At 46.2% G+C, this 129,538-nt stretch overlaps 2 protein-coding genes, 1 long non-coding RNA gene and 1 other non-coding gene across 9 annotated transcripts; 2 read left to right on the top strand and 2 right to left on the bottom strand.

The window, feature by feature from the left end:
- Window positions 1-8,600: 8,600 nt before the first annotated feature.
- On the top strand, window positions 8,601-66,875 carry Fanci (FA complementation group I). Of its 4 annotated transcripts, none has more exons than XM_027408190.2 (38): window positions 8,601-8,722; window positions 12,605-12,707; window positions 15,918-15,990; window positions 17,358-17,488; window positions 17,851-18,007; window positions 18,087-18,144; window positions 20,100-20,141; window positions 21,110-21,233; window positions 22,133-22,218; window positions 24,008-24,134; window positions 26,921-27,013; window positions 27,951-28,087; window positions 30,280-30,460; window positions 32,662-32,749; window positions 35,373-35,500; window positions 36,244-36,314; window positions 37,538-37,652; window positions 38,851-38,973; window positions 43,058-43,126; window positions 45,430-45,531; window positions 46,520-46,693; window positions 46,767-46,888; window positions 47,572-47,736; window positions 48,497-48,676; window positions 53,732-53,898; window positions 55,201-55,283; window positions 56,074-56,190; window positions 59,431-59,482; window positions 59,635-59,762; window positions 59,855-59,923; window positions 60,088-60,196; window positions 60,302-60,486; window positions 61,135-61,188; window positions 61,267-61,326; window positions 64,459-64,524; window positions 65,269-65,364; window positions 65,536-65,640; window positions 66,214-66,875. In XM_027408190.2, the coding sequence occupies exons 2-38, from the start codon at window positions 12,624-12,626 to the stop codon at window positions 66,283-66,285; spliced, it is 3,993 nt and encodes a 1,330-aa protein (XP_027263991.1). In that variant the 5' UTR covers window positions 8,601-8,722; window positions 12,605-12,623; the 3' UTR covers window positions 66,286-66,875. The 4 variants fall into 4 exon arrangements, with proteins under 4 accessions (XP_027263991.1, XP_035298335.1, XP_027263993.1 ...); XM_027408192.2 differs by lacking the exon at window positions 8,601-8,722 and adding an exon at window positions 8,901-9,023; XM_027408191.2 differs by lacking the exon at window positions 8,601-8,722 and adding an exon at window positions 9,103-9,458.
- On the bottom strand, window positions 66,137-84,271 carry Polg (DNA polymerase gamma, catalytic subunit). 3 transcript variants are annotated; one of them, XM_027408193.2, is made up of 23 exons: window positions 84,116-84,271; window positions 82,598-83,365; window positions 79,887-80,082; window positions 78,532-78,696; window positions 78,229-78,426; window positions 78,036-78,115; window positions 77,206-77,388; window positions 76,963-77,111; window positions 76,692-76,818; window positions 75,627-75,863; window positions 74,170-74,290; window positions 73,905-73,982; window positions 73,497-73,604; window positions 72,887-73,041; window positions 72,153-72,206; window positions 71,935-72,052; window positions 71,361-71,496; window positions 71,016-71,262; window positions 68,804-68,926; window positions 68,505-68,673; window positions 68,173-68,381; window positions 67,005-67,165; window positions 66,137-66,621 (listed from the first exon to the last, which is right to left on the bottom strand). In XM_027408193.2, the coding sequence occupies exons 2-23, from the start codon at window positions 83,203-83,205 to the stop codon at window positions 66,545-66,547; spliced, it is 3,699 nt and encodes a 1,232-aa protein (XP_027263994.1). In that variant the 5' UTR covers window positions 83,206-83,365; window positions 84,116-84,271; the 3' UTR covers window positions 66,137-66,544. The 3 variants fall into 3 exon arrangements, with proteins under 3 accessions (XP_027263994.1, XP_027263996.1, XP_027263995.1); XM_027408195.2 differs by lacking the exon at window positions 73,905-73,982; XM_027408194.2 differs by lacking the exon at window positions 84,116-84,271 and having other exon boundaries at window positions 78,280-78,426; window positions 82,598-83,205.
- On the bottom strand, window positions 80,400-82,587 carry LOC118237774. Its single transcript, XR_004769149.1, has 2 exons — window positions 82,055-82,587; window positions 80,400-81,938 (listed from the first exon to the last, which is right to left on the bottom strand). It is a non-coding gene; the product is annotated as an uncharacterized LOC118237774 (long non-coding RNA).
- Window positions 84,272-84,461: 190 nt separating the features above from the next.
- On the top strand, window positions 84,462-84,534 carry Trnar-ucg. The gene has a single exon. It is a non-coding gene; the product is annotated as a tRNA-Arg (tRNA).
- The last annotated feature ends 45,004 nt before the right edge of the window (window positions 84,535-129,538 follow it).

The raw sequence follows: 129,538 nt of genomic DNA, 5'->3' as shown, positions 1-129,538 counted from the left end.
GTTATCCCCAAGGAACTTCAATGAATGTAAGGCTTGTAGGAAGTGATAAGATCAAGAGGCCAGGCTGCCCCCTACATCTCTGAGAGGCTATGTCAGGACCCAATAAAGGGCTCCATGACATGGCCTAGCAGAAGAAGGCAGTCTAAAGCATCAGTTCTCAACCTGAGGGTCATGACCCCCTTTGGAGGGGCACCTTTCAAATATCCTGTATATCATATATTTACATTATGATTGACCATGGTAGCAAAATTACAGTTATGAAGTAGCAACAAAATAATTTTATGGTTGGGAATCACCACAACATGGAACTCTATTAAAGGGTCTCGGCAATAGGAGGGTTGAGGACCACTGGCCTGGAGCATCTCAGGACACTAGCAGGCACGAAGCCCTTCTGGGGAGAAGAGCTCCAGAACAGATTTCTGCTCACAGCCCTTCTCCTGTCTCCTCCTGCCCTCCTCCCATCCCGAGAGTCATGTTTACCTCTAGGTCCTCTGACTAGAACAATGGTGACACTGTCCTCATTGGCCCACAAACCTATGCTGGCTGTACTGGCAGACACCCTTGGGCTCCCTGGCCTGCCTGGCCCCAGATGACTGAAGACAGGAAGGAGGGGGAAGAGGGAGGGAAGGAGGGAGGAAGGGAGGGAGGGAGGGAGAAAGGGAGGGAGGGAAGAAGGGAGGAAGCTTGCATTTATAGGGTCAGTGTATTAGTGTGAAAGTCTTTCAACTTTGTTTCTGTCATGAGCAGAAACAGATGGACATGCTTGTGTCTAAATTTATTGAATACAAAGAAAATCACAGCTTTGTTGGCTGCAACTTCCCAAGTAATTATGATTTTGCTTGAAAGTTGGTTATCATCAAAATTTTATTCCAATCTTAATTACCAATATTAAATCTTAGATCACACATATATGTGTATACACACACACACACACACACACACACACACACACACACACACATACATGTATATAACAGAATGGCCATGAAAAGGGTTGAAGAGGCTGCAACATTAAAAAAGGTGTTCAATAAGTCTTAGGAACCCAAGGGCAGTATTGTTCTGGTACAGAGGTGTCAGATCCAAGTTTAGGAAGCCATTTAAGGGTCAGTTAGCAGTGGGATCTCATGGGCAGGAGAGACTGTGAGCTGCACCTGAGGGACAAGGTCAAGAGACAGTAACTAGGGAGGTTTTATTTGGTACAGACTGTAATGAGTGGTTGAGTGACATGTTTGCCACATGTTGATCTTGGGGTGCTCTTCTTTTATAGTCCGAGGTGAGGGGTTTGCATCTGGTGTGGTGATACGCTCACGTGGCTGGCATTTCTGGAATTATTTGCTATATCTTCAGGTTTCATGATTTATTGGCACTAATAAATGATCAGTTTGTGTTTCTGGTATGCCAACAGATGGAGGTCTTTCAACCAACATTTATTGAGCGGGTACTACGTTTGACACTGGAAATCCAAAGAAGAATGAAACACTAACTCTGCAGTTTAAAAGATCAAGATCATACACAAAATAATTATAAAAAAATAAGGTACTGGCTTTAGACCCCCCCCCCACAACACACACACCACAAAAGGAAAAGCATGTGGTGAGTAATGCAATAGTATCCTCAAGTGTTCCAGAACACACACACCTACAAAAACTCCACAAAAAAATGAGTGTGCATCTGGGGGTGGGGGATTGTCTTTCAGATTATTAAATTTGAAATATGTTACAAACAATACTTTCTTCTAAGAAATTACCAATGAATGTAAACAATGTAAAGGTTCTGGAAAGTCCTGAAGTAAAGAAATCTTTTCAAAATCTGAGTAGTCCTTAAAGTGCTTGCCACCCAAGCACGAGGACCTGGAATTATCCCCAGAGCACACAGGAGAATTATTCTCAGAGACAGGAGAATCGCTGGGGCTCACAGATAGACCAGCCTAGTGTTATTGGCAAGCCCTGAGTCCTGATGCAAGACTATCTCAAACACAATATGGGGGTGGTGGGGTGCAGGGCAGGATGACAGCAGCTCACGCCTTTAATCCCAGCACTCGGGAGGCAGAGGGAGGAGGATCTCTGTGAGTTCAAGAGCAGCCTGGTCTACAGAGCAAGTTCCAGGACAGCCAGGGCTACACAGAGAAAGCCTGTCTCAAAAAGCAAAACAAACAAACAAACAAAACCAGTATGGAAGAGCAGCACCTGAGAATGACCTTTGGTCTCCACCTGCACATACATGTGAGCATACATGAACAGGCTGCAGGGAACAGAGTTCCATAAGGGCCAGTTTGTGTTTAGACAACATGGTGCAATATAGATAACCTGCGTGGGCCAAGATGTAACAGAGACCTTAGCACAGCTGACTCCATGATGGACATGCCTTTCAGGTTGTAAAACTCGGCATGTAGATAGTACCACCTGTCAAAAATGAAAAGACCTAATCCATCAAAGCCCACAGTTATAGGGAAGTCTTCAAACATTCTAACCTTGATTTTTGGCTTCTGTAGTTCCAGTGGTTGCTGAGAATTGAACTCAGGACCTCTGGAAGAGCAGCCAGTGCTCTTAACCTCTGAGCCATCTCTCTGGCCCCCTGTTCTTGTCAACTGAAGTGTAACCAGCCAGGACGTGGTTTTTGTGCTTAAAAGTTCACCCTGAGAAAGGCTCAGGGCTATCCTGGGATCTCAAACACTCAGTATAGTAACTAATAAAGACATTCTATTGGCTTAAACCCATGTCTGAGCAGTCTTCTCTGGCGAATACCCCACAACAAAGATGGCTAACATTGCATATATGGGATATGGGGGTGGGGGGCTCTGAGTCAGCACAAAATAGCCAATACCAGATGTCTAGGGATGTGTGTGCCTGCATGCCACAGCACTCCTGTGGAGACAAAGGACAAATTGCCAGAATCAGTTCTCTCTCTCTCTTTCTACCTTGTGGCTTCTGGGTACTAAACTCAGGTTATCACATTTGGTGACATGCTTCTTGTCCACTGAGCCATCTTGCCAGCCCAATAGTTTGATTTCTCTTTTTTTTAATATTAAAAAGGTTGTTTAATTTTGTGTATTGTTGGGGAGAGGTGAGGAGGTACGTGCTTGTGCAAGTGCCTGAGGAGCCCAGAAGAGGGTGTAGGTACTAGGGATTGGGGTATTGCTGTGATAGGCCTGACTGTGTTTTTATTTGGAGGAATATGGACTTTGGGTTAGGAAGGCAGTGGAATGCTTTAAGCACTACCTAATGGGTCATACTGGTAGGAACATGGAAGACAATGGTACTTAGGGTGATTTGAACTGTGGAGGCCAGGCTCAAGAGGTTTTAGAGGAAAGAATGTTAGTATGTGACCTAGAGACAGTTCTTGTGATATTTTGGTGAATAATGTGGCTGTTTTTTGCCCTTGTCCGAAAAGTCTGCCTGAGGCTAAAGTGAAGAGTTTTGGATTAATTCCATTGGCAGAGGAATTCTAAAAAGACTCTTATGCAGATTTAGAATGAAAAGGAGCAAGATAATCAAGGAAAAATACAAAATGTACAGTTCAAGGATAAAGGGGTACTTGAAAATGGAATGGAGCTAAATCCTGTGTTGAAAGAGATAAACAGATTAAAGAAAATCCAGATGTTAAGTGGAACAAAGGGAGTAGTGACCTCAGGGCATGATCCCACCCAGTTAAGCTTCTAACTTGTGAAAAGCAATTTAAGAAAAGCTTAGAGCCAAGTATGGTGGTGCATGCCTTCAATCCCAGAACTCTGGAGGCAGAGGCAGGAGGATCTCTTGAGTTTGAGGCCAGCCTGGTCTATAGAGCTAGTTCCAGGATAGCCAAGCTTAGGCAGTGAAAGAAACCATTGAAATCAGAAAGCTGGTGACGATGTAATTGAACATGGGGGCCACGTTCTAGCCCCAGCCAGCAGCAGAACTTGGCAGCTTTGGCCATGTGGTTCTGGTTTTAGAGTCAAGGATAGAAGACAGGGGCTATGGGAATTGCCTCCTTGACTAAGGGAAGTCAAGGCTGAGGCTAGGCATGTGTCGGGGTGTCCCTGTGTGGATGCCTAGTGTGGAGGTGAAACTGAAGGGACCAGAGCTTCCAGGGGTCTTTCAAAACCTTAATTGCCTTGGAGACCCCAAAATATTGGAGATGCCAGAGCTGTGGAATACCTGCTAAGGATGTGAAAGGGTTAAACTAAACTCGAAAAGGCTTCAAGCCCAGTCCACCCTCTCCCTTAGTCTCCAGGAGATTTAGTTCTTGGAGACAGTGTTATATGTAACAGGCCTAGGGCCAAAACGAAACAAAACTCCAAGACAACCTTCCTCTTAGACTTAGTAAGTACCTGGAAACTGTGTTTAGCAACAAACTGTTAGACCCCCAGAAAACTCAGTCCTCCAGGGTCCCAGACCAGGACCACGGTAACCCCAATCACCAGGCAGATTCGAGAGCTTAATGCAAACTGCATGAGGCTTTATTATTGTTTAACGAGCTAACCCCATGTTGGCTTGGGTCTTTCAACCACCCACCATGGCGGATGGCTAGCAAAGACATCTCGAACCGGCTGCCGAGAGATCTTGGAGGGCAGCGTAAGGGGAGTGTCTAGGGGTACGCACAGGCTCAGGATTGGTGTGCCTCTAGGATTGGAGGGCTTGCCCTGTGTTGATTGGCCAACTGGTTGTTATGGCCCACAGGCCCTCCCAGGGTGGTTGCTATGCTCTGTGCGTCATTGCTGTGAGCTTGTCCGTAAAGCACACCCAGAGCTGTAAAGCATAGCACCACCAGCTAACTTCTGATTGGTTCCTTGCCATGAGGCAGGCACCTAACCTCTAATGACCAAGGCAAGGTCAGAAAAGCACGTGTCCAGCTGTTATGGCTGCTGAAATAGGGAGCTGGTCCCTTCAAAACCACCTCCAAGAGACAGACTGAAGGGACCAGCCCCCCATTTCGGCAGCCATGACAGAACACGTGCTCGCTATGACCTTGTCCTAGTCACTAGAAAGTCAGATCCCTGCCTAAAACACTTTGAGACTGTTTTAGACTTTGGGAACTTCTGAAGTTGGACTGAATGCACTTCTGCATTATGTTACCACTACAAGCCTATGGCAGAGCAGGGGATGGAATGTGGTTTGAATAGGAATGGCCACCATAGACTCATGTGTTTGAATATTTGGTCCATTGGGAGTGGCACTATTAGGAGGTATAGCTTTGTTGAACTAGGTGTGGCCTTGTTGGAAGAAGTGTGTCTTAGAAGGTGAGCTTTGAGGTCTCAGAAGCTCAAGCCAGCTCACTTCCTGCTGCCTGTGGATCAAGATGCAGCGTTCTCAGCTCCTTCTCCAGCACCACGTCTGCCTGCCTGCTGCCATGCTTCCCACCATGATGATAATGGACTAAACCACTGAACTGTAAGCCAGTCCCACTGTGGTCATGGTGTCTCTTCACAGCAATAGAAGTCCTAACTAAGACAGCAGTGCTGGAGATGGAATCTGGGTTTGCATGCCTGCTAGGTAAGAACTCTACCAATGGAGCTACATCTCATTCCCCCGATTGCATTTCTTTTACATTTGAGACTGCTGCAAGTCAACACTGTTAAGTGCTTCTAAGTGTGGCTCTTTATGTTTCCTTGCCAAGTCTCCCAAGCAGTGCTGCTCTTTAGCCCAGGTTACTGACAGACTTCCAATATATACTTCATTGGCCTTTCTCTGGTCATGCCCTTCCCAGAGTCATGTGTCCTCTTTAGAACATGTTTGCAGTACTTCTTTAGACGTCCTCAAGCTTGTAGCCAATCTATGGCAGGCCTTTTTCTGAGGTCCATCGTCTGGAGAGTGGGCCCACCAGTGTGTGAGGCACTCCATGGGTGGCCGAGGAGTGACTTTGTGGGGAAGACAGATGGTAAATCTTCAGGGTGGGTGTCCACAGTAGGTGCACAGAGTCCCTTGCAGAGCAGGAACAACATCAGTCCTCCATTCAGACTGTTTTTCTGGACTCTTACCATGTTTGTTCTATAGCATTGCTAAGCTCTCATTACCTCTTGCTAACCTTGAAAGCTCTTTACACTCCACTACTGTAAACCTGCTCTTAACTGGCTCTAGTTCTTTTTTTTTAAATTAAATTTACTTATTTATTTGTTTATTTTGTTTTTTCGAGACAGGGTTCCTCTGTATAACATTCCTGGATGTCCTGGAACTCACTTTGTAGACCAGACTGGCCTGGAATTCGCAGAGATCTGCCTCTGCCTCCGAAGTGCTGAGATTAAAGGTGTGTGCCACCACTACCCAGCTCTTTTTTTTTTTTTTAATTTTTGCTTTTGGGGCAGGATGTCACTATATCATTCTCTGTCTTCCTGCATCAGCCTCATCCCAATTGTGATGATAGAAGCATGCCACCATACCTGGTGCTGGCTATATTTTCTAGTATTGGGTATATCAATCCCAAACCTTTTATCTTATCATATCTATATGATATGTGTAATGTGTATGTGTAATGAAGCTGCTTTTTGGTGAGTGCAAAGTCTCTGTGTACAACCAGGAAATAGAGGAACACAGAGGTTCATATTTGTAGCAAGTAAGGAGCTCACTGGGGATCATTCCCAAAGCAGTGTCTTCCCCAGGAAATCTCATACGTACTCACACAGGAAAGACATCATCGAATGTAGAGGCAGGCACATTTTTGTTGTTATTTCTTTAATGTGTGTAGATGTGTGCACATGTTTGTATTTGTAGCTAGCTGTGCATGTATGTCTGTGCAAATACAGGCCAGAGAGCAACCTCCAGTTGCATTCCTCAGGCTCTATCCACTTTCCTCCCTCCCTCTCTCTCTCTCTCTCTCTCTCTCTCTCTCTCTCTCTCTCTCTCTCTCTCTCTCTCTCTTTCTCTCTGTCGGTCTGTCTTTCATTGGTCTGGAACTTGCCAAGTTGGCTACACTAGCTGGTCAGTGAGCCCCACAGACCTGCTGTTTCTGTCGACCCAGCACTGGGATTACAGATGAGCCCCTAGTGAGTATCTACCTAGTCGCTCACATAGGGAACCTAGCTGGTAAGCCGAATGGAAAAAGATTAGCTGCTTAGTTAAGGAAGTCTGCACCAGAGTGGAAAACTACAGATACGAATCCAAATCTATTCTTCTTTATCTTACTAGCACTGTTAATGCTGACCATGTGTGGTGGCACGTTTGTAATCCCAGCACTTGGGAAGTAGAAGCAGGAGGATTAGGAGTTCAAGGCCTGTTGGAACCCAGCCCCCATGGGGTCTCTAAGAGTTGTTTTCAAGCATAACCACAGATACCTTCTGTTTTCCTGACCTCACCCCACTGGGATCAATATCCTGTTGTGAACCCTTTGACCTGGGGTTTTTGTAAGTTTGTATATAAGGCTGCTCCACACTAAAGGAGAGAGACATTCTCTCAGAAAAGGATCAGGAGTCTTGTGGTTCATCCAAATCTCCAGGCTTTTGCCCAATACTCAGACTTAGTGGCCAAGAGCAGCCACAAAGGCCAGCCACAGTTACATAGCAAGTTAATGTTAATGAAAATACAGATGCTATTATTCACATTACTGGGTAGACATTCATATAAACAATTCAGTAAGTGCTCTGAGATGCACAAATGGAAACTCAGGGGTGCTGATGAACTTATTTAAACTACACATACTGCCAAAGTCATCTGTTTCTTTAGTGAAGTAAAGGATTCCTCTCAGGAACTGTCCTCAACCCCAGCTGCTGGATTTTAGCTATATCTCACAGCTCAAAGTTGAGACAGAAATGCAGAAGAGTCCCAGCAAGAAGCATAAAAGACATCACTTTACTCCAGCAGCTGTTTTTTCCAGAACTGGGCAAGTAGACCCATCACACTCCTGATATCCTTCAAATCCGAGGCCTTTCGGTCACCCACTCCTTCAGTCCCCACTGCCACAGTCAACTTACAGCTTCTTAAGGGGTCCTATTTCAGGCTTCAACACTTGGCTCCTCATCTCTTTTGAATTCTCTGGGGCACTCGTCGGAAAAGGACATGGTTAGACAATGTGAACACACACACATATCACCTGAAAAGGACATGGTTAGACAATGTGAACACACACGCACGCGCGCACGCACGCACGCAACCTGTCCCTAACATGAAGGAAATGTACATGCCCCTGCTTCTATTCTACCACCCTAAGCATCTTCACACGCTTAACTAGCCAGGAGCTTGACTCTGGGCACTTTCCACCAGCTGTACCCTCAATCTAAAGTAGAAACTCGGTCCACTGCTCCATTGATCTTAACTCCACAGTCAGGTGTTTATTAACAAGTATGTATTGGACATTCACTGCTTCTGGGAAAGTACCAGTTAGACGTTGAGGTTATATAAGGGAGCAGAGATTAGTTCCCGCTTCATCTCCCCAAGGACAATGTGAAATATGAGCGCCCCCTCTGCCTTTGAGGTGCTTCCAATGTAAGGACCTGCAAAGCTAGCCATTGATTCAATTCCTTCCGCACTGGCTTGTACTACAGAGTTGAAGGAAAGCTTGGCTAGGTCAGGACCATAACGCGCAAGCTCACTTTGGGGTCCCCAAAGCGAGCAAGCAGGTCGCGCCTCCCTTGCTGTGAACTTAGACCATGAACTCCGGAATGGTCCCCCCCACTCTGTCAGCTGGAATGGTACGCCCCACCGTGCTAGGGAGTCGGAAATGAGCTGCGGGGGCGGGACCTGTTGCTCTGGGCGACGGAAGTGCGGCTGCGTGGAGTTGAGCGGGAATTTTGGAAGGAGGCTGCGGTGAAGTTGAGGTGATGGTCCAGGGTCTGCGCGCACAGGGAGGAGGAAGTGGGCTCGGGAGGACAGGCGGTCTCTTTGCGACGTGCGTCCCGCCGTGCCTGGTGCCTGGTGCCTGGTGCCTGGTGCCTGCGCTGGGGTCGGGTGCCTCAGCTTTGGCGGGTTTCTCCGGGGCGCGCCCCGCTCAGCTCTCCCTATTGGTCCTTCCCTTCGGGGACGTCCCCGAGCCCGGTGTCGCGCGTGGAGCCCAGTGTCAGTGGGAAGACAGGCCAGTGGCGCTGCGTAGAGTAGGCAGTCTGCTCAGGAGGTTCACTCGTGAGTAGAATGGAGCTCCAGAAGCTAACAACCCCCACCAGAGATGTGTTGAGTTGTTTTCCATTTATATAGCGTTTACTATAGCATACAAAGCCAACGCCCAACCTTCATTAAACGCTTAGTATATTTTCGGAACAGTATTTAAAAGTTAGGATAGAAAAATATACATTAGCTGCCTCGTTTTATAGTTTCTGTTTCTTTTTCTCTTTCGTTCTGTTTTTGAGCCAGGGTCTTATGTAGCCTAGTTGGCTACAAAGTCTGTGTAGCCGAGGAAGACCTTGATCTTGTCTCCACCTCCTGAGTGCTTGAATTACAGGCATGCATTACCATGTCAGGTTCACACAGTCTTGGGGTAGCGTTGTGGTCAAACACAGGACTTAATGCCTGCTAAGCAAGCCCTCTACCAGCTGAGTGACTTCCTTTAGCCTACATCAGGTATTTGTTAGGTCCTTAATATATGCTTGTTACTGTGCTCAAGATAACGATTAAAAAAAAAAATCTGGATACACTCATGGAATTGTATGCTAGTAGGAGACCCTAGCCATTAATTTAAAATGTATTAAAAGTTGGTAACATTGGGGAAGGAATTTTACTGGTGCTTTTAGAGGATGCAATGGAGAGCATTTAACCCTAGCATCTGAGAGTGTGTGGGTTGAGCTGAGGTCTGAAGGTTTTGTAGAAGCCAAATGGTTAGAGAACAAGAATGGAAGGGTGGGTATTTATTTTGTTTCAGATGAGAAATCATTTGTAAGAACCAATAACAGGAGGGCCTTTGGGCTTTGAAAAACAGAAAACAATTCATTGTTCTTAGAGTGATAAAACTAGAAAAGCAATTAGCTTTATATCCTTTTTCATGACTCAATGCCCATTTCCTGCAAACAGTCCTTTCTTGTCACCTAGTTTAACTCTGTTATATATTTTTTCTGGTTTTGGTGGTGCATAAAAACATATTTGATAGAGAAGGTGTAAAATCCAATGTGAAGCTCCACTGTTTTCAGAGTGACTGTTCTCACTGTATAAAGTTCACTGTGATGTATAGACTTTGGGTCTGGTTAATTTCCTTGTGTGGGGGGTGGGCAAGTTAGTCATGGGCTTAGACCCCATGGCACTTTTTGAAGATTCATTTTAATTTTTCTTACGTGTATGTGTGAATCTGCCATGTGTGTGGAAGTGCTCTTTGAGCCCAGAATAGAGTTAGAAGCAGTTGTGAGCCACCTAATGTGGATGCTAGGAATGGAACTCGGGTCTTCTGGAAGAGCAGTAGAGGCTCTACTGCTGAGCTGTGTCTCCAGCTCTAGGATGAGAGAGAGAGTGTGTGTGTCTGTCTCTCTCTCTCTCTCTCTCTCTGTGTGTGTGTGTGTGTGTGTGTGTGTGTGTTTGAGACAGGGTCTCACATGTCCCTGGCTGTCATGAAATTCACTGTGTAGACCAGGCTGGCCTCCAACCCACAGAAGTCCACTTGCCTCTGCCTCCCGAGTGCTGGGAGTAAAGGCATGAGCCCCTACCACCTGGCTGAAAAACCATTTTTAAGATAAGGTAAGGAGAGGTTGGAAGGAAAGGATATGTTGGAAGGAAAATATATAATTTGGTTTTTGTTTTAGAAAAAATACCTGTTATTGCTGTGTAGAGGGAGACAGATTAAAATATTTTTGGAGTGGTTCAATGAGAAATGTCGGTGGCTTTGAAGTAATGTGGTCAGAATGGAGATGGAGAGATGCTGTCAGATTTGAGAGATGTCGGGGAGTGGGTGACAATGACAGGTCTTGGTAGTGAATATGGAGGATGGGAGCAGAGTTCCTGAGAGTTTGCCCAGGTTTCTGTGTTGAGTGGCTAAGTGGATGATGCTGATGTATATGAGGAGGAGAAGCAGGAGGGAGAGAAGAAGCAGGTAGGCTTTCCCCCCTGCAGTCTGCATTTACCTCTTCACTTCCCTGTTGCTCAGCACTGTGTCCAGTGTGCCTCCACTTATCCCCTCCATTGCACAGACACCACTCTACGCAGACCTCCAGGTTGCCTCTTGGTTTCTTCCATATTTCCTTCCCACTTTGATTTACACAACACTTTGTGCCTCAAAGACTGTTTCCAGTCTCATCAGACTCTGTCACTCAGGTGCTTTTGATAGTTGTCAGTAAAATCTAAATTCCTTAACTGACTCCTGAGATCTTGTTTCTTCTCAGCCTCTTTCTTTAGTCCTCTTGCTGTTCTATGTGGTCTCCCTTTCCCACAATCTACCCAAATATGCTTTTCAGTTCAGACATATTTATGGTACCCTCCTTTCCAGTGTTGTAGACCATCTGGTTGTCTTGGCTACCTAAACTTAGTCTCGCTCTCTCTCTCTCTTTGGGTTTTTTTATTTTGGTTTTTTGAGACAGGGTTTCTCATTGGCTTTGGAGACTGTCCTAGAACTAACTCTCGTAGATCAGGCTGGTCTTGAACTCACAGATCCACCTGCCTCTGCCTCCCAAGTGTTGGGATTAAAGGTGTGCGCTACCAACACCCGGCTAAATTTAGTCTCTTAAACTGGGTGGTGGTGACGCACACCTTTAATACCAGCACCTGGAAGAGGCAGGTGGGTCTCTGAGTTCCAGGCCAACCTGGTCTATAGCATGAATACCAGGACAGCCAGGGCTACACAGAGAAACCCTGTTTTGAAAAACAAACAAAAAAAGTAGTCTTTTAATTTCCAGTTCAGACTTCTCTTCTGAGATCATTTTTAGTGTTACTAGCTACTCGTTTTGTTTCTGTTCTTTGGTTTGCTGAGACAGACTCTTATAGCCTGGGCTGGCCTCAAACTCACCATGTAACTGAGGGCTGGTCTTGAATTCGTAATCCTGTCTCTCTCTCCCTCTTCGGGTGTGAGCTAACCAACCAGTGCATGTAATCTTCACCCTACACACACACACACACACACACACACCCTTTTTTGCTCTCATTCTCTCTCTCTCTCTCTCTCTCTCTCTCTCTCTCCCTCTCTCTCTCTCTCTCTATTTCCCCCCTATTTTATGGCATGGGGATTGAACCTACGGCCTTGTGCATGCTTTACAAACACTGTAACACTGAGCCTTACTTGTTTGTTTTATTTTATTTTATTTTATTTTTGGTTTTTTAAGACAGAGTTTCTCTGTGTAGCTTTGGAGTCTATCCTGGCACTCGCTCTAGAGACCAGGCTGGCCTCGAACTCACAGAGATCTGCCTGCCTCTGCTTCCCGAGTGCTGGGATTAAAGGTGTGCACCACCAACACCTGGCTGTTTTGTTTATTTTTTATACCATTTAATTGGCGCTTATCATTTAAAATACTGTTAGTTTATTTATTTGTTGAATGGTGTTTTATTGTATGCTTATATAGTCCTATATATTTACAATATATCTGATATATTTCAGTTTTAAGCATTATGTTGAATAGATGGTGAAAATGTATGCAGAAGCTATGAAACCACATACAGACTTGTAGGGAATTTGTAAGACTTGATTAGGATAAGCATCATCATCCTACTTGAGGTTTCTGTCTGCTGTGTTGTCTGTATCTAGTATGAATTATTTCTAGAAGCTTCCAGCTGTGACCTTTTTTTTTTTCTTACAGTTCTCTGATATGAGCAGCAATGGACCTGAAAATTTTATCTCTAGCAACAGATAAAACAACGGATAAACTGCAGGAATTTCTTCAAACCCTGAAAACTGATGATGTGAGTACTGCTAACAGCAAAGGCCAACTTTGACAAGTTCACAGGACTCGTGAGCTGGAAGGAGAGGGGCAGCTGCAGAGCCACAGAGATACACTGGGGCCTATCCTCTCATCAGTGTCATAGGTAGACAGTGAGATGTAAGCTGCAATCCTGCTATTGGGGAAACTGTCAAGACTGCAAGCTCATGTCCTGCCTGGACTAAACAAAAAGTAGAAAGAGGGCCGAGGTGCAGTTCAGTGGTAGAAGACTTGCTTGGCATGCCAAAGGCCCTGGGTTCTGTCCCCAACACTACAAAACCCAAAACAAACAGAAAAAGAAATCAAAAGCTGAGAATTAAAAGCACAACTGAAGCCATTTATAATCTGTTTTAAATTTGAAATGACCTTAGATTGTCTTGGTAGCTGAGTATATACAAGTCATTATACTTTTGTATTTTTAATTTTTTTATTCTGTGTGTATTTTGCCTGCATGTATGTATGTGTACCATGTGCATGCCTGGTGCCCATGGAAGCCAGGAACTCACCAGATTCCCTAGAATTGGAATTATAGATGGTTGTGAGTAACCATGTGGGTGCTGAGAATCAAATCTGGGTCCCCTGGAAGAGCAGCAAGCACTATTAGCCACTGAGCCATCTCTTTGGCCCACAGATCAATACATGTTTGTAGTCCTCAGAGCAGTCATATTTGAAGCTACATAGAGGCTGAAGTTATGAATTTGAAGTATTAGTTTACTTGTTGATGCATCTCCATTTATGTTTTTCTTTAAAGAAAATAAGTTAGTATACAGAAAAATCTTTTTAAAATTATTGGTAAAAGAACGCCAATGTCTGACTCTTCACTGTAAATCTATGATTATAAAAATGAAACAATAATGATGGAGTTATCTACTTGGCATTTTTGCCCTTATAGCTCCGAGTAGAGGTCCTAAGCTCTGAAAAAGACCACCTGAGATGGACACTGGGTAGAGCTCAACAGTGTGCTGTAGTAGCCCTCTGGTTATGTAGGTGTTCACTAAAACCCAAATTTCACTGTTTTCATTAGATGCTACCACCTCCAGTTAGTTGCTTAAGTCTGAAATTAAGAATTCTTCATCGATGTGTTTTCCTGCATCTCTCCTCTTTACCTTCAAACTTTGATGGGTTTCTATTTTTACCTCTCAGATATGTCTTGAATCTGTCTCTTTCCCCCCCATCTCCTGTATATTAGTGTGCTAAGGCTGCTCTTATAAAGGACCTCAGACTGAATAGCTTATATAGTAAAGTTTCTTTCCTAATTCTGGGTACCAGCAGTCCAGATCAAGACTCTGACAGGGGTAGCTCCTTCCAGGGCTGTGGTAATCTATTCCGGGCCTACCCCTTAATTTCTAACCATTTTGCCATGACACGCATGGCTTGCTCCTGGAACTCTGACTGGGGTGGTGAGGGAATGAAAAAAGAACAGACTTACAGACATATACAGAAAAGAGTTGGTGGGCTGTGCACACTCTGATGGAGTGGTACCAACTACTGCAACAGCCTGGAACCTCAGTGTGTTTACTGTGTACAGCACAGAAGGAGGTGTCTGTAGGCCACCAGTCTCAGGCCGTAAATACTGAGGAGGAAATTGCAGCTGCTAGTTTTTGCACACACTGGTCAATCATTTGTAAACACTGTGCTTAGACCAGAGGAATTCTCCACATTTTGCCTTTTTGAGCCTAACATGGCAGAAAGGCTTTGGCAGTTTCCCATGGGTACAAGGCCTTGGTCCTCAAAATGGCCGTGTCATGTCAGCAATATACATTCATTCAGGACTTCATCTGCTCTTTACACATTCACTCTTTCTCTTAGTAGGTGACTCTCTTTCCTCATCAGTCACCACAAACCATTCTCTCTCCATAAGAAGTATGTATCTCTTGTTTTTCATCAGCAACTCCTCTTGCACTTAGATGAATCCTGTGCTTCCTGTGATGGCCTATGGGATCCTTCTTACTCTGGTCCTTGCCTATTGCTCCAGCATGACTTTTTGCTACTCTTCCTTTTTTTGCCACTCACCTGACACATTGGTCTTTTCTCAGGTACTCAAGCATGCCAAACACTTGCCCTGTTGGAGCCTTGGTACAATGATGTTTCTATCTCTCCATGTATAGCCAACTCTTTCTTACCTGCCCATACTCTGCCTAAATGTTTCCTACCTCAGAGAAGGTTTGACTACACTACCTGCTATTTGCTATGGCCTCCCTTCCTTTAAGTTATTGTCTATTTCAGCTACTTGTTCCTCATCTTGACAAAATTTTTTTCTGTTTTTTTTTTCTTCCGTCATTCTTTCCCCTTTCTCATAAACTTTGAGGAAATGACCATGTCTGTTTGTCCAGCCTTACATTGTTCTCTGAAAAAGTACATGCATGCACCAGAAGTATTTGTTGATGGATGGATGTCTCTAAATCATGCCACGGTACCTAGTGCTAATGAAAGAGTTGGTAAATATTTGTAGAATAAATTTAACTGCCATTGGGATTTTGAGACAAATTCTTGCTTACTGTGTAATGTAGATAGACCTTAAGCTCCTGCCTCAGCCTCCCAAATACTGGGACTATAGACATGAACTGTTACCATATCTGGCTCTAAATTTTGGAGTAGCTATTAGTCTTTTTTTTTTTTTTTTTTTTTTTTTTTTTAAATCAGGGTCTTAGCCCAAGCTGGTATTGAACACCTGTGTAGCCAAGGATAACCTTGGACTTCTGATCCTCCTGCCTCCATCTCAAGAGCACTGTAACTCCAGTACTTGAACACTGAATTATAGGTATGTGTCACTGCACACAGTTTTTGGAGAGCAAGAGTTTGAACCCAGAGTCTTGTACATACTAGGCAAGTGCTTTACCAACTGAGCTACATCTCCAGCCCTAATCTTTATTATTTTTTAGAAGTAGTTCTCTGTGGCTCTTGCTGGCCTTGCAGCTGCCATGTATACTAGGCTGGCCCAGAACTCATGAACGTCCTCCTGCTTCAACCAAAGTGCTGGGATTTCAGGTCTTGGCCACTATGCCTGGCTAACTTTTAGTCAGTGGTCCAGGATTCTATTAAGATCTTGCTGCTCTATCAAAATAAAAAAGAGAACTTATGTATTTTAGTCTGACCTGAACCTGGTAGCACCTGTTTTCCTTCTGCACAATGAGGTCATGTAGGTAGAGGAGCAGGTCCCAGAGACTTGTAATTGTTGTCTCTTTGGTTGCAGTTGACTGATCTCCTTCAGAGTCGAGCTGTGAAAGGAAGAGCTGTTGGAACATTCCTGAGAGCCATCTTCAAAGGTGATTTGCATCTCTCTGTCAATTGGTTTACTTTGGGTGTCATTGCTGTTTTTCTGACTGTCAGAAACCTCAGTGGAACATCCTTTTTGTTCAGGAGATTCTACAGAATCAGCTAAAGCGGAGCTTGCCTTGGTGTGATACTGAGATACTTTACTGAGGGGAATTGGAAAGGCAACCTGAGAGTGCGTTGCTGACTTGGGGTCTGTAAAGGGTGCTCTGCTGTGGTTTATTCAGTGTTTTAGAATTGTGGAGACTAAGATGTGTCTGGTACTTACCGAGGGGCAAGGGAACTCTGGGTTTGAATAGAACAGAATACCTTGCATACCTCATATGGAGCCTTAATTTCCAATGTAGTGTTTGTTTCACTTTCTTGAAGAAGGGCTCTATGTTCGGATTGTGACTCAGAGTGGCTTCATAAATTATGATAGAATTCTCTAAAAAGAAATTATTTGCTTATTTATTTATTCATTTTGAGACAGTATCTTAGTGTGTAGCTCCAACTGGTCTGGAACTTGCTATGTAGATCAGGCTGGCCTTGAACTCACAGAGATTCACCTGCCTCTTTTGAGTGCTGAGATTAAAAGTGTGCACCAGCATGCCCAGCCTCAAATACCTAATCCTGCCTCAGTGTTCAAGTACTAGAGTTACAGTGTGTGCCACAGATTTTGCTTTAGCTCTTACGTTAAGATCTTCAATGAATTGACTTTTGTGTGTTGTGAAGTAGAGATCTGGCTTTATACCTGCCCCCCACCCCCACCTGCCCCAATTTGGAACCTTTATAAAACTGATTGCCTGGAATTATTTTTCTTTGTTTTAATTTTTGAGACAAAGTCTCATTTAGCCCAGGCTGGCCTTAAACTGATGTAGTCCAGGATGACTGTAAACTCCAATTCTCTTGCCTCCGCCTCCCAATGCTGGCATAAAGGGTGCTCCATCTGTGTATGTCAGGGTTGTTTTTCTTACAGAGACACTCCTTTAGTTGAGTTTTGGCTAATTTCTGGAATTGAATTTGGCTAATTCTGTCAGTATTCTTGTATCTTATGGAAGAGATGAATTTTACTGTCCTTTTTGCCTTGTTGACATAGCCTAGCAATAACGTCTTGACATAAAGCATTAGCAGTGGATAAGTGAAGTCCCCTTCTCAAATTGCTGCACTATGTAGTAAAATAAATTAGTGGAACAGAAGGTGACACTTTAGTCCTTTTGTTTAGCTAAACTGAGTACTTCTTCAAAGCCCCTCGATATCACTGTTAAAACGCACCGTTATACTGTGTCGGTATTACATTACAGGCTTGTTTGCTTTTCCTATATATCCTTGATCTTTGTTCCTTCTTCCTTTGTTCTATACACCTGTTTAAAACACCAAGGCTCACCTTGCTCTGAGGAAGATGGAGCCCTTAGGAGATCCAAGGTATATTCTTGCTGTATCCAGTTGGTTGAATCAGGAGATTTGCAGCAAGAAGTAGCATCTGAGATCATAGGATTGCTGATGCTGGAGGTAAGGTGGAAGGGGCAATGCTCAGTGCCAAACATAGCATAGTTCCTACATAGGGAGAGGATCTGTGACTTAAAACGTGGGCCAGGAAGGTACCAGCCACTTAGACTGCTCTTACCTTCCAGTACCATGATACAAATCTCCTTGTAGGTCTTGAAAGCATTAAGGGGTTGATGGAGGACTCTAATCTTTGAAGTCCTTTACAATTACAAATATGGAACAGAACAGCATGATTCCATGAATCCCTGACAGTGCCTGTTGTGGGAGGCCATAACTATTCAGTATTTCAGCAATTGACTTCCTTCACAGAAAGGTTTCAAACGTTGGATTCCTGCTTAAGATATTCTTTATCCTTGAACTTTTAGGTTCACCATTTTCCAGGACCATTACTTGTCGAATTAGCCAGTGAGTTTGTTGGTGCTATCAGAGAGGACAGCCTAGTGAATGGGAAATCTTTGGAGTTATTTCCCATCATTCTTACTGCCTTGGCTACCAAAAAGGAAGTGCTGACTTGTGGGAAAGGTAATTTTCTTCCGGCTCTGTGGGCTTTTTCTTTTTTCATATTATGCAAAAAATCTCTTCATCCATTTTGTGTTTTTAGGTGATTTGAATGGAGAAGAATACAAGAGGCAGTTGATTGACAGCCTGTGTTCTGTCAGGTGAGTCTCTAGACACGCATGCACACACTCACACACAACTGTAGGCGATTTTGTTGTTTTGAGACTGGGGTTCCCTGTGCAGCTTAGGCTGTCTTTGAACTTATGATCTTCATGCCTTATGGAATGTTGTTGTCCCTGGTTGTATTTGTAAACTTTGTTGCCTGTTTTGTTGATGGTTGTTGTTTATAATATACCACCCTGAGAGCCAGGCATGGTGGTGTGTGCCTATAATCCCAGCACTTGGGAGGTGGACCCAGGAGGATCAGGAACAAAAAGTCATCTCGGCTGTGTAGCAAGTTTTTAAGAGTAACCTGAGCTACATTTGAGCCTGTCTCATAAAGTGGAATAAACGGTCCTTTGTCTGGCTTTCATTGTTAGTGCTGCTGCTGCTTACCAGCTCTTCCGAGTTTTGTGTGTGCATGTGTGTGTGTGTGTGTGTGTGTATGTATGTGTCTGTGTGTATGTGAATGTGTCTGAGTGCATGTCTGTGTGTGTGCGCCTGGGCATGTGTGTGTGTGAGTGTATGGGGGTGATGTGTGCGCACACTACTGCCAAAGCCTGGGCATGCTTTCCCAGCACTGGGTTTTCTCATTCCGTAAAGCTCCCCAGTATTGTCCACCACCTGTTTGCCTGCTGACTGCCAGGCTTAGCTCAAAAGGCCTGCCTTTTTTTCTTCCCTATATCTTCCAAACCAAATATTAATTTACTATTATTTAATATTATTTCCAAACCAAATAATAATAATATAAGAATCTTTATTATATGTAAATTTATGTATAGTTACATAATAAATATTATATGTCAGTATATGATATATTACCATAATTATGGTAATAACTTTAGTATTATTTATAAACCAGGTAATAATAATAATAGCAACAATATACTATTATAACACCATTTGGTTTGCAGTAAGTATTTAAGGAAAGAAAGAGCTGATTCAGTATACTAGAACTGCATGTGCTTCTAGTTTACATGACTGTTAGTTTTAATGCAGCTGCACAGGACTCTAAATATGGTTTAGAGTCCCGAGGGAGTGTCTAGTTAAGGCAGAGGATTGTCTAGTTCGTTTGTGTGTGTGTTTTTTATTTGTTTTTAAAACACTTTGGGTTTTTTGTTTGCTTGTTTTGTTTTTGAGACAAGGTCTCATTATGTAGCTCAGGCTAGCTCCAAATTTTTGTGGCATTGTTTCCGTCTCAGCCTCCCAAGTACTGGGATTACGAGTGTACACCATCAGGCCTAGCTAACTTGTTTCTTTTATTAAAGACAGATTCTCAATATATAGCCTTAAATTCATTCCCCTCCTGCCTTATCCTCTAGAATACTGGCATTATAGGTCTAAGTTAACAGTCCTGGTTCAAATATTTTCTCTATTTAAAAGAAAAAAAAAGTTTGCCATAACCTGTTTATATACCTAAGTGACATTTTGTAAGTATGTATGTAAACTGTGTTTATAAATTATGTATGTAAACTGTTCCAAGTAATAAATTGATTTGTTGAGTGTGTGCTTTTTTAAAGTTGTAACTTGTACACTCTAAGATGTATATAAAGTGTGCTTGCTTCCTATGGTTTTACCAATATTTGGTATTATCAGAGTGGTCTGTTTGTTTTTTTGGTGCTAGGGTGTAAACCTTATCATCTGTTTTTATTTTCTAGTCTGTTAAGTTAAAAACTAGTTATTGGTCCTATTTATTCATTTTGTATTTTTTAAAAAGACAGGGTCTCAGGCAAGGGGTGACCTTGAGCTTCAGGTCTTCATACTGCCTCTAAAGGGACAAGATTCCAGAGCCACTAATACCCAGCTATTGTTTCAAATTGTGTTTGTTTCATCTTGCTTCCCAGTATTGAAAATCAAATTTGAAATGTCCCCCTTTTTCTTCATTAGTTTTATAAAATTATATGTAAAGGAGTTAAAATGAAATTAACGCATACTCTTCTTCATTGTCTTTAACCAGATGGGCTCAACGATACGTGATTCAACTCACTTCTATGTTCAAGTAAGCATTGTTTGTTTGTTATCTTTACATCAAGCTTTGTCAACACACCTATAAGAAATTGAAACATGGTGAGCTCAAGCTCAACTTTTTCTGAATAATATCATGGTACCTCTATTTTCTGCTATGGTATTCTTTCCCCTCCCTCTATTTTGGCTTAGTTTATTAAATATATGACTGATTTTCTTTTCGAGATGCTTAAGTAAATTTATTAGTTCTCTTAAAAGATTATTTATAAGAGAAAACTCAAAGAGGACAGCTATAGTCTAATAGCTTCTTTATTTTTTAATTCCAAATTTTATTTAAAGACTTGTTTTATTGTTTATGTGTGCATGTGTGTGCAAGTGCCTGAAGAGGCTAAAATTGGGTGTCAGATCCCCTGGAGCTGGAGTTGTAGGTGGTTTTGAGCTGCTCATTGTGTGTGTTAGGAACCAAACTTCAGTCCCTGGAGGAACAGCAACTGCTCCTAGCCATTAAGCCATCTTTTTGGTCCCTTAAGTAACTGATTGATTGGTTGATTTTGTGTGTGTGTGTGTGTGTGTGTGTGTGTGTGTGTGTGTGTGTGTGTGTGTGTTTGCTGCTGAGAAGGTACTTATATTGTGAGTGTGGGTGTATGTGGGGGCCAGAGGTTGATGTTGGGTGTCCTCCTTGATCATCTTTTACCTTAGGTATTGAGACATAGTCATTCACTTATCCCATAGCTTGATGATTCAACTATTCTAACTAGGTTGCTCATCCAGAGATCCTGTCTTGGATGAAATTATAGGTGATGGGTCCTGGGGATCCAAGCCCTGGTCCTCACTCTTGCATAGTAAATGCTTTACCCTACTGAGATATGTCCCCAGTCCCTACATTTTATTTTTTAAAAAAAAAATGTTTAATAGAATTTTAATTGTTACAAAGCCCTGCATTTAATTCCTAAAAACAAAGCAGTAAGGCTCTGGGCTAGACTTTAAATCTCTGCTCTACAGGGATGTCCGTCTAACGACAGAAGAGATGGATCTGGTGGTGGCAAAAGTATTGTCGATGTTTTCAAAGTTGAACCTGCAAGAAATACCACCCTTGGTCTATCAGCTTCTGGTTCTCTCTTCCAAGGTACAAATAAAACAGTTATTCTTCTTAATTCTGTGGCATAAGCAGCTATCCCAGTTCAGCTTTTTCAGATTGTTGGTTTCCATACTAAGACATACATGTTTTTATTTCATCTGTGGTGATTTGATCATGCTTTTCAGCCAAGCGGAAAATATTTTTTGTGTGAAAGTAAAAGAAATAGACCTAGAAAGTGTGTACACTGAGAGCACAGAAACTATAGTATTTGTTGTGTGACACTATTCCCAGAGAGATGTGAGCAAACACCTGCTCAAACCAGATAGGGAACCAATGGCAGATCCCATAAGGATGCCACCAAAGCCCACCGTGGTGAAACAGGCTTTCCTGGGGTTGCTTTCAGGAGTGTGGGTGAGAGTTACTTGCAGAAGCAAAAATGACTCAAAGACTACATTGTCAAAGGCCCACCCCAGCATGGATGACAGCTCACAAAAACTGGAATTCTGGAGTGTAGGGCACACTGGGAGAGGCAGCGCAGCAGGTTAGAGTCTCCTTCAAGCAACTCAGCTGGTCTGACAGTGTCTCTCACCAGTCCTTGCTGCCTATATGTGCTTGAGGAGGCTGGGGCCTAGTGTATCTCTTAAGTTTCAGGGACTTTGCCTGTTATTATTACCTAGGCTTATGGAGCTTCCTTGCAGAATGAAATATTTTATCTAGGAAGAAATGCAACACAACAGTGTTTCAGCTAGGGTTGGGCACTCTACAACCAAGTGGTTTCCCTGGCATTGTGGAGTATTTCAAACTTTTGCAACTTGAAAGTGTTCTGTGTGTTCTTACCATGACACTGGGTTGTAACTTATTTAAACTTATACTAGGTAACTCTTGGTTATTTTACCTTCAGTTAGGAGAACGTTCTTTTATTATAATAATAATTATTTTATTTTTAGGGAAGCAGAAGGAGTGTTCTGGATGGAATAATAGCCTTCTTCAATGAGCTAGATAAGCAGCACAGCGAGGAACAGAGCAGTGATGAGTGAGTAACAGAGTTTAGAAGTGCAGCACATTTTTTACAAATCCACCTGCCCACCGTGCGCCTTGGTCATTAATGTGATTGTTAGCTTCGCTTCCTCCCCCTCCTGTCCCCTCTTCAGAACTGTAGCCCCCTCCAGCTGCCCAGTTACGAAGGTAGGAGAATAAGTCTTATTCATACCCTTCCAGGAGAGTATCAATAACTAACTGTCTTTTAAGATGTAGGTTTAGCATCTATTTATAAGAAAATTAACAAACAGCAAATTGCCTTCTCTGTGGGTAGCATTGGCCTTGGGACTATAGTGATGAACCAGTCAGTTGAGACTTCTGCTGTATTGGAGCTTAAATTCTGGTGAGAAGAGAATCTTAAGCTGGTCGTGTGTGACAAATGGAAAGGATGATGTGTCAGTGACAGCACAGCTGCTTTAGATTGGGTCTGGGAAAACGTCTCTGGGAAGGTTCTGTTTTAGCCTAGCCTGACTGATAAGAGCCACCATATGTTGATGAGGAGAGCATTTTCAGGTTGGGAATAATACAAAGACAGAGCACAATGTGACATATCTTAGAAAACTGGTGGATTTTTTTTTTTTTAAATGTTTCTTTTGTGTGTGTATGTGTGGGCCTAAGTGTATGTATATGCACCATGTGCGTGCAGTATCGTTAGAAGCCAGAGAGGGCATCAGATCCCCTGAACCGGGGGTTACAGATGGTTGTGAGCTGCTATGTGGGTGCTAGGAATTGAACCCAGGTCCCCTGCAAGAGCAGCCAGTGCTCTTAACCACTGAGCCATCTCTCCAGTCCCGGATGTTTCCCTGTTTTTAAAAAAGTGCACAGAGTGCTTATTCTGTGTCAGGTGCATGTACTAACATTGCTTTTTATGTGGCTATGGAAACCAAGAAACAAATCCAGGTATTATCCTGCGTTGTGTAGCCAGAAAATAACAGCAAAGATTTGAATCCAAGTGGCCTGGCTAAGGGGTCTCAGGGTTGGGTCTAGTGCAATCAGCTGCTCCCAGTCGGTAATAATCTTTGTTACTTGGCTTGCACAGTTGATGAGAAGGTGGTTCTCTACGTTGACTTAGTTTCTAAGTTGGCAGCGGGTTTCACAGACGGTAAGGAGATCTGTTCTGACCACATTAGATTTGCAGTGCTCATTAGCAACCTGTATGGAGCATTGAGCAGGTGAAAGTCTGAACCGAAAATATAAATTGATACATATTTTTAAATTATTCAAAAGTAAATACACATATACATGTAAATTGGGAAGGGACTAAAGCCAAGGGACAGGATGGAATTATCTAGGGAAGAAATGAAGAGGAAGACACCGAACAGCTCTGAGATATTGGACATTTACAGATGGGGGAGGTGAGCTAGAGATGGGGAAAACGTTGAGATCAATGGCAGTGTCCCAGAAGACAAGGAAAATAGGTTTATAATCCCTGCACTTTGAGAGCTGAGGCAGACAGATCATGAATTCAAATTCAAGGCCAGTATAGGCTGCATAGTTCCATGAGACTTCATTGGTTTTGGCCACATGGACATTATCCGTGACCCTTATAAGACTAGTGTGATGGTACTGGTGGTGTAAGGAGAGTCAGAGCCTGACTGAACTTGGTTGGACTTGGGTAGAGAGTCTGAGATAAAGAAATGGAAATGCTGACCACAGACATTCTTGCTGTAAGTTTTCTTGCAACTTCTGCTTCCATGGTTCTGCAGCTTCAGTTGGATGCTTGTGTGTCCCAGCACCTTGGCATTCGATAACCCTAACTTAGACCTTGCTATTGAATCTTCTAGGCTGTTGGAACTTGTTACCACCCCAGCAGATGAACTTTATCATGTAGAAGGCACCGTCATTCTACACATTGTGTTTGCCGTCAAACTGGACTGTGAATTAGGCAGAGAACTTCTGAAACACGTAAAGGTAGCACCAGCTCTTACTAAGATGTTTCCAGGTCTCTGTGAGACAGAGAGTTTGTACTGAAGCCTCCTTTGTGTCAGTGACCAGAAGCACAAATACAGGATATCCATGGGTCTAGAGAATCTTATTTTTTGGTTGTTGATTTGTTTTGTTTTTCGAGACAGGGTTTCTCTGTATAGCCCTGGTTGTCCTAGAACTCACTCTCTAGACCAGGCTGGCTTCAGACTCAGAACTCAAAAAATCTGCCTGCCTCTGCCACCTGGGTGCTGGTGGCACTTCTACTTTCAAATTTTAATGTAATTGCCCTTGAACTACAAAAATAAATTAATTAACTTAATTAAATTAAAACCTTTAGGGGGCAGTCAAATGGCTCAGTGGGTAAAAGCAATGGCTCCCAAGCCTGATTGCTTGGATTCAGTTCCTGGGACCAGCATAGTAGAAGGAAAAAACTGACTCTCAAAAACTGTCCTTTGACCTGTGTGGCCTCTGTTCCCTTCACCTAGCTTTAGAGCCTGTCCTGGGACTTGATCTGAGACAAGACATCCTCTTGTCTCTGCTTCCCAAGTGCTGGGATTAAAGGTGTATGCCACCACTGCCAGGCTATGTGGTTTTTTTGTTTTGTTTTGTTTGTTTGTTTGAGACAGGGTTTCTCTGTGGCTTTGAAGTCTGTCCTGGAACCAGCTCTTGTAGACCAGGCTGGTCTCAAACTCACAGAGATCCGCCTGCCTCTGCCTCCCCAGTGCTGGGATTAAAGGCGTGTGCCACCAACGCCTGGCCCCGGCTATGCTTTTATAAGTACTATTTACTTTAGCCCTTATTTGGTTGCAAGTATATCTTTGTAATGTGTTCTTTAAATTTTTTTTATATTCTGTGTTTGTGAGTGTTTTGCGTGTATGTATGTATGTGCACCACATGTGTGCTGGGTGCCAGAGGAGGTCAGAAGAAGGCATCAGATCTCCTGGGACTGGAGTTATTGACGTTTGTCAGCCTCCATGAAGGTTCTTGGAACTGAATCTGTGTCCTCTGCAAGAACAGCAAGTGCTCTTAACCATGGAGCTATCTCTCCATCTCCATTATATAATTGTTTAAAATCATCCACCCTGTCATCTTGAGTTCTACTTTGTAAGATTTACCTGATTGTTTTCTTGGGACTAGATTGTGGTTTTAGCACAGATCCTTCAGAAGCCTTGGACTTTGTCTGCAGAGGTCAGCAGCTCTGTGTACAGGGGCTGATAAATAATGACTAGTTTAGTGTTGTAGGCTTCACAGTCTGTCACAGCTGCCCAGCATTAGTGTGCTAGCAAGAACTCAGCCCTGGACAAGACACAGGAATTGGTATGGCTGTGTCCAAATGAAACTCTATAGACACTAAGACTTGAAGCATTTCATTTTCATGTTATGAAGTGTTTTAATTTTTCCTTTGATCCTTTATCAACTGTTTTAAAATGTAAAACCACTCTTTACTCATTGGCTGCACAAAAACAGGTTGCCTTTGGTTGACGGCCAACCACTCTCCCATGAGGCATGTAGTATCTAGGATTTCTTCTGGTGATGGTGAACCGTTTGATTAAGATAATGACTGCCAGTTTTTCATTTGTAAAGAAATATATTCCCCTTTGTGATTGAAATAATGTTTAAGCTGGAGAGATAGCTCAGTGGTTAAAAGTGTAAGAGTTCTATTTCCAGCACCCACGTTAGGCTGCTCCCAACCACTTCTATCTCCAGTTCTAGGGAGTCAAACGCCCTCTTCTTGCCTCTGTAGGCATCTGAACTTGTGTACAAAGTTACACACATATATACATAATTAAAACTAAATCTTTTAAAAATATGTCATATTTTATGAACATGTGAAAATCCTTTACTTCAATAACCATATAATAATTGTTTTTCCATATATTAACGATTCTTAGCCTAAATCAGGAATTAAACTGGGAATTGCAAAATGGTAGAATTAAAAGGAGAAAATTAAAAAATTTGAGTGCTAGGTCTTGCTATTCCTAGCTGACCTAGAACTTGTTTTGTAGCCCAGGTTTGCCTCCAACATGGGGCAATTGTCCCTCAGCAAAATTTATAAAAGTTCTATTGTATCATTTGTTCTATTAATGTAGTGTTAGTTTTTACATTTCCCCTCTATTGTTTTGTCGGTATGTCCGTATGTCAGTAAAGCTTTTTAACTGGCTCTGCTCATTATTCTCTAGCAATCCTTATCTGTTTTGAGCTAGGAGTTATTTGGATTCCTCGAGTTGGGTTATGTGTCCTTTTGAAGTGGCAGCATTGGTCTTTGAGCATTTTTGTGGCACAGGATATGCATGGTTTACTTGTGTTTTCCTTGACACACCAGAATATGAGCCACTTCCTCTAGGAGCCCTGAGTCCATTGTGTAGGCAAGGCTGCTTGAGGATCATGACTGGTTAGGCCTGAAAGTCTTCCTTCATCTCCTGTCAGCCCATTGTTCCCTTTATGGTGCAAAGTAATCGTTTTCTTGCTATTTTTTTTCTCTCCCTCTGTCCTTCTCCCTCCCTCCCTCCCTCCCTCTCTCCCTCCCTCCCTCTCTCCCTCCCTCCCTTCCTCCTTCCCTCCCTCCTTCCCTCCCTCCAGGATTACTCTGTGTAGCCTTGTCCTGGAACTCACTCTGTAGATCAGGCTGGCCTCAAACCCAGAGATCTATCTGCCTCCACCTTTCTAGTGCCGGGATTAAAGGTGTGCACCACCACTGCCCTGTTTATTGAACTTGTTTTAAGGAGGTTTTGCTGTGCTTGTGAAGTATAACGACGTTTGGTTTATTCTAGGCTGGACAGCAAGGGGACCCCAGTAAATCCTTATGTCCTTTCAGCATTGCTCTTCTTCTCTCTCTAACAAGGATACAAAGATTTGAGGAACAGGTATTTTTTTTTTTAAATGATACTTCTATTCCTTTTATAGTTGACAAGAAAGCATACAAAAACCTGTTTTTGTTAGTATCCTTCCCTATCCTACCAGCAACAAAGACCACTGTTCTAGGCTGCTGGAAAACTTCAGATTCCTGGAGTGTGCCTTCATTTCCCATTGAGATAGCCAGATGGTAGAGTGGAGTAACAGAGTCACGTGGCATGCTCAAGCTACTAGAAAGCCAGCCTAGGTGGCTTTTCAGCAGCAGCTTCATGGTAGCCTTTCTAAGAACTATGCCTGATAATCAATGAGAAAAGCATAAAGTTCTTGCTCTCTTTTTCTTGTGGGTTCCAAGGTTATGCGTAATGTTTTTTTTTTTTTTTTTTTTTTTTTTTTGTCTTTTGTTTTGTGGTTGTGAACATTGATTCAGCCTCACATTTGGTGGCAGGTGGTAGACCACTGAGTTACACACCTGTCTCTGTTGATTACTAAGTAATTTGAGACAAGGGAGCTACTGGTTAGATGGCTCAGCAGCTGAAAACACTTGGTACTAAGCCTGATGATGGATGTTCAGTCCCTAGGAATGGCATAGTAGAAGGAAAGAACCAACTCCCAAAAATGGTTCTCTGACTTCTCCATGTGCACCGTGGCATGCAGTTCCCCAAATCCAAATAAGTTGTGTGATTTGTCCTCAGACTTGTAATCCTCCTGCCTCAACCTTTGAATATCAGATTATAGACATGCACCACCAGACCTGGCATAGGAAATGTTTATTTATAATATATTTTATAATATATTAACATTTCACCCTTTTCTCATGAAGAAGCTCAACAACTTTTGTATCATCTCAGTCTATTTAAACAGTCACCATAGGGCTGTGTGTGAGCAGCGATTATCTCAGACCAGAAACTATAATTTTGGATCATTTTCTCATTTCTTCAATTATATCAGGTGTTTGATCTTTTAAAGACTTCAGTTATAAAAAGCTTTAAGGATCTTCAGCTCCTCCAAGGCTCAAAATTTCTTCAGAATCTCGTCCCTCAGAAAACTTGTGTTTCATCCATGATCTTAGAAGTGGCAAAAAATAGGTGAGTTGATGAACCATATTCTAAAAGTGTTTGAGGGTTTGGGTTAGAAAATGCAGTGTGGACCCACACTTAAGTCCACCCAAAGCAGACTGACGGCTATCGTTAATGACTTTGTAAGATTAAAGTTCTGTCCCTTATAAATGGTAAGAGAAAATGTTTCTATATTGAAGGGAAAAAAAAACCCTTCCATCTCAGGGCCTGATTTCTTAGACACCTGCTGTCTAACAAGAATATAAAGCATTGTCTTGTTCTTTTTTTTTTTTTTTTTTTTTTGATGCTGCAGCGCTCTTAGCCTAAGTCTTTATTGGCACCTTCTTAAGTGAGTGAAAAATACTAACTTATCTTTGACCATTGACTTAACAGTTTTATACAGTCCTACTTAAACTACAAGGAAAACAGTAGGATGTTTGTTTTATTTTGTTTATTAATTGCAGGGTAAGTAGTTATTGTAACAATATTCTGTCATACTTTTCTTTGTCTATGGGTTAAATATAAAGTTTTACACTTTAAGCCATAATTTAAGGTCTTTTTCATGTGCTGGATGGAATTCTGATTCAGATTCAGATGTGAACTCTGCACATCAGGCAAATTAGAGAAACTGAGTTCTCAGAGTGTTCCACTCGCTAAACAGGCTCTGAAACATCTCTGTCTGTTCTGTATCTGGATATTGTTTGCTTGCTGGTGGAAAGTCTGATGATTATCTGATTTCTGTGTTATCATAGATAACCTGTGTTTTTCTTCATAGAAACTTTTACAACTTTTGTCTAATCTTTGCTATTCTGAAATTTAAGTTTACGTTCATGCATCTTCCTTTTTCATGCTACATGTTACTTAGGTTTGTACTCTTTATAGTGATTTATATCTTTCCTAAACACTGATATTCTTGTTTTGTGCAATTGGGGAGATGGCTCAGTTGGTAAGTGTTTGCTATGTGAGCATGAGTACCCATGTAAAAAGACAGGCATTACAATGTACGCCTGTAATCACAGTGGGAAGGCCATGACTGTACCCTGTCTACCACCTTACTACAAGAGCCTCAAAGGGATATTCTCCATCATATCCCAAACAAGATCCTGACCTGCCATGGACGACAGGGGTCTGGGGACAGAGGAGGCCGTAATACTCAGCCTTTTTCGAGACTGGGTCTAATGTATCCCAGGCTGGCTTTGGAACTTACTGTATAGCCATGGATGACCTTGACTGTCCAGCATCTACCTCTCAAACGCTGTAATTGCAGGTGTATGTCACCATGCTCAGTCTTATGCAGTGCTGGGGATTGAACCCAGGACTTCCTGTATGCTAGAAAAATACTCTATCAACTGAGTTACATCCCCAGCCCCATGTGTGTATCTTGCTATGTTCTAAGTACTAGGGTGGAAGAATGGAACATATACTTTATTTATCTTGATCTTTCTCTCCAGAGTGAATATTGTTAAATCTGTTAAGATGCACAGCTGTCTCATTTGTTGTTTAGTGCTGCCTTACACTTTTCCTGTGTCTGAACAGGTTGATGTAAAGACCAATTTAAGCTCATCCCTGCCACGATAAAGGGTGACATCAAGTGGTGGTCACTAAGGTTCTTTTGCTTACAAAGGTTATTTGTAGTTTAGCTCATCCTGTTGCAACCACATCATTCATCCATCTATGCTATAATGCTTTACTGAGTGCTTTGTGCCTGGGCTATGTGGGTAAAAATGTGACTACATGATGGTCTGAACCCTCCAGAATCTCAGTCTAGAGAGGGACAACTTTTTAAGTGTGTACATTGTGCTGCATAGAAAGGAGAATTGAAAAAGCTACTGGTTGTGAAATATTGAGTGGAAACTGCAAATGGTCATTGCATTGAAATACTGTATATTTCTTTTTATATTTTTGGTTTCTGTTTTTTTTTTAAAGTATTTTAGATACTTTCTTTTATTTTTGACTGAGGATTGAATCCAAGGCCTTGTATGTGCTAGATAAGCATTCTACCATTAAGCTGCACCTCTAGCCCATAATTTATGGATTCTCCCTAAGTAAGTGTTCTGTCTGCCTTGGAAACCTGTTGCCTACATTTCTATGACCACAGTAAGAATTCTGTCAAATAACAGTGCGTGCAGAGAAAGGAGATCTGAGTTAAATGAGCAAATGCCATTGTGTATGAGGATGGGTATTTTCTAAGATTCTCTTGATTACACTTTGTTTTCTTGCAGTGTTCACAGTTGGGATCATGTAACTCAAGGTCTGATAGAACTTGGTTTCATTTTAATGGATTCATATGGGCCAAAAAAGATTCTTGATGGGAGAGCTGTTGAAATTGGCTCCAGTCTTTCTAAAATGACAAACCAGCATGCATGTAAGCTGGGAGCTAATATCTTGCTGGAAACCTTTAAGGTAAGTGAACTGGATAGTCTTATGTCAACTTGACACAATCTAGAGTCATCAGCAAGGAGGGAGCCCCCGTTGAGAAAATGCCTTCGTAAGATCTGGCTATGGGCAAGCCTGTAATGCATTTTCTTATTAATAGTGAGGGAGGGCACAGCCCATTGTGGTTGGTGGCATACATGGGCCAGTGGTTCTGGGTTCTGTAAGAAATCAGGCTGAGCAAGCCATAAAGCATAAGCTACTAAGCAGCACTCCTCTGTGGCTTCTGCATCAGCTCTTGCCTCCAGGTCACTACGCTGCTTGAGTTCCTGTCCTGACTTCCTTTGACGATGAACTGTGATATGGAAGCATAAGCTGTACAAACCCTTTCCTCCCCAAGTTGCTTTGGTCATAGTGTTTCATCACGGCAGTAGTAACCTTAACTAAGACAGTAAGAGTCTAACTTGACTACCAATTTCAAATTATATCTAAATAATATAAATAGAGCAAGATGTTGCCTGGAAGTTTGGCATGTAAGGAAGTTTGACAATTGGCAGAGTGTGTGTGACAGCTTGGGGTGGTATTGAAACCTTACAGATCCAGATTACACTCATTTTTCTTTCTTTTTATTTGTGTTGAGAGAGGGAAAGGTATATGCATGTGAACGTGTGAGTACACTTGTCCTTGTGTGCACATGTGTACAGAAGACCGGAGTAGAGCCTTGGGTGTCTTCCTAGATAGTTTTCCACTGTATTGCCTTGAACCAGGAGTTTTCACTAAAACCTTAAGTTTGAATGGCAGGTAGATTTCTTTCCCTCTAGTAAACAGTATGCCAGCCTTTTGTCTCTGGCATAACCTGGGAGAAACAAATTACAAAGAGGAGTTATTTTGGCTCACAATTTCAGATGTTTCAGTCTGTGCTTGACTGACTCAATGCCATTGGGCCTAGATGTGTCAGAATATCATTCAAGGCAGCAGGAGCAGGACAGAGGAGGCTACTCACCTGATAGGGCTGGAAAGTGGAGAGACAGACCACAGAACGCACAAAAGAGCTAAAGAGACAAACAGAAGGAGACAGACCAGGTCAAGCCTGTACTAGCTGGCTTGTTCCTTCTTTGTCTCTTAGCTTACTGCATACTTCAGTCCACATTCAGCGTAGTCTGTGTTTCATCACGGGCTAGCAGTGCCAGAAGTGCTCCGTTAATCCTAGGACTCAGGAGACTGGCAGACAGATCTCTATGAGATCTTTGTGAGTTTGAGGTCAGCCTGGTCTACATAGTGAAATGAGTTCCAGGACAACCAGGGCTGCATAGAGAGACCCTGTCTCAAAACAAAGCCAAAATCAAGTTGACGATGAAGAACCACCATGGTCCTGGAGAGATGCTCAGCACGTCAGACCACTTGCTGCTTTTGCAGAGGATTGGGTTCTGTTCCCAATATCTCATGGGGGCCACAACCCACTGTAATTCCAGCTCCGGGTCTCCAGCACCCTCTTCTGGCCTCTTTGAGAACGAGGCATTCACATGGTGCACATCCATACATGCAGGCAAAACACTCATACACTTTTGAAAAGAAATATGGTTAACAACATTCTTAGAATGAATTTTTGTTTAAAATCTATATTTTTAAAAAACAAGATGTTCCATTTGATTTCAGAGGTGCTGATTGTATCAAAATATCTATAGAGCATATAATTGCTATTAAATCAGTAACTATCAAGTTTAAAATATCTAGAATGTCAGAGTAACCAAATTCAAATAAGAGTTTAGAAAAAATACAAGTTAAATTTCTTAATTTTTTTTTGATACACCTGCTCTGCTTCTTGGAGCTGAGAAGACTATGGTTAAGATTTTGTTGTTTTGTTTCTAAAATTTTCCATGGGTATTTAAGTTTTACATTTAGGGATAAAAGTTACTGATTCTGTCAGAAATGTGGCTGTTGACTGTACTGGACACCTAAAGTGGGAGTAGGCCTTGATGCCTAATCTTGGCGTTTGTGAGAGCCACACCTCTACATTAATACAATAAGCACTTTCCTTGCCTAACAAATCATTTGGGTGAAGAATGAGGAAAGAGCTGATTCTTTTTCCAGATGATTCATATTGTATCCTGATTTGTCAGAAAAGTTGAGTTTCACACATGTCCAAATTATTCTTGTTCTGCCTAACATGTATTGATGTGCTAACAAGCTGAAAGTCACCCAGGCATGCTTTGTTGATTCCATTCTTTCAGATTCACGAGATGATCAGACAGGAAATTCTGGAGCAAGTCCTCAATAGAGTCGTTACTCGGACATCCTCTCCCATCAATCATTTCTTAGGTACGAACTTCAAATACATTCTTAAGAATATTTCCTTTTAAATGTCACGATTCAGGCCTAGGGAGAAAACAAACATCTACAGTGTGTGAGAGATGGCTCGGTGGTTAAAATGCCCACTGTGTTCAGCTGGAGTTTGAGATTGGGTCCTCAGAACCCACAAAATGCCAGGTGGGCTGGGTGGCCTCAAAAAATGGAGGAGGGAATCCCCAGAGCAAACTGACTGGCAAAAGTAGCCGTATTGATGGGCTGTGGGTTTGACTAGGAAACCTTGCCTTGATGAATCAGGTGGGAGGGGATCAAAGATGATTTCCAGATTCAACCTCCAATCTCTACATGCATGTACATACACACATCACTCAACGTGCTCCCACACATATGCAGCACACGCATATACACTCATGCACAATACACACACACACACACACACACACACACACACACACACACCATGCACACACAGGAGAAATGGAAAAAAGAAAAGAAAGCAAAGGTCCTTAATAATGATGTAATAGTTTAATGTATTGTGTCTGACTATGATGCCAATAAGATAGATGAATCCACTTGTCTGGTGTCAGTAAGGCAATATTTAAGTGATGAGCGGGATGTCCATTGTGCATTCTTGTTTACAGGTCTCCAGTGAGGCCTATTGTGTTGCTAAGTGACAGATGCTGGCCTTGAACGCCTGAGACTCTGGTCTTGAGTTTATCACTCTGGTGTTGTCCTTTTCCATGTATTGATCTCTACCTGTCTGTTTTTATTAGGTATCTCCTAGTGTTGAAATCCATTGCCTTTTTCTTACCCACCAGTTTTGCTAAATGGTCTGTTGTTTGACCTGTTTTGGCTTCTGTGAGACTTTGAGAAGGTCCTCAGAACTGTAATTGTTGGGTTTCTTATCATGCCGATGGCCAGTTGTCATCATCCCACACACACTTTTTATTGGTAACTTTTCTTTAACCCTTAAATTTTAGAGTTCAATAAAGTTCAATAATTAATATTTTGTTATACCTTATAACTTTATGATGTCTAATTGATATAATCTCCACATTTAAAGGATGACAATTTAATGACTTAACATGTATATATACTGTGAATATTTCCATATTCAGTTTAGGCACTGGGGAAATGAAATTAAACAGCATAACTAGATACTGTTGTACACCTATTAAAATGCATAAACTTAAAAAGAATGACCATGGCCAGGCATCATGGCACACGCCTTTAATCCCAACACTCAGGAGGCTGAGACAAGAGGATCTCTGTGAGTTCAAGCACCAGGTTAACTAAGGGTACATAGTCAGACACTGTCTCCAAAATAAAATTTAAAAAATGACCTCACCAAATGCTGGTGACAGTGTTAAATAATTAGAAACTGTTGGAGAAAGGTTTATTAAAAAATAGTACGTGAAGGAGGAAATGTTAAAAAAAAATTAATAAGTTAGACTTTACCAAATTGTAAAATTTCCTTTCTGTATGACATTACTGCAAAATGTGACGTCAAGCCTAAGATTGGGTGGAGATGTGTAGGAAGCATACCCCTGGACCTGACGATGGACCCCTCCTCTGTTAGTGGCTCCTTTCTCATTCCCGAGAACTTCCAAACAGCTTTCTGTTTTTTGATGCATTGCTTTGTGTTCTCACTTTGATGATTGCCACTTTTGTTTTCTTTCTTGTACTTGTTTTACATGTAATCTGTTCTTTCTCTGGTTAGACACTCAGTTTATTAATCCCCAGCTGGGATTAAAGGCATATGCTACCACAGCCCAGCCAGTACGTTCTTTTCTAAATTATCATCTCTCACCAGACGTGGCAATGATACACATCTGTAATCCAGTACTCTAGAGGCAGAGGCAGGAGGATTGCAAATTTGAAGCCAGCCTGGCCTCCTGACGTTTCAAGTGCTGGCACTTCAGTCCTAACCTACCTTTTCCACACCGATTTTGCTATTCTAGATCCTTCGACTCATCTACTGACCTCCTATCCCCTTCTGTGTTGTTCTTAGACTTTCCTGCACAGTCGGCCTGTGTTCCTTCACAACCTTGAATAATTCTTTATCTTTATCTTCTAAAATACCCACAATGACCTCTTCTTGTGCACTTCCTGTTTAAATTCTGTTTTTACTGTGTGTTAGGTAATACATGTTTGGAATTACTAGGTACTTGATAGTCTGTTATTTTTCTTTTGAGATATTTTTGCTTGTGTTCTAAGTACTAAAATTCTTGAAAGAAAAAAAAAAAATATATATATGTTATATATATATATATTATATATATTATATATTCTTGATAGGACCTAATGTTGAATACATTTGGCACTTGTGCAATCAGTGTAATGGTTTGTACTCTTATATTTGTGGTTGTAAGCCTAGCCTTTAATGGCTGAGCCATCTCTCTAGCCCTAGTTGTATTCTTTCTTTTAGACATTTTTATTTTGCTATTTTGTATAATCACAAAAATGGTAAACTATCCTGGTAACACTGGGAAAAATTATGTACAGGCAATAGAAATTTATATTTTAATAAAGAAGACAAAAACATTCAACATCTCTTTCCTCATACAGATGTTAGATGATTCCTTATCTTTATTTATACTTATGTGAAGCAACTAACTATAGATTCTGCTTTCAGACCTGCTTTCAGATATCATCTTGTATGCACCTTTAATTCTTCAGAGCTGTTCTAAAGTCACGGAGACTTTCGACTATTTGTCCTTCCTGCCTCTTCAGACAGTACAAGGTCTGCTCAAGGCTGTGCAGGTAAGTCATCTGACACACCAGCTTGCTTCCCAGACCCGAGCTTTAACTGTCTAGAAGGGAAAGTCTGGAACATCTTTCATAAACACGTATGCCAGAACTTGTGTTTCCTCTGAGCCTAACACAGTTTCATGATGAAGGGCTAAATGCACAGAGAAGGATTGCTTCCCAAGTCTGTCTCTCTCTCTCTCTCTCTCTCTCTCTCTCTCTCTCTCTCTCTCTCTCTCTCTCTCTCTCTCACACACACACACACACACACCCATGTAGGTCTATTTCCTTCAGCTCATTTTCAGATTGGTCAATTTAGAAAATTAGTCAGCACAGTGGGTTCATGAAGGCACTCAAACTACTCTTTTGTTTGTGTCATTGATTGATTTTTGAGATAGGATCTCACTCTGTAGCCCAAGCTACCCTGAAACCCACTGGGTAGTCAAGGCTGGTCTCAAATTGTCGCAGTTCTCCTGCCCTAGTCTCCTGAGCTGCTGGGATTACAGTATCATATTAAATAAATTTTAGATAAATACAGGATTATTTAAATAATAGATGTAGCATCACAGTATTATAGAGTGTATCACCATGCCTGACAGTAACAACTTTCAAGTTACTATTTCAAAGTGCTCCGTTGTCTTTAAGTATAATCAGCATCGGCCATATATACAAACAGACCCAGAGCACACAGAATCCCAGTGGCATTCACAGAAAGGAGCTAAGCTAATATGGGGTGGGTGATCTACTCTGTTCTTCAGCCGCTTCTCAAAGTCAGCATGTCGATGAGAGATGCCTTGATCCTCGTCTTGCGGAAAGCTATGTTTGCCAGGTATGTCGCATTCCTTGAGACCACAGGGGGGCTACACCTTCTAATGTAAGTTATCCCTGCTATTTCCTGCTTGCCCCTGCTCACAGCGGTCATGCGGATCCCTAACTCGGCACAACACTCTTAAGCAGGTGAGGCATCATGCCAAAGGTTTTTCCTGCTTTTCATTCAGTTCCAGGCAACATCAGGAAGTGCAAACTATTACAGGTCTCATTTTGCACAGGGACAGTTAGGCTTAGACAAGATAAGTAACTAAAGGTTAGATAACGCATGGTATTGGGAATAGTCTACCATCAGTATTGGTGATCTCCAGCACCCCACTCTCCCACCCCTACAGTACCTCATGCAAAGGCTTGAAAACTTAAGCTAACCACCACACCAAGGGGAAAGGAGTCAAAAAGAATATACTCAACTATCTCACTTTTGTAGGCAGCAAAATTGTGGCCCAGACACTAGCGGACCCAGTGATTATTAAAGGGCCTGTGTCCTCCTTGGAGCTTACCCAGTGCCCCCCCCCCCCATACCTCTTCCTTTATTGTTTAGTATATAAGCTAGAGATGATTAATACTGTCTCCTAAAAATGTAATACAATGATGCGTGGAAGGCATTTGATTCTTGGAGGATAGGATACCCAGTTACCAAGTTGGTTATAATGCTCTCATATATGTCCAGAGGAATAACTGGCAAGTAGCTGTTATCTCTGTTCTAGAACTGACAGTCTTTTATTACTCTTCACCCAAAAGCATTCGGGCTAGACAGGGCTATGTGTTATAACCTGATCACTGAGCCACAGCCAGAAGTTGTCATTTTTCTGGATGGAAGGTTTATATGGCATCAAGTATTGTGCACCTCTATAAACAGGAAACTTATAGGAGAATACACTCATTCAGACACAGCAAAACTCAGCAATTTCCATTGCAGTTCAGTATGTAGGTTTGAGTTTCAGCCCAATTATAGCCTCTCAGGATTCTTCAGATTGCCATGGAGTCTTGCAAGCAGGATAAAAAGTACAGGTAGTCATGGGGTTAACTAGATAATGAAAACAATCAACTGCATTCATGTTGCTCTGAACACCTGGTACCTTATTTTGAGCTTATAATTCAGCTAGGCTTGGCTTGTGCTTGATTGTCCATAAGTAGTCTTCATATTCCTCCTGTGTAAATTTTTGCATTGCATTGCATTGCATATTCCTGTGCTGCTAACTTCTCTGTGTATTCTTGAGCTAGCCAGCTGGATTCCCGGAAATCTGCCGTTGCTGGATTTTTGCTGCTCTTGAAGAACTTTAAAGTCTTAGGCAGCCTGTCGTCCTCACAGTGCAGTCAGTCTATTGGTGCCACTCAGGTAAGGGTCACTCTGTCTATTGAACATTGCTTCAAGACCAGTAACATGGAAGCCATTTAGACGGTGTCTCAATAGCTCAGGCTGCCCTTGAACTTAGAGTAACCCTCATACCTCTGGCTCCTGAGTGCTAGAGATGTAAGCGTGAGGACTGTCTTCATCCCATACTTAATAGTAGTGGGTTTGCTCTATGTTAGACTGCTGTCTGCTGTGGTAGAGAATAGCCTTCCTGTAGCTGCTGAACTAGACGCTTGATTGAAATATATGTGTTATGTTATATATATATATATATATATATATATATATATATATCATGCTCATTTAAAGATTTAGAGCAGAATAAAACAAAGTAAATATTTCAATCATTTTATTGCTATGAAAAGATGTCATGACCACAGCAGCTCTTATAAAGGAAGACATTTAAGTGGTACTGGCTTATAGTTCAGAGGTTTCAGTTCCTTATCATCATGGCAGGACATGAAGGTGTGTACAGGCAGACATAGTGCTAGAGAGGTGGTGATGATGGTCTTTTTGTCTGGGGCAGTGAGCAGGTTCAGCAGCAGCCCCAAAGACTCCTTCCTGAGTGGACAAGCACGGTGAACTGGCCCTGAGAGGCCCCTGTTGCAAAGTTAACCACGGTCCACACAGCTTCTTTCTGAATTCTACATTCTTTAGTAGGGCTACCAATGGAGGCACTTGGATGTTAGGTTAAATAAAGAACCCTTCATCTGCTCCATCCTGCTTTTTTTAAAATGTACTTTTTAAAGATCTTGCTTATATGTAAGAGTGTCTTGCCTCCCTGTTTGTATGTGCACAGCTAAACAACACTAGCCTATCTGTAAAGCTCCTTGGTGTTTGTGTATGTGAAGAGCTAGACTTTTTAGTGGAAGTCTTGAGATTCTTAATGAAATCATGAATGTTGTGACTACTGGGTCGTTGTGGCATGAGGTAACCAGCTGCCTTCCTGAGTAGCTGCGTTGTGGAGCAGAAGAGTCAATCTTACTAGAATGGTCTAAACCTAGCTCGTTTCAAGCCAACATGAGTGATGTGGAATGCATGGCGAGGGCAATCCCATCTGCACATGTCCTGTGTTTCAGTGGAGGGAGAGCTAGGTCTAGTGTGTTTCCCTGATTGGGAGCACATCCTCCTTAATGGGAACCGCTTTAGAAGGCTGGCCACCAGCTGTCACTCTCCCTTGCAGGTGCACGTGGATGTCCATAGCCGCTACAACGCTGTTGCCAATGAAACGTTTTGCCTCGAGATCATGGACAGTTTGAAAAGATGTTTAGGGCAGCAGGCTGACATTCGACTCATGCTTTATGAGGTAAGCCAGGAAAGTGGGAGAAATGTGTCGACCCCTCCAGAGAATAGTCCTTCTGTGTCAGTCTTTTTTTGGTTCTACAAGTACAGTAGATGTGCCCTTATGCAGTTAGAGTCAGTGGGTGGTAATAGTAAGTTGTAAATAATTAATATATCTTAACCATTTTATTTTACTCTGCAATATTTAGATAAATGACTAATTTATCACTCTAAATTTGACACCAAATTTGTCGGTTTGTGAGTTCTGTCATACACAACATAACCTTACTTTATTGCCTCAGATTTCAAGTTTTTGTGTACTCAAACTACCATAAAAACTTCCAAGAGCTGGGTATGATGGCACATGCCTTCGCTCCTGGTACTGGAGAGGCATAGTATCTTAGTTATTTTTCTGTTGCCTGCTAATACCACAGCTAAGATAGCTTCGAGGAAGAAGTGTTTAAATGGGGCTTACAGCTCCAGAGGAATTTCTCACTGTCATGGCTGGGAGCTTGGCATCAGGCAGGCATGACACTGGAGCAGCAGCTGGCCTCTCATACCAAAATCCATAAGCAAGAGGCAGAGCGCTTTGAGGAGGTGGGAGGCTTTTGAAACCCCAAAGCCCACCTAATCCTTCCCAATAGTTCCACCAACTGGGGAGCAAACATTCAACATAACCTATGAGTATCATTCTCAAACCACCACACAGAGGCAGGCAGAGCTATATCCAAAAAAAAAAAAGTCAAGAAACATTTGATAGACTTAGTGTAGACAAGACTTAGAAGGTTCAGGGTTCGGCTTTCCCCTTTGAAGTGGTCTTACCTCTGATTCATCAGAGATTAATTTTAAAGTTGCCTATCTTAAATCTCTAATACACTTAGCTTAGTTTTAGTAAGAAGACAGCCCTCGTTCCCTCCCTCCCTCCCTTCATCCCTCCTTCCCTCCCTCCCTCCCTTCTTCCCTCCCTCACTCCCATACTTGTTTTTTAGGTGCAGATCTGATTCAGTCACATAACATAAAATGACAGAGTAGTTCGCAAAAAGCAGAAAACCAATCATAGCCCAGCCGCTACGAACAGGACCCAGCAATTGTGAAAGATGCACTGCTCTTTCTCTTATCTGAGGATTCAGGATGTAGTGTATTTCAGCATAGATGTTTCAAGGAAGGAATGGAGAATATCAGAACTTTCAACAAGGAGGGTAGAGTGGGGGTGGGGCCTGGGAGGAGTGAAGGGAGGGAAAACTGTGGTTGGGATGTATTGTGTGAGAGAAGAATAAATAAAATTAAATTTAAAAACAAACTAGGATAGATGGAAGTCATTTTAGGGAACAGCTTTGCCATTTTTTTTTTTCCCTTTTTCTCTCTTGGTCCTTCCCAGTAGGATCTCATGTAGCCCAATCTGGCCTCAGATTCTCTGGGCAGCCGATGACCTGTAATTCTTGATGTTCTTGCCTCTGCCTCCTCAAGTGCTGGGAGTACAAGGAGTGCTGACACACGTGGTACTCATTTGTCATCTTAGAGCAATCTTTATATAGAAGAAGTTGGCAGATACCAGAATTTTCAGGTTTATTGTAGAAAATGGGAAGGACTTTTAAAAATTGTTTAGGTTAGAAAGGTATCTGGGAGAGTAAAATGCTTATTGCTGAGAGGTGAAAATGGGAGGATTCTGGGGCTGACTGGCCAGCCAGCTGCCAAGTCCAGGCTCCCTGAACACTGCTGCCTCAGAAACTAAGGTAGACAGTGATTGTGGAAGACTCTCAGTACTGACCGTTACTCTCCAAATAGACATAGGCACACAGACAAATTTGTTTAGTAGTATTGCCAACAGTATTATATATTGTTCATATATAATATGTATGTAAAATTTATATAGGTTTGTCGTCTAACTTCATGTTGTACATTTTCTCATTTCATTAAATTTTCTCTGGCAACATGAGTTTTAAAGCCAAATAAAATATTTTGGGTGCATTGTATACTAATTTAACTATTCAGTTCTTGTCATGCCTTTGCAAACACTGAAATTCTCTCTCTCTCTCTCTCTCTCTCTCTCTCTCTCTCTCTCTCTGTCTCTCTCTCAATCTTTGTCTCTCTCCCTGCATGCTACCAGTGAGCCACACCTCTAGTCCCTAATTTTTTTTAAAGTTTACTTTTGTTATTTTTAATTATGTATGTGTATGTCTGTGTGTTGGTTTGTGTGTGTGTGAATGCAGGTGCCTGTGAAGGCCAAGGAGCTGGAGTTACAGGCTGTGGTGAGCCCTTGGTGTTGGTACTGGGAATGGAACTTAGGTCCTCTGCAAGAGTAGCAAGCTATTAATTGGAGGGAGCTAGGCAAATGATCACATTTATAACCCTAGCACTGGGGTGACCAAGGAAGATGGGTCATAAAAATTCATGAAAGCCAGGGCTACCAGGCTATGTCATGTATGCATGCACACATGTATGCACAGACACATGCATGCATGGACACATACTTGCTCAACCAACATTCCTTTATGATAAAATCTTAGAGCCAGGTGTGGTGGCACACACCTTTGATCCCAGCACTCAGGAGGATCTCTGTGAGCTCAAGGCCAGCCTGGTCTATAAATCCAGTTCCAGGACAATCAGGGCTGTTACACTGAGAAACCCTGTCTTGATTGCTCCCCCTCAAAAAATCTTTTAGAAACTACATTCAAGAAAGAACTTCCTCATTCTTAGAAGAGGAATCTGTGAAGCCTTGAAATGTCGACAGAATGAATGCTTTCCCCTATGAGGAGGAATGAAGGTATTTGTTCATAGGTGAGATACTATCATATACAACAGAGCAAGAAAAAGAAATAAAGGCATAAAAATTTAAAAGGAGAAACTAAAACTGTTTTGGTTTGCATAGTATCAACAATACCAACTAACCTGTTAAAAGTGGTTTAGTAAGATACATGTCAGTGTATGCTGTGATAAGATCAACAACCATGTGAAGGTTTATTAAAATTACACATCCTAGTATTGAATAGCTAGAAATGGAAATAAAGTGTTTAAAACAAATCGAAAGGAAATACTTAAGCCTCCAAATATTGTGAGAGAAGTTAAAGAATAAATAAAAAGGTATGACATATTTGTAGGTTACTTGGTGTTGGTGGTATTTTAAATCTCAAATCTGTAGTTCCAGTACAGCCCTAATGGAAACTCAGAATGCTGGTTTTGTTTTTTGTTGTTGTTTTTTGTTGTTGTTGTTTTTTTTTTTTTTGAGACTGGGTTTCTCTATGTAACAGCTCTAGCTGCCCTGGAACTCACTGTAGACCAGGCTGACCTTGAACTCACAAAGGTCCTCCTGTCTCTACCTCCCAAATGCTCAGATTAAAGACCTGCACCACTGTACAATAAATCTTTCTGCCAAGCCACCTGAGACCCGCTGCCATGTGGGTGCCTGAAATAACACATAGAGTCTTATATTAGGTTGCTGGCCAATGACTAAGATTTCTTATTTGCTAGCTCCGTCTTAAGTATCACCCATAACTATTAATCTATATATTTTATAAACTTATCTTATTGAGGATGCCAGCAGAATGCATCCTGTCTTCCTTGCAATCACATGGTGACTTCACAGAGAGGAGGAGGAAGAGCGACTTCCTGCTTGTCCCTGCTTATATTTTGAGTCTGCCTGCTATGTCACTTCCTGCCTAGATCACAAGACTATACTACATTTCCCAGAATCCTCCTCCACTCCTAGTCCTACATATTTGCCTCATTGGCCAAACAGTGCTTTATTCAACAACCAGTAAGATAAACATACACAGAAGGACCTCCCCCATTACACCATCGCCACCACCCAGCTCAGAATGCTGTTTTTAGTGTGTATATGTAAAGTAAGAAAATTTTATGGGCTGGAGAGATGGGTATAGCAGTTAAGGAGTGCTTAGCTCTTCAGAGGTCCTGAGTTTCCTAGCCCTACATTAGGTGGCTTATAACTGCCTATTATTTCAGCTCCAGGGAATCCAGTACCCTCTTCTGGCCTCCACAGGCACCCACACATATGTGGCATGTCCTCCAACCCTGCCTCACACAAACAATACATTTAAAAAGACCCGAGAACAGTGTAAGAAAGAGAATGATCTTGTCTCTGTTGCTCCTAGGGCTTCTATGATGTTCTTCGACGGAACTCTCGGCTGGCTAATTCAATCATGCAGACTCTCTTCTCGCAGGTAAAGTATGTCCTCATGACTCAGGGGAGTCAGAGGAGGTACTGAGATGTGTCCATGCTTTTCAGACTTCTGTAAATAAAAAATAACTCACAACTAGAATGCTAGTAAGTCATAGGCATGCTTTGCTTGAATTGTCACTTACCTGCTACTGTCTTGCTATTCTCTAAATCTTCCTTGAATTCTCAGTCTTCTCCTTAAATCAGAAGGAAACTTTATGGAACCATTCAATTTTATTTTATGTATTTGTAATGTTTTGAGACATGGGTATAGCCCAGTGTGCACTCAAATGGATTGTGTAGTTGAAGCTGCCTGAATTTCTGACTTAACTCTACTTTCCAAGTGCTAGGGTTTCAAATATGCACAGCCACTTCAGGCTTAGATTTTACATTTTCAAACAAGTGGTTTGGTTGGTTCTTTTGAGGTAAGTCTCACTTTATATCCCTTGCTGTCCTGGAACATACTATGTAGACCAGGCTGGCCTTGAACTCACAGGCATCCTTCTGCCTCTGCCTTCCAAGTGCTGGGATTAAAGATATTTGCCATCACACCTGTCTTAATTAGGGTTCTATTGCTGTGAGGAGATACCATCAACTCTTATAAAGGAACATTTAATTGGGGCTGGCTTACAGTTCAGAGGTTGAGTCCATTACCATCATGGTGGGAAGCATGGTAGCATGCAGGTGGACATGGTGATGGATAAGGAACTGAGTGTTCTACATCTGGATCTGCAGGCAGCAGGCAGAGACTTGGCTTGAGTTTCTGAGACTTCAAAACCTGCCCGCCAGTGACACATACCCTCTAACAAGGCCATACCTCCTAATAGTGCCACTCTCTATGGGCCTATGGGGGCCTTTTTTATTCAAATCACAAACCCAACTCAAAAATGTTTTAAATTAGTGAAATATTTCAAAAGACCATCAAGATGAGATGAGTTCAGATGGAGACATCAGATATAAATAAATAAATTCTCAAGATTCATTCATTAAGCATTATCAGGAATCTTTTTTCTTTTTTTAAAACCAGATATATAACATTTATTCTCTACCGGGAGAGCTCAGGTAGGCCCCTGGTCCATTATTTTCCTACAATTCTATGTGAACTGATACAGGCCCATGCCCCATTGCTTTATGGTAATTCTGGAAAAAAAAATCCATTTGAAATTAAGGTCTTAGATATGTGGAAGCTATTGGAAGGCCTTTGCTATCTGAAAACTCACTGGATGTCTGCATGCTCCTCTGTAAAATGTGTGCCATGCTAGCGAAATTACATCTTTCAAGCATCATCACACTGTAACAAGAATTAAAAATGTGTTTGAGGCATGGAGTGGTGCTTTCCAACATAGGTTAGTAAAATTCTGCAGGCTACAGGAGAGAAAAGACAGAAGTAAATAATAGCCAAGATTTATTTTAAAGCTCTGTTGTTCTTTATGTGTATTATAATAGTTATGTATATATATATATATATAATATATAATAGTATATAATAGTTTTGTAGCTTTAGTTTTGAGAGTATGATGTGGGTTGTCCTTCTGTATATATGTTTCTCTTATTGGTTGATGAATAAAACACTGTTCTGCCAATGAGGCAGGAAGATAGTCAGGACTAGGAGTCAAGGAGAATTCTGGGAAAGGTAGGCAGAGAGGGCCTGCCAGAACAGTCACCATGTGAGCCGACAAAGGAGTTAAAGGTCCGGACCCTTCTCTGGTAAGATAAGACCACATGGAAATACTTAGATTAATAGAAATGGGTTAATAATTAAGACAGAGCTAGCCAATAAAAAGCCCAAGCCACCGGCCAACAGTTTTATAACAATTATAGTGTCTGTGTGCTTATTTGGGGCCCAAGGGTGGCAGGATCAGCAGGGACAAAAAAACCTCTCGTTATACCAGTAGACTCCTTTTTCAAGTGAGGACCCAAGATTTAGATAACTATCAAAATCAGTAGTAAGTGATAGTACTAGATTAGACTTGGAAGTCTATACTCTTTTTAAGAATCTTTTATTCGTTGACGATCTCCTCCATACACACCCCAGTCCCCCGGGCACCCCCCAACACATCCCCTTTCCACCTTCATATCTTCCTCTTTCTTTCTTTCTTTCTTTCTGTAACACACTTAGTCCGGTGATGCTGATTGGCAGCCTGTGCTCTTCATCAGACTCCCTAAAAATGCTGATTGCCTTTCAAGTTTAGGGACTGGTATGAAGGCAGTACAAGTAAAGTAAAATCATTGCCTTGCCCTCAGCTTGAATTGTTAAATACTCAGAAGTATTCATGAGTCATGGTTTTTCTGTCTCACCCTACACAGTTAAAACAGTTCTATGAACCAGAACCTGATCTGCTACCTCCTCTGAAACTAGGAGCTTGTGTTCTGACCCAAGGAAGTCAGGTCATTCTACAAGAACCCCTGGTAAGACTTGCCTGCCCCGCAGCCACTGTCTCACTGTCAGTGGTAAGGTTATTTATGGTGGTATGGTTATTTTTCAAGCAGTTTTTACTCTTTAACTTTTCCATATCCACTATCTGTGACCCATTTTAAGATTTACTGTATTTTATGTATATGAGTATTTTCCTGCATGCATACGCATGCACCATGGTACCTAGAGGCCAGAAGAGGGCATTGGATCCCTTGGAATGGAGTTACAGCCGGTTGTGAACCACAGTGTGGTTGCTGAAACTCGAACCCGGATCCTCTATGAGAGCAGTAAGTGCCACTTACTGAGCCATCTCCCTACTTTGATCTCTTGGTCAAAGTCTCCATATTAGTACTTCATTAATCATGACAGCCACCTCTTCCTTAAAAGAGTGTCATATGTGTCCACTATAGATCTTTGGTTACACACTAATGGAAGTAGAGATGCAAGCAGGAGTCAATGAATCGGCTTCCTTAGTCTGAAGGGAGTATGTGGCTTCAGTTGAGTTGCAGTGTGCACTCTGGTGAACTCTAGAGAGAGTAGGACAGGTTCATAGCTAGCTCCAGAGAGGTGGGAAGGGATGGCAAAAAGTTAAACACCCACAAGAGACTTTGAATTCAGGACAAGGAAAATGGGAAGGAGTTGAGTTGTCCTACCTGGTCTTCATTAATGTAGCTTCAGTGCTGTGAGATGATGCTGTGTTGGTGTCCCTGTCTTTAGAACAGTTTTCAGGACTTGGGAACTAGAGGTTGTTTAACTTCATAATAGGGCTCTCATGATGTTGCTGTCAAACCAGAGAAGCACATGGGGCATTCCATTCTGAACTGTTGGTTCCTTGTGGGGACAGTCTTTGGGAAACACCTTTGTTAGCTCAGTCACGCTTTCCCAGCTTTGTTAGTTCAGATGGACCTGCGTGTGGTGCCAGCAAATACCATGGGCTTCATAACAGTGTCGTAGGTTATTATAGTTTATTTTCTTCTACAGGATCATCTGCTGTCTTGCATTCAGCATTGCTTGGCCTGGTATAAGAGCAGAGTGATCCCCTTGCAACAGGGAGATGAAAGAGAAGAAGAAGAGGGATTGTACCATGAGCTGGATGATATGTTGGAGTCTATTACTATGAGAATGATTAAGAGTGAGCTAGAAGACTTTGAGCTGGTAATTGATGAGCTCTCAGCTGCATGGACCAATGGAGGTTTTAGCAGTGTGTTAATTTGTATTTGTCTTTTAGGATAAATCAGCAGATTTTTCTCAGAGCACTAGTGTTGGCATCAAGAATAATGTCTGTGCATGTCTCATAATGGGAGTGTGTGAAGTTCTAATAGAGTACAATTTCTCCATAAGTAATTTCAGGTAAGGATCGATGTGACCTTTCATATAGTTTTATCATTTGCTGGTTTACTTGGACATTACATTAGACATGAAAAGAACAAAGACTATACTATTATGTCTTTCTCTTTCTTTGAGTTTTTTTTTTTTTTAACCAATTTCACATGTCTAATTTTTATTTGCAAATTCATTTGGCCATGTGGCTTTTCTTTGAGTTTTTTGAGACAAGTCTCGTTACATAGCCCTGAATGGCTTAGAACTCACTCTGTAGACCAGACTGGCCTTGAACTCATAGAGATCTGCCTACCTCTGCTTCCCAGGTGCTGGGATTAAAGTCTTGCACTATTATGCCCAGCTAATATTATCTCTTAATAAGTCCACACTATGTTCTTTCCACCAGGCCTGTGAATCTTGACTTCCTGCACGCTTTCATGTATTCACAGTTCCCAGATCCTGAATCTAAGTACTACTGATTCTAATATAAAATTTTATTAGTGGTAGTACTGGGCTTCCAGGTTTCTTCTTTGACTGGACCAAATCAGAGGAAAGAAAAAGGGGCTTACAGAGATTTCTGTAACTTAGAATTACCATGCTAATGAGGGCGCATTAACTCACAGTGGAGATTTGAAGAAGCATGGGAATTTCCGTGAACCCAACCACACAGTAATGACACTGCTGGCTGTTGCTCTCTCTTTCCTTTTCTGCAGCAAGAGTAAGTTTGAGGAAATCCTCAGCCTATTTATGTGTTACAAGAATTTCTCTGACATCCTTGCCGAAAAAGCTGGTAAAGGCAAAACTAAAATGACCGCTAAGACAAATGACAGTCTTTTGTCCATGAAATTTGTGTCTGACCTTCTCACTGCTCTTTTCAGGTAAGAGAACATGTGCCCAGCTTTCCCGTGTTGCTTAGTTTGGAGTCACAATTCATGCCATATTATATACAGTAGGAAATGAGTTAGGAGGTTTTAATTTTCTTAACATGAAAATTGCATATAACCCAAGGTAGGCATTCTAAAGAGGGAGGGTGTACCTCAAAATTATTAAAGCAAGTGAGAAGCCATGGACTAATGAATGACAAGGATGAATTCTAGTGGTGTTGTAAGATCTCCTTAGAACTTTGTACACAACAACAGATTAAAGGGATAGAAAGGAGAAACTGAACTAAATAGCAACAGGACAATCAAAAGTCAAAAAGACAAGACCGATGCTTTGATTTCATTAAAGTGTGGGGGATTGATGGGGGAGAGGGAGGAACTGAGGCAGCAACAAGCAGAGTGAGTTAGAGCAGCATGGCAGTGGCAGTGACTCAGCTTACGAGGCTCCATGAGTCTTTACTTGAAGCCTGCTGAGTGCTGCTCTTCCCAAGTCTCTAGAAAGCCTAGTCACAGGTGCTAGCAACAGGAGGGAAATTTCTTTCCCTCGTATGTAGTGCTGGGGGTTAAAAACAAGCCTTGAGTGTGTTAGGCAGGTATTCACCACTCGGCTGTATCCCACCCACTTTTTTTATTTGGATAGGTCCATGTTCAGTTTCCCATTTAGGCCCTGAAATCTTCCTATTTCTACCTCACAGTTGCTGGGATTACAGGCCATATCACGAGGCTCAGCTCCTTCCTTCCTTCGCTCTTTCTCTAGAGATAGTATCCAGAGTCATGAAGAGGCCCTGTCTGTCCTTCGGTCCAGCAGTGAGTTTATGCAATATGCCGTGAACGTAGCTCTGCAGAAGACACAGCAGCTGATACGAACAGGGCACGTGAGTGGTCCTGATGGCCAGAACCCAGACAAGGTCTTTCAGAACCTCTGTGACATAACTCGGTAAGCCACTCTCACCTCAAACTGTTTGCTAGCATGTGTGTTATGAATTCTGCAAGATAGAAAATTAGGGACAGAACAATTGGGCATGATTAGGAGTGAAAGTGTAGTGTCTTGTAGTGAGTCTTTTTTCTCTTGTTTTGTGTGGATTCTTTGTCTCATATAAAATCTTACTGCATTCCCAGGAAGGAAAAGGGTATTATTACATAGTGATTGAATTGTGCATCAAGTAAGCATGACGATCCTAAATGTACATGCACCTTACAACAGATTAAAAATACTTTAAAGCAAATAAATAAATAGCCCAGAGTGATGACTCAGCAGTTAAGAGTGTGTACTGTTCTTGACCCTGGTTCAGTTCCTTACACCTATACAGGATGGGTGGCAGTCCCCTCTAATTCTAGGTCTAGAAGGATCCAATGGCTTTTTCTGGACCAAGCAGACTCCTGCACTCACATTCATACACTCACATTCATATATCCACATACAGAATACACATATAGATAATTTAAAATGAAGGAAAATCTTTCTTTAAAAGCAATAAATCTGAAAGAATTAGACAAAACGGGAATGAGGTAAAGACCTGAACAGCATTAGCATCCTCTTTACTGAGTTGACATCTGTTGAAGGCTCAGAACAGCTTCTAACTACATTCTTTTCATGTGCACACAGTACTTTGATCAGAGTTTACCATGGGGGCTGGAGGATGGCTCCAGAGTTAAGAACTGAATACTGCTATTGTCTGACACTATATCTGGGGAGGTATTGTAAGTGTTACAGCTCTGAGGGGAAATCCCCAGTGCATGTGTTATAGCTCGGAGGGGAGAGGTTTCCCCTACACAAGTGTTACAGCTCTGAAGGGAAAGGTATCCTGGCAGTCTGGAGCCAAGAAATACTACAAGATCATATCATACAACAAACCTCACACAAGAGATTTATTGGGAAAGACACAAGAAGGTGGCTCCATCTGCTTTGATAAGAAGCAACTGGGAACTGAGCAGGAGACAGGGTTATATAGGGTTTCTTGGAGTTTTCCTGAGTGGGAATGGGTAAGATTTCAAACCAAGCCCAGGGATTGGTGGGTTTTGGTAAGTATTTTCATGTAGAAGTAGGTTCGGATCTTTTACCCTACAGGTGAGAACAAAAGTCTAACCCCATAGAAACTTGATGACAAATCAAAATAAGAATGCCACCAAAATTCTATTTATTTAATCCATGATTTTTATTGGGGTAATTTACAGAAATATGGGTGTGGGGTTATTCATAGGAACAGAAATGACTCAAAGCCAGCTGTATCACCAAAGCCCACCCCAGCATGGGTGGCAGTCCACAAATGCTGGAAACCTGGCGTGCACTGCACAGCCTGCAGGTAGCCTTTCCAGATAGCCCAGCTAGTCTGAGAGTGTCTCTCAGTAGACTTTATTGTTTATTTATGCTTGAAGAGGGAGGGGCCTTGTGAATCTAGTTAGTTTCAGGGACTTCCTTTGACTATTTTGAATTATTAACTTCCTGAGCTAAAGGAGACTGCCTGGAGGATGAAGTATTCTACCTTCCCTTAGTACATCCAGTTGTTTCACTACCATGAAAACATCTGGAACATCTATTGTTTCACCACCCTCTATCATCCTGTGTCTTGAGGAGCTTCCCTCCAAAATGGCAGGTTTTAATCTCAGAAAAAACTATACAAGGACCACCCCAGTTTGGTTCTCACCACCTACACCAGGAGGCTCACAACTATCTGTAACTCCAGCTCCAGGGGATCTGATGCCTTCTTGACTGTGAGCACTTGTAACTCACACATGCACAGACAGACACACATAATTTAAAATTAAAATATGGGCTTGGTGATTTTTCTGTTTTCTATAAATGGCCTCCAAGAATAGGATTCCAGTCCAAGACCAATCATCACAGCAGGAACACTGGTGCCCCCTGAACTTGATCTGTCATCAAGTTTCTATGGGTGTAGATTTTTGTTCTCACCTGTAGGGTAAAAGGTCCAAGCCCACCTCTGCTTTGATTCTCACACTTGTGTGGTAAATACTTTACTCATTGAGCCATCTTTTCAGTCCTCGAGTTATTTTTTAATGGATAATAATTTGAACAATAATAATTCATAATTTGTCACCAAACCTGATGACTTGAGTTTTGATCCTTGGAATCAGTTCCTGAAAGTTGTCCTCTGACATGCATATACATACATACATACATACACACACACACACACACACACACACACACACACACACACACACACACACACACCACACACACTAACTTAATTTAGGATTTTAAGCCATTTGTAGTGGCTCACACCTGTATTCCTAGCACTCAGAAGGCTGAAATAGGATTGCCAACATGGGCTGTGTAGTGAATTTTAGGCCAGCAGGTTGTAGCTCAAAAGAAAGTATGTACATGTACCATGTGTGAATGGTGCTGTGGAGGCCAGAAGGAGTTGGATCCCCTGGAACTGGAGACACAGATGGTTGTGAGCCACCAGGTGGATTCTGGTAACTGAATTTAGGTCCTCTGCAAGAGCAGCAAGCAACATTCAGGAAAAACACTCATACATATAATATTTAAAAGAAATGAATCTTTTTAAAGAGGTGGGGGGGTGTTCATCAGTCTAAAGGGTATAATACTGTTCAGATCCCAGTACCCACAACAAACGGCAGTCCCTAATTCTACTCAAAACAAATGGTTACAATGACATCAAACCATCTGAGAAAAAGAAATATTCTAAAAATCCATTGGTGCGGGTGCTGGAGAGATGGCTCAGAGGTTAAAAACACTGGTTATTCTTCCAGAGGTCCTGAGTTCAATTCCCAGGGGAAAAAAAATCCATTGATGCACACTTATTCACATAACCAGAGACCATAGAACAGCAAGTGTTACAGGGTATGCTGAAGTTACAGTAAATGTTATAGGGTGTGTTAAAAATTATATAGTCCAAATATAGAAATAGTAAATGATGAGAGAAAGAGAAGAGAAGAAAGGAAAATAGAGAAGGAAAGTTAAATAAAAGAGAGGTAAGAAGACTTACTAAGGGAGAACAAGGAATTAGGGGAAAGATAGGGATGGATAATATAAAATGATAAATAGCAAAAACAATTTCTCTGTAATGAGAAAGTCCAAGAATAAGGTGAAGTAAACCTAAGAAAGGGAGTAAATAATAAATATATAAAAGGTGCCTTTTGTTTTATTTCGTTTTGATTTTTTTAAAGGCAGAGTACAAAAGGGGAGGGAGACACCCAGTCGAAGGGAAGGGGGTCAGAAAAAGAAAAAAAAAATTATCTAATAGTGAAGAAAATGTGTAAAGAGAATAGGTAAGTGCATGAAGGGGGGAAAATAAGAACAAAGCTCTTTAGATATGATAAAATTAAAATACTGCTAAAGTGAAGTAAAAAGATGGGTTGGGAAGATGTCTCAGCAGTTACGAGCACTGGCTACTCTTGCAGGGGACTGGTGTTTGGCTCTTAACACCCATGCTGAGTTGCTCACAACTGCCTGTTGACTCCAGAAGTTCCAGAAGACCCAGTTACCTCTTCCTGGCCTTCTTGGCAGTCAACTAGTACACTAGTACATACACCCTACACACACATGAACATGTAATTAAAAAAAAATAATAATAATGATAATAATAAAAAGGCAAATGGATAGACTTACATCCCTACAATAGATTGAATACTACTCGGCTATAAAAACAGAATAGGGCCGGGTGTTGGTGGCACACGCCTTTAATTCCAGCACTCGGGAGGCAGAGGCATGTGGATCTCTGTGAGTTCGAGATCAGCCTGGTCTACAAGAGCTATTTCCAGGACAGCCTCCAAAGCCACAGAGAAACCCTGTCTCGAAAAACCAGAAAAAAAAAAAGAAAAGAAAAGAATAGGGGCTGGGTATGTAGCTTGTAAATGGAGTTCTTAATTGGTCTAAACAATAAAAGCCCGGAGTCAGATATAGAGGAAAAGGCTGAGAGATCAGAGAGAAGAGAGCAAGCCAAAGCCACCTTTACCTCATTAGCTTCCCAGTGGGAAAAGGGAGCAAATTCCTATTTCTTCCTGCTTATTTATATTCATCTCTCCACCCAGCCATCTCTTATTTTTGTTTTGTTTTGTTTTTTCGTGACAGGGTTTCTCTGTGGCTTTGGAGCCTGTCCTGGAACTAGCTCTTATAGACCAGACTGGTCTCGAGCTTACAGAGATCCACCTGCCTCTGCCTTCCGAGTGCTGAGATTAAAGGCGTGAGCCACCACTGCCCAGCACCATCTCACTTTCTGTCTCTGCCCAGCTGTCTCACTTCCTGTCTGTCTGCGCAGACCTCCTGACCTCTATGGTTAGCTAGTGGCAAGCTCCATCCTCTGATCTTCAGATAAGCTTTATTTGTATAAGCAAGATATCACCACAGTAGTCAGTTAAGAAAACTTTCCCACCAGGTCTGAGGCCCTGGGTTTGATCTCCAGCAGTACAAAAAGCCAGGTGCAGTGGCACAAGCCTATAATCCCAGCACTCGGTGGGTCAGAGGTTTGAACTCATTCTCAGCCACACAGCAAGTGTGAGACATCCTCGCTGGGCTGGAGATGGCTCTGAGGTTAAGGCTGCTCTTCCAGACAACCCGGTTCTATTTCTAGCATCCACACAGTCGCTCGAAACTCAATCCCAGGGCATCTGACCCCTTCTTCAGGCTTTGCACATTGGCAAAGCTTTCGTACAAAAATTTTAAAAGGAAAAGATTTTAAAAGACAATCCTGGGTAATGAGGCCCTGCTTAACAGTAAACAAAAGGATGCCATCTATATTTGCAGCAAGAGGTAAATCTGAAAGATTTACTTGGATAGGGTGACGTGTAAAACACTTAATTGTGGAGGAAAAAAGGACCAGTAGTTGCTTGTAAATCCAGGAGAATTGAGTATTAAGGGGGTATAGAAATACCTCAATGGTGAGGCAGTTTCCCATGTGTAAGTTTCTGAAACTTCACAGAACCTTTGTTTACACAGGCTAAAGTTTCCTACATGTAGACTGACATTAATGGTCCATGTTGACAGAACAACTTTCCCACACTTTAGGGTCTTGCTGTGGAGATACACATCCATTCCTACCTCAGTGGAAGAGTCGGGAAAGAAAGAGAAAGGGAAGAGCATCTCACTGCTGTGCTTGGAGGGTTTGCAGAAGACATTCAACGCCATGCAACAGTTCTATCAGCCCAAGATGCAGCAGTTTCTCAGGGCTCTGGGTAGGTATCACAGTGTCATGAATAGCTTTGTTCACCTACCAGAGGACACCCGAGAAGAACCTTAATGCTGATAAGGAGTGACATCTGGTGGGTTCAGGATTGGCTCTTACTGCATTTCTATATCCACAAATAGTGACTGGAGGAGGAATGCCGCATTAAGAAAGTGAAATTTAAAGCTGGGCATGGTGGTGCATGTCTTTAATCCCAGCACTTGGGAGGCAGAGGCAGGTGGATCTGTCAGTTTGAGGCCAGCCTGGTCTACAGAGTGAGTTCTAGGACAGGCCAGAGTGATATATAAAGAGACCCTTTCTCAACCTTGGCCAACCCCCACAAAAAAGAAAATGAAATTTAGAAACACATTTAAATCAGCCTCCAGAACTTTTGGGGGGAGGGGCGTCTCTAAAATTTTCACTGTCTCCAGGTGTGATGGCTCAGACATGAAATCCCAAGTACTTAGGAAGCTGAGTCAAGATCACAAGTTTGAGACCAGACTTAGCTCATAGTGAGTACCTGGGCTATGGGACCCAGTCTCAGAATATAATTTTAAGTATTAGTTCCCTCCAAAGTTGGGGTGTGGTAGTACATGCATATAAACCCAGCACTCAAGCTAGGGAAAGGTGGGAAGAGAACCACAAATTTGAGACTGTCTGATAATTTCTAGAGTGGTAAAAGCTACAAAGTGAGATCCTACCAAAAAAAAAAAAAAAAAAAGTGTGTGTGTATGTGTTTAAAAACAAGCAAACAAAAAGTACCTGGGCCTGGAGAGATGGCTCAAGAGTTAGGAACTCCTGCTTTTCCAGAGGACATGGGTTTGGTTCCTAGCACTCCCGTGGTGACTCACAGTCACCTGTAACTCCACCTGCGAGGGGATCTGAGCCCTCTTCTAGTCTCTGCACTTATGGGGGTACTGTGTACATGGTGCACAGATGCACATGCAGGCTAAATACCCATACACATAAAATAAATGGAAAATTCTAGTAAAAAAGGGCTGAGGATACAGCTTAGTTGGTAGAGCGCTTGCTTAACACATATGAGGACCTAGGTTCAATCCCTAGTACCTAAGTGAAGGGTATGGGGGGGGGGGTCAAAAAGAATTGGGCATGATGATGCAGGCCTGTTAGCCCAGCATTCAGAAAGCTGAGACAGAAAGATTGTAGGTTCAGGGCAACAGGAAGTTCCAGGATGGGTTGGGTTATTACTTTGACCTTGTCTCTGCAAACCCCCACCCCCCCCCCAAAAAGGAAAACCTACAACAAAAACCCAAGTCAGTTTGAAGGAAGGTAGGCTTGTTTCCATTTCCAGATGTCACAGGCACAGAAGAAGAGGGAGAAGAAGCAGGTGTCTCTGTCACTCAAAGAGCTACATTCCAGATCCGGCAATTTCAGGTAAGAAGCCTTGGGAAACAGCTGTTTTAAATTCTTCTGGGAGGAGTCAGACAGGAAGTCACAGACAGGGCTTAAGAGTGAAAGGCGCCATGCTGGAAAGGACCCTAGTGAGGACCCAGCCAGTGGAACTCGTGGCCTCTGAGAACCCTTGTTTAAGGTGCAGAAAGGAAGCCAGTTCACCGCACAGGGTTTTTGGTTTGATTATGTGGTATAATCTGGCCTTGTCTAACAGACTCCTGGACAGGAAAAATGAAGCCTGTGAAGTTTCTCACCATAATTGCCAGAGTATCAGTATGCTCCATGTCAAGGATTTCTTTAACAAATAACAGCTAACACTCCTACCATGTCCCAGGACTTGTTGCTGGAGCACTTACTTATAGGATCAGAAGAGGTGGCACATTCCTCCATTGTAGAAAAGAAGACTGCCAAATGGATCAGTCAGACAGATTCCACTGTCAGGGCACAGACACAAGTTTGGGGCCTGGACTAGCCCTGAGGTCAGAGGTTAAGCTCTAGCTCCAAGCAGATGAGAACTGCCAGAAACTAGTTTGTTCCTCATGTGTACTGCAGGGAGTGAGATGAAAAACTGCCCTAGTTTTCAAGAGAAATTCTTCAGTTTACAGTTGAAACAGAAAACTGCTATTTAATCCAGGTTTCTTTTCAGATTTTATGCTCTTGGAATTACATAGCTTTGAATCATTCTGTTCCAGCTGTGAGACTTTCTCCCTGGATGTCTCTTCTCTGATACAAAATGTCTACTCCCATCTGTGTACATCCATTCCTTTCGCAGAGGTCCTTGTTGAACTTGCTTAGCAGTGAAGAGGAAGATTTTAACAGTAAAGAGGCCTTGCTGCTCATCACGATTCTCTCCTCCTTGTCCAGGCTGATAGAACCCACCTCTCCACAGGTAACAGCAGTGCTTGCTCAGTCTCATTTAGTGTCCCTCAGAAGACAAGAATTGTGTTCTCATAAAAGTGTATGTCTAGGGCTGAGGAGGTAGGACAGGTAGTTTACCTTGTACACAGACCTGCCTGCATCTGATCCCCAAAGACATGAATCTGGTGTGATGGTGCATGCCTGTAATCCAAAGGAAGACTAGACTCTCAGGGTCATCCCCCGCTACATAGCAAGTTTGAGGCCAGCCTACTTCAAACAATCAAAGTATTCCTCTAAATATCCTTTTGAAGGAGCTGTAGGGTGTGTCTTTCCTTATACATTGCTCCTCTCAGAACATATGCAGCCAGGTAAGGTCAAGAACATACTGGTTTGGTTTGTTTCATTTACAGTAAACACTTTTTTATATCAATCAGACAGGTTTCTCTTTGGTGCCCTTAGCCTTTTAACACAGTTCTTTCCCAGTCTTTGTGTTTCTTGATGTTTTCGCCTTTTCTGAAATGACAGAGCTTTAATCATGAAGGTAGCTGAAGTTCAGCATTTGGATTTCATAGGGAAAAAATCAAGTTTGAGGAATTTAACAAATAAGTCAGCAAGAGTGACCACAATCCCAAAGCAGAAGTACCTGAAGAGATGGATTGTGTGCATGTACATGTGTATGTATGTGTAGGTATGTGTAGGCATGTGTACATGTATTTAGCGTGCCCATCCATATGAGCATTCACACATAAAAAAAAAGAGATGGGTCATTTTGGTGAGTCTGTTCAGGTCAACAGTTACATCTCCACAGGACAGCAAAGAATACCATAGGAGCTATCAGTCCATCCTTATTGCCCCTGCCCTGTTGAAACCCTAGAGAAACAACGCTCCTCCTGTGGGCTCTTGCCTCCAGAAGCTGCTGTTCCCTGAGAGACCACCTGTGGTGGTGGGGCGTTTGAGCACTGGAGGACAGATGCTAACGTCCTAGATCCAGGTTAGCCTGGGACAAGTTGTTTGAGGAAAACTGAGTGAGTTTTGGAAAGACTCATTGGTGAAAAATATTTGACAATATTCAACACACCCCTTCCCAGTTAACTTCAGATTATATCTTTAATTTTTTAATTTTTTTGTTTGTTTTTGAGACAGGGTGCCATGTAGCACGGTCTGGCCTCGCACTTGCTGTGTCCCTAACGATAACCATTCTGATTAGTTTTATGTTAACTTGACATGAACTGGAGTCATCTGGAAAGAGAGCAACTTGAGTGAGGCAGCTCTGTGAGGGCATTGTCTTGGTTAATGATTGATTGATATGTGTGAGCCTCAGTGCACCGTAGGTGATGCTGCCTCTGGGCAGGTGGTCTTGGGTTCTATAAGAAAGCAAACTGAGCAAGCCAGTGAGCAGTACTCCTCCATGACCTCTGCTTCAGCTCCTGTCTCCAGATTCCTGCTTTGAGTTCCTGTCCTGACTTCCCTCAGTGATGGGCTGTGAGCTGTAGTGGTGCACGCCTTTAATCCCAGCACTCTGGAGGCAGAGGCAGGTGGGTCTCTGTGAGTTGGAGACCAGCTTGGTCTACAGAGTGAGGTCCAGGATAGGCTCCAAAGCCACAGAGAAACCCTGTCTGGAAAAAACAAAAGAAAGCCTTTCTTCCTCAAGTTGCTTTTAGTCAGAATGTTTTCTACAGCAAAAGAAACCAAAATAGGATATGTGAAGGAGACCACCCCCCCCCTTTCCTGGACCCCAGATTAGGCACATGCCACACCCTAACACCTGTTCTCACAGACATCCTTTATTAAGTGGGGAAATAAGCTAAAGTGGCTGCTTTCTGACTCGGGCAGAAAACAGCAGCAGATGACCTTGCAGGTGTCATTCTTCAGATGAGGAGAAGGGGCAGTCTGGGTTAGAATGGGCTGGGACAGGTAGTAAAGGACATGGAAAAGATGAGGGACAAGGGGGGACAAGAGACAGGGAGCAGGGATGTGTGTCCTGGAGGGACAAAGGACTGGCTCTGGATAGAGAGGAGACAGATGTGGCACATTGAAACATGGCGGTTTAGAAAGGTAAGGGAATGGGGGAGAAGGACAAGGCCTGCCAGAGCCGCGTGCTCAAGTGGGCCAGTGTCCCTTCACATAGAACCATAAACGTCTGACCTTCCTGCCTCCCCCTCCCAGCTGCTAGTGTTATAGGCACACATCAGAAGCATTCTTAACAATTGATCTATATCCCTAGTTCCTAATCAATTTTTGTTGTCTTACTGATAATTTTAATTGATAATAAAATTCTGTAGTTTGATGAGGAATTATAGCAATGTTTACCCTCACTAGTCTCCCCTCCGCATCCCCTCCATGTGTTCTTCTTAAATAAGCAAACAGTCTTGTCTGGGTCTTTCACGAGTTTCCTACGGAAGCAAATACAAATACAGATTCCTACCCCAGACCCCACCACTCTCACCACTGAAGAGTGCTTCTCCAGCTTAGTTACCTCTTTGGCACGGGGTACTGGAGGTCTTAATATCAGTTCATAAAGACCTTTATTACTAACTGATTGACCTTTTACTTATTGACCTCATAATTGACCTTTTCCCTTCCAGCAGACCAAAATCTTACTTGTCTGTACTTAACTGTCACTGTGTATTAGTGTCTTTGTGCCTGCAAGCCTGTTTCAGATTCCTGTTACCCAAAACCTCAAGTCTCCTTCACCTAAGAAAATTCTGTGTGATATATATATATATCTATATTTTCTTCCTCATTTCCCCCTTCTCTTCTGTTATTATAGCCCAGATCTTCTCCCATACCTCATATCTGAAGTACCAGGACATAGGGTATTTAGCCCCAGACTACTATGGTAGCAGCAGAGGAAGCTCAGAGATGAGAACTCAGATCCAGATCTCAGGACATTTAGTCCTTAAGGACACAGACATTGAGTATTCAGCCCTGTGCTATGAGAAGTGTCACTACTTCTCGTCCCTTTGGACACATTTTTATGCTGTTATGTAACCGATTAAGTCCAGGCACAGTTTTGGTAGGTGATTTTCTTATGCCTAGAAAGGTCTAAGATTCTTCTGTTCTGACAAAAACATGTTTAGTTTTGTTTTGTTTTTCTTTCTTACTTTTTTTAATAGAAAAAAAGACAGGGTCTGACTTTGTAGCCCTGGCTGGCCTAGAACCCAGTATGTAGATTGGGCTGGCCTCCAACTCACAGAGATCTGCCTGCTTCTGCCTCTCTGCCACTGTACCCTGCATCTTTTTCTTTAACAACTGAAGGTCTTTTGTTCAGTTTGTGCAGGTGTTATCCTGGACGTCTAAGATTTGCAAGGAATACAGCCGGGGTGAGTTTCCTGCCTCCCTTCCTGAAGGCTTTATACAAAATCACCATCACCAAAACCTATTAGAGAGGGATTCCCTTTAACCCCAACACTAGTGTGGCCAGTCTACAAAGGCTCTAACAATAAAACTTCCCTTTCTTCCCTCCCGCTCCTAGAGGATACCTCATTCTGCAAGAGTTTGATGAACCTATTCTTCAGCCTGCATGTCTTATATAAGAGTCCTGTCACCCTGCTTCGTGACTTGTCCCAGGATATCCATGGGCAGCTGGGAGACATAGACCAGGTAGCACAGCAAGTGTAGTGTGGCATCCTGTGTGGGGAGTGAGGTCCAGGCAATGGCTACTGGTCTTAGGTCTTGCCTCTTTTCCTTTCCAGGATGTAGAGATAGAGAAGACAGACCACTATGCAATGGTGAATTTGAGAACAGCTGCCCCTACTGTCTGTGTAAGTGTTGATGTGATCCATGGGAAACAACCCAGCTCCATCTTCCATCTGAAGAGTCTGTCACAGTTGGCTTCTGTCCTCGGGCCTGTAAGGTTCCTGTGGAAGTGACGCTTGTTATTGCCCCAGCAATGTGAACCATGCCACACATTCTTTTCTTTTCACAGTTGCTTGTCCTGAGTCAGGCTGAGAAAGTCCTAGAAGAAGTAGACTGGTTAATCACCAAGATTAAGAGCTCAGTGAACCAAGAAACCCTATCAGATAAAATGGCTCCAGGTAGGGATTGTACTGCCAGCAAAATATAGATTAAACCGTGGTTTAAATCTCCTTTACTGTTAACTGGAAAATAAGATGAACTGCATCAGTTTCATTTTTCTTCAGATGCCTCTTCTCAAGCAGTCCCACCAAATCTTCTCATCGAGAAAGCCATCGTCATGCAGCTGGGAACACTGGTTACATTCTTCCATGAATTAGTGCAGACAGCCCTGCCATCAGGCAGCTGCGTGGACACCTTATTGAAGGACCTGTCCAAAATATACAGCACCCTAACAGCATTTGTCAAATACGTGAGTTTTTGGAAGATAATCAGGTTGTATCCCACCTTCTGTCTCCACTTGCCAGGTACAAAGCGCTTCTGAACCCAGCTCTTGCCACACAATGTCACAGTTTTGTTTTCATTTGATCAGTAGTTAGAAGGGATCTCCCCAGGTCAAGGGAGAAACACTTGCTGGCATAATCTAAGTCAGCTTTGCTTGGCATGATGGATTTCACCTCCAATGGGAAATGAACATATACATTTCTGGTCCTCGGAGAATTCAGAAGGTGATGGGAACTAGTAGTTTATATTCTGTATGTGATCTAGACTTAGTACTTAGGCATAGACACCACAGGTAGTGTGGTCATCCCTGGTACATGCATCTCCAGTCACCTGCTGTGGCTGCTAAGCTACTGCTAAGCAAGGAGACATGGGGAGCCTGTCTACTTGCAACTTAAGAGGACAGACTTACCTCCTAGATGCAGGAACTCTGCCTGAAGGACTCTCAAAGCATTGAGCTGGCCAAGTCAGAAGCAACCCCTTTGTTCTCTGTTGTCTGGGAAGCTTATGTGCTCAGAGAAGGGAAGGGAAGCTGTTTCTGGTTTTGCTGTGAATGTCCCCCATGTAGTCAGCAATGAGACATACTCCATGGATAGATAATCTAGGAATTCTATGTTAGTATCTCCAGGTGTGTCAGAGCGCCAGAGGAATTCCAAACACTGTGGAAAAGCTGGTAAGTTGAGACTGGCTTTCCTAAAGATGGGGGATGTTATTGCTACAGTTACATACATTCTTGTCTCCTTTGCTACAGGTGAAGCTGTCCGGCTCTCATCTGACCCCCATGTGTTACTCTTTCATTTCTTATGTACAAGTAAGTAATTTAGAGGCAGTACCAAAATAATCAAGAAAGGGCTTAGTGGAGGGCTGGAGCAATGAGTCAGTGGTTAAGTGTGTGGAGCACTCTTGGAAAAGACCCAAGTTAGGTATCCAGCAGCCCACATCAGGTGGCTCATAACTGCCTTAACTCCAGCTCCAGGAGATCCAAACCTTCTGATTCTGACTTCTTTGGTAAAGGGAAGATAATATTTAAAATAATAAAAATAAATCTTTAAAAAAAAAAAAAAAAAAAGAGCTACACTGCTTTGTCCCTGGAGCTGCTTGGCCACCTAGGCTGAGTATACAGTTTCTCTTGCATATCAGCAAGAGGTGCCCATCTGAACAAACCAAGACTTGAGAGCTTTACAGACTTTGATATAGCAAAGGAAGCATTTGGTATGCTGGTGTTTGGAGTACAGAATGAACAAGGTAGCCTTGGTTCATTTCTGGGTACCTACAAGTCCATGCATTAGGACTCTTACTGTAAGTAACAGCAATCAACACATGGGGAGGGCTGGGATTAGGTGGCAGAGTTATGGGTGCAGCAGAGTGCTTCAGAGAGGTGGAGGATTGGGACTCACTGGATCATTTGTCCAGACCCCATTTTTATAATGTATAGATTCTTGGGGAATGGAGATCATTTTGTTTTATGTGTATGAGTGTTTGCCTGTGTGTATGGTATATCCCAGGCTGGCTTTGAATTCCTGAGCTACCTGCTTCTGTCTGCATGGGGATTACAGGAGTGCCCTATCACAGCTTCCCTGCTCTGGACAAGCTATGCACTCCTGGTCTTTTTCTCTCTTAAATATTTGCAGGCATGCCCTCTCAAACTTCAAACTATTTTCATGTGGATGCCATTCTTTCAAATCTGTTCTCTGTAGGATATATATCCATCCACTCCTAAACTGAGGGTTTGAATCCCCGGACCCCACCCCCCATCTTTTCTGTTTTGCTTTTTAGACAGTCCCTGTGTAGTACAAGCTAGCCTTGAACTTCAGATCTACCAGCCTCAGCTCAAGTTCTGGGATTATAAGCATGTGGTCATGCCCAGCTTTTCCCTCTCTTTTGAGACAGGGTCTCACTTTGTAGCTCTGGCTATGTAGATGAGGCTCTGTAGATGAGGCCTTGAACTCAAAAGAGCTCCTCATGCCTCTGCCTCTCAACTGCTGTGATTAAAGGCATGTGCCACCATGCCTGGCATATCATTCTTAATGTTTATATAGCCACACAGATTTCATAAGGTATCCTTATAGACAACAGCTTCCAAAAGGGGATCCTAAGGAAACTTTAGATGTTCCCTGCCTTGAGAGTCATGTTGGTTTACTAGCATTTTAAAGATTCTGAGAGTTCCAACTGTATGTTCAATAATGCTTTTTAAACCTACTAAAAACATTTATAGCCTTGGCTTTTCTGGAACTCACTCTGTAGACCAGGCTGACCTTGAAATCCCAGAGAGCTACCTGTCTCTGCCTCCAGAGTGCTGAGTTTAAAGGCATGCACCACCACCACCCAGCTCAAAAAAAAAAAAAAAAAAAAAAAATTTAAGTAGCATTACTGGGCAGAATAGCTATAGCTTGAAGCACTGTTGGTCAGACTCTTATGTATACAACATTCTGCTTCCATGTATCTCTGCACACGAGAAGAGGGCACCAGATTTCATAACAGATGGTTGTGAGCTACCATGTGGTTGCTGGGAATTGAACTCAGAACCTCTGGAAGAGCAGTCAGTGCTCTTAACCTCTGAGCCATCTCTCCAGCCTGGTCAGACTCTATCAACCTCCTTTACTATAATCTGAGTGAGTCTTGCATTTTATTAGGATAGCTACCACTTAGCCCTTACATTCTTTTTATGCATCAGCTTTTGTTTTCAATATACTTTATATTTGGGAGGTTGATTGAATGGCTGAAACCAGACAGCTAGTAAAAGCCAGACTGAGACTTGACCCCAGCTATCTTGATTCTACAACAGGGATCATCAAATTGTCTAGAGTACAGGGCCAAATAGTGAATGTTACAGACTTTGTGGGCCCTGTCATGCCCACACAGCTCTTCTGTTGTAAAAACAGCAGAGAATACATAAATAAATGTACACAACTATGTTACCTTTTAAATGTTATTCCAAAGCCGGATGTTGGTGGCGCACACCTTTAATCCTAGTACTCGGGAGGCAGAGGCAGGCGGATCTCTGTGAGTTCGAGGCCAGCCTGGTCTCCAGAGTGAGTGCCAGGATAGGCTCCAAAGCTACACAGAGAAACCCTGTCTCGAAAAACCAATAAATAAATGTTATTCCAAAGCCCCATGGTTTGTCAGCCCCCTTGCTTTAGAATCATTGGCTCTTGGTTGACCTGGGGACCTTATTGATACTTTGTGTACACTAACTACCTTAGATCTTGATGGGAAGCAGTGCTACAAACACCTAAGGATGTTTCTGCCTCTGGTTTGTTTTCTTTTTCCTGGCTCTAAGTCTTCTTTTAGTATTTATGGGCAGTGCACAGAGTTCACTTGTAGCGTCTCTGAAATCTTTCCAGAGCAACCTCCCTGCCCATCTCCCTAGTTTCCTGTGCTTTTTTAGGACACTTTTCCTGCTTCTTTGCTGGGAGGCTAAAGCCTCCCTTTTGAGATGAAGGCTTCCTGTTTCACTGACACTGGGTGGTTTTTCCATCTCCCCTCACTTAGGTCTTTGTTTCCTTTTGTCTTGTTAGTATTTTGATGTTGACCATTGGTTCAGAAAGGGTTTTTACTACCCCGGAACTCTGTAGACCAGAATGGCCTGTCAAGAGCCACCTATCTGCCTCTGCAATGCTGATTAAAGGTGTGCACCACTACCAGGTTCCTTTTTTTCTGTCCAGAAGCCTTACACACTAATCTACAACTCACACACCTCCCAAGCATGGCAACTATATTATGCATAAGATTACTTCTAAGAAGACTGTAGACTTCTTCATAGCCTTTTAGTCAGCTGCCCAGCAGCAGGAAAATGCCTGTTCCTGCTACCACCTTGACAGTGTCCATTTTAACTGTTTATCTCCAAAGGCTATATACTGCATCATGGTTTTTCTGCTTCCCAGAAAAACTTGCAGTCTACAGAGGAATCTTGAGGAATGAGACAATGTTTCTGTTTCTTTAGAATAAGGGGAATGACAACCCAAAGTGCACAGAGAAGGAGAAGGCTGCAGGCGCCAGCACAATCATGGTAAGATGCTTACCTGGCTGTTCAGACCCAGTGGGCCTTAATTGTTGGACATTTAAAAATTGTTTTTAGGAAAAGCAGGAGTGTAAAAGATGCTCTGTAAAGGATATAAGAATTAGCCAGGTGAGGGTAGCACTGCCAGATATGTCTGCATGAGGCCAGCCAGGACTACACAGAGAAACTGCCTTGAAAAACCAAAAATAAATAAATTAAATTTAAAAAAAAAAAAAAACAAAGAAAATCTAAGGATTGGTGAATGCAGGAAAGCGACTATATTTTAGGAAATACAGCTGTAACAATTCCTTTTCTAATACAGAAAGGCCTAGGTACAGGTTTGTCTCACCACACTGTTTTAAAAGGAAATACTGGAAATAACTAATGTCAGGAAGACCAGCTAAGTAAGTTGTAGTGTGGGCCACACAGGAAAGTACTGGCAGGTCTGATGAGCAGCTAGAAAGCTGTCTCCCAGGTATTTTAAAAGTGGGATGGTGGCATCAGGATTGGTGGCACATGCCTGTCATCCCAGAATTCAGGAGCTGGCCCAGAGAGGAAGAGTGGGAGGCAGTCTGAGTGACAGGATCCTCATTTGAGGGAATAATCCAGCAATGCAAGTGTATTCACCAATCAGAAACAGCAATTGCCAAAGTGTGTTTCTTCTTTTAAGAATGTAAGTTTGAGAGACACTACAGAAAAACTTCACAAGCTATTGACCTTGAAATGTAAGTCTTAATGTCCTTTTGCCCTTAGGCCAAAGTTCTTCGGGAAACCAAGCCAATCCCCAACCTTGTCTTTGCCATTGAACAGTATGAAAAGTTTCTAATCCAGCTATCTAAAAAGTCCAAGGTAAAAACACTGTATCCACTCCCCTTTCCTGTTGAAGGCTGAGGCAGGCAGCACAGCAGTGTTTGCCATTTCTGACTTGGTACACTCAAGGTCTTCCAGATACACACTGAAAGCACGGTAAGCTGTTCCTGAGTAAGTGCCTGTGTTTATAAGCCTGCCTGTCTGTCCCAGGTAAACCTGATGCAGCACATGAAGCTAAGTACTTCTCGGGACTTCAAGATCAAAGGCAGCATCCTAGACATGGTTCTTCGAGAGGATGAAGATGAAAATGAGGAGGTCAGTGCCTACTTGCATATTTTTGGTACACATTTCCAGGAAATATGGCAGGCAAACTGCCCTGTCCTACAGTCTTGATTCTACGGCATTCTGGCTGGCTTTTATACCCTCCCTTCAAGGTAGACCCATTCTGAATTTCACGTGAGGTTTTCTGTTTCCTTATCTGAACCCATTGTTTCCTTGACTTTGGAAGGGTTTCATCTTACGTTTGTTGAAGCTAAAACTAGTAGTAGCCTAGACCCACTCAAAAATGGAAGTTTATATAAAATAACCTGGATCTGGCTTCTCAGAACATCGATCCTGAATTCTTTAGATCATTGAACTCTAGGCCCTACTGTGTATTCTCTCCTTGGAAAGGTCATATGAGCATTGTGATACTTGAGTCCTGACATTCTGATCCTACTATTACAAAAGTCCCTGGGAGTTAGGTGCCATTTTATTCAGGACGGAGGTTCCTAAATACCAACCTGGGAGGCACAGAGGAAAGCATGACTGATACAGGAGTTTTGGTGTTTGTTTTTATTCCCATCACCTTAGGGCAGGGTCACCAGAGCTTCTACTCTCCCCTTCTAGGGCGCTGCACCAGCACACAGAGAGCAGGACAGAGAACCAGCCACAAAGAAAAGAAAGATATGCCTGAGTTAATGTGACCTGTGGGGCATCTGCTTTGTTTTGTGCCGACAGTACCCCTTCTCATACAGCCTGCACTGATGTTGGCATCCTGGTTCTGAACCCACCAAACTGTGCCTTCAGTTAGAAGGACTCTTCTGGGCAGGTCCTGCTACAGAAAAATGGCTGCCTAGGCATGCCCTTTTGCAAAAAGCACATCTGAAAGCCTGAGTTTAGGAACCTGCACCACTTCAATGAAGCTCCACAGGAGCAAATACAGAGCCTCCAGATGGAGCTAGGGTCCAGGCTGGCTTCGTTTTTCCAAGGAGCCTTTGGTGAGTTCAATTATCTGGTAAATATCCAGTGCTTCACCTGCAAGACAGTGGGAATCGGTTAGGATGCCTCCTGAAGAACTATGACTGTGCTCAGAAATGAGAGTATGAATGTTAAGAAAAGACAGTGGGTGGGACCCTTGAGGATAACTGCCAGGAATGGCAGTTGGTCTTAGCGACAGTTTTAATAGAAAACACTCTGGTATTTTCAGAAAAGATAATGTATTTTTTCCATGTAAGAATGCACTTTGACTTATACAATAAATCATTAAAAATTTCTGGTGTAATTTTGAAGATGGGTCAGTATAGATCGAATATTTAAAATTCTACCATCTTCATTTTATGAAGTGGATTTCTTCCCAGGGCCCCAAGGTTCTAAGCCACCACCTCCCATCCTACATGAGGAACAAAGATTGTGCTCACCCTGGGGAATCCCGTATCTCCTTTCCATCCCAGTTGGGTTAGAAGGAGTTTTACAGTCCATGGTCACTTCCTTCCTGAGGCACTGGTCAATATCTACTGCACTGAAAAAGGCGACTGACTGGGGCAGATCATTCAGACCCAGCTTGTAGGCAAACATGCACCTGAAAGAGACCCAGTCTCCGCTCACAGCCGTGCCCTGCTGTGAGTACAGACTCCTCACTCCAGGAGAAATGACCAGAGATCGGTCCCACAGAGCAGGCTTTCTCCTGTGTCAGTTACCCATAGTTAGCAAAACTATGAAAGTAGAGGCTATTCTGCCTCCATGTTCAGCCTAATACCTCTGAGACTGAGATACTAAAATACAATTAGGGACTCAACACACTTTTCCAGTTTGGAATACTTTATTGACACTAAAAAAAAAATTAATTTCAATTATTGGACCCAAATATGAGATAAATGCTGAATTTTAAACTTAACCATCACCCCGAAGCCTAGAAAAGAGCATGGGTAACAATGTTGAATTGTAAATTTGTTATTTACTCATTTATCAAGATAGAGTATGGTTTCCAGGTTGGTTCTGAGTGACCAATCAACATGAAATGGCAATATTTAACTCATCCATATGAACTAGGAGTTTTAGTACAAGAAAATGCAATTCAACAGGCATGGTGGTGAACACCTTTAGTCCCATTACTTAGGGAGGCAAAGGCAGGTGGATCTCTGAATTCAAAGCCAGCCTGGTCTATATAGAGTTCTGGACAGCAAAGACTACATAAATATAAAGAAAATACAACTCAATAATACATAAAACATGTTTTCTAAGTTGTATTTGAGTTTCCTCATTAAAGAGGTTACCTGTTAAACACCTTAGGCAGTTTAAATATTTAGGGGAGAAAAAGAAAAATGTCTCACTTTTCTGAGTTGAAATGTCTTCTGTCATTGATTCTAGGCATGTTACTAGGGGAGCAATAATAACTTCCTTGACTTTGCCACCTCCTAAATGATTTAGTGCTGACTCATGCCACTTTCAGACCTAACAAATACTTTTGAAAAGTTGAGGCCCCTTTTAGGAGTTCCATAAACTTTAAAAATAAAAAAGGAAAGCTAAACCAGTCAGTTCTGAGTTAACAACTCAGACCTGCTCAGTGGGCCCCAAGACCTGACATACCTGGTCAGGAGGTTGGTGATCTGCAGTGCCAGGGCAGCACGGTAGCGGTCCTCCTCCAGCACCAGGTAACGAACCTCATCATGGATGCTGATGCAGAAGCGTCCATCAATGGCAAACTCCTCAAACAGCCACCTCATGGCCACAAGCATGAGGTGTAAGTAGTCCACAGCAGAGCTCTGTACCACCCAGTTCACACGGCTGGTTATAAACTAAGGAAGATAGGCGGACATCAGCAATAGGAGATGTATTTACCAGTTAGCTCTAGTCCAGGGACTGTGCCCCCACTCTCCTCCCCCTTCTCTCCATGCTCTAAGGGTGGCAAGATACCTCACCTCTCCCTGAACAACCGTGGGCTCCAGGGCTCTGCTGATGCAGCAGCCAAGCACTGGGGTACGTGGTGTGTCAGACATGGCAATGCTCTCCAGCTTGTTAAACATTTCTGACTCTGTGCCCCCTGTCCATGCTCGCTCTGTAAACACCTCCCACTTCTTCCAGCGTGATCTGGGGGAACAGAAACCCTGAGCTCAGGATTTGTCTGTTAGCATCATCTCAGTGCTAAAAAACTGAAGTGTCAGCTTTTGGGACCAGCCCACTTCAGTCCTGCATCTTGAACACGGAAGAAGGTTCTCACTTCCTTGAAGCTTCTCTCTGGATCTTTCGAAGATCCTGTAGGGAAACCCAGCCATCCTCTGTCCTGTCCACAGGGAGGTCCAACTGTCTCACCAGCCATTCACCCTCGTCTGACAGCCGATACCTGTGGGGAACAGCACCATGACATTCCCATTAAATGGCCTTCTCTGTGGCATACCCACACTCTATTTCCCAAACAGCCCCTGGTCACCCTTCTCCCCTGAGGCTAACTTTAGCAGGGAAAACAGGCTCAAAAAGACTGAATGACTTGCTGGGTTCAACAGCTAGAAAGGGGCACAGAAACTCGGGCTTTTGTATTCACAAAGGCCTGGGCTGTATCATGTTAGCCCAATAAAGGGCAAACTCCAACAAAGTCAATCCTGGTCATACTGTCCTTGTGCTTGCTTGACACTGAACTGCCCAGTGACCCCTAAAGGGAAGGAGGAACCTAGAAAAGCCAAAAACAAGACAGTTAAGCCCAGCTTCTTAACTCCTACTGACCCAGGCAGAACCAGTTCACTTACTGGAAGGGGCATCAGGGCTTCCCCACAATTTAGGGCTGCAGTTCAAATTCTTGCGGTGTCTTCACTTCTACACCTAAGGCCCAACCTCCTTTCTTAGCACTTTTTCACCACCAGCACAATGCCCGCCCACATGAACCCTGCCAAAACACAGTCCACCTGCTCCCAACATTCAGATCCTGGTTCTAATAGACAGTCACCACTGCACCCTGTGTCAGTTACTCAGTTTTCAGTCTTTTTTTTTTTAAGTTTTTCGAGACAGGGTTTCTCTGTGTAGCTTTGGAGCCTATCCTGGCACTCGCTCTGGAGACCAGGCTGGCCTCGAACTCACAGAGATCCGCCTGCCTCTGCCTCCCGAGTGCTGGGATTAAAGGCGTGCGCCACCAACGCCCAGCAGTTTCCAGTCTTTTTCAGAGTTTGCTGACTAGTTTGTATCAAGCTGATAAAAAACAACAACAAAAAACCCTAGGGTCATCTGAGAAGAGTAGAGGGAACCTCAATGGGCAAAAACGCCTCCATCACATTGGCCTACAGGCAAGTCTGTAGTGTGTTTTCTTGTTTTGTTTTGTTTTTTGATTAGTGAATTATGTGGAGGGTACAGCCCACTGTGGGCAGCTCTGCCCCAAGCAGGTGGTCCCAGAGAATATGGGAAAAGCCGACTTAGCAAGCCAGTAAACTTCCTCCACGGCCTCTGCACCTCAGTTCCTGCCTTGATTTCCCTCAGTGATGGACTGGAATCTTGAGAGTTGAGTTGTAAAATGAAGTAAACCTTTTCTTCCCCAAATTGCTTTTGGTCATTATGTTAATCATAGAAACAGAAACCTAACTAAGACAATTTCCACAGTTAATCAGCTATCTAAATGGGGACACAACCTGCCACTGTATTGCTACCTCTCCTCTGCACTTGAGCCTGCCAAAAGCCCATGAAGAGCCCGAGAACATAGCACTGCTAGAGGAAACAGAGCTGAGCAAACTGCCTGCACTCTGGTTTTGCATATTTCTATTCCTTCAGCTCCTGTCTCCTTTATCTCCTCACTCTTGTTCCTATCGCTGTGTGCATCAGACCCTGCCCTGGCTGGTTTATGTGTCAACTTGATACAAGCTGAGGAAATGCCTCCATGAGATCCAGCTGTAAGGCAGCATTTTCTCAATTAGTGATTGGTGGGAGAGAGCCCAGACCATTGTGGGTGGTGTCACCCCTGGGCTAACAGTTCAGAAAGCAGGCTGAGTAAGCCATGGGAAGCAAGCCAGTAAGCAGCTCTCCTCCATGGCTTCTCCATCAGCTCCTTCCTCCAAATTCCTGCCCTCTTGAATTCCTGTCCTGACTTCCTTCAGTGACGAATAGCAATGTTGAAGTGTAAGTCAAATAAACCCTTTCCTCCGCAACTTGCTTTTTGGTCATGGTGTTTCATCACAGCAATGGAAACCCTAAGACAGACCCCTAAGCTACTGCAGATGTTACCTAATTATAGCTATGGATGACAACTTGATGATAATATGCCCTAAGTACAGCTTTGTCCTATGAGGAAAAAACTAACACCATAAAGACAACGTTACAACTTCAAAGATAAACTATGCTGCAGCTAGGTTTAGAGGAGAGCACTCAAGTGATGGACAAGAGATGGGAAAGAAGAGAGCTTTAAAGCAAGCCTTCAGCCCTGGATGCTAATGTGGTGGGAAAGGGGCCCTCACCGGCGGAGGCCCTTCGTGACCGCATACATCTGCTGGGCCTTCTCAGCTGCCTCCTGTCTTGTGAGCCTGTGGTTGAACTGCATCAGTAGGCGCTCAGCAAAGGACTGCCCAGCCCCATAGATACGGCCGTAGTTGAAGACTTTAGCATGCTCTCGGCTGATGCCTACAGTGCTGGCTGTCTTACTGTGTAGATCAGTGCCCCTGCTCTTCCTGCCCTGCAGAGTCATCCAGCCAAAGGCTGTGCAGCCTGGAGAACAAGAGAACAGTGAGAAGCTCTGCAATATTTGGTCCAGCCACCTGGGTCAAGAGTCCTGCTGCCTCACCCCTGCCCAAGCCACTACCTACCATGCATACCAGCAAAATGAGCATCTCCAAGTACAGCTGCAATCCACAGCTCCTGTGAGTCCACATCAGCACCCACCAGGACGTAGCCAGGTGGAGCCTGCACCATGGCTTTCAACTCACTGCCTACTCGGTCAGGCTGTGGGAAAAGTGGGGTCAGGCCCTCCTAGAATCCCAAGGCAACTGCTACCCTGGATTCCTAGGCCCAGGGCTGACAAAGGAAGACCAGAGAATGCCACACAACACTGATCCAGACTCTGTGCAGAGATGGCCTGTCAGCAGCAGGCTAGAAAATGAAGAAACCCTACAAAACTATATGCCAGAACCCCAACTTCGCTTATCTAAACTCCATGATAACTGTGCCCACTATGCCTGGCACTGTCTAGCCAGCAACAGGTACCTAAAACACATTTGCTAATGGAATGAATGACATGAAGTCAGATTGGAACCAGAGCCCTGTGCAACCCAGAATTTAGTTTCCTTCCCATGCCCCTTACTGAATCTCCAAAGGCTCTGAGGTAGTTTCCTGAGACCTAACAGATAAAGAACAGAAGCCAGGAAAAGAGGGGACACATACCCGAGCATTACTGGCAGTGAGCCATGTGGGCTCCACAGCTCGGCGGGTGATGGTGCCAGCAGTCACCACCTGGGGCAGGATGGCCCCATAGCGGCCTTCCTCATCAAAGGTAGGGTGCCTGGGATGAAGAAGCAGAGAAGTGTCAGCAGCTTGCTCTGGCCTTAAGCCCCACCCCACCCCACTCAGTTCTCTCCCCACAACCACTCAGTAGGCCATACCTGGTCACGGCACGGGGAAGGGCTGACCTGGGAAGCCATACCACCATCTGGGAGCTAGAGGACAAGAAGGCTGAAGCTCAGCACAGTCAATGGCAAGCAGTGTGCTGTCACCAGCATTTGTACCTGATCAGCTTCAGGGATACTGTGTCCCCTTGAGGCCTGGCATCAACTCTCCTCACTAATCTTACTCAGGTGGGCTCTGGCCTCCTACAGGAGGATCTGGGCTCACAGAAGAATCTAGGAATGGTCAGCCTTCAAAAGCAGCTTCTGACTCCCTCTGCCACCACTGCCTCCCTGCAATCAAGGGACTACCACCCCTTCCCAAAGGGCTGTGACCACAGCATCTGCAAACGACCTCTAAGATGAATTCATTTGCCACTGCAGAAAGATTCAGCTCTCAATCCCTAATACAGGTTAGAGATAACTAGCCCTCTAAGGGCTTCATTGACAACCCATGGCTCCAGCAGTTAAGCTAGGGGATTTAACCGGAGCTGGGAAGAGCTCCCACCATGCCACCCCACATAAACAGAGAAACTGAAGTTGGTGTAGGAGAAAGATGCCCAAGATCCATGTCACCTGACCAACAGCTAAGCCTCTTAACTATGGCTAGGCTAGCCCTCTGCAGTTGCCCAGGCAACATCAGAGTAGAATGGGAGGAAAGGAGGCTTGGGGCTGCAGACACCTGACCAACCACACAGTCAGGCCTCCTGCTACCCTACCCCACTTTGGCCTACCTGATACGTTTATGAGCATTCCTCCAAAAAGAAATCATTTTATTTATTTCCAGGGCACGGGGTCCACCTCCTGGGCCAGCCTGCAGAGTGCCATCCTCCATCTTGGGCAGGAAGTCTTTGGCAAAGGGACTTCCCACATTGTAGTTGTTACCATCCTGTAGAGGACAAGAAAGCAGGGGCTGGAGACAGGTGGCAGACCACCAGATAGGGAACTGACATAGACACTAGGCCTTCTCCCAACAGAATCCAGAACCTCCAGCAACTGGGGCAATTCCCACATTGGTATCTTGCACATACACATACATATATGTGCATACCGCCACATACTAAGATAATCAGACGAAGGCAGTATCAACAGCCAATAGAAGCTACCATATGAATGAGAAAATGTCAGACACTCAATATATGTCCATGTCAATTAATCCCACCAGGATGCCTCTCCATTCAATTTTCAAAAGAAAAACTAAAGCACTAGAGATGAAAGTTGCCCCAAATCATACCCTGTCAACCCCACACAAGCAGTCAGTCTCCTGGTCTGAGTAAGCAGTACACCCTACTGTGGGCCTTAGCCAGTGAGGACATGAGGCAGCACACAAGTCAGAGCACATACCTTGTGAGGCAGCTTGAAAAACCAGCAACCAGGGATATCCACATCATTATAAGGTCCATTGCCATGGTGGTAAGTGGGCTGGCTGGTTTGGGGGACACAAGCAGCAGGCTGTGGGGGCCACACACCCAGATCAGGCCCTGCTCCAGCACCTGCATTCAGCAAGGGCCAGGGGGTAGGGGGATGGGAAAAGGGCCTGAAACTGAGTAGACAAACTGGAAAGTGACAGGAAGTCATGAGGTCACAGGTTTCCTTCCTCAGTCTCCCTACACCTACAGGACCAGAGGAGAGCAGGGCAGCACTCCATACCCTCCGACCTAGTGAACTCTGGTGGAAAAGAACTTTGTGAGCAAGAGGAGGTCCCAGTCACCTATTACCCACCCAGAGAATCTGAGCAGGTATCTTGCTCACCAGAGCTAGGGGCTGACCCAGTAATGAGTTCTCCATCTTGGCCTCAGCTTCCACGTCTAAGCAGCCCAGTTCTTCTGCCTGAATGGGCCCAGGAATCAGGTGAGAGAGGCAGGCAGCTGTAAGCCTGAATCCACCAGCCCTTTCCTCAAGAGAACTCAGACCAGTCCGGTCTAAGATGAGCAACCAGTGGCAGCTCCCACAAAAGGTGCTGCATTATCCTAGGAAAGGAGACCCCTCACCCAACAGGCTCAGAACACATCCTCACCGTTTGCCACATGGAACTATTGTCGGTGACTAAGAACTCCTCAGCCACCTCTGTCTCCTGGGTCTTCAACTGCTGCTTCCCCTGTTCAAGACAGTGCTTCCTGTACAGGGCCTCGATGGCTCTAGGCAGAGAAAATAATGGCTGATTAGTGAATGCCTGTGCAGGCCATGCAGCTTGCTGGAATGTTCTATGGGTCCCTTTCTTTAGCGCTCACATCAGCTCTAAGAAAGGAGGCAGAAATTTCCCTGGATTTTAAACAGAATGACCAACCCAAATGACTTAGCACACTGGTGACAGGCTGGGGTGAGATAACTGGTCTGACTCAAACTAAGCTCCTCTATGCTTGAGAGTTCTGGAAGCAAAGCAGCAGGGGAAACCAAGACCGAAGGCTGCACTGCGGAGCTGGCTCCTGTTCACTCACCCATGCGTGGGCTCAGTAGAGCAAGGCCATCTCAGTCCCTTCCATCTGAAAGCCTGACAAGTGACTCCAGCTGTCCTGTGGAACCAGGACTCAGGGCCACTTTAAATACCTGGCCTCTCCATAGCACCTGTTGTCCAAAGTTCAGGGTTTGTGGCCTCAAACATATCAACCAGCTTCTCTAGGCCCTTTGTCAACTATAAATGTGGGTACCAGGCCTGGTAAGACACTTGCCTCCTGTACATGAGGACAGAGTTCAATCTCCAGCACCATACAATTAAAAATTTAAAAATAAATAGGTAAATAAATAGAGCAAACCAGGTGTGGTGGCACACACCTGTAATTCCAGTAGTTGAAAAGCTGAGGCAAGGGACTGGAGAGTTGGCTCAGTGCTTAAGAGCACTCTTAACCTGCTGCTCTTCCAAAGGACACAGGTTCAGTTCCAAACAACCACATGGTGGTTCGCGACCATCCACAACTCCAGTTCTAAGGGATATGACACCCTTTTCTCACTTCTGCCATATACCAGACATACATGTGGTACACATACATGCAAATAGACAAGTTATTTAGGTAATATAGTAATGGTAATTTAAAAAAAGAAAAGCGGAGGCAAGATTGCCTTGAGACTGAGGCTGGCCTAGGCTACATAGTGAATTCTAGGCTAGCTTAGGCTTCAGAGTGAAACCTTGTCAAAAAACGATGAGATAAATAAAAGTAAAAATCTTTTCTCATGGAACTTCTTAGATGCCAAGTGAGATTTGCACTGCAAAATGCCCAGAGTACTCAAATTCTACCTAAGGAAAGCAGCAAGCCTCCCCTTCCCAGGCCATGTCAAAAACCTTCCTTCTTGTGTCACTGTGAAAGCAGCTTTGCTGCTGAACCTTGACAGTAAGGCTCTGAGGTCAAGGGGTAGGTAACCAGCGGGAAAAAGAACTAGAACCTAGACAGCTGGACCACAGCTCCCCCCACCAGCTGGAGCTGACCTTAGTTAGTTACTCTAGTAAAGAATAACTCGGAGCCACAACCTGAATCTTACCTGTAGGGGCAGGCTAGCCCTGTTGACTCTACAGTGGGGCTCGCTGGTGGCTCAACCAGATTATCCCGCCGTCCAGGCACCAGGTAGCCCCAACCATGAGTGTCTGAGTAGTGCAGAGGAAAACCATCCCAGGTCAGTGCCATCAGCTTAGGAGTGACCCGCATTTGCAGGCTGAGGAGGCTGGGGCCTGGAGTCCATGCAGGGTCATCTAGCCGAGGGCAGAGCTTCCGGTACCACCTACTCCCCCAATGGAGGGGAAAAAAGTGTCACACTAAGGAGTAAGGAAGGGTCTCTCTCTCACAATGTACCCAATCCACCTTCCAAGGCCTCCAGGCTTTCTGGTGACTCAGACAAGAAGTTGCAGTCCTCTCCTTTAGGGGGCTTTGGACCTATCTGGTATCTCCTAGACTTACTCAAGTTATCTCAGAAGGCAAACCCATGTGTCTCACTGGCATCCTTCAAGCAAAGCTTCTTTCCAGGCCCAATGCAGCCCCTAAGCGGAAGAAACAGATCTTCCTTTCTATCCACGAGAACTCCCGCTGTTAAAGGGACACTCGGACTGTCTGAGACTAAGGTGAGGCCAGCAGTACACCCAAGGCATTTGCATCCAGGGTCACAAGTACCATGAGGCTACACCCCTGGTCACTCTGGCTGCCCTTTTCTCATCTCTGCCTCTAAGACACCAATGAAGGGCACCTCCTCAAGGAAACCGCCTCTCATTTCCACAGGCACAACAGAGCTGCCTCTAAACTGTACGTTCTTAAGTCTCATTACAGGTCAGCTACACTGGTTGGTCTGCACACCAGCTGCCCCTAGAAGGGAGATGAGTGCCACGTGTGCCGCTATAGCTACCACAGGTAGCATCCACACCACAGGGGCTCAATGCATTGTGCCGAATGTGTTCAGAAAACCACAGGGGTCAGAGTAAACATAGCTGAGTAGAAATGGAAGGTAGAATGAATGAACACCCATCAAGGTCCAAGACCTTGCTGAGGCTCAAACAGGGATTGCCCTGAGGATCACGCAAGACAGCATCCCCTGGATGCTACAGAGAACCAGTCTTACCCAGGGTGTCCAGGAAGGTGCTGGGTTCGCTTAGGCAGGAGGTCTGTGCTGCTCTTCAGCTGCTGTAAACGGGTGCGGGCCACTACATCTTGCTGAAGCTCCTCCTCCTCACTAGGTGGTCCAGGATCTGTCCAAGATCCAAGAGTCAGGAGGTTTGGACCAGAAGGGACTCCCAGGTCTGAAGGACTATAGCAACCAATTCCAAGGACCCCCTGGGTCCTAAGACTGTCCCAGAGATCACCCTGTCCCACCTCCCACATAAGCTTCCCACCTTCCTGATCCGTGGGCTCCCCAAAGGGCCCAGCTCCCTCGATGGGCAGCTTGCTGGCTGAGGCTAGCTTCTTCACCTTCTTTGCCTTTTTCTGCTTAAACTCCTGCAAATCCCACTCTAGGTCCCAGAGCCAAGGGTCTTCTTTGTACCTGCAGAGCCAGTCCACCAGGAGAGGGTTAAGGCTGAACTAAAATCCAGTCCTCCCACCTGCCTGGCCCCTACCTTGACCCAGGACCTGACTACCTCTCTCCTGAGAGCAGCTGACAGGCATCATTAGCCAAATCCATCAGTGACTTCTTCATTTCCCGTTGGAGTTCCTCATATGTGCCCTGCGCCTCTGCCAGGTAGCGCTCCCAGTTCTGGTTGACAGGCAGGTAGGAGACACCCATCTCCAGCATGCCAGCCAGAGTCACTGGGTGGGGGCACCTTAGGGACAGACACCAAGGGCTGCCATAAATGACCACAGGAGACAAGGCTTGGGCCCAAATCCTAAGACAATTTGACAAGCTTAACCCAACCGGCTTTGTTGCACAGCTCTAAAACCAGACAGGCTTGAACCCAGCTTTACTCCACCCAGGCCTGCATTGGTCACCTGACTTCTGGGCCTCACTTTTACCTGTAACACGGAAATAACAGCCCCCGTCAGTGTCAGGCACTGTGCTAACAATCCCATACATGCCAATGACTGCTTATAGACCTCACAACCAGGAGTACGGTAGATCTGTGCGTATTTCTTGATTAAAAAAAAAAACAAAAACAAAACACCGAGGCTCACAGAAACCAAGTTACTTATCTAAGGTCAGTGAGGGATACAGCAGCCAAGGTTTGAACCTGGGTAAATAACAATCACCACTGACTAAAGGAGATTGGGACCCCAAACAAGACGAGCCCCTAAGACTCCAGAAACCCGGAGTCCAGGGCTCACATGGAAACCACTGAACAGAGGGGCTCCATTCTTTCAGCCTACAAAAGCTAAGCGATCAGCCTGAGGAAGAGTCAGCCCCACCTGATTACAATGGGATTGGGCACCAGGACCTATGCATACCCAGGGATTTCATCTGCTTCCCTCTCACCTCTCCAAGAAGAGTGGCAGCTGCTGCTGGAAAACCTCATAGGTGGCCCACACATCACGGGCACAGTACTGCATCAGATCCTAGCACAAGGTGACAGGAACTTGTTGGAAGGGTGGGGTGGATAGGGACAACCCTCTACTGCCACTGCCATGTCTCAGGAGCAGACCCAGCAGCTGTACCTCCCCAAGTTCACCTGCAGGTCAGTCACAGCCGGAGTATTTGGAGCTCTGTGCCAACACCATACCTGGAAGTTCTCCCGGATATCTCTCATGCTGCCCTTGATGAACAGTTCCCGGGGCTCCTTCTCTAAGGGAGGTCCCCCCACATAAAGGCTGTGCACATCTGCAAGATTATTGGCACTGCTGATGTTCATCCAGTCCCAAGATGAAATCTGAGAAAGCAAAGGGAGGGTCAGCTTGGTCTTAAGCCCAACAGGCAGGCAATGACAGGGTCCTGGTTCCCCTCTCGGGGCAGTCCCAAGTGCTCTCCCTCTTACCTCTGGACCATTGGCTTTCCTCCGAGACTTCTGACCTTGCTGTGTGGGGTACCGGACCTTGTGCCTGCCCTGCTTGGCTGCCATCCACAGACTGCGCTGGAAGCTGCTCAGCCCTGAGATGGCCATGTGCATGCTCATAGTGTCCAGAAAGCGCATTCGGGAGCCCTGAAGGAAGGGCAGGGGAGGAGAGGCTGCGACACAGGGGCCAGTGGGCCACTGCTTCAGTGCTGCTGATTCCAGCCCCATCTTAGCTCCTCAGCACACAGCCTCCAACACAAAACACAGACGTTCCATGCTTGGCCCAACACCTGTGGGGGGCCTGCCCAATTCCTGAATGTGCAGAACTGGCTTGGTCCCAAAGCACAAGTACTTCCCAGCTTCTGGACAACTCTGGGTAGATGAGCTAAACAAGACCTTCAGAGCTATGGGCCAGTCTCCCAAGTCGTGGTCCTGGCCCTAGCCCCCATAGCTGTGGTCCCTGACAAGTTAACAAGGCTGTCTGTGCCTTAGTGCCCTTGATGCCAGGCTAAGGGTGCTGCTAGGGCTACTTTCTTGCCCTACACTTCACCTTAGCCTGTTACAAAAATTGAAAGAAAAAGTGGTTTTTACAATCTAAGAACTGTCACCATACACCAGGCAGTTCTACTTGTCTGACACATGTGCTATTCAAACTCTCCTAAAAGTGCATTGGGGGAGCTTCTGTTTGCTCTCTTTACAGAAAAAGAAACTGGGGCTTAGAGATGTGAAGGCAATCATACTGCCCATGGATGGATAAGGCAGGATGTGGCCCAGGCTATAACTCAGAGCCCTCAAAAGCTTTAAAATGCCACAAAAGAAGGTAAGAGTCATTTTATTCTAGAACAACTCCCAGTCCTGTGCCAACACAGATGTAATGGAGCTCCTTGTAACCTTTAGGGAAGAGAGGGGTCATCTGCCTCAACAGTTTCAAACACCACGCTAACTTGTTTCTAATCTGTTCTGGTGACCCGACAGCTAAAGTCCCTGCAGATGCTGCGAAGCGGGTGGAAACAGTGGTCAAGAAAGCAATGGTTGGGGCTGGAGAGATGACTCAGTGGTTAAGAGCACTGACTACTCTTCCAGAGGACTGAGGTTCAATTCCCAGCACCCACATGGCAGCTCATAACTATCTGTAACTATTTCAGGGGACCTGACATCTATGACAAAAACACCAATGCACATCAAAATAAAATATTAAAAAAAGAAAGAAAGGAAGGAAGGAAGAGAAAGAAAGAAAGAAAAGAAAAGAAAAGAAAAGAAAGAAAGAAAGAAAGAAAGAAAATGCTTTCATTAGCAAAGGAGGCCAGGCTCAAAGCCTGCCATTCCCACAACCTCACCTGAATCAGGTACTGCTCCCTGATATGGGCTCGGTCAAAGGAAACATTGTGCCCCACTACCAACTGTTCCTGCCAATACTGCTGGGTGGAGCTGCTGGCACCAGCAGAGACATCCAAGGGGATTAGGTCAGCCGGCGATAGCTGGCTGGTCCAAGAGTAACGCTCTTCCACCAGCCGCCGGCTGCACCAGGAATACCTGAAGGAGATGAGAAGTGGGCAGGTTTATTATGAAGGAATAGACTTCTGTTCCACACCACCCACTGCATGCCAGGTCCCCAAGGGTGCTACTCACTCACACAAGTCAGGGAATCATTGGGGAAAGGAATAATAAAGCTTCTTTACTATCTAACTCCCACAGATTAACAAGGAGCTAAATGCATGGTAGTGGGTGCCTGTGCAGAATGGTGTGCAGGCCCAGAGCTGAGTCTGCAGCTATGACCACCCCTTATTCCTTTAAACACAAAACAGCTAGTGTTCCAAGGGCTAAAAAAGGAGAGAGAGCGCTGGTAAAACAACCCAAAATGGAGAATTTTTAATTGAAAATGGAAAAAAGAAAACTAATGACAAACACTGCATGCACATATAGGGTGAATTGTCTGAGGGCTGCAGAGATTTTCAAGGGAAAAAACCAACCATGAGCCTTCCAGGAGCAGCCACCCTCAGTGAGATGCCACAGAGCACGCCATGATGAGAGAATGTATGTACATGTGCAGGGTGGATGTGGAAGAGACAGAATGAGTGCTGTCTGCCTTTGGGGGCAGGGGGCGGACACAGACACACAACACTGACTCCAGGTTCCAAGGCAAAGTGGGGAGAATGGTCACTGACAAAAAGCCTGCTACCAGCCACACACCATTCCAAAGGATTGGGGCCATACAGTACACAATACAGCTCGATGGTGCGCCCTGCAGTCTTTGGGGGAAGACGGGCACGATCCAATGGCAAAACTAGCTACTTTCAACCTGGCAAACTCTAGAGCATACTTCATGGTGGGACTGCATGAGGCACTCAAGCTTTCCTTCCTCTTTTACCCCATCAGGTCAAAGCCCTTTGAAACAACAGAAGCAAGGGCTCAAGAATGCTAAATACTTGAAACTATGAAGATGACAAGGACTTCAGTTAACAAAGGCCACACTGGTGTCTAGACACAGGCCTGCTGCTGTCTGTGGAGCCATCTTACTATAAACTTACTAGCAATTTTACAAAAAAAAAAAGAGCGGGGGGGGGGGGGGAGGAGCAAGGCAAAATTAAGATGATCCATCAATACTAAAGGTCTCCTTGGACTCTCAATTGCCAAGGCCTGGGTGGTAACCCTTTAGGCAGATGACTGACCAAAGGCCTTACCAAAAGCCTGCGGGAAGCTACCTTATGGGAAACACAGCTGTCCAGGCTTCTACCCAACTGCTACAAGCTGTGAGCTGGTCACGTTATACAACCATGTGGCAGAGCAGGCCAGGTTAAATGTGGAGTACTATCCAGGCACCATCTACAACCACAATAGTCAGACTACTAGGAGAAAGGTCTTTGCGTAAACTCAAGCCTCAGCACTGGCTTCTGCCATCAGGCAAACTAGTGATGCCCCAGTACCACTGGCAAGATGGAATGAGAATGGAGGCAGAATGAGAAGGAAAAGAGAAAGAAGTTAAGTGAGGAAGGCGGAAGAAGAGAAAAGAGGACTTGACGTGTCCAAAAAATGACCAACTGTCTAAAAAACTCACTGTCACTGGCTTCTTTCCAGCCACCAAAGCCTACTTTATCTTTTCAACTGATGGCTGGGATTCCCCTTGACTCTGGCCATCGAGTTACATAAGCACCGTGGTTCTTATGACAACTTCAGCTAAATCAATGCAAAGTCATCTAGATTTGCTCTTTTTAGCCATTGATGCCTACCTTAGCTATTTAGCCATGCTTTCACCATTTTCAACTGCATATATAACATTTCGCAGCTTTCTTTACAAAGATGTAGCTTCCAATAGGAATAAAGAAACTGCCAACTTTTTTTTTTTGCTGGCCATGCCTGAAAGCATTAAGGTTGTAAATAGTATTTTAATCCTGGAATGAAGAATAAAAAAAGGGGGGGAGAAACAGTACTGCCATCATTGCTTGAAAAAGAAACTTGGGTAGCACTTAGAAAGTTATTTAAAAGAAAAGAGAGAGACTGGATATACCTGTTTGGGACCAAAATGTCTGCTTGATAAGGAAGTAATAGTTGTCTCAGCCGGGGGCAGTCAAGACAGGCCACCTCCAGGGCCATTTGGAAAAGGCTGAGGATCTGATCTGGCATTTATGGAAGACACTAGGGACGCTGAGCATTTTAAACTGCCTAGAACAATCCCACCAAGAACATCTGCCTGCCAAAATAACCATCGGCATTCCCAAAGCCAAACACTTTTCAGACTGACTTCTCACAGAAGCTCCTAGGGGCCAGGGATCGAGGCACAAACTCGTGGTCGCCTTAATGGTCTCTCAGTCTGTCTCAAACACAACACTGTGATTCTCTGCATGGCTCCTGACATTCGCTTGGGTGTTGTCTAGAGCCTGTGTATCTTTCTACCAGAGTGAGCCCCACAAAAGCAGGATTAAGCGGGTTTAGTTCACCACACCAACAGTCCTTAAATGAGCACACAGCAGGAACTCAGAAACTTCACCAAACCGTCTAACTGGGCCCCCTACAAATAAATGGTAGCTCCCTGTTCCTAACCCTCACTTACCAGGCCGAGGGGGATATGGCCACCGCCAAGGTGGGGCAGGTTCCCTCTGCCATGCAGACCTCCACGTCGAACACCAGGGCCCGCTCCTCGGGGATGGCCACGGGTTCGGCCTCCCCCTCGGGGCCGTACCGGGTCCAGCCCTCCGCCCAGGCCCAGCTCCCGGGCTGGGGCGGCAATTGGGCCTCCAATAACGAGGCGGCCGCCTCCAAGTAAGGCAGGCTCTGCTTCTGGGCCAGGAGGCGGAAGTGCTGGTCCAGGTTGCCCCCTAAGAGCCGGGGCAGGTTCAGCTGCACGTCTGGCAAGGGCGTGGTCGGCTGCCCCCAGAGCCCGTGCTTCTGCAGGTGCTTGATGCTGCGACGCACCGCGGCCTCGTCGGGCCTCTCCCCTCCGCACCCGAAGATTTGCTCGTGCAGCCCTCTCGAGAGCATCTGGATGAGCAGAGGGTTGAGCCGCAGCTGCCCGTCCTCCGAAGAGGGCGTTTGCGACTGCGGCTGCCCGTCGCTGGGGACGGGGGCGAGGACGGAGCTGGAGACCCTGCGTCCTGTTGCTGGAACTGGCCCTGAGCTGATCCTGCTGCTCGCCACCTTCCTCCAGAGCAGGCGGCTCATGGTTGGTGCAGGGAGCCCCCCGCTGTGAGTCGGGACACCTGGCCTTGGGCTCCAGCTTGACTGCTTTTACTGACCGAGAGACTCAGAGAGAGAAACGGGCCCTCTCTGCGTTCCTGTCAGTGAAATGGGTCTCACCATGCCTGCCTTCCTCACACAAATCCTAAAGGAGATAGACGATAAAGTGTTATTATTACATGTGTCGTGTCTGGTACCAACAGCTTATCCCTCGTGGAACATTTGCTGCGTCCCAAGCATTCTCTCCACTTGATCTTAGTTAGCCAAAAGGCCAGGTACGTTTTCTGTTATGCCTCCAACAACCTTAGGATAAATGGCACTGCCCCTCCTGAGCAAAGAGCCACACAGGCTCATCAGTGAATCTGAAGAAGCTGCGGGGATGTTGGAAGAGGGAGACGCAGATCAGAGTTCCGGCTCTCCAACTGCGTGACCTTGGGCAAACTCCTTAGGCCCCATCCTCCTCCTCTGTAAAATAGGGTTAAGGTCTGTACGAGTCACGGGGTAAGGCTGTGAGTGACAGAGGGCGCGCTCGTTGCGCGGCCCTGACTCCAGCAGACGGGCGCTCGTCAGACAGCAGTTGCCAGTACCAAACCGCCGGCGGCCCGAGGGCCTAGTGCCCGGATTCGAACCCGCCGGCTGGGCCACAGCCCCCGGGGTCTCCACCCACACCCGGGCTGGCCCAGGGCGCCCTGCTTGGGGCGCCGGCGGCCACCCTCGCGCGCCGGGACACCGGGTAGTCGTTGCAGCCGCCGCCGCCGGCGCGGCGCGCCCTGGGACGGCCGCCGCCCTGCCCCGGGCCGCGTCCCCTGACTGGACAGGGAGCAGCCGCGTCTCCGTGCCCGGCCTCCCGCTGCCGAGCCCGCCGGAAACCTCGATCTGCTTCGCGCTTCCCGACCTGCCGCAGCCCCAGTGACGACGACGCGGCGTCCGCTCCGAGCGGCCCACGCAGCCTCCGGGTAGCGTGTGGCCTCGCTAGCAGCCGCAACTTCCCGTGTGCGCGAGCCAGGTCCCGCGGCTACCCCGAGGCAGGCGGGACCCTCCCCAAGTGCCCAATAGGAGCGCCGCCAATGGAGCCGCCCGCCCGCGGGGGTGGGAGAGGGACTTCCGGGTGGGCCCTCCAATCCCCCCTCCGCCTGGAGAAGATGGATCGGGCTGGAAAGAGAGAGAGAGAGAGAGAGAGAAAAAAAGAGCCTGCAGGCGGTTTGATACTTTAAGTCAAGCAAAGGTATTTTGCTGCCGTCGGCCGCGTGGCCTAATGGATAAGGCGTCTGACTTCGGATCAGAAGATTGCAGGTTCGAGTCCTGCCGCGGTCGAGGGAAGTAGCCTGTCCATTTTACCAAACATTCGTTTTTGACACATGTTGGAAATGAAGCCAAGCGACTGTGGTGGTCATAACCAACTTCTACCATACTGTAAAATCTGGAAACTCTGCATCTGAACTATCAAGTGTGAGTGCTGGGTACTTGTCAGAAACGTGGCTGCGGTAGAGAACCCTGCCTGTCCGAGTGGAGAGAGGAAGGGAGCGCGTGTCTTCCGAAGCCCGGATTCGTCACCTACCTTCTATCCCGGGCGATGATGATGATGGTGACGTTGAGCCCGATTGAGCGATGGTCCCGCCCCGGGCGCAGCTGCCGCTCATCCCTCCCCAGGATCTGCCAATCTCCGCCTCCAGCGCCTGTTGCTCTAAGTGCTTTTACTCCCAGCTCTCAGCGGTGGGTCAGCGGCAAAGGGTCGCGCGAATGCGGCCTGGGTGAACAACGGGAGAACCTGGGGATTCTAGTCAAGAGCCCCGTACGAGGAAAGGAAGGATCAAAGAAGTTACAAACAGACTAGGGGTCACGCACAGCTGATTAGGGAAAAAATTCGGGTCTCGCTGAAAGGCAGCCCCACCTTCCAGCCGGTGCAGTGGCCAGCACGCTGACAAGTGGCAGGAGAAAGGGTCTTCGACTTTTGTCAGGGCTGTTGAGGCGACTCTACCTGCTCTCCCGTCACCAGCAGGGGCAGGAAGAAGTCTTGGCCAACACCCTTGCATAGGCCCCTTCTCTTTTATCCTTTTCTTTTCAGTTCCTTTCTTTCCTTATTATTGTTATTATTTTCTAAGTGATGAGGTCTCACCCACTATGCAGCCTAAGCGGGCTTGGAAGTTCCTTCGTTGCCCTGGCTGCTCTCCTGCCTCGTGCAGGGACTGCAAGTGACCAGCATTTGTCTTCCTCTTGCTTTCCGTTTGAGATACTCTTACACGTTTTCTAGATGTACTTAATAGACACAAAATGGATTTTTGTTAACAGTTCTAGAGATACACACAAACACAATCAACCAGAAAGTCCTTCTATGTTCCTTCTTGTTTTTACATAACTTTGCACAGTTGACGTTTCTATAAAGTGACAAAGGAGAGGCTTTTAACCAGGGAATCCCTGTGCAGGGGTAAAACTACTTCATTTTCATTTCGTACAGTCTCCTGCTGAAATCATGTGACTTCATCTGTGCGCTTAGGCAAGCAGCTGCTGTGGCACCTGTGGCTTGCTCTCAGTGGTGATCACAGACTTTTCATAGCACCATACCCTTGCCGCAGATTTTTGAAAACTTTACTTAAAGTTGTTGGTGCAGAGCTTCACACAGCAGTCAGTGGTTCTAAGGAAGCGGCTAGAACCGGTGAGTCAATGGATCAACAAAACACACAGAAGGGTTAGGGTTAGGCAGGAAGTGATAGCCCACATCTTCAATCCCAGCAGAGACAGTCAGATCTCTGAGTGTGAGCCCTCAGCCTGGCCTGAGAAGACAGCAGTGGGCATGCCTTGCAAGCATGAGTGTTTATCTCCAACTCCCTCATAAAAAGCCTGGTCTGGGGGTGGGGGCTGCTGGGACCCAGAGAGCCACAGAACCCTGCCACCTGATCTAATCAGTAAGCTCTGGGTCCCAGTGAAAGGCCTGGTTTCAAAAAGCAAGATAAGCAAGTCCTGAGAAATTACCCCTGCCCAGCACCGGAGGTTGACCTCTGCCCCCATGCGCATACCTGCGTACCTTTGACATCTGACCCACACCCACAAAGAAACAAACACTGTTATCAACTGATGGTTGTCTCCAGCCCCAGGAATGCATGCCCCCTCCAGCCTGCGACTCCTGCTGTGTGTGTCTGCTGGGGTGCCTGTGGAATTTTCTGCTCTGTTTGTTTAGTTTTGAAGCAGCCAGCAGCGTCTCACTGTTCAGCCCTGGCTGGCCTAGAGCTTGCTATGTAGACCAACCAGTTCAGCTCTCATTCACAGAGACACAATCTGTGTCTTTTTGGGTCTGGGAGCCTCTCTAAAATCCGTAATAGTGCCGACCCCTCGAAGTTATTAAAAGGGTAGCATGGTTACATGATATAGTGTTGCAAGGGGTTCAGTCCTGTTCCTGTCTCCACCTCCAGAGTGCTGGGATGACAGCCTGCACTACTACACCTGCTTTATGAAGCTGAAACCCGGGACTTGGTGTGTATTAGGCAAACACTCCACCAACTGAGTCACACACCCAGCCCTATGGAATAAACAGAGAACAGCAATGATTTAGCAGATTTTCTTCCTGGACAGAGACTGTTTGAGAGGCTTAGGAAATAGGAACTGATACAGTCATCAGAAGTTAGCAGATGTGAGGGATACAGGAAGAGCAGGCTGGGATATGAAGTTTCCTTGGTCAGTGTGGAATGACACAAAGCCTGCCTGGTGGCCTACTCAGTACGTGCTGGGGAGCAGATCTGATCATCAGTAAATACTGCACGGTGACTTAGTGAAGTGCTGTTCTTTCTGGTTTCAAGTCCCATACAAGGCTCTCTCACTGAACCGAGAACAACGCCAGGAGTCAACCATCCCGGCATGCTACTTGAATGCTGTGCTCATGGCAAGCTAAGCTTGGCTCCAGGGCTCTCAGGAAGCAGCCTCACCTCCCTATCGCTCCATCTCCTCATCAGCAAAAGAGGGCAACAGCTCCTCCCTGGGAGCTTCAGTAGCCGTGACCAGGTGATATCAGCCTTAGAGCAGGAGCCAGCATGCCTGTGGTCAGCACTGGTCGTTACCATCAGGCTTTGGTCAGGCCTTGGACTAGAGCTCAGAATGAGACCCTGTGAGTTCAGTCCCGGTGAAGATTCACAGTAGTGGGGAGCTGAGAGGAACCCTCAGATGTCTCAAAACAGAGAGCAAAAATGTACTCCCGGCACTTGGGAGGTAAAGGCAGGAGGATCAGAAGTTCAAAGTCATCCACTGCCACAGAATGGATTCAAAGCCCACCAGAGATATACCAGACTCTGCCTTGAAAAATGAATAAGAAAAGAAAATGATATGCATGATACGTAAAAAGAAAATTTCAATCTATGAGAAGTATTTATCAAGTTCTTTAAAAAAATACTGATCAAAGTACATTATATACATGTATTAATATCACTGTTTTATATAATTAGTATACATTAGTTTTTAAGAGAGAAAAATACATGTACCATAGATGCTGCCAGCATCCCAAATTATTGGAGAGCCAAGGTAAATGATAAGGGTTATCCAACAGGGAGAACACCCTGCAAATGTGATAATCCATGCCCAGCCCAGTCTCCTCTGAGTGCAAGGTACCTCTCAGTGACACTTAGGAAAAAAGAAACAAAAAGTAAAAAGAAAGTAGGGCTCTTTCACCAGTAAGAGAATCCCCAGCTCAACCTGGGCTACAAGAGACCCAAATCCACTCCTCAGTTGGATTTAGTCCCAACTGGGAGACAGAGGCAGAGGCGAGGCAAGCGATGTCTGTGAGTTTAAAGTTAGCCTGTTTTACATCGTGAGTTCAGGACAGCCGGGACCACATAGTGAGATTCTGTCTCAAATCAGCAAAAAAACTAAAACCACTCCTTTCCCCCATACCCTTCCCTCCCTCACAAAAAAAGCAAAAATAAGTAAACAAATAAATAAATAAATAAAATCCAGAGGCCAGCCATATGGCTCAGCAGATAAAGGTGCTTGTTGCGGATCCTGAAAGTCTGTCTGAGCTTGAGCCCTGGGATTTATGTGGTCGAAAGAACCACCTCCTGGATGTTCTCCTCTGACCTCTGTGGCTCTGTACATACACACACACACAAATAAAATTTAAATTTAAAGAGAGGATTAAACAGCTGAGAGTGTTTAATCTCAGTGTCAGAGGCAAATGAAGTTCTGTGAGTTCTAGGCCAGCCAGGGCTACATGGTAAGATCTTGTCTCCCAAAAGGAAGAAAAACAAAACAAAACAAAAAAAACCCTCCACCTTTAATCCATTAACACAAAAGAGGGTGTTTCCGTGGGAAGCAGCCACAATGATGACAGGAAGGAAAACTGTTCATGTGGAATGCCCCGATCAGTTCAGCTTAGTTTATAAATTCCATCTCCAATCCAGAGGACTGTCACCCCTTAGCTGTGGCCAGGAACCAGGGAGAGACAGACAACTGGTGATAAGAACAGTAAATATCTCTTGTGAGGAAACTCACAAATGGTCTCTTCTCGTAAAGCTTCCTTGTCACCCACAATGGTGTCCACTTCCATCCACTGCGTCTGCCTGCCCTTAACTGCACAGGTGTGATGCGACTAATTACCCCTATGTCACAAGGAACCGATTTTAAAAATAAGTCTCTCATCCCAATGTCACATAGTAGATACCTTCCTAACACAGTAGGCATCTTCCTCCACAAGAGAGGCAGGCTGAATGTGAAAATGTAAGTTTCTACCTTGCCTCCTGGGACCTGAGGCAGGCCAGTGCTCCTGGGGCCTTCTGCATACGGTCCCTGTGTGGACAGTTGCAAAATAGTGATCAGCTCAGCTTTATGCTTCCAGACTTCCTGTCTGCCCAGGGAGCTTGCAGAAATGCCTGGTGTCTTTGTCAGGGACCTACAGTGCCTGAGTCCAAGCCCAGGCCTAGGACTGACTGTACTGGGGCCAGAGGGGTGCAGATGTGTCTACAGATATATGTACCTGTTTTGTGGCTACAGGTTGGTGTCTACCTTATGCTATGTGTGATGGTTAATCTTGACAACTTGATTGGATCTATGAGCAGCTAGGGAGTGTGTCTCTGAGATGCCTGTGAGGTTAGTTCCCGGAAGGATTCTATGAAGGGAGACCCTCCGCAAGGTAGGCAGCAGAAGCCCAGAGAAGAGGCGATCCTACGGGGAAGCAGTACGGCTTTTAGCCTGTCTGCCTTCATCTCTCGCTGGTGAGTGTATCTACACTGTTGCTGATGCTGCTAACCGTCATTCACTGACATTGGAGTCCAGATTCTTTGGTCTTCTGAAATGGACTAAACACCAGAATCTCTTCAGGACTCCTCCAGGTCCTGAGACCCAGACTGTGAATGCGAGGCACCCAGCCTCATGGATGGAGCAGCTACCAAGTTCTCAGCAGATGACCACTGCTGGGATACTCATTCCATATTGTGTAAACCAATCTAAATTCTCTTTATAATACATTTATTATTATATAGTTCTGCTCCTCTGGAAAACCAACTAACACACTAGACAATCATTTATCCAACTGAGCTGCATTGGAGCCCCATCATACATACAAAATAAATGCAGCTACATATTGCTATATAATACACACCACCTGGGGCTGGAGAGAGAACTCAGTGGTTAGGGACACTGGCTGCTCTTCCAGATAACCTGGATTTGATTTTCAGCACCCACATAGGGGCTCACAACCATAACTCCAGCTCCAAGGGATCTGATGCCCTCTTCTGGTCTCTGTGGGCACCAAGAACACACATGCTGCACATATATACATTCAGATAAAACTCCCACATGATAGATAGATAGATAGATAGATAGATAGATAGATAGATAGATAAAAATGCTATTAAGTCTTTCATCTTAAAAACAACTTTCTGGAAAAATATGTAATAAGGAGACTTCAGGTGATATTCTTTGGAAAAAATTAAACTTATTTATTTTACTTGGTGTGCATGTGTGCTTTAACTGCATGTATGTCTGTGTGCCACATATATACCCGGTGCCCTCAGAAGTCAGAGGAGGGTATCAGATCTCTGGGAACTAGAGTTACAGATGGCTGTGAGCTGTCATGTGAGTGTTGGGGACTGAACATGGGTCCTCTGCAAGAGTAGCCAGTGCTCTTGACCACTAAGCCAGCTTTCTAACCCCTTGGGTGATATTCTTAAAGATAAAGATGGGTCAATAAGATACTTTCACTTCCTGTTTTGAGACAGGGTCTATTGTAGCCCAAGGATGACTTTGAATTACTGATTCTCCCACCAGGCCAAGACAATTTAATTTTAAAAGATTTCATGGCAGGACTGGGGAATAGCTCTGTGGTAGATAAAGTGTATATTTAACATCCTCAAGACCTTGATTTTAATCCCCAGCTTCTCCAAAAATTATTATTCTTTTATGACAGTTCTAACAATCTCAATAAACAGTGTGTGTTAAGAAAAGTGAGAGAAAGCCAGGCACAGTGCCTTACGCCTGTAATCTTAGCACTTGGGAAACTAAGTCAGAAGGATAGCCAGGCTTTTGAAGCCAGCCTGGGCTACAGAGTGAGATCCTGTCTCAACCCCCTTCGAGGCTAGAGGGATGGCTCAGCAGTTAAGAACACTTGCTGCCCTTGCAGAGAACCCAGGTTTGGCTTCTAGAACCCGTGTGGCAACTCACAACCGCCTATATTCCCTTTCCAGGGATACATCTGTCGCCCTCTTCTGGCATCTCCAGGTACTGCATGCACCTATATACATAAGGCAAAAAAAAAAAGTACACGTAAAATAAACTTTCTTTTAAAGATAAAAAGTACCAAACTACTGCCTCTCATATAATTTTGTATATTCATAGAAACTAGACATACTCAGAAAATACTAACTTTTAGAAGTGGTATTTCTGTCTGTGTTGATGTCCTCATGGTTCCTGTTGCCATGAGGGCCATATGGATAACTGGAGTCTGGGCCACCATCTGAAGTTGTGTTAGTGTCCAAGGGCCATGCTACTTCTGGGGCCCCACCTGGAGCCATGGTGACATCCTGACTCGGGCTGCTGCCAAGAACCATCTCTAGGTCTGTGGTCCTACGGCAGCCCAGTTCTGTGTTGAAGTTCATGGCCCATGTGGCCACACAGAGGCCCAGCGTCTAGGACACAATCTGGGCCTTGGAATCAGGGCAGGAGCCGTACAGCTCTGAGGGGGCTGTGCTACCAGGAGGGGCCATGGTGTCATCTGGACCTGGGATGCTACTGAGGGCCATGCCTGGGTCCGTGGTCCTACAGCAGCTGGTTCTGTGTTGCAGTTCATAGCCCATGTTGCCACCGAGGGCTGTGTGAATGCCTGGGGTCAGGTCAGTCACCTGAGTCCATGTTGGTGGCCAAGGGGCATGCTGCAGCCAGGGCCATGCAGATCAGAGTGGCTTGAGCTGCTACCCGACAACACGGTGACGTCCCAGCCAGAGCTGCAGCTGGGGGCCATGTCTGGGCCCATGGCCCTGCTACAGCCAGGGTCTGGGTTCCTGTTGTTATCGATGGCCACAAGGATGCCAGAGATCTGGGGCCGTGTTAGTGTCGGAGGGCCACGCTGCTGCTAGGGCCGTGCCAGTCTGGGTGACCTGCACTACCATCTGAGGCAACAGTGACATCCAGACCCAGCTGCTGCCAAAGACCATGTCTGGGTCTGTGATCTTACTGCAGCCAAGATCTGTGTTGCCACCAAAGGTTACACGGAATCCTAGGGTCGGGACCACAACCTGTGGCCTTGTTGGTGTCTGGGGGCTGTGCTGCCACCAGAGCCATCCTCATCTGAGTAGCCGGTGCTTCCACCTGGAGCCAGAATGTTGTCTGGGCCCAAGCTGCTGCTGAGGGCCATGTCTGGGTCCATGGTCCTGCTGTAGCTGGGGTCTGTGTTGATGTCTGTGGCCCGTGTCACCTCAGGGCCCATAGGAACCATGCATGATGGAGTCAGAGGGCCATTCTGAGCCAGCCTGCCACTCGGTGGTCCTGTAATAGCTGGCCCTGCAGCTATTGGTTGCTGCAGCAAGAGAGCTGGTTTTAACTCTCATGGGAGGGCTCCCCCGCCTTGGGAGAGATGGCGCACACCTCACCATGTGCAGGGGAGAGCTGACCCTGAAAGCATGAACTTGGGGGAGCAGGCTCCACCCCTTGCCTGAGGGGGTTGGCCCAGATGACCTGGACTAACCAGCTCAGCTACCACCCAGGTCCACAGCCAGGCCTGGGGTTGGCCCACCCTAACATCTACCCCATCTAGGATCTGCTGGAGCTCATAAAGAGACTGGTCCTGTGGAATAATACCTGCAGGATGTCCGTGACTCAGGTGGCCTCAGGATATCCGAGAGGAATTTCAGTGAGGATCCAGTAATGACGGTGTACCAGAAACCAGAGGCCTTGAACCAGACCAGTGACTCATTGCAATGAACATTTGCAAGTGAAGGTGACTGGACAAAAGGGGATACTGTGTGACACACCACAGCTCCCAATGCCACCAGGATGAATGAAGAGGTGCTGGGGAGGCCACAAAGATGGAGGAGTAAAGAGGTTTTTGTTGACGCTGTTTTGTTTTGTTTCTGGTTTGATTTTTTTTTTTTTTTAATTTTCATTTGGGGAACCGTTGCGGGGGGGAAGATATGCAAAGACTGGGAGGTGAGTGGAATTGGGTTGCATGATGTGAACTTCTCAAAGATTCAATAAAGAAACTGTGTGTGTGTGGGGGGGTCATTTCTGTCATTACTGAGGGAAGGTACCCGCAAAGATGGGCCCTGAAAAATGAGGACTCATCCTGGGAGCCAAGTCATCAAGGCAGATGGACATCCAGACAGAGGGACAGAATTCTGTGCTGCTAGAGGACTGATGCATCCTTGGGCTCAGCATGGCCAGGGCCCGCTAGCCTGTTGGGGGTTTACTTGATTTGGTTGTTGTTTTATTTTTTGAGACAAGGTTTCATTATGTAAACCAGACTGACTTTGAATTCATACATACCCGCCTGCCAGTGCCGTCCAAGTGCTCAGATTAAAGATGTGCACCACCACACGGAGCAACCTTCCAGCCTATAATGGTCTCATTCTGCAGGTGCTAGCCAAGTGTGGGATGAACCTACTGCCACTGAGAAAGCTGTGCCCTTCAGGTGTGACCTACAGTAGCTACCTGAATCCCACAGTACCTATTCTACCTGCCAGAGGCAGGAAATGAATTTCTTGCAATTTTTATGCCACATATTTTCAGATCAAAACCTCAGCCTTGCCAAGCGTAAAGAGCATGAAGACAAGCATCCATTTCTCTCTTACAGAGACATAGCTTTAAGGAGTAACTAGGCTGAAACCTTCAGGTTCAAAAACATACGTGGAAATGTTCTTGTTCTTTTGTTGTAAAGAAACATGTTCCCCTTCACTCCATCCCAGGAACAGGAGTGCCTAAATCATCCATCCCTTCAGCAGGGGGAAAAGATGAAAAAAGACGGGGATGGGACAGGTGTCAACTGCCATGAGAATGCCTCCCACATTCTGTGTCTAGAAGCAAATGACCCCTTGTCACTCTTGCATGTGATTGTCAGAATTTAAAAAGAAGATTCGGTGTCAGTGCAGGCCTCTTCGGTCCTCTGGAAGAGCCATTCTCTTGGGCTGTCTTTGTTCTTATGTTACCCCCACCACACTGCATCGCTGTTTGTCTGAAAGAGTTGCAGGCTGTGATCACAGAAAGATTACTGTGGGGTGAAAAGCCCAGTTCCAGCTCCAGCTGGCTTCTCATGCTTGCAGAGCCAGCACTTTATTGGCTGTCATCTGTCCTGCCAGGAAGATCACAAAAGTCAGTCACTCCTGTGGGCCAGACTCTCAAGGAAATGTCTGTGCTCCCCTGGCCACAGCTGACTGGACCCAGGTTAGCCGTGGGCCAGCCAGTCTTGATAGACACCAGCTTTAGCCAGCAAAACTAGGCTCAGCCAGCAAACTGGGTGGTTGGTGACTGTATTGTTTCTGTTTTGTTTTGTTTTGTTTTGTTTTGTTTTTGTCAACTTGACACAGATAGAATGATTTGGGAAAAGAGACTCTCTCAATTGTGAAAATGCTTCCATAAGATTGGTCCATAGGCTAGAATTGATTAATGACTGATAAAGGAGGTCCCAGCCTACTGTGAGTGGTACCACCCTTGGCCAGGTGGTCTTAGATGGTATAAGAAAACAGCTAAGCAAGCCATGGAAAGCAAGTCAGAAAGCATCACTCCTCCATGCCCTCTGCATCATCTCCTGCCTCCAGGTTCCTACTGTCTTGAGTTCCTACTCTGACTTCCTGCAGTGATGGACTGTGATGTGGAAGTGTAGAGGAGACAAACCCTTTCCTTCCCAGTTGCTTTTGGTCCTGATATTTCATCACAACAACAGAAGCCCTAAGACAGTGACGAAGCATCCCCTAGGTCTTCTTTACAGCATCCTCTCCCAGGAAGCGTGCAAAGGGACCATTATCTTCTGAGAGGACAAGCTCAGGGACACCAGGGTTGTTGCAGCACTCGTGAAGGGAGGAGCCTGGAGGCCACCCTGCCTGAGGAGCTGAGTCAGCTCTTCCACAGGAGATGTCGAATCAGCAGTTCCGGGAGGGGCTTGAGAGCCCTTCTTTATTTGAAAGCTGGTTCTGGGGCATTAGGAAAACACTAGAAGATTCCTGAGAGCCGCCACCCACCTCCCACACACATTGTCCACCACCCAATCCTGCTGATGATTTGTGAACGTTTAAAATACCCTGCACTAAGCAGACGAATAGACAGAATCAGAGAGAGAAAGAACATGCTGGAATGTCAGAAGTCAATGCTAGGTGTCATCCCTAGTTAATCTCTACCTTGTTGTTTGAGGCAGGATCTCTCATGAAACCTGAAATTGGCTGCTTCAGTTAGACTGTTTGGCTCACAAGTTCCAGGAATCTACTCTTTGCCCCTCAACTACCCAGCACTGGGGCTAAAGGCTCTCTGTCACACCCAGCCTTATGTGAGTGCTGGGGCGCAAACTCAGCTTCTCTTGCCTGCATAGCAAGCATATCTCTCTAGCCTCCTAACCAGTTTTTTTGTTTGTTTGGTTGGTTGTTTTTTTGGTTTTGTTTGGTTGGTTTGGGGTTTGTTGGGGTTTTTTTGTTGTTGTTGTTTTGGTTTTTTGTTTGTTTGTTTGTTTGGTTGGTTGGTTGGTTTTTCGAGACAGGGTTTCTCTGTGTAGCTTTGGAACCTATCCAGGCACTGGCTCTGGAGACCAGGCTGGCCTCAAACTCACAGAGATCCACCTGCCTCTGCCTGCCAAGTGCTGGGATTAAAGGCGTGCACCACCAACGCCCGGCTCATTTTGGTTTTTTTGTTGTTGTTTTTTTTGTTTGTTTGTTTGGTTTTTTTTTGTTTGTTTGTTTGTTTTGTTTTGTTTTGTTTTTTGAGACAGGGTCTTGCTGTACAGCCCTGACTGGTCTGGAACTTATTACATAACGATCCACTCTACCTGCTGCTCTGCCTCTTTGAATTAGTTTCTAGACTGATCACGGATCCCAGAGCCTCCCTCTGGACTCCCACGATGTCTATGCATGGAGCACAGCAGTAGTTTACCTTTCTTTTCTGCTTGTTTGTTTGTTCTCACAATATTTAGCTAAGCAGCCCAGACTGACCAGGAACTCTCCAACTTCCTGTCTCAGCCTCATGAGTGCTGGAATTGTAGGGGTAGTGTTGGTGTGCACCCAGTTTTGGTCAACTTTCTCCTGTACTGCAGTATGAGCTCTGGGGATGGGGAGGGGTGAGTCTGCATTCTCTTATATTCCTAGTGGTGGTTTACATGAGAAATGCCCTCAATAGTCTAGAGTGTTTGAGTGCTTGGTCCCCAGTTAGTGGCACTGTTTGGGGGAGGCGTAAGAGGTGTGGCCCTGTTGGAGGGAGTGTGTGGTGGCTATTCTTAGTTGTCAACTTGACTACATCTGGAATCAACTAAAACCCAAGCAGCTGGGCACACCTGTGAGGGCTTTTTAGTTAATTGAATTATTTGAGGTAGAAAACCCCACTTAAATCCAGATCCTTGAAGTCAGAGGACCCACCTAATATCTGGGCCACATCTTCTGGTGACAGGCTATATGAATGACAAGGAAGAAGGAAGCTTTGGGACTTTGCCTGCTTGCCCTCGCTCTCACTGGCATGTCCATTCCTTCGGTGGCATCGGAGTGTGCTTCTTTGGGATTCTGGAGTATACAAAAAAACCAGCTGAGACATTCATGGACTGAACAACTCCTGGATTCTTGGATTTTTGCTTGGGAGTCAGCCATTGTTGGACTAGCCAGACCACAGCCTGTAAATCTCTCCAATAAATCCTATTTATATATTGATAGATTCAGTCTCTCAGTTCTGTTCCCCTCAAGAGCCCTGACTAATTCAGAGTATGCCAGGAGGCTTTGAGAGTTTAAAGACTCAAACCATCTTTACTTTACTCTGTTTCATGCTTGCTGTTCAAGATGTGAGCCCTCAGCTTCCTGCTCCTGCCACCACGCCTTCTCTCTACTGTCAGGACTCCAACCCTCTGGAACCATGAACCCAAATAACTCCTTTCTTCTATAAGTTGCCTTGATCATGGCGTTTTATCACAGTGATATAAAAGTAACCAATATACCCAACTATGTGAGATATGGCCTACACAAAGGGATTGCCCGGTCAGTCAGTGTTTGTGGAATGAACTCATGACTCTCCTCAGTGTGAATACCCTCCTTTTCCACCTGTGTACCCTTTGTAATAGTCTGAGTTGTGAGCCAGGATCAGAAAGAGTATGGCTACTTTAGGAAAGAGGTGTAATAGAGGGCCTTTGTATGAGCAAAACTGTTTAGAAGATCTAGGAGAAGACACTGGCCACACCATCATAGCTAAGATCAAGTTCAGAGGGCAGAAGGCACTATTGCTGCCACCATGATATAGAGCCAGTGTGACTAAAGAGTGACACATGAGGTGGGGCTGCCACAAAGTCATTTTAGCCAGAACTTTCTGACCAATGCTAAGGTCACGTGAGTGTTCATTTTTAAGCAGCATGTAAGTCATAGGCAGACACTGACTGCAAGGGCATCTGGAAAATGTAGGTCTTAGCCTTCTGTGGTGGCTAATTATATGTCAAATTTACACAGGCTAGAGTCATCTGAGAGGAGGAAACCCCAATTGAGAAAGTGTCTCCGTAAGATTGGGCTGTAGGCAAGCTTGAAGAACATGTTCTTTTTTTTTTCAGATTTTTTTTAATTTCAATTAGAAACAAGATTGTTTTACATGTCAATCCCAGTTCCCTCTCCCTCCCCTCCTCCCCTACCACCCCCCCACACAACTAAAACTCTACCTATCACATATCCTTTCTGCTCCCCCTGGATGGTGAGGCCCTCCATAGGGTGTCATCAGAGTCTATCATATCCTTTGGGATAGGGCCTAGGCCCACCCCCGTGTGTCTTGGCTCAGGGAGTATTCCTCTATGTAGATTGGGCTTCCAAAGTCCACACCTATGCTAGGGATAAGTACTGAACTTCTACAGGAGGTCCCGTAGATTTCCGAGGTCTCCTCACTGAAACCCATGTTCCTGGGGTCTGGATCAGTCCCATGCTGGTATCCCAGCTATCAGTCTAGGGAGCAAGAGTTCCCCGATGTTCAGGTCAGCTGTTTCTGTGGGATTCACCAGCCTGGTCTGGACCCCTTTGCTCATCACTCACCTTTGAAGAACATGTTCTTAATCAGTGATTGATGCAGGAGGGCCCGGCTCCATTGTGGGTGTTGCCACCCATTTCCTGGTGATCCTGGGTTCTATAAGAAAGCAGGCTGTGGGCTGGAGAGATGGCTCAGCGGTTAAAAGCACTGACTGCTCTTCCAGAGGTTCTTAGTTCAATTCCCAGCATCTACATGGCTACTCACAACTGTCTGTAACTCCAGTTCTAGGGGATCTGGCACCCTCACACACTCATACACACAGGCAAAACACCAATGCGCATAAAACAAAAAGAAAAGAAAAGAAAGAAAGAAAGAAAGAAATCAGGCTGAACAAGCCATGATGAGCAAAAGCCAGTAAGCAATATCCCTTCATGGCCTCTGCATCAGCTCCCACCTCACAATGGGGCTGGGCCCTCCCACATCAATGCCATGACGCATATGGATCTTTGGTACTGCCCAATCAGTCATGGTGTTTCCAAGCATGGAATAAATAAGAAGTCTACTGCATTTTTGTTTGATCTATGTAAGCAGAAACATTCTCAAATAAAAGAAAGGCCACATTGGGTCACGACAAAAGGGAATCTTGGCCTGGAACCAATTTCCAGACCAACCAGTTTTCAGGCCCAGAACCCCTTGAATGAAGGGACAACCAGGTCTCCTGAGGGAAGGACCTTGATGAAATATCTAAAAGTTTTACTCTTAGCCTTTCTCCGGTTCTTCCCCAGAGGGACCTGAGGCCTTTCACAAGGGTAACTGTACACTGGGGGAAAGAAACAATCAGACTTTCTAGGGTCTGTTGGATACTAATCTGAACTGACACTGATTCTGGGAGACACCCAAGAAACATTCTGCCCTCCCCAGCTAAAGCAGGGGCTTATTATTATTAATAGAGCTTTGCCTGGAGTCCAAACATCCTGCGGTTATCTTCTTGGTCCCAGGATGTATAATTGAGAAAGATAAACGTATATGTTGACCAAATTCTCATATTGTTTCCCTGACCTATGGAGGGAGGGATATTAGGGTTGGAAAGGCTAAATGGAAGTCTTTACAGTTGCCTCCTCCAGGAAGAATGGTGAATCAAAAACAATATCACATTCTTGGAGGAACTGCAGAAACTAGTGTGACCATCAAGGACTTGAAAGATGCAGGGGCAGGGGTTCTCAAATAAAAGAGAATGACCACACCTCTTTTTAATTCTCCTGTCTGGCCAATGCAGAAGGCAGATGGATTGTGGAGAATGATGTCAAGTAGTGACTCAAATTGCAGCTGCTGTAGCAGAGGTGGTGTCCTTACTTGAGGAGGTTAACACATCTTCTGGTACAAGCTCTGCAGCTATTGATGCAGAAAATGCCTTTTTCTCGGTGCCTGTCCATAAGGACCACCAGAAGCAATTTGCTTTCTGTTGGCAAGGCCAGTGGTATACCTTTATTGTTTTGCCTCAGGAATATATTAACTCTCCTGCCCTAACTTAGTTAGAAGTGTCATAACTTAGAAGAGATCTTGTTCTGTTTTTGTTTTTCAAGAGGGCATTTCTCTTTGATATTCTGAAACTTACTCTGTAGACCAAGTTGGCCTTGAACTCAGAGATCTGCCTGCCTCTGCCTCTCCAGTGCTGGGATTAAAGATGTGTACCGCCATGCCTGGCTCAGTTCAAAGGGACCTTGATCATCTGTCTCTTCCACAAAATATCACATTGGCTCACTACATTGAGGACATTATGCTGATTGGGCCAACAGAGCAAGAGGAAGCAACACTTTGGACTTGTTGGTTCGTATAACACTTACGCACATCAGAGTATGGGAAATAAATCCTACCAAAATACAAGGACCTTCTACTTCAGTGAAATTCTTAGGAATCCAGTGGTGTGGGTTATGCAGAGATGTTCCTTCTGAGGCGAAGGATAAGTTATTGCACCTGGCCCCTCCCACCAACAAGAAAGAAGCACACGTTTAGAGGGCCTCTTTGGATTCAGGAGACAGCACATTCCTCACCTGGGTGTATTACTCCTGCTCATAGACCAAGTGTCATGGAAAGCTGCTACCTTTGATTGGGGCCTGGATCAGGAGAAGGCTCTTCAACAGTTCAGGCTGCTGTACCACTTGGACCATATGATCCAGCAGACCCTATGGTACTTGAGGTGTCAGTGACAGATAGGGATGCTGTTTGGAGCCTTTATCAGGTCCCTGTAGGATCACAGAAGAGATCCTTGGGATTTTGGAGCAAAACTCTACCGTCATCTGCAGATAACCTTTCCAAGGTATGACCTAACTACCTTCCTGAAGGCCCCACCTCCTAAGAGTTCCAGTATCATAGGCTGCAGATCAAACTTTCCATGCCTGGCCTTCATGAACATTATAGAGAAATGTGTGTTTGATATGTTTGTTCAGGTGAGAGCTACAGAATTGTTAGCTATGAACTGACATCAGTGTATGTAAAAGACATGGCAAGTGCAAAGACATCTTTAAACAGAAACACAAAAGCCAAGTCGTATGTTGTCTGGTTGTTTAAACTATAGGATGAGTGTGGGGAAATAGTGAGGGACTTCCTTTTCCCAGAACCCACATTTTTTAAAGGGAGGGTGTCCTGGCTGTTTTTTGTGTGTCAACTTGACATGAGCTAAAGTCGTCAGCAGAGGGAGCTTCAGTTGAGGAGGAAATGCCTCCATGAGATACAGCTGTAAGTCATTTTCTCAATCAGTGATCATTGTGGGAGGGTGAAGCCCACGGTGGGTGTTGCCATCCCTGGGCTTGTGGTACCGGGTTCTATAAGAAGGTGGGTGGATGGAGAGACAGCTCAGCAGTTAAGAGCACTAGCTGTTCTTCCAGAGGTCTGGAGTTCAATTCCCAGCAACCACATGGTGGTTGGCACCCATATGGTGGCTCACAACCATCTTTAATGGGATCCGATGCCCTCTTCTGTAATGCAGGGATACATGCAGACAGAGCACTTGAATAAATAAATAAATAAATAAATAAATAAATAAATAAACTTAATTTTAAAAAAAGTTGGACTGAGCAACCAGTGGGAAGCAAGCCAGTAAGTAGCACTCTCCATGGCCTCTGCATCAGCTCCTGCCTCCAGCTCCCTATAATGTTTGATTTCCTGTCCTGACTTCCTTCAGTGATGAACATCAATGTTGAAGTATAAGCCTAATAAACCCTACCTCCCCAACTTGCTTTTTGGTCATGGTGTTTCATAGCAATAGAAACCCTAACTAAGACAGAGCGGCTGGAAAGATGGCTCAGTGGTTAAGAGTATTTGTGGCTCTTGCAGAGGACCTGGGTTCAGTTCCAAGCACCCACATAATAGCTCAAAACCATCTGTAACTCCAGTTCCAGAGAATTTAATGCCCTTTTTGTAGGGAAAAAGGGCCAGCCAAAGAAACACATCCTGAGCAAAGCCAAAGAAACACACTTTGGCCCTGCAACCAGAACCAAAGAAATGTACCCTGATCCTGAAACCAGTGCCAAAGAACACATTTTGTCCCCTGAATGAAAGAAACACACCCTGGCCCTAAAACTAGAGCCAAAAGGCTAAAAAGAACCAGTAAAACAAACACATTTTGGCCCTGAAAATAGAGTCAAATCTGACCCTAAACCTGTGCAGAAAACTAACCAATCCCTGAGCATGAGATCTAGCCATCCTAAACTCAGGGATTGAAATCTGACCAATCCCCACCCTGGAGAAACTCCACCTCCTAAGAATCCCTATATAAACCCTGTGTCTGTTCAGCTTGTGGCCATAATCCAGGGTGGCAGAGGGCAGTCACTCTCCTGACTTTTTCTCTCCCAATAAATCTCTTGAATGAGGTTTGGGTAAGACCTTCTTTGGCCAGAGCAGAGACAACCCTGGGCAGAGCAGAGTAGAGCAAGGCTGTAGCACTTTTCACCAGGAAACCTTCCCTTGGCTAAGCAGAGTTGTTATACTCTGCTCTCTGGGGGACTGGAACCGAACTGTAACAACTTTGCCAGGAAACCCTCTCTTGCCTGAGCAGAGTTTATACATCAGGGAAGCCTTTCTCTGAAGTAGGGCAGTAAATTGCTATTCTTACTGAGACCTGTGGTATTCCTTGGATCCCAAGTACCAGAATACTTTCCATCCAAGCTGTAACATTGAGTATTCTTTGGCTCCCAAGTGCCATAATCCATCCCTGTCCATCCCATCCAAGTCTTTGAAATGCTTAAATTTGGTGCTGTGACTCGGATAGGCTCTTCTGGTATCTGTGCTCCCCATTGTGGTCTGAGCCACACTGGGACCGGATCCCTCATCTACAGTTCACGGAGGTCGAAATGATTACACTCTTCTGACCTCCAGGGGCACCAGGCACTCACATGGTACAGATTCATGTACACAGACAAAACATTCATACGCATTAAATAAAATAAATCTAAAAATATTGTAAAAAGCCAAGTTGTGGTAATACATTTTTAAAATTCCAGCACTGGGGAGGCAAAGGAACCCTTGGGCTCCCTGGCCATCCAGACTAGCCTACTTATCCAGTGAGAGACCCTGTCTTAGGAAAAAAGCAAGAGAGAGAGAGAGAGAGAGAGAGAGAGAGAGAGAGAGAGAGAGAGAATGAGAGGAAGGAAGGAAGGAAGGAAGAAAGGAAGGAAGGAAGAGGAAGGAAAAAAGACTGCCACTGGAGGAATAACACTTAAGGCCCTAGCCTCCACATATACCCTGTTACCACCTCCCCGGGTCCCTTGACTGGAGGCTCACTGGAACCTAATTCTGTGTTTCCCCATTTCTCTCAGTGCTCATGATGACTTTTTTATTGTTGTTGTTTTGTTTTGTTTTGTTTTTTGAGACAGGGGTTCTCAGTGTAGCCCTAGCTGTCTTGGAACTTGCTCTGTAGACCAGGCTGGTCTCAAACTCACAGAGATCCGCCTGCCTCTGCCTCCTGAGTGCTGGGATTAAAGGCATGCGCCACCACCGCCTGGCTCATGATGACATTTATAGCAAGTAACTACAGCAAGTAACAAAAGCTAGTCATTTGTAAGGGTGGCTTGTAATCATCGGTTGAATGAACACTGTAGATTGTATAATAGTGAATGTAGATAATCCCATATTTGAGAAGGAAGAAAAGGGGTGTGTGTTGGGTGGGGATGTCCATGTGGTGCTCTTCTACCTGTTGGAGAGTGGGGACAGCGGAAAGGCTAGCCCTCTCCATCATCGTCTCCCATATTAACAAAGGAGAGATATTACGATTAAAGTCTCTTTATTCAAGAAGACACCAGGGCAAAACACAGGCCAGAGCTAGGTTATAGAACCCAGCAAGCGCGGCCAGAACAAAAAGGGGCCCGGGTCCCCACGTGCAGCCCCTTAAGAAGCTCCCTTATGTCACCCCCGGCTTTCCTTCACCACGCCCTTATGGGCGAGTCCCGGGTCCACCTGGTACCTGTCCCAGGACTATTGGGCGGGGCTAGGGTGTCTCCCTACAGAGAGAACTGAAACCTTTCATAAGCCCATCGCCCCAAGATCCTATCTGCTAGCATTTTGGCAAGACCCCTTTGTGGTGTTGTTCTTTGTTAACTCTCAGTGTCATGGTGTCCCCACACACCTCATCATCATCTGCGCTGGGCAGCAACTGCTTTTCTGCAGGAACACAGGGCTTTTTACATAGCAATGTCTGTGAGTGCCTGAACATTCAGCAGTTTTCTATCTGCATCTTGCTGTCCATTGTCTCTCTCATCCCAGTTGTGTGTGGGTCTGTGTGCTCTTCCGAAGCAATGACTAACCCATTTACAGAGCTGGCAGCCGCTTCTGTAATGCAGAACGGTGGTATCATTGAATCTTGATTTAGCTGAGACAGAACACCCACAGCACCACTCTCGAAGGCTGCTGGGAACACGGCTCAGATTTGTCCCCAAGTCCTTTTCTGGTGTGGAACTGTCAGACAACAGTCCTGTCACCTACCTACTCCTGGCTCTGGCTAGCCTCATAGGGAGAGATTGGGACCTACCTTCTTTAGCTAGGCTGAAGCAGTGTCAATGGCAGCCCAGAACAGACTGGACTTTTCAGACCTATGAAGGATTTGATGGCTACAGGGGACTGATGGCAGATTCTCAATTGTGCTCCAGGTGGGGACTGGACTTGAGAGTGGGGACTGAGAAAGAGGTGTTGGGGACCAGTAGAAAATGCCAGTGACCCAGTGACTCAGGGGAAGCTAAAACCTGTGAATCTGGACCTACGCTTGGGGAAATAGAGGCAGACAAACCTCACATTGTATTACTTCCATTCTTTCAAACCCACACTGGTCCTGGCAGCTAGGATTCACCAGCCAGTGTAGGAAATGTGCTTGGATGCTCCTCAGCTCTTACATCTTACAACTCATATGTGGAAGTTTAGTACCTCAGGACCTCGGGCTACTTGGAGACAGAGGGTTTGTTTGCTTGTTTGTTTGTTTGTTTGTTTGTTTGTTTGTTTGTTTGAAACAGGGTCTCTCTCAGTAGTCCAGGCTAGTTTGGAGATTATGATCCTTCAGTCTCAGCCTCCTGAGTACTGGAACTACTGGAGGTAGGATATTTAAACTAGTTCAAGGGCTGGAGAGATGGCTTAGTGGTTAAGAGCACTGCCTGCTCTTCAAGAGTACCCATGTTCAATTCCTAGCACCCACATGACAGCTTACAACATTGTAACTCCAGTTCTAGAGGAGCCCACATGGCAGCTGACAACTGCCTATAATTCTACTTCCAGGGGATCAGACATCCTCTACCCTCCTTGGGCACTAGGCATGCACATGGTACACATAAACTCATGCAGGCACACACACACACATTCACATAAATAAAAATAATAAATCAACTTGTGGTATGGCCTGACCACCTCTGTATGAGATCCACATGAGGCTGTGGCCTCTTGGGGACAGAAGATGTTTCTCTGCCACTGTCCCAGCCCACACATAAATGCAGGCAAAACATTCACACACATAAAATAGATCTTTACAGAGCTCATTAAATTGAATTAGATCACTACCCAATATGATCAGTGTTCTCAGCAGAACTGGAGGTTAGAATATAGCCACACACCAAGAGAAGACACAGAGGGGTGATACTTTCCTACAAGGCAAGATGAGAAGTCTTAGAAGATGCTAACCCTGTCATTGGTGCCTTGAGCATTGTGGGTAAATGAATTGCTTTTGTTTCAGCTGTGGCATTTGGCTTGGGCATCTTGCCACTGTCTTTCCCAAAAGGTGGGATGCTGATGTGGGAGGAAGGTAAGTTGTGGTCCTATTCACTGATTCACATGCACTTACCTGGTGTCCCTTGCATATCAGGGATGTACAAGGGAGGGAATATGATGTAAATGACAGAAGTAGTCCCTAATAGCAATGTTCTAGTCACCAAAGCCAGCAAAAGAGGGCTTGACCATCAGTTTCCTCCCTAGGGATGTGACTATGGTGAACAGCATGAAGACTTCTGGAGTTCATGAGGGACCCAGGGTCAGCCATCTGCCTGGTGATGCTGCACCAGTTACACTGCTGACGGACCAAATAAGAGCTTAGCTGAGTTGATAGACAAAATTAACCCTTACAAGGCAGTTCTGACTTCTGAAAGGGCCTTGGATGGTTCTGCCTGCTCCTTCCCAGGCTAGCCCAGCAGAGGGTATAGAATAATAGATAGCATTCCCCGGCTCTCTTCTTCCCAGGGCCAACCCCCTTCCCCTTACCTTCTCTATTCACACAACCCAATGATTGAGGTCCTTGCTGGCCTTGTCACTGTCAATGCCCTTTGTAATTTATGGAGCCTCTGGAGGGACAGCTTCCCCAAAGGATTCAAGAGCTAGCAATGTGCTAAGTAAGGAATCGAAGCTCCCCATTGAAGACCAAGAAGGGGGAGGAGGAAGCAGGATATTGAAAGCTTGAGCTTGGAAAGGAGGAACAAAGCCCACAGCTCTGCCTAACCTAGTGGGCCCCAGAGAGTGCATCTCAGAGCAAATCTGGCTCCCAGTGGGGAGTGGAACCTTCTCCAGCACAAGGCACCTTCAAGACTTCAGGATGCCAGCCAATTGGGAGTAGAGCATCAACTTGATGCCAAGGTACTTCTGACTTTCTTTCTCCAGCAACTGATGATGCCACAGTATGCTGGGAGACAGATAGACACATCTAGAAAGGCATCTGGGTGGAGATTTGGGTGGAGAGTCAACAATGTCCTCAGTCATGCCCAACATGGAAACACACTTTGGTATGGCCTGACACTCCAGTCTGAGAGCCCAACATGAGGCTGTGGCCTCTTGGGGACTGGACTACCTGTAATTCCAGGGATCCAATATCTCTAGCTTCTGAGGGAACCTGTACTCATGTGTACATTCCCATACATGAACATGGACATAATTAAAACTCAAAATAAAAGCTGGGCATGGTGGTGCATGCCTGTAATCCCAGAGGCAGATTCAACTGTGAGGAGAATCTCTATGAGCTTGAGGCCAGCCTGGTCTAGAGAGCAAGTTCCAGGATAGCCAGGGCTACACAAAGAAACTCTGTCTTGAGAAACCAAAACAAAACAAAACAAAAAAAGGAATGGTTAAAAATCAAAATAAATCTTAAAAAAGAACTTGCCACGGTAGTAAAGAAAACAGGCAGAAATATACTGGTCTCGCCACAGCTTCTTATGTCTGGAAAGTATAACTTCTAAGTGCATTCTGTGTCAAGTATTGAGACATGGGCTTGAAGAGATGGCTCAGTAGGTAAAAAGTTCACTATGAAAACATGAGGACCTGAGTTTGATCCACAGCACCCAAGGTGAAAGCCAGGTATGATGGCTCACTTATTTTCTGTTTTCTGAGACAGAGTTTCTCTGTGTAGCCCTGTGTCCTGGAACTGGCTCTGTAGATCAGGCTGGCCTCGAACTCAGAGATCCACCTGCCTCTGCCTTCCACTGGGACTAATGAAGTGCACCACCACCGCCCAGCTGATGGCTCACTGGTAACCCCCGTGCTGGGGGTGCAGAGGGGCTCAATCCCTGGGGCTTGGTGACCAGCCAGCCTGACATTATCAGTAAGCCCTAGGTCTCAAGGAGCTATCCTGTCTCAAAAATCAAAGGGGGAGGACCTGATGAGTGACACCTGAGACTGACCTCTGCCCTTTTTGGTCATGTGCTCCTACACAAAAACACAAACTATTTTTAAGAGGCAGTACAAGAGCCAGGCGGGTGAGCATATACGTGTAATCCCAGAATGCGGGAGGTAGAAACAGGATCGTGAATTCAGGGTGCTCTGGACTATGTACTGAGTTCCAGAGGGCTTGATATACAAACCAAGACTCTGCCAAAAAAGGTGGCCATTGTGGCTCATGCCTCTACTCTGTATTTGAGAGGTAAGGGTAGGAGGATCACTCACAATACCAGCCTGAGGTATATATGTAGTGAGTTCAAGGACAACTTGAGGTGCCTAGTCAGTTCCATGTCAGCTGGGCTATGGAGTATGACTCTGCCTTCAAAGTACAAATCAAACAGCATTCCAGAGGCAGGAGGATAGTGGATTTGAGGCCAGCTTGGTCTGCGTAATAACCCAGGAGAGCCTGGGTTACATAGGAAAATCATGCAAGTTAGACTTGAACAGGTTAGACTACAGAGCTAGTGACATAGCACTTGCAGAGCGTGTTCAAGTCTCAGCTTCAATCACTACTGCAAGCACGAGCGCGCGCGTGCGCGCGCGCGCACACACACACACACACACACACACACACACACACACACACACACCGGTAAGTCCATCCTTCAGGAGCAAGATCCAGGATGATGGTGAACTCAGCTCAAGTTCTCATCCCTTGGGCCCTATAGTGAGACCCTAACTCAAAGAAAGAAAAGAAAAGAACAGTTACTCTGGGTTCTCATACTGGGTCAGCTACTGACTAGCCAAGACTTCACATGTCTGGGCTTGGGGTTTGCTAGGGTGGAGTGATGCTATCGTTCATTACATCTGAACAGCTGCAGTAGGACATCAGAAATGGTGTGGTGGTTACCTCAGTGTCTGGCACAACATGCCGTTAACCCCTGGGAGATGTCATGCTGTGGACAAATGCGGCACAGCCTGCACCATTTTCAATGTTAATCAACAAGCCCATCACTTTGAGCTGGCATCCAAGGAGTTGTAAATTGTCACAGTTGCCACACGGTGGCGCACCTGCTCTTGCCTCCGTGGAAACTTGCAGGATCGTGGTTTTGACAGGTGTCTGACTTTTTTTTTTTTTTTTTTTTTTTTTTCATTCTGGAGCCCTAGTTTGCTTGGGAATTACCATATAGCCTCAGACTCGCTGTGATCCGCCTGCCTCACCCTGCAGAGGGTGGAGATTACAGGCTTGAGCCACTATGCCTGTTTCAGTGCCAGGACTTCAAGAGACTGGCTTCCAGATCGTGTGCCCTTGACTGCACTGCAGTATGGCTCTAGTGCTGCCTGCCGGGAAAGGCACACGGAGAAGGATGGCTGGGCTTGGCAGGAGCAGCTTTGAGTCAGGGAACTGGCAGTGACAGGACAGAATCTTGCTAAAGCAGGCCAAAGACAGGGACAAGAGTCCCCTACAAAGGGGAGGCAGGGATGTCTCAGATGTTTTCTTTCTTCCTTGAGCCCCAGGATATTTTCTCTGATGGCCCCATCACCCATCTGCTTCATTCTTCTATGATTTTCCCCCTCTTCACTGGCTCTCTCAAGCCACCAAGCTCCCCTGCAAGCCTCCAGCCTGGGCCTTACTCCAGTGTCCAGGAGGGATGCAGTAGACCCAGGCTGGACTAGAGATTATTCCTCACACAGTGGATTGTCAGGGAGCTTGGTGGATACAGGAGTTGTAAACAGGGCCGAAGAGGCCCATCTGGTCTAGTTGACAGGGAGGTCATAATGGACATCTCTGGGTCACAGATGTGACTGGACTTAGAATCTTCTTTTTAAACAAGAACATATGTTTACTTTACTAGTTTTTTTTGGTTCAGCATCACACGGATCATGCATCCAATGGTGTTTGCAGGAAGGTTGCTTTGGAATTTGGCACAAACCATGCCACTGTTTCCATAGGCCTGAGTTACCTATCCCCCAGATTACCCTGGTTTTGTTCTGTCTGCTTCCAGGAGCCACTGTGTTTTTTGTTTTTGTTTTTTTTTTTTGTGTTTTGTTTTGGTTTATACACGTAAGTACATCTCTTGCCTAAGTATAATTCATTTTCACCACAGACATAAACATCTTCAATTTTAAGCAGGGCCATGTGTTCTCTTTGGTTCCAGAGACCTCGATTATAGCCTTTGGAAAGCTAATTACCTTTTCTGAGCTAAGCCTCTAGCAGTGTGGGCTCAGAACTCAGTATGTATTTGTTGAGTGAATGAATGTCAAGAACCCGCCCACACTGTGGCCACTGGGAACATCATGTCTGAGCCTTCAGAGATGTTCCAGACTTCAGCTGTGAGACGCGGGCAAAGTAAGAGCCTCCAAATGCAAGCATTGCCTACACTTCCAAGCATAAGCTGTCCCCACCTCACCCCACCCAAAGAGACATGGCTGCTTTCCTCTCTCTCTCTCTCTCTCTCTCTCTCTCTCTCTCTCTCTCTCTCTCTCTCTCCATTTTCTGAGGTCTGTAGAGATGAAGGACCCTGGCTGAAACAAAACCATAGAGATGGAGAGTCAAAGCTGGGATGGTACTGACACTTAGGTAAGGACAGGGTCTGAAGTCCCCAGGCTTCCATTCAACTGTCCTGATGTCCCCAGCAAAGCAAATGAAGTCCTTGACCCACGGCAGAGTTTGAAAGGTAAAGAGGACCCAGGAGGGGGGAGAGATTCCAGGTCACCCCATATGGCAGCAGCCCTGGTGTGGCTAACCGCCCAAATGCAGGCGTGACACCGCCCACTTCGCTCAGTGTTTCCCGCCGTCAAGCTAGGCTCGGTGCGCGCTTGCATCCCAGCAGAAAATCCGGCAGAGAGCGCTGTTGGACAATGAGCGGAGCCGCATCAGCACGCCAGAGCTGCTAGGTCAGGACAGCGGATCAGAGGACCCTGGGTTCCCACGCCAGAACGAACGGAAGAAAATATGTGTGGGTGTATAGGAGACCCTTCAGAACATCTGTGTCTGCAAGAGTTTTCATTTAGTCTAGCCAGATCTCGGAGCTCCGAAGGTCTCGCCAGGGCCAGTTCTGGAGCCCTGAGGAGTGGGTGGGATCATTTGAGCTGCAGAGTGGGGGTCAGTAGGGTCTGGCCTGGTCCGGATTCGAGTCCTGTGACCTCTCTCTTCCTGATTCCTAGGCCTGCCCGGAGGGGCGCCCGTTGTCCAGTGCTCTCTTTCTGTGTCCTGAGCTCCATCTGCACCCTTTCTTGGGTCACAGTCCCCTGTCTCTGCCCTATCATTGGTTCCTCTGTGGCTATACTCTAGAAACCTGTTCCTGGGATGTTGGGCTAACCCTAGGAATGGCCAAAAATAGGCAGATCAGAGGCATGATGACTTTTTAGAAGCCCTGCTCATCAGTATTGGCCCAGGACTTGATGACCTGGTAACCCCAGAGCAAAAGGGTAGGACTTTAAATGACCTTGCTCTGTGAAAAGCAATGGCCAGCCTTTCCTGGGCATTCCTGGACCACTGACATTCTGAACTTCCTTGTTATTTCATGGTTTCAAAGCCAACAGTCTCTTGGAGACAGTGTCAAGATCCTGGCGTGTCTAGGGTGTTTCTGAGACACAGGGCCTCAGAGACCTTCACAGGGTCCCTATCTCTGAGTTGATCTCCCTGTAAGATTCACAAGGACCAGGACTACACCTCTCTGTAGCCCTGGTCCCTGGTCCCTGTCCCTCAGCCATACTCATGTATCTGGGAAGGCTTAGCTCTTGCTTAGTCACTTCTTAGTGAGTCTGGGAAGCTGTCATGTTAGGGAGGCACTTTGGGCATATGGCACAATGGTGCCCCCCGGGGGGGGGATTCCTACTGAAGATGGACCCATTCCCGACTCCTTCGGTTCAGGAGCAGCTCTGAAACACTGGAGAATGTTTCACTGGAGGGACCTGAGGAAAGCCAGGAAGGGGAATGCCAGCTGTGAGTGTAGAAGACTGGAGACATGGAGCCGATCTGTGCTGGCTGTCCTTTCCCCATCCAAATCCTGACACCCAGTTCCCTCAAAACAAACAACCACTAGCCAAAGCATCCAGCGGCAAGCCAAAAGGCGTTCAGGCTGCAGTGAGCAGGCCAGATTCATTGGAGGCGGTTGCGTCTACTCTCTCCGGTGAGACCCGTGTAACCTCAAAGCGAACCTGCCCTTTTCAGTGACTTTACTTCATCCAAAAAGGCAGCCGTGGGCGGGAGCATAGGGGACGAGCATTGACGCAGGGGCCAAAGCCTCAGAGGCCTAATGGATTCAAGGCCTGCGCAGGCTGAGGCGCACCCGCCGGCCTGCCCGCGCTCTCAATAGCGGACAATGGAGCCCCGGGGTGACCCGAACAAAGAATTTGGAAGTAGTTAAACTGCAGAACACGTTCTGGGCCTGGGTGCCTCCTTTCAAAAGGAGCGCTGGGAGAAGAAAAGAAAGCACTGGGGGGTGAAGGGGGTGAGAAAATGCCCAGGGGAAAAGTTGGTAGGTCGCCCTAGTTGCCGCCAGCTACCAGACGCCAGGAATTCAATAGGAAGTGGGGGAGGGAAGGGGAAGAGTGGCCCAGTCTGCCAGACTGCAAGGAGAGCCTGAGAAAGTTAGGGGAATGCTGGGGTTCCAAACAAGGCGGGGACACCCTCTCTTCCCCCTCCCTCCCCCACACCGATCCTTAGATCAAGCCTTCAGGTTAGTTTGATCAAAGAGGCCAGGGGAAGACCATCTTCAGCTTTCAAGACTAAGGCAGAAGCTGGTGGGTGGAATGTGAAGGGAAGCGTTTGGGCCCTTCAAGGGTTCCCCTCTCTCTAGGTCCTTAGCTCCCAGGGTCTCTGAGGCTGCTCTAGCAGGTCTCTGGACATGTCTCCCCCTCAGATCCTTGTCTGGAAGCTTCTTTCTGTTTTCCTGTCCCCATCCAGTTCCAAAAGTCTGGTTTATAACATTCATTCTGTCTCTCTCTCTTCTGCTTTCCACCCCCCCTTTCCCCTGCTCTTCACAATCAGCAATCTAGATTCTCCTAATAAGAAAATTTTCATTATTTTTTCCCTTTTAAGGTCAGGCCTCCAAGTGTAGATTGAGGCCATTTGATATTTTACTTCATTTTTTCTGAACCAAATTTTCTACAATGAATACCACCACGATCTGGGAAGAGAAGAGGTCTAGAAAATCAGCTATATGTAACTCAAACTAATTTATAAGAGGAAGAATCTAGAAAGGTCGTGGAGACCAAAACAGCAAGAAAATAACAGGGAGAAAAATTCGGAGGGAGACTAGGAAGAAGAAAGGAGCTGTGGCAGGAGCAGCTTCTGGGAGGTGGTGTCCCAGGAATCCCAGACAGCATTCCCAATTCAAACGGCTCCCTCCTTTGGGAGGCGATCAGTTTGCAAGGGGTTAACTGCGTTGCTCATGAACTTGGCCTGTCTGTCTGGCTCGTGATGAATGATGAGACCCGCTGACAAGTTCGGCCGGAGGGACCTCCCCTGCTGTGGTGGCGAGAGAAACATACACTGGCAGAAGGGACCCTGAGCGAGCCACCGGGGCGCAAGAGGAAGAGGTGGTTCCGCAGGTCAGGCACTCGGGTCTGCCTGCCCTCTCTGTTCCCGCCTCCTCTTGACCTCTTGCCCCCTTCCTTGTAGCTTCCCAATATCATCTCAGAGCACTAGAATTTCCAGGGGCTCTGTCTCTGAGTCTCAGAACCCGGTGCCCGCCCTGCGGACAATGCCGAACGAGGTGCGGCCAGGCTCCGGAGCAAGCCCCGGGGAGGCCGGATTCAGCAGTTGGACAGCGGCTCAGGGGCTGTCTGCGGCTCAACGAGTTTGTAGGTGCACCGCCCACGGGTGAGGCGGAGTGGGGGAGGCCCTGGGTCTCGTAGGAGCACGATCCAGACTAGAACACAACCCAGGCTGTCAACAAGACATGCTCCTGCGAGCTAAAGGGTCCCTTCCGAGCCCACATTGGGACCCCAGGACCGGCCAATCTCTCATGGGTCCCTCAGCCATCATGTGTGAGCAAAAAAATCAAAAGCCCCCTTTGCGCCCAGAGCGCGGATGCCCCTCAAGCCCTCGGCTCTCCATTCTTCCCCGAGCATCCTGCATCCTGGAGCTGCCAGCGAGATTTCCAGCTCTCTGCTTGTCACCACTTCCCAGGTGGTTGGTGGCTCTGAGTGAGCCCAGTGGTGCAGGCGGTTTATGGAGAGGATTGCTCGGACGCAAACTGGGCGCGGGCAGGCAGGGCCGGGTCTCAGGGCAGGGCGCCCCTCGCCTCCTGCCTCCGCCTCTCCATTCCGCACTGGTTCGGGTGAAGCTGGGGGGGGCGGGGGGAGCCGCGCTGACGTCACTGCGGGCCGTGCCCGCCCGAGAAGGCGGCGCTGAGCCGCTCAGAGCCCGGAGAAGCGGCGCGCCGCCAGGATCCCCCGCGCCACCGCCGCCGCGCCTGCCTCTGGCAGCTCTCGGCGATGCGACCGTGCAGGCAGCGGCTCCTGGAAGGCAGCCGGAGCTGGGCCTGAGCCTGGGGACTCGCCTGATCTTGGGCGACCGAACCACCGTCATCACAACCGCCCCACCCCCGCCGTTGCTTCCTGGGGCCCCGGCCCCCTCCCGGGTCCGTAAGTTCCACTGCCTTTTGCGTCTCGGCCAGGCCAGGAAAGAGGGGCTAGGGCTCCAGGGAGGCAATCTTCGCTAGGACAACGTCAGGGAGCCGGCTGGACTGGTTAAGGGGCCTGGGGTATCCCTGCGGGTCCCTCTTGGGTATCTCACAGGGCTCGGGGCTTTCCTTGACTACTGGAGGGATGGGGGTTGCGCTCTGATTGTGGGTCAGCGCTCAGGCATCTCTCTCAAATCGTCAAGACCAAGGTCAAGGGTCTTGGGACAGTGAGACGCGCCCACGGTGTTCAGAAAGGGACAGGATGAGGGATCCGATGGAAGTTGTGGGAAGGTAGAACGGTTTGAGAGGAAGAAAATGTTTCTGAAAGAGGTTCCAGGGAGTCCCCATCCCTAACTCCTACCCGTGACTCCCCTCTTCCTTCCTATCCCTCAGCCCCCACCAACACACACAAATAACCTACAAAGTGACTTCCTGGGGGAAAAATATCTTGAGAAAATGCAGCACACAGCACCCACTCTAAACAAGATTTATGACGTCCTTTTTCCCTACTGAAATGAGAAGTTGAGAAGCCTTTCTGTTTAGCACCCCACTCTAAGCTTTTGGACAGGCCTTTAGTTCTGTCTGCGGGTGTCTCTGAAGCCTCCACAAGCCTAGCCTCCTTTGAGCTGAGAAGAATGAGAGAAGCATGGAGGCTGAGACTGTCGAAGGGCTTCTCTGGAAGCAGCTTGTATGGTGGGGTGGTATAGGTTAGCCCCAGCAGAGCAAGGAGGCAGCCGACTCTAGCAAGGAAAGGCTCCAGGTCAGATCTCTGGAGCAGTAAAAACATCCAAAAATACAAGTTTGAGCCATTGTGGCAGGCCAGAGGTGGGGTGAGGTGCTGATCCTCAAGGGGAGACCCTCTTTGAGTCTTCATATTCAGGAGGTGATAGATTCTTCTGCCATGGCAGCAAGGTGACGGGGTGGGAAGAGATGGAGTTTGATGGTCTGGCTTTCAACCAAGGGAGGTCAGAGGCAGTCTAAGTGGATGCGGGGCTAGGGTGCCCCTCAGGCGTCTCCAGCTGTTAGAGGTCCCAAGGAAAGGCTTGGCCTTTTGAAAGGGGTGTTTTGAGGTCCCTGTTGAGAAAAGCCCACACCCTGCCTGCCTACACCTCAGCTTCCAAGGAAGTAGGCTGGGCTGAAAGCAAGAGAAGGAACTAGAGCCCACCTGGCCATGTGTATTTGAGGATAGGCGTGGAGGCCTCTGTACCTTCTGGGTACAAGGAGCTGGCTCCATCTGAGGTAGCTCAAAGCTGGATCTCCCAGTGAACAGCCCTTCCAGCCTCCAGACAATAGGAAGATCAGCTTCATCAAAGCCTGGGCCTGAGGAAGGAATGAGAGAGAAAGGCAGCAATGGGGAGAGGTACCTGGGATTGGCCTGGGTTGTGACTAGAGGTTTTGTGTCCTAATTACAGCCCAGAGGGGATCAAAGAGAGTGCTCGCCCCAGACTGAATAGCAGGCCAAGTGGCTGCATCTGTTGTGCCCCATCAGCCTCAGGCTCCCAGACTCAGAATCTGGGCAAGTCTGGTCACAGGACAAGGGTGTGAGCGAGGCTGCAAATTGTCCCCATTCTTCTCTGAACCCCTTAACTTATTGTGTCCTGAAGAGGAAGGTGCCTGTCTATGTCCTGTATTAAGCTGAATAACTACTGGTTGGAAATAGAAACACGGGCCAGAGGCAAGTGGAGTTCATACAGTGGATGTCTGCTAGTAGGTGCAGGAGCACTTGCACACAGATTGCTTGCACAAGTAACACACCAGCCTCAGGGGTAACCTCGAAAGCCAACTATGGGAGAAAGTGTGGTGTAGGTTTCCTGAGTCAATAGGCTCTAGGGCAAATGTGTAGTTCAGATATGGGAATTCAGTTAAGGACTTTTGTCCCTCTATGGCGCTTTGAATATGAAAGACGAGTCTCCTACATATGGTGGAGATGTCTAGGTGCTAGACTTCTCCCTGGGTGTTTGCTTCTCTAAGTAGCTGTTAGCACCCCTAAAGCTCAGGTTTCAAAGCACAACTCACTGAGGAAATTCTGGGCTAGTGGAACTGCAGGGGGGTGGGGGGTGTGCCAGGAGGGCAACCCTCAGCACCATGGCCAGAGCCCATCAGCAACTGCCAGTTTTCTAGATCCAGTGCCTGCTCTTCTCAGGACTTAGGGACTGTGCTGAGACAGTAGGCTAGAGGCAAGGGATTCATGTGGGAGGAAGTGCATCGAACTCAGACCCAGTCCAGAGTGCACAAGAGAAGGCAATCAGGGCCAAGGTCAGTGGGGTCCTCCTTGGGTAGTCTCAGGGCCAAACAATGTGTCCCTACTGGATGCTGACCTGGAGGTTTCCCAGGATGTGTGTGGATGTGGTTGCTAGCGGACAGCCCAAGGAGACTACCCCATGCCCTGTCCCATCAGAACAGCCTGCAAATGGCAGGCAGCTGATGGCTCAGGGACCACTCTTACTGTAGTTCATGCACCTGGGCACTGGATGTTGGGAGTGAAGGAGGCTCTAATCCAGGACAGGTCTTATTCCAGTGTGGTATGGGATCCTCTGCCTGGCTGGCCTCACCTGCTCTGGCAAGGGACTTGATTTCATAAAAAACAGCAGAAATGTGGCTTTGGTGGCCTTGACCTGCTGCACCTGAACTGAATGTAAAATCAAGCTTTTTAATCTTTCTCCCAGAGTGCTAAACAGCCCTAGGCTTGCAGGCCAGGGCTCCAGCGTGCTGTTACTGTGAGCCTGTGAGCCTCGCTGAGGAGCCATTTTGTGCAGCATCCTGCTTAAATCGCATTCTGAGAATACTCCTCTCTCTCTCCTCTTTCTCCTGCTCCCTATTCCCCCTCTTTCTTCCCTCCATCACTGTCAGGTGAATCGTGCTTGCACCCCTCCCTCTGCCTCTGTAGTTCTACCCATCCCTGCTCAGAGTGGCCCAGAAGGACTAGAGCTCAGGAGGTCGCCCACACTGACAGACACACAGCTAAATGGAAAAGGGTGTCGATTCCAGAATCTGTAGGAGGAGAAGAAAGGGGGCACCTCCTAATTATGAAAATCCTTTAGAATTAACCACACAGGCCCAAATTCGAGGCTCTTTCCAGAACCTTGCGGTTGGTAGGTCGGTAGGTCGGCCTCTCTCTCTCTCTCTCCTACTCTCTGTCCTCCCCACCCCACCCCTGCCCCATTTCTCATCTAGCTCTGGCCTGTGTCCCTTTTCTGGAGAGAGGGATGTGTCTATGAAGTGGAATTTGGAGAGAGGTGCTTGAATGCTATCTGGCTTGGTCACAGGCTGGTAGGAATACAGCCCACCTTGGATTATGGGTCAAGACGAAAATAGGACAAATCTAAAACCAGCAGTGGTGTAAAGAGGCGCATGACAAAAATCCAGATGTGTCATTTTAAGGGAGAATGCTTTAGATATGTTTAGAATAATCCTGAAGCCCCTTCTAAATCACCCACTTTGGGTCTATTCTTTGAACCCATATTGCAAGAATTTGCTAATGGAGAGTGGCCAGGGATTCCCAGCCCCACTAAAACAGATCTGAATGAGTACCCCACCTAAGCCTGTGGTGGTCCCTCGGAATACCTTAGGATGAGTCTCTGGGACTCCTGCATAGTCACTCCTGGAATCCTGGAATCTGCTAGCCTACTCTATTGTTGAATCTCTCCCTAGCTCCTGGATTTAAGATCTTTCTAGGAACATCTGGGAACAAATATATCCAATTTTTCATATTTAATCGTTTGCCTCCCAGGGATGAGTGATAGAGGTGAATCCGAGGGCCCAGAGTGGGAGGGTAGGCAAAGGCACAAGGAAGAAGGGAGTGGTTTCAAGTGAGCGCCCATGAGCCACACATTTGGGAGGCTGAAATGGGGACATTAGTTTAGTGGCCAGGCTCAATCTTTGGTGGCTCTGGGAAACCCAAGGTGTTCATCCTTTTGCCCTGCGAAGCCACTTGGATTGTGTGAGGCCAGTTGTGTACTGTGAGCTGAAAGATGGCAGGAGCTGCTTTTTTTCCCCTCCTGAGGGAGATGAATAGGAGCCCAATTCCGGCCTTGGATATTTCAAGGCGCCAGGACACAATCGATTGCATATCATTGGCTGTGCCTAGGAATAACCAGAGGAAAGGGACCCAGTAGCCTGATATCGACATTTAGAACCTGGTTTGAGTGTAGCATACCGCGGGAATCCCTACAAGTCAGGCGCTATGTATGGGATACACTTACTGAACTAGACTCAATCCTGCCCTTAATCCCCAGTTTTTTCCGAATACTCTGCACAGTGCTGGGCAAGGGTAAAGGAAGAGAGACATTAAAGATGAAGTGACCAGTTCGCAGCCTCTCGAGCGCTCCACTTGGTTGCCCTGGGGAGACGACGACCTTAAACCTCTTCCCTCAAACTCTAACTCTGGTGGTCTGTGGTGGCTGCTGAGCACCCAAGACTTTGTGGAGAGGTCAGAGAGGCTGGGGAGAAAGGCCAGAGTGTGTGCATCCAGGGACGCAGGCCTAAGGCTTCTGAGGGCAGAAGGGGCGCTCCCCTGTCCTCGCGGCGCAGAAGCTGTGAACGCCGAGGCCATTGTAAGGCTGGGTGGTGCCGAGCGCGGGAAGGGGGCTGGGATTTGAATGGGAGCCCGTGATAGGCCAATTCCAGGACTGACGTCACTTCCCCGCGGGGCGATTAGCCTGCGAGAGGAGGGCTGACGGTCCAGTGCGCTGGGGGCCGCCGGGGCGCCCGAGGCTGCCCAAGCGCAGCGCACCGGTGCCTGGGGTTGCCGTCGAAGCGGTCCGTGGACGCACTGGACGGGGAAATAAGGATGGAGATGCCGCGAGGGCAGGGGAGGAAAGGAGCTGGGCAAGCGAGGTAGCGGGAGATTGTGTGTCTGTGTGTCTGTCGGTCCCCTCTGGCTCTCCGCGTGCGCCGGAGGCTGCGGGAGAGGCGCCCGCTCAGGCCCCCGCGCCGGGTCGGCAGCGGCACGTGGGGCCCACAGCGCGGCAGCGGTGCCGGCGAAGGGAGGCCCGTTTCTCTCTTTGGTTATCTAGCTGTATGAGTGCCACAGAGCCGTCATAAAGCTAGATAACCGAAAGTAGAAATGACTCTCACAACTTCTGCGTGTGATCGCCCGCCCGGCCGCCCTGGCCACAGGAGCCAGAGGAGCCCAAAGACGTCCACGCCACCCAGGGACTCCAACTCGACGGAGCGGCCGCGCCCGGACCAGGTATCCGACTTCGGCTTTCCCGGGGACACCCGCTGTGTCCTGGAGGCACTCCCTGCACCTCCTCCTCGTTCCCTGCCCCCTATCCCCATTCCCCCATAGCTGAGGTTGGAACCCCAAAGTGGAGTGGGCTGGGGGCAGGGAACAGGCTGGGGTTGCAGAGGGGTCGCTGGCGGAGAAGGCGCCAGCCTTTGCCTTCACCCCATAAATCAGGCTAGAACAATCCGCGCCCGGAGCTGCGGACGGGGATTTTGGGATGCAAATGCGATGAGAAAGAAAGGGGGAGAAGGGAGAGGAGAGAGAGAGGAGAGAGAGAGGAGAGAGAGAGAGAGAGAGAGAGAGAGAGAGAGAGAGAGAGAGAGAGAGAGAGAGAGGAGAGAGGACAGCGGTAGGCAGTGGGGTGGGGGGAGTAAAAGGGTGGGCAGGGGGCTGCCCTGCCGCTAACAATGCGGCCTTTATCGAATTATTCGACGAGTCAGCCCCTGAGCGCCATTAGCATACGGCTGGGGGGGTTGCTGGAGCTTCGCCCCTCGGTGAGGTCAAGTTCTTGATAATTTGATCACTTTTCACCGGCTCTGGCAGCTGCCTTTGTGTGCAGTTGGGGGGTCTGTGTGCAGCGTGAAGCGGAGCAGAACTGGCGGGGAGTGTGCTCAATGGCAAGGGGCCTAGGCGGGGGCCTCCCTCCCCGACCGACCGGCCCTGCCCTGCATACAAACCAAGAGCAGGCTAGTGGGCGGGAGAGACCTAACCTCTAGGCAGGCCCTACCCTAGTCCGAAGACTTGAGCCGGCGCCTCCCCAACTTCCCCAACTGGTTAAGGGGCAGCCAGGCTCTCTGGAGCTCCTCTCCTTCCCGCCCCAATAAGTGGCAACATAAGATGTATTACAATGTCTAGCAAATAAAAAAGCAATTGGGGAAAATCTGAATTCCGTTCCCATGGCAACCTAATGCTGCACACCGGCCACTCAAGCTCCAGGTCCCTCTTAGCTGGGCGCAGCGAGTGGGGCGTGCCACTGCTCAGTGTATGAGGCTCTTAGCCCCACATAGTGCGGAAGGTCCCCCTTTGAGGTATATCCGGCTTCAGGTCATTCTCCTCCCTGACACTCCCTTCACCCTCTTTCCTTGTCTTGAAGTTTGAAGACCCTGCAACTTGGGAAACCATTGGGGCTCCCCACCCCGCCCACATAGTGGATGTTAGACCCAGCTATGGACCCTATCCAGATGTAGAGAAGAAAGGACCGAAAGTCAGTCAGTTCACATCCCTTGAAGGCATTCAGTGCTTTGCGGGAATATCAGTGTATGCGTGCTTTAACAGATTGGCTGGGAGGGACTGGAGCCACCATCCTGACTTGACCCGTTTTTATTTCCTTGAACAAATAAGGAAGCAGATCTGTGGTTGTGGGTGGGGTAGGGACTGACTCCTCCAGGGTCACACCACTCAGAAGTGCAGAGGTGGGCCTTACCTAGATCGCCATACTTCCCTCTTGGCCCAGTACAATCCCAAGAGCCTCCCCCTTAGTTATTTATAAGATTGGTCTCTCAGTCTCTACCCCAAAACGTAACCAGCCCCCTTGTAAGAATAGAAATCTTTTTCCATCTTCGTGCCTACAAGCTGTTTTTTTCTTTTGCTTAGCAAAAAATATTTTAACAACAACAACAACAACAACAAAAAGGTTACATGTGTAAAAGTCAAAAATCAAATGGTACAATAGGGAAACCCCTTGGCTCTGGGGAGGGGCAAGATATGGCTGATGTAGATGGAGACTTTTTACTCTATTGCCTTTTGAATTTAGCTACTGACAAAATTAAGAGCAGGCAGGCAGTGGCAGGAAAGCAACCATCTCTGGTTGCCTCCTTCTCAGAGACGGGGTCATTGGGTGGAAAGAAGGTTTCCATGACCCTGTTGTAATTCCTTCCTATTTTGAAAGTCCAGTCTCCTTGTCTCGGCCTGTGAAGGGTCATTCACATGTTTGGGAACCCAGCAGCACCCCCCCCCCAGCATCTTCTGGGCCTGCCCTCCCTTCCTAGTGCACTTGGGAGCCTGTGTGCTAGTGGTGACCTCATTTCAGAGGAAACCAGAGCAGCTCTCTCGGCCTGCTTGCCCAGCACTCCCTGCCTCCACAGCTCACAGCTGGGCTCGGGCTTCCGTGGACCCTGCCCCACGGCTTAGAGCTTTCTCTCGCACCATGCCTCCTTCATATGCCGGGATGGCTGTAGATCGTCACAGCTGAGCCTACACAGTTCAAATGTGTGTTGCTTTTAGACACCGGTTCCCTTGCTGTTAGGGGAAGGCCTGAACCCCCATTAGGAGTCCGATGGAGGTAGAGTCTGAGTCTAAGGAAGTGCAGGACTTTTTCGCTTTCTATGCTTTCTACGAAAGGAAAAATCTGCTGATACAAGCCTTGCACTTTAGGGAAAGGATGAGGGCTTTAGGGGAGGTAGTGGTGGTGGTTGATGGAATAGGCATACCTATTCTAATTCACAAAGTTTGTCTCACACCCATCAGAAAAGACTTTCAGGAGGGTCGATCCATCCATTTCATCCCAACAGAGAGATGTTCAAATGCCACCCTGGACACTTGGAGGCCAAGACACGGGCTCAAAATGATGGTCCTTATCAACTTCTCTAGCTAGCTTAGTCCTGGAGGAGCTAGCAAAGGCCTGGGGTCTCCTCAGCCTTTGCCCCCTCAAACCCACCCCCTTCACAGTTGTTCTCCAGATCTCTTCTAGTCTGACTGCCCAAGTTTAGGCTACACTGTTCCACTTTCCACTAACTAGTCTCTTTTTAAAGAAAAGGCTTGTGGGCCCTGAAAACGCGGCTGAAAGTACAGTTGGAAGCCAGAACTGGTTGGGATCTCAAAGATGTCAACTCCTTTCATTTTACAACTAGAAACACGGAACCTTTCGCAGAAGGTCGCACGGAGGCCACTTGGCAGGGCAGGGTTGCGGGCAGCCCTCGATGATGAGGCTTCGAGGGCTCTTCCTGGTCCACGGAATTTCAGCCTTGACCCATACCAGCCTCATATGGGCCTCAGCCCAGCCAATGAAAAGCTGGCATCCGCGGGCATCACCGAAAACGCAGGCTGCTGCGAGGCCAGAGGCCGGCTCTAGACTGGTTCAGGAGTTCTCGACCGCAGTCGGACCTCCGGGGAAATGGGAACAGAGCACGAAGGGCCAGGAGGCCTCCCAGGACCCAGCGCGACGCTGAAAAGCATGAAGGGTCGGAATTAGGCCCTCATTTAGCGAGCGTTACTAATCCGAAGTTACAGCGCTAATTCCCTGATCCCGCCGCTCCCACACGCAGCGCCGGGATTAGAGGCGAGGCCGCCGCCCGCCCCGCCCTCGCCCCCAACGCCCAACCCCGCGCCCTGGGGTCCGCGGATCCCGCTAAGCCACCGACTGCGCTTGGCCCGCCAGAGCGTTTAGATAGGGCTGCGGAGCCCGGCGGGAGAGCTCAGCGGTGAGCCTCAGGACAGCCTTGCTGGGACTCATGTACCCCTCCAGGGCCCCAGAGAAGCTGCGCGGCCCGCCGGGCTTTCTCCCACCCAGGTGTCCACACCCAGAACAGCGGCCCTTTGGAGGCTGCGGCGCCATTTTAATCACCTTCTCTTCCACCCTTGGTTTCTCACAGGCTTGGGGTGAGATCGTCCTTGTTCCCTATTCCACCCAGACTGGAGCCCACCCTACCTTCCTCCACTCTGGTTTAAATGACCAATCAGCTCTGGCCTAGGGTGGGATGCGCGTTACCATGGCGACAGCCAGAGCCCCCTAGTTGTGCTACCCATCATAGAGGGTGAGTCTTCATTCCACCTGGAAGGGTGTAAAAGGAAATTCGGGACAAGCGAGACATAAGGGACTGAAGGAAGGCTGTGACACTTTATCCTAACACTTACTCCATCTTAGACCCTATGTAGATGTGGACAATGTGGACCCCATGTTGGTAGATATATGGGCTTGTCCCTGCTTTTTTATTTTTTAAATCGGTTTTTTTTTTTTTAATCTACTGAGGATGAACTTTCCATGACCTTTCTCATCGTGGCCCGAAGGTCCCTCTCTCTCTTCCTAAGAGTAGCCTTCGGAGTTCCCAAAAGCTTTTCCCAAACTGCCCTAAGGTTAAGTTCTGTGATTTCAGGCAAGTCAGTTTTCTCATCCAGAAATGGGTTGTTTGTTCAGGTGCATCCAAGGACAACAATATGTAGTGGATGCACTGTGGTGGTTAACTCATTCTAGGACAAGACCTGTTCCGGCAAGACCCAAAACCTGTGATGCCCTTTCTATCTAGGGTAGCCAAATTGGGGTGTCTCACGCATTCCTAGAGTTAGCTTTTGGTTTCTCCTCCAGAAGCTGGAAAGTGGAGAGAAGGGGGGCATTAAAAATAGAGCCACGGTGGGGGCTGTGACTGGAACAAAACCTTGGTCAGTGGCTCTGAGAATGGGCAGCCGCAGCTCCTATAGCGCTGGCTCCTTCCTTCCATCCCGGTCCGGCTTAAGCACCACTTAAAGTGGTCCCGGCATTCACTGGCCAGCCCCTCACCGCAATTGAGCCGCAGGGGTTTGAAAAGAGGGCCAGGGCCTCAATGACAGGACCTTGGGCCAGGCTAATTGGTTTTGGTTCAAGGGGATACTGGATTTGTGAAAAGCTCCAAACCGCCTTTCCCACGCCAGAGCCAGGTCACAGCATTACCGGGAGAGGTTGGAAGAGATTGGGGCCAGGGGAGAAATCGTGGAGCCAGGTGCCTAGGGCTGATCCTCTTGTACTACCCAAAACACGCCTCTGTTTGAAGAGTAGGGGATTGTGAGGGGCCTCCGGAACACCTGTGTTTAGGGACAGGCAGGTCCTGGAGACAGTTACCCTGCATGCCTGGGCTATGTCAAGAAAACAGTCTCCCATCTCTTTCCCTTTGGCTAGCCCTCCTTGAGAGAAGGTCCCACTTTGCCTGCTGGGATCATTCAGGGGGAAAAAACCAAAAAACAAAAACCCCAGAAATGGTGGAGTTAACAGTTCTTGCCCCAAGAGCTAGACCAAACTTGAGCTTTGTCCTGAGACTGTACAATAGTTGGTCCTAAGGAAACCCACCTGCCCCTTGATATGTCTCTAAACTGAGCACTAGCAGACACTTCAGTAATAAGAGGTCCTCGATACTTGAAAAGAAAAGAAAAGCAGGGGTCCAAAGGTTTCTTTACAGTCTCAAAAACCAAGTGCCTTTAATCTATTATGATTGCACAAAGTTTGTAAATCTCAAAATGTCTCAGATACCTTTGTGTTTGCACCAAATGGTATATAATATACCAGTTCTTAAGTGTGCATGTGTATAGATTTTGTCGATATGTGGAATCCTGCATTTATCTTAACAGTCATGGGAATGTGCTGTAAGATCAGCTTTATTGTTTTTTTTTTTTTTTTTAAAGCTATGGCTGCTCAGCAAGTGCTCCACCACAGAGCTACATCCCTAGTCCAGTCCCATTTAAAGTGACATTGCATCCTACAAAGACCTGTATTATCTCCCATTGTGTCTTGAATGGAACATTCTAATGTGATCGAGAGCTAAAGAAACTGCCTTCCCCAATCTCCAAATTTTGCCCTGTGTTTGCACACTTGAAGCATATGATAATTAGGGTGGGGGAAAGGTACTTGGGAGAGATAGAGAACTCTATGTATTCTGTTTTCTATTTTTATTTCTATTTTTAATTGCCCAGAGCCTAATTTCTCTGGGCCTCTGTTGATTTGCACATTGGAGATTCATGTGTAAATATGCATGTGGCATGTGTGCACGCTGGGGCTTTCTTATCACCAAGTGTGCGTTCTCGGTGTTTAAATACACACAATCCACATCGACACATGATTATGGGCTTACTATTTGCCTCTTCTCTAGAATCGGGTTAATTTTCCCTTGGCTAATCCTCAAACCCATTAAGTTCTCCTCTCCCCACCCCCACAAAGAAAAAATTGCAAGCCCTACTACAGACCAGTGGGCTCTCCTGCTTCTCCAGCAGGGCAGCTCTCCAGGCAGGGTGCTGGAGTGAAGGTCCCTATTAGGCAGACTTCATTAATGTTACCAAATATACCCCGGCACATTTACCCATCTACTATGAAGTATTATCATAAATAATTAAAATTAAACTGCACTTGTCAAAATAAATGAACAAAGTAGAGTTAGTGATGTCTTTGCTTTGATTTGCTTGCTAGGGGTTTGCTTATTCACTAATTTGAAGAAAAGAAGAAAGAGAAGGAGGAAAGAAAGAACAGACTGCCATGGGAAGGGCAGAGCTGTGGAGAGAGAGGAGAGGAAAACCCTCCGTCATCTGCCATTGGGTTTCCAGTCATTAGGGCACTCTGGGAGGCTGGAATGCAGCCTCAGACGTCAGCTCATAATGAATATTGAGGTGTGGATGTAGAAGGGGGATTTCTTTGTTTACTGAGGAATGGCCATGGGAATGGGGGAGAGGATTGCCTTTGGGGATTAAGGAGTGGGCTTTGTTTTTATGAAGGGCCTTACTTCTTTTCTCAAGTTTTCTGCAGCTAATTGATTCAATTCAGACATTCCTCCTCCCCACTCGGCCAGCCAAGGCCTCGTGTTTGTGAGATGTGTACAGCCCTGTTTCCCCATCTGCTCTGGCCCCTCTCTCCACTGTGACCTCTGAAAAAGGGTGTGAACCTGCACATCAACCAGAAGCTGCCGACACCTTTGGGTGGACCTATCTCTCTCTCTCTCTCTCTCTCTCTCTCTCTCTCTCTCTCTCTCTCTCACACACACACACACACATACACACACACATACACACACACACACACACTTACACACACACGAGTATCCCTAGAGGCATGATTTTCATCTGAAAATAGACTATAGGTGTTCAGTTGTCTTAATTCTGACAAAGGCATTTATATGCAAGATAGCAGTTCCCCTCTTCCAGAAACTTCTCTCTTGCTTCTTCCCAGTCTGTCTCCCCCACCCCCACCCCCACCCCCCGTTTTGAGGTCTCTGTCAGTCTTACCTATCTAGGGTTACATATAAATGGAATATATGCCAGCACTTTTAAAGAAGGAATTTATTTCAAGTCTGGAGGGAGCACACTGTCCTTGGAGGCCTAGCTGAACATGTGTCCAAGAATATGGGACTTGGGTCAGACATTCTTCTCCTCAGATGGACCCAGAAGTCAAACCTGTAATTAGATGGGGGTAGGGGGTTGCTTTGGGCTGGTCCTTCCACAAGAGAGCCCTATTTGCACCCTAGGTCTGTTAATGAGCTGGGGACAGGTGAGCCTCACACATTCCAACTTAACTGCCTCCAGCGGCATCCAGGAGCTGGTGGTGAGCTATTAATGGAAGGTGCCCGCTTTGTGCTAATTAGAACTCTTCAGCTTCCATCTGTGCAGGCATTGGAGCCCCTCACTGGTCACCTCACCACCCCCACCCCAGATTACAGCCTAGTTCTCTTGCCCCCATGAATTAGGGGGGTACTGTGAGCAGAACTGCTTCTCACTGGCTTAGGTCAAATCCCTAGTCTCTGTGTGTTTTAGAAATGTACAGGGTGGTAAATTTCTCAGACCTTCCTCCCTTGTTAGGGTATATATAGTTGGATCTCAACACAAGTTGGATGAAAATTTGGGAACTATGGCCACCCCTCAGGGTAGGCCCGTGTCTGTGGTATTTGTTTTGTGAAGGACTTCTCATGTCTGCCTCCTGGAGAGTGTGGCTCCAGTCCCTTGTTATTATTCCCTTCCTGGATGCCTCTCCATCTAGTATCCATCTATCTAGTCTGGCCATTCCCACCCACTTCACCTCACCCTACAGCTGCCCAATCTATGCTGCCTTAGACAGCCTAGGCTAAGAGCCATGCCCCTTACCCTTCATCTGAAAAAGACTATTAAAAAAAACTTTTATATGTATTTATTTCACCTCAGGCACAATAGACAGACTTTTTGCCTCATAAACATTTCCTTGAAAAAAATAAAAGTCATGTCATTTAAAGAAGAAGTAGCTCTCAGAATGGGAGAGCTTATTGCCCAAATATGAAAGAAAAAGAGAGGGGCATTTCTGTGAATGTTTTGTTGTTGTTTGCTCCTATATCCCCTCAGAGTATATGGGAAAAATCAAGCTCTTATTATCACTGTCTCATGTTATTCTAGTTGGGTTATCCTGATAATACCACCATTGTCCCATGAACGGATTGTTGGCCATTGTGGGGCTTCTCCAAGGTCCCTCAAGCTTTTGAACGCACCCTAAAGGGTGGAGCCTGGAAGGGCTTCGGAAACCCCCTGCTTATGGGGAAAGTAGGACTGGCTTGTTTATGTGGCCTTTTCTGCCCTTGAAGGTGATAATTCCTTATTTGAAGTTCTAGACCTCAAGATTCAAGATCACCAGGTTTAAAAAACTCACATTCTAAATCTTAGAGAGCCTGGGCAGCTGGGAACTGGGGGTGCTCTACTGCCAGGCAGATTCTTTCACGGGTTTTACCCTTTCCCACTCAAGATATCCTTGAGGTGTGGCCCTCACCTCTCTGGGTGAAATGAGGACAATAGTACCTGTACCTAAAGGGGTCATGTGAGAGTTACATAAAACATACAAAGAAAATGCCTGGAACATAGTGGGCAGAGGTCCAATGATAGCTCAATTGGCAGGGATGCACACATTATCTGGGTCTGAAATTCAAAACTTCCTCCCTGCTGAAGACAGAATAAAAGTCCAAATAGACGTACAAAGTCACCAAAGGGCCCACGGGCTGCCTACCACCCCCAGCTAGTACCAGGTCTGCTGAGTCCCAAGGGCCTTAAAGAGCACTCCGTGTATGAGAGGTCAGAGAGAGACAGGTATAAATTCTGAACTTGGATGACTAACTAGGGGGACATCTGTCTCGAGACCTTTGAAGACCCGCACCGAGACCTTTGAAGACCCGCACCGGTTACCCCAGCAAAGAAGGCTCCGGTTGGAGGCCAAGACGGCACCTCCAGGAGGCCCGGGTTAGCTCTGTGCCTGGAGCCAGCTCTTTCGGAAAACCTCCTAGTGTCGAAGTCTCATGAGTTGTGACATTGGGTAAAGTCAAGTCACATTTGTGACTTGGTTAAGTGGAACTCAGGCTTTCTGTTCAGGTAAGGAACACGCATCTGGGTGTTCCGCCTCCTGAACTTCCATTCCTGAGGGACCTCAGGCGACAGCTATGGGTACTATGACAGAACCTGCTCCTTCCATAGCAGATACCCAACCCGATGTCTCTTCCACATTCTAGGTGGAGGTGGTTGGGGCTTAAAGCATCCAACATATTCCCCAGGCTGTGGTCGTGACCTGGAGGACGCCTGTGTCCTCACCAGCAGGCCAGTGCCATAGGACCCTGAGGCTTCGAATGAACCGTACACACTTCTAGGGCTCGGAGGCAGGCATCCGACTTCTCCTCTTTGTATTGCAGTTTGCTCCCCAGCAGGTGCTCCACCTTCCCGCACTTCCTACCTGGGCTCGGCGTCCCCTTTCGCTGGCACCCGTTCGCTCAGCTCCCAGCACGAAGGAGGCCGTGCCACCGCCACGGGAGAGGTGAGTGGCTGTAGCCAAGGAAGGAGGACAGTAACGTCTCCAAAACGGGTCGGGGCTACCAGGAATGTGGGAAGATCCCAGGATCACTTTGGTAAGGCGACTGACTGTGTTTCTACCCGAGTCCCCTGGAAGGGGACCCCCCCTCCCTCTCAAGGCCAGAAAGTCACAAAGTCACCCCCTCACACATTCCCAAGTGTGCCATGGCTTTAAAAATACACCTGCTAGCTTGGGCTTTGTAACGCAGTCGTGCTGTGCTGGTGGCTATGGAGGAGCGCGGGCAGGCTGAGCGCACAGCCTCGGTGGTGGCCTTTTAGACACGTCTGGCCTGAGCCTGAGTCGCGAGCGGTGGCCGGAACCTCGGCTGCCCGGGGGGTCAGGCGAGCCCCACAGCGGGGCCCAGGACCTGGTCTTGGGCGCTCGCTCGCTCCCGGCCCCGACAGAGACTCCCAGGCCGGCCTCACACCTCGAGTCTCAGCTCTCCCCGGGCCTACGGAAGTGCCGGGCGCCAGGAAGACCCCAGAGCGCACGCACACCCGACGCCGGTGCCGAGAGGAGAACCGAGGGACGGGCCGCGTCCCCTCGGGCGGCCTGCGTCTGGGCTACGGCGGGACGCGCCGCGGGTCCGGGAGGCCATTTTGAGAGCGAGCGAGCGGCGGCAAGATGGCTGCGTGGGCACGAGGTAGGTCGCCGCGCCGCGGGGTCCGCCGAGCTCCTCCTCGCTCCAGCCGGCCAGCGCGGCCCAGAAGCGGCGAGCTCAGAGAGCGCACTCGGCCCGGGAGTCCTGGAGGCTGCCTGCGGTGGGCTGACTCCAAATATTCGTTATCTCCCAGCCCTCACCTTCACCCCCCACCTGGACCGTCCTCCGTCGCCCCTGGACCCTGTCCCCAAGGCCGCAGTGACCTTCCGGGCTGCTAAGGAGAAAGCAGCAGAACTGTAGGGTGCTGCTGGGCCCCTCGCTGGCGCTGACCGTTAGGGCCTTCTCCACCAAGCCGAGGTGCAGGCCTGGCTGACATAGACAGTGGGGTTTTGTTGTTTGTTTTTGTAGTTTGGACCGGCAAGCTCGTGGAGACTTACTTCCAAGCAGTGTTAACCGGTGTGGCCAGTGCCCACATTTCCTTGAAACTGTGATGCAGGAGGTGTGGGGAGCAGCCCCCCTCTATTATCCCAGACCCTGGAATGACCCTAAGGTGAAGGGAGTCCACAGCCCCAATGTGAGGCCTGTGAAAGTGTGGTTGGGGCTGAGGGTGACCTAGAGACCCCATTCTCACTGTC

The sequence above is a fragment of the Cricetulus griseus genome, chromosome 3, assembly GCF_003668045.3.
Source record: "Cricetulus griseus strain 17A/GY chromosome 3, alternate assembly CriGri-PICRH-1.0, whole genome shotgun sequence".
NCBI classification, from domain to species: Eukaryota; Metazoa; Chordata; class Mammalia; order Rodentia; family Cricetidae; genus Cricetulus; species Cricetulus griseus.
Note: the sequence above shows the minus strand (reverse complement) of the source record. Positions and strands in the feature narration are given on the sequence as shown.

What these genes read in the sequence shown, in the direction of transcription:
- Polg (XM_027408193.2), bottom strand. Translation starts at nt 83,205, where the DNA reads ATGAGCCGCCTGCTCTGGAGGAAGGTGGCGAGCAGCAGGATCAGCTCA. An exon ending in CGGCTGTGACTGACCTGCAG is followed by an intron (nt 78,116 to 78,228) that starts GTGAACTTGGGG and finishes ACCTTGTGCTAG; the next exon opens with GATCTGATGCAGTACTGTGC. An exon ending in CAGAGAGAAGCTTCAAGGAA is followed by an intron (nt 68,674 to 68,803) that starts GTGAGAACCTTC and finishes CTGTTCCCCCAG; the next exon opens with ATCACGCTGGAAGAAGTGGG.
- Fanci (XM_027408190.2), top strand. Translation starts at nt 12,624, where the DNA reads ATGGACCTGAAAATTTTATCTCTAGCAACAGATAAAACAACGGATAAA. An exon ending in GTCTGCTCAAGGCTGTGCAG is followed by an intron (nt 35,501 to 36,243) that starts GTAAGTCATCTG and finishes TCTGTTCTTCAG; the next exon opens with CCGCTTCTCAAAGTCAGCAT. An exon ending in AGCTGGGAGACATAGACCAG is followed by an intron (nt 59,763 to 59,854) that starts GTAGCACAGCAA and finishes TTTCCTTTCCAG; the next exon opens with GATGTAGAGATAGAGAAGAC.